At 39.2% G+C, this 144,179-nt stretch overlaps 2 protein-coding genes, 1 non-coding gene and 1 pseudogene across 8 annotated transcripts; 1 reads left to right on the forward strand and 3 right to left on the reverse strand.

Annotated features, from left to right (window-relative positions):
• Positions 1-16,190: 16,190 nt before the first annotated feature.
• On the reverse strand, positions 16,191-16,295 carry LOC113888256. Its single transcript, XR_003509895.1, has one exon. It is a non-coding gene; the product is annotated as a U6 spliceosomal RNA (small nuclear RNA).
• A 20,071-nt stretch (positions 16,296-36,366) lies between these two features.
• Positions 36,367-76,804, forward strand: ZFX (zinc finger protein X-linked). Of its 6 annotated transcripts, XM_027535257.1 has the most exons (9): positions 36,949-37,008; positions 53,055-53,143; positions 54,676-54,730; positions 56,335-56,904; positions 68,426-68,575; positions 68,794-68,937; positions 69,379-69,531; positions 70,061-70,201; positions 71,048-76,804. In XM_027535257.1, the coding sequence occupies exons 4-9, from the start codon at positions 56,352-56,354 to the stop codon at positions 72,229-72,231; spliced, it is 2,325 nt and encodes a 774-aa protein (XP_027391058.1). In that variant the 5' UTR covers positions 36,949-37,008; positions 53,055-53,143; positions 54,676-54,730; positions 56,335-56,351; the 3' UTR covers positions 72,232-76,804. The 6 variants fall into 6 exon arrangements, with proteins under 6 accessions (XP_027391055.1, XP_027391059.1, XP_027391054.1 ...); XM_027535254.1 differs by lacking the exons at positions 36,949-37,008; positions 54,676-54,730 and adding an exon at positions 36,367-36,458 and having other exon boundaries at positions 71,048-74,734; XM_027535253.1 differs by lacking the exon at positions 54,676-54,730 and having other exon boundaries at positions 36,925-37,008.
• LOC113887585 (basic proline-rich protein-like) lies at positions 37,041-37,777 on the reverse strand. The gene is made up of 2 exons (XM_027534772.1): positions 37,446-37,777; positions 37,041-37,377 (listed from the first exon to the last, which is right to left on the reverse strand). The coding sequence occupies exons 1-2, from the start codon at positions 37,775-37,777 to the stop codon at positions 37,041-37,043; spliced, it is 669 nt and encodes a 222-aa protein (XP_027390573.1).
• Positions 76,805-109,737: 32,933 nt separating the features above from the next.
• Positions 109,738-110,809, reverse strand: LOC113887586 (annotated as a pseudogene).
• Between the last annotated feature and the right edge of the window lie 33,370 nt (positions 110,810-144,179).

Consider the following 144,179-nt stretch of genomic DNA (forward strand, 5'->3'; position numbering starts at 1 on the left):
TGTATTCCTCTTTTCCCAAATTAATTTAGCCGTTACAGTTCCTTTTTCTTTTTTTGTTCTAATCTTAGATTTTATTTTATTAAACGTATTGAAAGAATACCTTTAGACATACTTAGACATATATGTTTTATCAAACCATATTTCATCAAATCTAAAATACCATCTGTCTTAAGATGTGTCCTGATTCAGAGGTTTGTATTTGTTTTTAATGTGTATCTTTTATTTTCCATATAAATTCTAGAATAAACTTGGTTATATCTATAAAAAATATTGCTGGGATTTTGATGGGAATTGCATTAAACTTGTACCTGAACTGGGGGAGAACTGACATCTTTTCTGTTAAATCTTCCAATCCATGAACACAGAATGTCTCTCCATTTATTTGTCTTTTCTTTCTTTCATCAGTGCTGTGTCATTTTCAGTATACAAGTCCTATATACGTTTTGTTAGACTTACACCTAAGCATTTCAATTTTTTTGGACAGATTATAAGTCATATTGTCTTTTAAGTTTTGGTGTCCATGTATTCATTGCTAACATAGAAATGCAGTTGATTTTATACATTTATTTTGTCTCCTACATCTTTGCTGGACTCATAAGTTCAAGGAGTTCTTCTGTAGATTGTTTTTACATAGACATTTATGTCATCTGCAAATAGGGACAGTTTTATTTCTTCCTGTACAAACAAGTTGCCTTTTTTTTCTTTTTGTCTTGTTGCACTGACTAGGGCTTCTAGTACTGTGTTGAGTAAGGTGATTAGAGCAGATGTCTTTGCCTTGTTCCTGTTCTTAGTGAGAAAGCCGTCTTTCACCAATAAGTATGCTGCTGCTACTGCTAAGTTGCTTCAGTCGTGTCCGACTCTGTGCGACCCCATAGACGGCATCCCACCAGGCTCCCCTGTCCCTGGGATTCTCCAGGCAAGAACACTGGAGTAGGTTGCCATTTCCTTCTCCAGTGTATGAAAGTGAAAAGTGAAAGTGAAGTCGCTCAGTCGTGTCCGACTGGTAGTGACCCCATGAACTGCAGCCCACCAGGCCCCTCCGTCCATAGGATTTTCCAGGCAAGAGTACTGGAGTGGGTTGCCATTGCCTTCTCCGACCAATAAGTATAGTGGTAGCTATAAGTGTTTTTTGTAGATTTTCTTTATCAAGTTGAAGACGTTACCTTCTATACCTAGGTTTCTGAAATTTGCTAATGAGAAATGGGTGTTGACTTTTGTCAAATACTTTTTCTGCATCAATTGATATGGTTATGTGACTTCTCGTGTTTAGTTTGTTGATGTGATGTTTGAATATTAAACTAGATTTGCATCTAGAGAATAAACCTCACTTAGTCATGGTGTATGATTCTTTTGTTGTTAAAAGTTATTATGGCAAAATACACATAGCATACAATTTACCATTGTAGCCATCTAAAAGTGTATGACTAATTGTTGCTAAGAACATTCCCAGTGTTGTGCAGCCATCACCACTGTCTAATTCCAGAACATTTCATCACCTCGAAAGGAAACCTCATTCTCATTAAGCAATCACTTCCATTCCCATTTCCTCTAGTCCCTGGCAACCACTAATCTGCTTTTTGTTTCTATGGATTTGCCAACTCTGCATATTTCATATAAATGGAATTATACAATATGTGGCCTTTTGTGTCTGGTTTCTTTCACTTAGCATAATGTTTTCAAGGTTCATCCATGTCATAGCATGTGTCAGTACTTCATTCCTTTCTATGACTGAATAATATGCCATATTTTGTTTATCCATTCATCTGTTGATGGATATTTGAGTTGTTTCCATCTTTTGGCTATTGTGAAGAGTGGTGCTGTGAACTTTCATGTACAAATTTTTGTTTGAACACCTGTTTTCAATTCTTTTGGGTATATACCTAGAAGTGGAATTACTGGGTCATATGGCAATTCAATATTTTAAGTTTTTGAGGAGCTGCCAAACTCTTTTCTAAAGTGGCTATACCATTTTGCATTCCCAGCAGGAATATACGAGGGAGGGTTCAAGTTTCTTCACATCCTCATCAATACTTGTTATTTGATGTTTTGCCCTTGTTCTTATGGCCACCCTAATAGGTGTGAAGTGATTTTGGTGAGACCCTAATGGTGTCTCATTGTGATTTTGATTTGCATTTCTTTATTGTTAATGATGTTGAGCATTTTGTCATATGCTTGTTAGCTATGTTTATATCTTTGGAAAAATGTCTGTTACAGTCCTTTGTTCATTTTTTAAGTGGGTCTTCTGTTGTTGAGTTATAGAAGGTTTTTAAATATAATCTAATTATAGAACTTACATAATTCTTTTTATACATTGCAAAGTATTGTTAGTGACTTTACATCTGTATTCATGAGAGATATTGGCAGTAGTTTTCATTTTTTTGTATTGTCTCTCTGGTTTTGGTCAGGGAAATACTAGTTTCATAACATGAAATGGGAAATGTTCCCTGTTTTGTTTTCTGGAAAAGATTGTGTGTAGTTGATCTTAAGTCTTCTTTAAAAGTTTGGTATAATTCTCTAATGGAAGCCATCTGGACCTTGAGATTTCTTTTGGGGGATTTTTAAGATTAAAAATTCAATTTTTAAAGACTTATAGGACTATTAAAATTATATATTTCATATAGGGTGCATTGGGGTAATTTGTGTTTTTTGAGGAATTGGTGCAGTTGCTCTTAGTTGTCAAGTTCTTGTGTATAGAAATATTTGTAATATTCCCTTATCATCCGAATTTCTATGTCATCTGAGCCATCAGGGAAGTTGTTCATAGTATTACCATATGTTATTAAAAATATCTGCTATTACTTTTTGTTATACTTTCTTTTCTAATACTGTTTTTTTTTTCTCGTCTCTCTCTCTGATGAGCAGACTTCCTGGAGATTTTTTTATGTAGTATTTTGTTACAGAACAACATTTTAGTTTTATTGTTTACCATTTTGTTTTCTATCGTTAATTTCTGTTCTTACATGTATTTTTTTTTCTTTTTTTTTCCCCCTGGTTCCCTGACCAGGGACTGAACCTGTGCCCTCAGCAGTGAAAGTGCAGAGTCCTAACCAGGAAGCAGGGAACTTATATTTTTATACTTACTTTTCTACTTTTGGGGGGTTTACTTTCTTCACCCCAGGGTCCTGAACTGAATATGGAATTCATTTATTCTTAGGCTTTCCTGTTTTCTTCAACTTTTTTTTTCTTAAATCAAGCTCCTTGCCCAGGAGCAGCCACTAGAACTGTCTTGTCCTTAAGGCTCAGGGTGTTTATTCTTACTGAAATATAGTTCACATATTGTTAAACTCATTCATTTAAAGTGTGTGATTCAGTGGGTCCTAGTATATTCAAGAAGTTGTGTAACCAGCACCACTTCTCATTCCCAAACCTGAAGCCCCATACCCCATATCCATTAGGCAGCCATTTCCTGCCTCAACCCTTGGCAACCACTAATCTACTTTCTGTTTCTATGAATTTGCCTGTTCTAGACTTTTAGCATATATGGAATCATATCATATATGGCCTTTTATACTTGACTTTAATTTAGTGTAATGTTTTCAAGATTTGTTCATGCTATAGCGTGTATCAGTACTAGTGTTAGCGTCCTAGGGCTGACATAACAAATTACCACAAAATGGATGACTTAACAGAAATTTATTGTGTCATGATTCCAGAGGCTAGAGGTCTGAGATGAGGGTGTCAGCAGGAATGGTTCCTCCAGAAGGCTGTGAAGGAGAATCTGTTCCAGGCTGCTTGCCACGCTTCTTGTAGTCAGGTGACAATTTTTGATGTTCCTTGACTTGTAGGAGGAAAGCACTTAATCTTTGTACACCAAGTATTTGTTACCTAGGTGTTCTCAGTGCTACCTCTCCATTATAAAATTCCCCTTTCACCTCTCATCTAGAGGTTTTAACCTCTACTGATAACTAGAATGTAAATACATAATTTCATTAGAGGTGGCAAAATGTTGATTTTCTAATTCTCTTATTCTTATTGGCCAGTGGGGCCCCTTCACAGTGACTCCTGTGCTCTCCTGGTAGCATCCTTGCAAGTTGTCCCAGGCTTACCTCATAGATTTCTTTCCCAGATTTGGAATCAGCCATTTTGGAATTTTCCTTTCTTATTTAAAATTAACCCATTTAAGAATCAAAAAGTTATCTCAAAATACTAATTTTGCTAAACCCTGTACATTTTGGTGTGTAGTAATTAAATTCTAATTCAGCTATAAATACTTTATAATTTTAAAAATTAAGTCTTTTTAAAAAAACATGGAGAAGGAAATGGCAACCCACTCCAGTATTCTTGCCTGGGAAATCTCATGGAGAGAGGAGCCTGGTGGGCTACAGTTCACAGCATTGCAAAGAGTTGGATACAGCTTAGCAACTGAACAACACCACCACACAATCAGGCAGATTGTGATTTGGGGAAATAGTTCTTGATGGAAATGTGGCATAAAATGGAGAGTGAAGTGACCTAGTGATATGGAATATAGAGCTTTGTAGGAAATTAAAATTTGTGTATAGAATAATGATTTCAAATATTCAAACAATAAAGTCGGGCTAAAGGAAAAAAACAGCTTTATTGAGATATAGTTCACATACAATACAATTCACCCATTTAAAATGTACAATTCAGTGGTTTTTAGTATATTCACAGAAATGTGCAACCATCAACCACAGTAAATTTTAGAACATTTGAATCGCCTCAAAAAGAAACCCCATACTCTTTACCTATCACCCACCCACTCCCATTCCCTTGTTCTTCAACTTTCTAGCAATAATAACTGCTAATCTCCTTTCTGGAGCTATAGATTTTTCCATTCTAGACATTCATGTGAATGGAATTATAAGTAGTCTTTTGTGTCTGGCTTCTTTCACTTAGCATATGTTTGAGATTCATCCATGTTGTAGCATGTATCAATACTTCTCTTTAAAAAACTGCTTTATTGAAGATATAATTCATGTACCATACAGTTTACCCATTTACAGTATACAATTTGGTGGTTTTTAATATATTCATACATATATGCAATCATTACCACGGTAAATATTAGAACCTTTTCATCACTTCATAAAGAAACCCTGTACCCTCTAGCTATATCATCCTCTCCTCCTGATAGGTCCCTCCCCGCCGTCTCCTGCCACAGTACTAAGTAACCACTAATGGACTTGCTGTTCTATAGATTTCCATATTCTAAACTTTCATATGACTAGAGTCATAATATGTGGACTTTGGTGACCAACTTCTTTCATTTAGCATGTTTTCAAGGTCATCCATGTTGTAGTACCTATCAGTAAGTACTTAACTCCTCTTTATTGTTGAATAACTTCCTGTTGTATGAACATGACACATTTTGTTTATTCATTCATCTGTTGATGGACATTTGGGTTTCCACCTTCTGGCTCACTTGAACAATGTTGCTATAAACTTGTATGCAAGTTTTTGTGCAGACATATGTTTTTGTTTGTCTTCAGTATATACCTAGGTATGGAATTACTGGGTCATAATTTTACATTGTTTACAACAGGTTGGTTTTAACTGAAGTCTATGCTTTATGATTGGAGAAGGCAATGGCACCCCACTCCAGCACTCTTGCCTGGAAAATCCCGTGGACGGAGGAGCCTGGTGGGCTGCATTCCATGGAGTCGCTAGGAGTCGGACATGACTGAGTGACTTCACTTTCACTTTTCACTTTCATGCATTGGAGAAGGAAATGGCAACCCACTCCAGTGTTTTTGCCTGGAGAATCCCAAGGATGGCAGAGCCTGGTGGGCTGCCGTCTATGGGGTCGCACAGAGTCGGACACGACTGAAGCGACTTAGCAGCAGCAGCAGCAGCATGCTTTATGACTCACTCTTTTTGTTATACATTATATGGGTTTTGACAATTGTATAATTACATATATCTGCCGTTATGCTATCATACAGAATAGTTTACTACCCTAAAAATCCCCTTGCTCCACTACTCATTCTTCTTTTCCTCTGTCCCCTCCATCCCCTGGCAACCACTGATCTTTTTACACTCTCCATAGTTTTGCCTTTTCTAGAATGTCATAGTTGGAATAGTACAGTATATAACTTTTTCAGGTTAGCATCCTTCACTTCAGCAATATGTATTTAAAGTTCCTCCATGTCTTCCTGGCTTGATAGATTATTTCTTTTTATCACTGAATAATATTCCATTGTGTGAATGTAACACTTTGTTTATTCATTCATTTATTGAAGGATGTCTTGATTGTTTCCAGATTTTGGCAATTATGAATAAAACTGCTGTGGATACTCATGTGCAGATTTTTTGTGTGTGAGCATAAGTTTTTGATTAATTTGGGTAAATACTGAGGAGAGAAATTGCTGGATCGTATGGTAAGAGTGTGTTTAGTTTTGTATGAAACTGCCAAAGTGTCTTCCAGAGTGACTGTGCATTTTACATTCTCACCTGCAATGAATGAGAGAGTTCCTGTAGCTTGTTAAGGCTTTTTGATTCTAGTGATCCTGGTGGGTGAGAAGTGGTATCCCAGTTTTGTTTTGATTTGCATTCCCTCATGGCTAATGATGTTGAACTTTTTTTTCATGCTATTCTTTACTGAGGTAACATTGGTTTATAACATTATATGAGTTTCATGTATACATTATATTTCAACTTCTGTATACACTATAGTGTACTCACTACCAAAAATTTAGTTTTCTTTCATCACCATATAGTTGACCCCCTTTATCCATCTCGTCCTTACACTCTTCCCCTTCGGTCAACAATACTCTGTTCTCCGTATCTATGTGTTTGTTTTTGTTTGGTTTGTTCATTTATTTAGTTTTTTTTTTTTATTCCACATGTCTGAAATCATGTGGTATTTGTCTTTCTCCATCTGACTTATTTCACTTTGCATGATACCCTCAAGGTCCATCCATGTTCTCGCATATAGCAAGATTTCATACTTTTATGGCTGAGGAGTATTCCACTGTCATATATGTGTGTGTGTATCATGTCGTTTGTCCATTGATGGGTGCTTAGGTTGTTTTCATATCTTGACTATTGTAAATAATGCTGTGATGTACATAGGGGTTCATATATCTTTTCAAATTAGTATTCTTGTATTCTTTGGATAAATAACCAGAAGTTGGATAGCCAGATCATGTGATAGTCCTATTCTTAATTTTTTGAGCAATCTCCATCTTTTTTTCCATAGTGGCAGTGCCAGTCTACATTCTTACTAACAGTGTACATGGGCTCCTTTTTCCTAACACCTTTGCTAGTACTTATTGTTTCTTGCCATTCTGATAGATGTGAGATGATATCTCATTGTGGTTTTGATCTGCATTTCTGTAATAATTGATGATGGTGAACATCATTTCATGGGCCTATTAGCCATCTATACGTCCTCTTTGGAAAAATGTCTGTTCAGCTCCTCTACCCATTTTTGTTTGTTTTATTTATTTTTTCATTGGAGGAAACTTGCTTTACAATATTATGTTGGTTTCTGCCATATAACAATGCGAATCAGTCATATATATATATATCCCCTCCTTGTTGAGCCTCCCTCCCCTCCCCCTATCCTACCCATCTAGGTTATCACAGAGAACCAGGCTGGGCTCCCTGTGTTATACAGCAATTTCCCACTGTTTTACACATGATAGTGTATATATGTCAATGCTACCTTCTCAATTCATCCCATCCTAACTTCCCCCACTGTGTCCACAAGTCCTTTCTCTACTAGGTTCATCAGTACCATTTTTCTAGATTCCATATATATGCATTAATATACGGTACTTGTTTTTCTCTTTCTGACTTACTTCACCCTGTGTCAGAGGCCCTAGTTCATCTACCTCACTATAATTTACTCAAATTCGTTCCTTTTTATGGCTGAGTAATATTCCTTTGTGTACCACATCTTCTTTATCCATTCATCTGTTGATAGACATCTAGCTTGCTTCCATGTCAGGGCTATTGTAAATAGTGCTGCAGTGAACACTGAGGTGCATGTGTCTTTTAGAATTGTGGTTTTTTTCAGGGTATATGCCCAGTAAGTGGGATTGCTGGGTCATATGGTAGATTTATCCCTAGTTTTTTAAAGAACCTCCATAATGGTCTCCATAATGGCTGTATCAATTTTCATTCCCACCAACCTTGCAGGAGGGTTCCCTTTTCTCCACATCCTCTCCAGTATTTATTTGTTGTAGATTTTTGATGATGGCCATTCTGACTGGTGTGAGCTGATACCTCATTGTAGTTTTGATTTGCATTTCTCTAATAATGAGTGATGTTGAGCATCTTTTCGTATATTTATTGGCCATTTGTATATCTTCCTTAGAGAAATGTCTATTCATATCATTTGCTCATTTTAAAAAGTGGATTGTCTTCATATTATTGTGTTGTAATAGTTCTTTATATAGTCTGGTTACAAAGCTCTTATCAGATTTATGATTTGCAAATACATTCTCCCATTCTTTGAGTTTTTGCATTTTCTTGATGGTATCTTTTGAAGCATAAAAGGTTTTCATTTTCATAAAGTCCAGTTTATCTGTTCTCTTTTGTTGCTCATGGTTCTGCTGTCATACCTAAGAATCCTTTGCCAAATCAAGATTTACTGTTAAACCTATGAGTCATTTAGCAGCACTGTAGCATTCTAAACATTTTTTCAGCTTAATTGAGTTATAATTGGCTAAATTTTTTTTTGACTTCTAAATTTTTTAAAATTTCTTTTTATAGTTGTTTTCCATCAGAGTTAAGGCTAATACTGATGCTTTGAAATTTGTTGAGACTTCATTTGTCATTTATATCTGATCATTCTTTATAAATGTTCTATATGTAATAGAGAAGAATGAACAGAATTTTTTGTTGGTCAGTTTATCTTGTTGTGGGTTTTTCCTTATCTTTATATATTTATGTCTTTCTCCAAATCTGGAGAATTTTCAACCATTATTTCTTCAAATATTTTTTCTGTACTAATCTCTTTCTGCTTTTCTGGGACTCCAGTGGTACAAGTGGTATACACACACTCTTTGGTATTTTTTCACAGTTCTGAAGTTCTGTTAAATTTCTTCAGTTTTCTTTCTTTCCATTTTTTTGATTGGATAATTTCTGTTAATCTATTGTCAATCTCACTAATTGTTTCCTTTGCCATCTGTAATGGTTACTTTTATGTGTCAACTTGGCTAGGTTATGGTACCCAGTGTTTGGTCAAAAACTGGTTTAGATGTTGCTGTGAAGATATTTTAAAATATGTTAACATTTAAATAAGCAGACTCTGAATAAAGTAGGTTATCCTTTATTATGTGGGTGGGCTTTATTTAATTAGTTGAAGGCCTCAAGAGAAAAGATTTCCCTCTCTTAAGGAGAAAGAATTCTGCTTCTAGACTGCTTTTGGACTCAAGACTGTGACATCAATTTTTCCTTGGGTCTCCAGCCTCCTCTTGTGCTCTGAAGATTTTGGTTTTCGCAGCCTCCCTGGGCTTCCCAGGCAGTGCAGATGGTAAAGAATCCACCTGCCAGTGCAGGAGACATGGTTTCAATCCTTGAGTCGGGAAGATCCCATAGAGGAGGAAATGGCAACCCACTTCAGTGTTCTTGCTTGGAAATTTCCACAGACAGAAGCCTGGCAGGTTTTAGTCCATGGGGTTGAAAAGAGCAGAAAATGACTGAGCACACACACACACACTAATGCACTAGCCAGTTCTTTAAAATCAATCGTTCTCTCACCATATATATATATATCTTTATCACTAATGTTTTGCAGTTTGATGCCAACGTATCAAAAAAAGTACCCACTAACTTCCAAAATGACCCCTAGAGGGCAGTATTGCCCCCATTGAGCCCATAGCACTTTTGAGGTAATTGCTATCTCATTTGATTGAGGTTGCTGTTTGGCCAGAGACTGGCTGGGTTGTGAGATCTGGGCTGTAGATCTCCAATTTCTCATGTGCTCAAAGACTAGACTAATCCCCTTTTTATAGACAAAACAATATGGATTCCAAAACTTTAAAGTAAGAATATATCCCATATAATCCTCATTTTATATGAACATAATGCACGAGATGAGCTCAATAGAAGTAAATATGTGATTATATATATAAAATGACTTTATACATATATATATTATATAATATATGTATTACACATTTACTTCTATTAAACTTATCCTGTGAATTTTTAATTTCATATATTGTATTTTTGTCATCTAAAATTTCCAATGGTTAGTTTTTATAGTTTCTTTTTACTGTGCTGTGAACTATCTTTTTATTTATTTGAAGGGTGTGTTTACCTCACAGAGCATAATTATAACAGCTTTAAAGTTTTTGTCAATTTCAACATCTGAATCATCTTGGATTTGTCAACCGTTGAATGTCTTTTCCCTTGGCAATTAGTCACATTTTCTTAATTCTTAGTATGTCAAGTAATTTTGGATTGTATACTGAATATTTTGAACCTAAAGTAACAATCTGGGTCCTGTTAAAGTCCTCTGATGGGTGAGAATTTTTTACAGTGATTCCTTCTACAGTCTCCAGCTTTGAGGGGCACATTTTCTCAGACCTCTGGCCCAAACTATGGGGTTCCTTGGATTTTTTTTCTCCTTGTACTGTCTATGGTAGCTCTGCTAGAGACTTTCCTTCTGATCAGTGTTGGGACAGAATGTAGGTAAAAATTTGGTAACTCACCCCTGTATGAGTCACTTCCTAAAGTTTTTAGTTCTTTTCTCAATTCACCTCCTTTGCTTACTTTTCAGGATTCTCAAGTAGTTGCTTGTTGTGTTCTGTTTTTACCCCCAGAAATTTTAGTTGTTTCAAGTGGAAGAGAGAGATTTTTGTGGGCTTACTCTTTTCTTGTCTGGTACCAGAAATTGGTACATCCACAGTGTTTCTTTTAGTGAAAGCCTGTGAGTGGTAAATTACTTCTTTGTATGTCTGTAAATGTCTCTATTTCGCCTTTACAATGGTAATTTACCTAGGTATAAAATCCTACATTACTAATAATTTCCCTTTTTCAGTTTGAAAATATAATGCCACTGTCTTCTGGTATCAGTTGTTGGCTGATACAAAGTCTTCTGGTATTCTGATTTTCATTTCTTAGTGGTTTTTTTTTTCTCTTGTGACTTTTAAGATCCCCTTTATCATTAATGTTTTGCAGCTTCACTTCAATGTGTCAAGAAAAAATACCCACAAACTTCCAAAATTCTCCCTAGAGGGCAGTATTGCCCCTGTTAAACCTGTGCTCTTTTGCGATCATTGTCACTTGACAGAGGTTGTTGTTGGCCAGACACTGGCTAGGTTGTGAGATCTGGGCTGTGGATTGTGGTCTCAAAGGCTAGACTAATTCCCCTTTTATAGATAAAATAACATGGATTCCAAATTTTCAGAGTAAGAGTTGTATCTATAGACCACATAATCCTCATTTCTGGGTTTATAGCCTATTAATCCCTATTTAACTGACTCATGGAAATCTGCAGCTTTCACTAAGGTTTTGGCTAGCTTCCTTCAGTCCTTGTTTTGTATTTCTTTATCCCTTTTAAGGTGTTTAAATATATTTCAGAGTAACTTAAAGTCATTTAAGGCCATCTCATTGGATCATTTGCCTGCCTTCCTTCCTTCCCCCAACTATCCATTCATTTATGTAATGTTAATTAAGTTAATATGCCAGTTTCTATACCAGACTAGGGAACAGAGATAAGTAAAACCCATACCCTTTTCTCAAGGTTAGCCTCTTCAGTTAGTTCAGTTTAGTTGCTCAATCGCGTCTGACTCTTTGCAACTCCAGGGACTACTACATGCCAGGCTTCCCTGTCCATCACCAACTCCTGGAACTTGCTCAAACTCGTGTCCATTGAGTCGGTGATACCATCCAACCATCTCATCTTCTGTCATCTCCTTCTCCTCCTGCCTTCAATCATTCCCAGCATCAGGGTCTTTTCTAAGGAGTCAGTTCTTCACATCAGGTAGCCAAAGTATTGGAGTTTCAGCTTTAGCCTCTTCAGTGCATTATTAATCCAGATAAAAATTTCATGATGTAAAAGAGTGTTTTAAGGAACATGTGAAGCTGTGCCAGAAAGGTCTTTGATTTAAATAACAATTTTTTTCTTGGTGGGTATGGTATTTTTAGTCAGGAGAAACTTGTTCCTCAAGCTTTTATAAAGCCAGTACTGCTACTTTATTTAAAATATGTTATAGTAATATTGATCCGTGTGCCAAGTGGTTGTGAGATATTTTACAATATTTGCTGTCAATTTTATTCAGCAGAGAAATTGTTACTGGAAATAGTACTTTTGGGAAATGTTATTTTGTCAGGATGAATTATTCTATAACATATTGTGTTGAACCTGAAAGTAATCGACAAGTATTCAAAATGAATCCAAAAGACATTTGCTCCTTGGAAGAAAAGCAATGACAAACCTAGATTTAAAAAAAAAAAAAGCAGAGACATTACTTTGCCTACAAGGTCATAGAGTCAAAGCTATGGTTTTTCCAATAGTCATGCACAGATGTGAGAGCTGAACAATAAAAAAGGCTGAGCACCAAAGAATTGATGCCTTTGAACTGTAGTGCTGGAGAAGACTCTTGAGAGTCCCTTGGACAGCAAGGAGATCCAACCAGTCAATCATAAAGGAAATCACCCCTGAATATTCATTGGAAAGGCTGATGCTGAAGCTGAAACTCCAATATTTTGGCCACCTGATGCAAAGAGCCAACTCATTAGAAAAGACCCTGATGCTGGGAAAGATTGAAGGCAGGAGGAGAAGGGGATGACAGAGGATGACATGGTTGGATGGCATCACCCACTCAATGGACATGAGTTTGAACAAATTCCGGGAGATAGTGAAGGACAGGGAAGGCTGGCGTTCTGCAGTCCATGGGGTTGCAAAGAGTTGGACACGACTGAGTGACTGAACAATAACAACAAATAACATCATTTCAAGAAGACATTTGACAGCATTTAATTTTTGAGCAAAAATAATAGAAATATAAATGTGCTTGTATAATTTTATGAATTAAGTATTTGTTACTAAATATTCCAAGAAAGAAGTGATTGGTTTAGATTAGGGACCTCTTTATTTATCATAAGTATTTGTTCAGAGTTTGGACTTTGAATTTTTATTTAATATGTGAGTTAAAAATATGAAGAATCAAACAGTGTATTAATTGTTAAAACTCTGTTTTTTGAAGAGAAGATATACCTTGTTTGGGGAAATAAACATCGTTAGGGAGAAGTAGATAATTTGTATGATAATTTTACCTAAATCAAATGGCTGTTAATTGAATGCTATTCCAAAATTTATTATAGAAACTTATACATGAGCAAATTTGTTTTAAACCATAAAGTACTATATTTACAGGAAATATTATAATTTGTAGTAACAATTTAAAGGAATCCCAGGGCTAAAAGTATTAGTTTACTTGATGAGTAAGGCCATAAGAAAAAAAATATGAGTGAATAAATTTTCCCATTGGAAGAGAGGAAGAATGGAAAGGAGATCCCTCATTTTCAGTTTTTCATTCACAATTTAGTGTGCAGTCCTCCAGAGGATAGGACTAGTGGTTCCATTATTGGTAAAAATATTAGGATAAAATCCAAGAAATTGAGGAAAACATTGAGATATTAAAATGGAATTGAAAATATTCATGTATATCCATGATTAAATAGTGTGCTAGTTATCTATTATACATAACAATATTTCCACCAACTTAGAGGCTTAATGCAAGATACATTTATTATATTACACTTTCTGTGGGTCAGGAGTCTGGGCATAGCTTAGTTAGATGCCCTGCTTCAGGGACTAAAAAGCTGCAATCGAGGTGTCAGCCAGGACTGCGGTCACATCTGCTTCCAACCTCACATGTTTGTTGGCAGCCTTTCATTCTTTGTAGGCTGCTGGACTGAGGGCCTCAGTTTCTTGCTGGCTCTCAGCCAAAGGCTGTTCTTAGTTCCTTACCCAAGTGGCCTTCTCCATAAGCAGCTCACAACATGGCAGCTGGCTTCTTTAAAACCAGCAAGGGAGATAGTGTCCTTGCAAGACTGGTGTTAGTCATACATACTATAGTCATATATGTATATATATATGATCATGTGCATCCTTTCACCTTTGGCACCTACTACTGACCAGAAGCAAGTCATAGTTCTTCCCACTTTTCGGAGAAGGTAGCTACATAAAGGTATGAACACCAGAAGACAGGGATCACAGTGGCACCATAAAGTCTGTCTGCCACAATTATGTATTTTTTTTTAGCTCTGTCCATTAAAATGACCTAAAAGCAATGTCACCTCAGTACTAATGAACACTCCCTCGTGCTCAGGTTGTAGCTTCTGAAGACCATTCCCCTTAAAGGGAAGCTGGGTCCTTTTGGAGAAAGAGCTTACTGCAGGGCTGGGACAGGGAAAGTACAAGGAGATCTAGGGACATCTTTTATGCTCACAATCCATAATGTTCTCAAAAATCAGTGGGGTTATGTCCCACTGGCCACAGTCATAACATTCAGAACATTATGAAGACTAATGGTGGCAATTAATGGAAACAAATGAGTTCTGTGAAAACCCATGATTTGATAATGATGTTCAAAATAGAGAAACTAAACTAACTCAGAAGGTGGCAGGTTGCTCTGAACAACTGTAGGACCATCTCTTCAATAGTCAACATCATAACAAAAGATACCTAAAAATTAAATGCTGTGGGTGGTCCTTGAACAGATCATGATTTGGATGAAACAACTGATTTTTTGTTTTTTATGTTATTTGGGAAATTTTTAATATGGTTTAGGTATTTGATGAAATGGAAAGATGGAGTTTGTTGACTTAAAAAAGGAGGTTATAAAATAGCGTGCACACTGTGATACATCCTTGCAAAAAGTACACACACACATACACATAATAATGTAGGAAAATCTCTTCAAGTACAGGCACTGAGGTGTTAACAGTGGTGGATCTCTGTGACGGCTGGCAGGGGGTGTTTATGAATTTCTTCTTATTTCTGAAACAAATTAGTAGCTTAAAACAATACAAACTTATTCTCTTATAGGTTTATGAGGCCTTCTGATTCCCCTCCTTCCCTTTTCTAAGAATCCTTGTGATTACATTGAGTGCACATGGATCATTCAGGGTAATCTCTCCATTTCAAGATCTTTCACTTATGGTGGGGGTAGAGTGGGAGGGAGGCTCAAGGGGGAGGGAATTTATGTACGCATATAGCTGATTCATGTTGTTGTATAGCAGAAATCAACCAAAATTGCAAAGCAATTATCCTCTGATTAAAAAAAAATCCTTCACTTAGTCACATCTGCAGAATCCCTTTTGCCATGTAAATGGTTCCAGGGATAAGGTCAGGGACATCTTTGAGGAGGGCCATTATTCTGTTTGCCACAGAGTATGATGTTTTTACTTTTTATTTTTTTGTCTAGATTTTGTAATTTTATATAACATGTGTGTGTTACTTAAAATGTGTAAGTTAAAGGACTTACCTGGTGGTCCAGGGGTTAAGATTCCATGCTCCCAAGCAGAGGATGCAAGTTAGACCCCTGGTGGAGAAACTAAGACCCCACATGCACCACAGTGCAGCCGAAAAAAGAAACAAAACTAAAAAAAAATATGTAAGTTAAAAGTAGAAAAATGTTAGTTTAATTTCAAGTGACACGAATGTGGTTATTTATAAACTTTACCTGGCTGCATGTGAAGTTTGAGCTTTGCATCCATTTATTTTCTTACTTTTTATTTATACCAAATCATAAAATTCAAGTTCACAATTCCATGTTGCTAGAAATTGCAGCAAGTGTTTGGTAGCTGGGTCAGAGACTTCTGTATATTGGACTGAACAAGGAGCCATGAATCGAGAAGTCATTTCTTTCATTTGTTGTCTCCCCCAGCCACTAAGGGGTGAAGTATCAAACTCAAATTCTGTAAGGATGAATGTTTCGCCTTAGGAGAGTGGGTCTCCCCGGGGGCAGTGCCATCAAGGGTATACTTTGAAAACACATGGGGCTATTTTGGTTGTTACAGTGATTGACAGGAATCCCCTGGCAGGGATCTCCTGGCAGTTAGAGGGCAGGAGCCAAGAATGTCATGTGTCCTTCAGTGTCTGTGACATTTGTACAGGGATGAATGTTCCTCCGTTTTACATAATTTTTGAATGTCCCTCTAGCCATCCATGTGTATGAAAAACCTATCTGTGGTTGTCCAAGCCTAAGCCTAACCTTATTTACATGTAAAGTTAAAGTACTTTTTTTCTAAAATTTACTTTTAAAAATATGGGATGCTTTCACAAATGTGCATGTCATTCTGTGCAGGGGCCATGCTTATCCTCTCTGTATAATTTTAATCTTAGTATACTGCTGCTGAAGCGAGCATAACTCAAAGTATTTTTTGAGCAGTTTTAATATCCTGGAATTTTCCAGGAACGGAACTACTGTGTAAATTGAAAGGAGTATGTGTTGTTTTGTTTGGAACCTTACCAAGAATGGTTTAATGTTTTAGAAAATCACACCAATGACATCAATGCCATTTATGGGCTGTGCTGGATATCTTCCATTGCCCTTCCAGATTCACTCCGCCCTCTCTGCCTCTGCTGTACCCTGGGAAGGGATTGGATCAATAGATTTCCTTGCTCTCTGGCTTCTGCGTAGGTTCACTCATTCGAGAGCATGGACAGGAGATTTGGAAGGCAAAAGGAGAGTGAGATATGGCACTTGAAAGGACCACTAGAAACGAGATGTTATCTAATCCATGGAAGCATAAAGTTGGATATGACACCAGTATTCTGTTTGAAAATGATAATGTTATATATACGATTGAGTCCAGGCTAGTCAGAAGGCACCAGTAAACTGCCTGGAGAGGTGTCTTAAACTCCTATGGTACTTGATCCTATCAATTCATTTCTCACTTAATCCACATTTATGGCTTCCCGAGAGTTCTCTATGACTGGTTAACAGAGAAAAAGCACAGGCCTGGTTTTTGCAGTTTGCTGCCCAGCCAAAGGCAGAAGGTATTTCTAGGGGCAAAACTGTGGGCAGTACGTCTTACTGTTCACTTCAAGTGGGAGGAGAGATGGCCTCTTTTCTCTCTGGGCATAGTATAATTGGGAGATACAATCTGACACAGCCCAGAGTGTCCCTGCTTATTCTTGCTGTATGTGCCAAGAATGCAAGGCCCTGACCACTTTACCTGACTCATTTCTCTGGGCTGTATGTGCAAGGAGCTGCCTTGAGGGGGGAGGTGATATTTCCTTCTGGGGTAAAGAGCAAGCTTGCTATATAAGATGTCAATTCCCCACGGCCGGTGTCCTTTGGCTGTGATGCAGACATGCGTTGTGTACATAGTATGACCACCTGGCCCCTCTGCATGGCCTCTTTTTGGGCTTAGGGCTGTGGGGAACCCACACAAATATGCTGATGGTGCTGCTACTGCTTACTGTGCTGCTGGCATCCAGGAAATGTTAACAGGCTAATTTGTTAGCTTGTAAATAGGAGAAAATCCCATACCCTGACAAATATTTGTTAAATGCTTTGCAGTTGGTTTTATAAACCTTTTGCAGATTATGTGACATGAACCTGATTTTGCATTGAGTGTTGCAATTCAGAGTTCTTCCTCTGTGGCTTTGGTGCCTTAGGGGAAAATGTTGCCACTTCTACATTTGAATGTCTTATTTTTTTCTCTATTCAGGCAAAACTCCCTTGGCAGAAGTGTCACTGCATATCTGTTGGAAAAAGAACAGGTACATTTTAATGACTTCATGAAACCATTTGACAAAGTTTCATAGCAAACAATACTACGGACGAGGAGTGAATGGATTGCCAATATTGTAAATCAGAAATTCAAATATTTGTTGTTAGGTTTTTTCTATTTACACCGTAGATAGATAACATTATATGTTCCTATTCCAATTGTTTGTAATTCTGTTTTGCCCCTTTCTTTTCCATAGTAAGTTTAATCTTCTTAGAATTGTCCTTATTTCTCATAGTTCTAAATAATGAAATTTCAGCATTTAGTCTGAAAAAATCATAGGCCCTCCTAACTGCTGTTGTAAGAAATCCCAGCAACAGAATAAGAAGACAATATTCTGGTTTCTTAAGATGTCCTTAAAATGTTATGTCTAACAAAGGGGTCTTGTAAGACATCTGGAACTGAGAACTTATGGCTTATTCTGTGAAAGTAACCTTGGCCTTAAAAGCCTGGTTTTTTTGTTTGTTTGTATTATTTAGTAATATGTTTCCCTGGTAATGCTATTTAAATCTACATCTCCATGTCCTAAAAGCTATGAATACCTATGAGTTGGTTTTAATAGTCAAGTGAAATGAATATTTATGTACACACACAAACGTGTATGCAAATATTTATAGCATCATTATCAAACACTGGAAACAACCAGATGTCCTTCTGCAGGTGAATGGATAAACAAACTGATTGCTGCTGCTGTTTAGTTGCTAAGTCATGTCTGCCTCTTTGTGACCGCATGGACTGTAGCCCATCAGGTTCTTCTGTTCATGGGATTTCCCAGGCAAGAATACTGGAGTGGGTTGCCATTTCCTTCTGCAGGGGATCTTTCCGACCCAGGGATCAAACCCATGTCTCCTGCTTGGCTGACAGATTCTTTACCACTTTGGCCACCTGGGAAACCCATAAACAAACTGGTGCATGCATACAATGGAATACTAGTCAGTAATAAGAAGGAAAGATCTATTGATTCACTCAACAAAATGAATGAATCTTTCTTTTTGTGGTAAAGTATGTATAATATAAACATTGGTGAATCTTAAATTCATTTTGCCAAGCAAAAGAAGCCAGACTCCAAAGACCCAAAAGTACTGTATGATTCTATTGATATGGCTTTTTTTTTTTTTTTTGGTTGCACTGGGTCTTTGTTGCTGTACAAGGGTTTTTTTCTATAACTGTGGAGAGTGGAGGCTACTCCCCAGTTGTGAAGCATGGGCTTCTCACGGCAGTGGCCTCTTCTGTTGCAAAGCATGGGTGCCAGGGCATACAGGCTTCCATAGTTGCAGCACTTGGGCTCAGCAGTTATGGTTCACGGCTTAGTTGCCCCATGGCATGTAGGATCTTCCCGGACAGGTCTCCAACCCATGTCCCCTGCATTGGCAGGCGGATGCCCATCCACTGTACTACCAGGGAAGTCCTCATATGGCATTTTGAAAAAGGCAAAACTAAAGATAGGTGTATTAGTTTCCTATTGCTGCTACAAAAATTTAACACAAATTTATTCTCTTACAATTCTGGAGGCCAGAAATTTGAAATCAGTTTCACTAGGCTAAATAAAGTCAAGGTGTTGTAGGGCTGGTTTCTTCTTGAACCTCTAGAGAAGAATTCATTTTCCATGACTTTTCTAGCTTCAGGAGGCAGCCTGTTTTCCTCAGCTTGTGACTCCTTCCTCACATCACTCCAACCCTTTGCTTCCATTCTCAGGTCTCCTACTATCTCCTTTGACTTTCTTGCTGCCCTCTTTAAGGACCCTTGTGATTACATTTAGGACCCACCTGGATAATCCAGGGTAGTCTCTCAATCACGAGATTTTTAATTTAGTCACATCTGCAAAATCCCTGTGGGGATTAGGACATGGATGTCTTTCCATATCGCTGTTTTATTTATGTATTTATTGCTGTGCTGGGTCTTCGTTGCTGCACACAGGCTTTCTCTAGTTGTGGCAAGCGGGGCCACTCTTTGTTGCATTGCACGGGTTTCTTATTGAGGTAGCTTCTCTTGTTGTGGAGCATGGGCTCTAGGGCTCAGGCTTCAGTAGCTGTGGGACCTGGTCTCAGTAGTTGTGTCTCACAGGCTCTAGAGTAGTTGTGGCGCACAGACTTACTTGCCTTGTGGCATGTGGAACCTCCCCAGACCAGGGATCAAACCCATGTCCCCTGCACTGGCAGGCAGATTTTTTACCACTAAGCCGCCAAGGAAGCCCAATCTATTAATGTATTTTTATCTTTGATTTCTCTTAATTTGCATTTGTTTTATATATTTCCACTTCATTTACATGAATCATTTTGTGCTTCATTTAACAATAGTTCAGTACTATATTTCATATTTGAAAGTTGCTAAGAGAGTCGATCTTAAAAGTTCTCATCACAAGAAAAAAGATTCTGTAATTATGTATAGTGATGGATGTTAACTAGACTTATTGTGGGAATCATTTTGCAATATATACTTATATTGAGTCATTATGTTACATACCTGAAACTAGTATAATAATGTTTGTCAATATATTGTTTTTAAAAGCCCATGTTTTAACTAATGTAAGACTGTCAACAAAAAGAGCTATACATAAATATTGTACTCCAGTTGGTAAATAGATACAGAAATATAGATAGGTCTATAAATATCAGATAGTATACTTAGATATATTTTCTGGCTCTGGCTGCTGAAATGGCCTAGAAACAGTTACACCCCAAAAGTAGGAAGCACACCTCTCATCCAGATCTTTGTTTCTAAACACCATTCTCCCATAAATGGAATCAGGGCTCCTTGAAGAAATGGCTGATTCTAGGCACTGGGGCAGGAAGATACAAAATGAGTACAAAACATCTGGTGGGACCAGAGGGGGAAAAACAATGGAACCCTACACTTGTTCTTTCTAGACCCCTGCTATGAATCATACACTGTGATGTATTTTTTAATATTTATTTTTATTTATTTATCTGGCTGTGCCAGGTCTTAGTTGCAGCATTTGGGATCTTTAGTTGCAGCATTCAAACTCTTAGTTGTAGCATGTGGGATCTAGTTCCCTGACCAGGGATTGAATCTGGACCCCATGCATTGGGAGTGTGGAATCTTAGCCACTGGACCACCAGAGAAGTCCCTGTGATGTATATTTTGACTTTCATACCCTTGCTATACAGAGTGTGTGCTTTCCCTGTAATAAACTGTACATTTTTAAGTTTTTCTCATTTTAGGGTCCTATGATTACAGGACACGAAGTGATGCAGTTTTTTTTCAGGTTGTATTCCATTACAAGTATTACAAGGTTTTGAATATGATTCCCTGTTGTTTAGTTACTAAGTCATGTCCAACTCTTTTGCCGCCCCGTGGACTGTAGCCTACAAGGCTCCTCTGTCCTCGGAATTTTCCAGGTGGGAATACTGGAGTGGGTTGCCATTTCCTCCTCAAAATATTGCTGCAAATGGCAATATTTTATTCTTTTTTATGCCTGTTATACTCCATTGTCTGTATATACCGCATGTTAAGCCAATCATCTGTTGATTGGCACTTGAGTTGTTTCCATGTCCTGGATATTATAAATTGTGCTGCTATGAACATTGGGGTACATATATCTTTTTGAATTAGAGTTTTCATTTTTTTCAGATATATATTCAAGAGTGGGATTGCTAGATGATATGCTAGCTCAATTTTTAGTTTATTAAGAAACCTCCATTCTGTTTTCTTTTGCTGACTGCACCAGTTTATATTCCCACTAACAGTGTAGGAAGTTTCCTTTTTCTCCACACCCTCTTCAGCATTTATTTATTTGTAGACCTTTTAATGGTGGCTATTCTGACTGGTGTGAGGTGATACCTCATTGTAGTTTTGATTTGCATCTCTCTAATGATTAGCAATGTTGAACACCTTTTCATGTGCCTGTTGGCCATCTCTGTGTCTTTTGAGAAATGTCTATTTAAGTCTTCTGCTGATTTTTTGACTGGGTTGTTTGATTTTTTTGACATTGAACTGTATGAACTATTCATTTATTTTGTATAGTAACTCCTTGTCAAAAGCATTGTTTGCAAATACTTTCTCCCATTCCACAAGTTGTCTTTTCATTTTGTTGATCGTTTCCTTTGCTATGCTAAAGCTTTTAAGTTTGGTTAGATCCCATTTTGGAGAAGGCAATGGCAACCCACTCCAGTACTCTTGCCTGGAAAATCCCATGGACGGAGGAGCCTGGTAGGCTGCAGTCCATGGGGTCACACAGAGTCGGACATGACTGAATCGACTTAGCAGTAGCAGATCCCATTTATTTTTGCTTTTGTTTCTTTTGCCTTGAGAGACAGATCTAAGAAAATACTGCTATGATTTATGTCAGAGAATGTTTTGCCTATGTTCTTTTCTAGGAGTTTGATGTAGTCATGTCTTATACGTAGGTTTTTAAACCATTTTGAGTTTATATTTGTATATGGTATAAGGGAGTATTCTAATTTCTTTATTTTCATGTAGCTGTCCAGCTTTCTCAGCACCACTTGTTTTAGAGGTTCTCTTTTCTCCATTGTATAGTCTTGACTTCTTTGTCATAGATTAATTAATTGTAGGGATGTGGGTTTATTTCTAGGCTCTCTATTCTGTTCCATTGATCTATATGTCTGCTTTTTTCCAAGACCACACTATTTGGTTACTGTAGTTTTGTAATATAGTCTAAAGTCTGGGAGGGTTATGCCTCCAGCTTTGTTCTGTTTTGGTGGGGAACAGGCACTGCACAGTGTGGCATGCAAGATCTTAGTTCCCTGACCAGGGATCGAACCCATGCCCCCTGCAGTGGAAGGGCGGAGTCTTAACCACTGGACTGCCAGGGAAGTCCTCAACTTTGTTCTTTTTCCTCCGACTTGCTTTGGCAATTCTGGGCATTTTGTGGTTCCATATAACTTTAAGGAGTAGTTTTTCTATTTCTTTGGAAAATGTCATGAGTATTTTGACATGGATTGCATTACATCTGTAGATTGCTTGGAGGTAGTGTGACCATTTTAACAGTATTAATTCTTCCAATCCAAGAGCATGGGGTTGCTTTCAATTTCTTTGAATCATCTTCCGTTTCCTTTATCAGTGTTTTATCTTTTTAAGTGTAGAAGTCTTTCACCTCCTTGGTTAAGTTTATTGGTAGGTATTTGATTTTTTTTTAATGTGATTTTAAATTTGATTTTTTTTACTTTCTTTTTGACACTTCATTATTTGTATAAAGAAATGCAGCAGATTTCTGTGAATTAATTTTTTATCCTGCTCTCTTGCTAAATTCATTTGTTAGCTCTAATAGATTTTGTGTGGAGACTTTAGGGTTCTCTCTACATATATCATGGCATCTGCAAATAGTGACAAGTTTTACCTCTAACCTTCCAATTTGGATACCTGTAGTTTCTTTTCTGATTATTGTAGCTGGAACTTCCAATACTATGCTGAATAGAAGTGGCAAGAGTGGGCATCCTTGTGTTGTTCCTGAACTTAGAAGGAAGGCTTTCAGCTTTTCACTGCTGAGTATTATGTTGGCTGTGGGTTTGTTGTAAACGGCTTTCCTTATGTTCCTTCTATACCCATTTTGGTGAGAATTTTTATCAGGAATGGATATTCAATTTTGTCAAATGCTTTTTCTGCATCTGTTGAGATGATTATTTGGTTTTTGTCTTTCCTTTTGTTAATGTGCTATATCACGTTGTTGATTCATTTTGCTAATATTTTTGAGGATTTTTACATCTGTATTCGTAAAAGATACTGGCCTATAATTTTTTTTTTTTTTTTGTAGTGTGTTTGTCTGATTTTGGTATCAGAGTGATGTTGTCTTCATAATATGAATTTGGCACTGTTTCCCACTCTTCAGTTATTTTGCAATCATTTGATAAAGGTAGGTATAAGTTGTTCTCTGTATGTTTGGTAGAATTCCTCAGTGAAGCTGTCTGTCTTGGACTTTTGTTTGCAGGGTAGTAATCATATTGTTTAGTGTTTCTCTATCCTTCTATGTATAAATTTCTTTTTAAATTTCAGTGTCATTTTTTATTTTTTTTATTTCTTTTTTTTTCTTTTTTTTTTATTCTTCCAATTTTATTTTATTTTTAAACTTTACATAATTGTATTAGTTTTGCCAAATATCAAAATGAATCCGCCACAGGTATACATGTGTTCCCCATCCCGAACCCTCCTCCCTCCTCCCTCCCCATACCATCCCTCTGGGCCGTCCCAGTGCACCAGCCCCAAGCATCCAGCATCATGCATCGAACCTGGACTGGCAACTCGTTTCCTACATGATATTTTACATGTTTCATTGCCATTCTCCCAAATCTTCCCACCCTCTCCCTCTCCCACAGAGTCCATAAGACTGTTCTATACATCAGTGTCTCTTTTGCTGTCTCGTACACCGGGTTATTGTTACCATCTTTCTAAATTCCATATATATACGTTAGTATACTGTATTTATGTTTTTCCTTCTGGCTTACTTCACTCTGTATAATAGGCTCCAGTTTCATCCACCTCATTAGAACTGATTCAAATGTATTCTTTTTAATGGCTGAGTAATACTCCATTGTGTATATGTACCACAGCTTTCTTATCCATTCATCTGCTGATGGACATCTAGGTTGCTTCCATGTCTTGGCTATTATAAACAGTGCTGCGGTGAACATTGGGGTACATGTGTCTCTTTCCCTTCTGGTTTCCTCAGTGTGTATGCCCAGCAGTGGGATTGCTGGATCATAAGGCAGTTCTATTTCCAGTTTTTTAAGGAATCTCCACACTGTTCTCCATAGTGGCTGTACTAGTTTGCATTCCCACCAACAGTGTAAGAGGGTTCCCTTTTCTCCACACCCTCTCCAGCATTTATTATTTGTAGACTTTTGGATCGCAGCCATTCTGACTGGTGTGAAATGGTACCTCATCAGTGTCATTTTTTAAATGTCAAATTCTACTAATATTTTTCATATTAGATTTCTCTTAATTTGTATTTGTTTATATATTTCCTCTTCCTTTACATTAATCTTTTTGTTTCATCTTGTGCTTCATTTAAATTATATAAAATTGAACTTTAATTCAATTTGTGAATACTAATTTTTAATAAGGGAGTAGATTCCATTTATATTTATCATGATCACTAATACATTTGTTTTATTATTCATTTCATTTTTCTATGCTACTTTGTTTTCTCATCATTTTTTGGTGGCACAGTGGTAAAGAATCCACCTGTCAATGCAGGAGACATAGGAGATGTGAGTTCAATCCCTGGGTCGGAAAGATCCCCTAGAGAAGGAAATGGCAACCCACCCTAGTGTTCTTGCCTGGAAAACCCCATGGACAGGGGAGATTGGCAGGCTACAGTCCACGAGGTCACAAAGAGCTGGACATGACTTAGTGATTGAGCATGTGCGTGATCATTTTTTATTTGCTTTGTGGTTTTTACATTTATTTTTCTCTTTTGAGTGTTTACTTTTATCTTCTTTGTTTCTTTGGAAGTCCTATGTGTTCCTTTTGATACTGGTAAGCTTGACTTTTTTTTTTTTGGTGGCACCATGTAGCTTGTGAGATCTTAGTTCTCTGACCACAGATTGAACCCTGGGTCCTCAACAGTGAGACTGTGGAGTCCTAACCACTTGACCGCCAGGGAATTCCCTGGTAACTATGACTTTTAAGTTTTTCAGAAGCATTCTGTGGGTCTATGGAATGTCGTGTACCCTGTATTGTAATAGCAAGAAAGTTCTCTGTGACTGTTAGTGTCACTTCAGAAGAAATCTGAAGGCAACTTTTTAAAGCAGTTCTTTGTAGCCAAGAATAATTTGGGATAATTTGAACATCAGTTAAAGTAATTGCATCAGGGAATTCCCTCACAGTCTAGTGGTTAGGACTCTGAACTCTCACTGTGTTCAATCCCTGGTCAGGGAACTAAGATCCTGCAGCCTAGGTGCTGCTGCTGCTAAGTCGCTTCAGTCGTGTCCGACTCTGTGCAACCCCATAGACGGCAGCCCACGAGGCTCCTCTGTCCCTGGGATTCTCCAGGCAAGAATACTGAAGTGGGTTGCCATTTCCTTCTCCAATGCATGAAAGTGAAAAGTGAAAGTGAAGTCGCTCAGTCCTGTCCGACTCTTCTCGACCCCGTGGACTGCAGCCTACCAGGCTCCTCCGTCCATGGGATTTTCCAGGCAAGAGTACTGGAGTGGGGTGCCATTGCCTTCTCCGGCAGCCTAGGTGCAGCATAGCTTAAAAAAACAAATAATTGCAGTGAATTGAGACACACTGAATATGTTTGAATCACGAATATAAGACTACCAAGAAAACTTATTTTTGCCTTAAAAAAAAACCTGATTATGGTAGTTGACTTTTAAAATAGTGGGATAAAGAGGTCAGGAGATACTCTCCTCAATGAAATAACCATTTAACTGGTAAAAATTATTTTAAAAAGTCAATCATTTTAAGTATCTGGAATTTGTTTTAAGGACATACAGCAAATAGAGAAGCATTTATTCAAGAAAATCTACAGACCTTAGTGATGGACCGGGAAGCCTGGTGTACTGTAGTTCATGGGGTTGCAAAGAGTCAGACACGACTGAGCAACTGAACTGAACTGAACTGAAGAACAATGGGAGTCAGTAGAATTTAAGCCAAGGACTGCTTCCCATCCCCCAGCTCAGTATGATGGAGGCTCTGCTCTTAGAACTCTTAGAAAATAGAACCAGAAAGATGAGGCCCCATTCCCTTACATCTCCTGGTCTAGAGCTTTGGTTTCACTCCAGGGAGGCAGGCCAACACCACCTCTCATCACAGCCAGCTCTGTGTTGCAGAAGGTATATATCCAGGTAGGGGCAGGGCAGATGACTGGCGATCTCTCCCCTGCCCAGGTTTCACGGTAGGACGGAAGGTCTGCACACGTGCGGTAGGCTGTGTAGTACTGGGTTCCATCATTCCTGCTCCTGTTTGCTCAGAGGGCAAAGGTTCCATATCAGGAAGAGCGAGATGATAAGACGAGGGGCTACAATCCCTGCCCACTTACCCTCCTCCAGAGCAGACGTGTCACTCTGGGAGAAGTGGGCCACCAGCCTCCTCTTCCCTCAGCTCAAGCAGAGGAATACAGAGGTCCCCTTAGAACTTAGAACAGTGCCTGTCACACAGTGTGAGTGTGTGTGTGTGTGTGTGTGTGTGAGAGAGAGAGAGAGAGAGAGAGAAAGACAGTTTGGCAGAGCACACAGATCTTTTCAGTTACAGTCTTTTCCCCCCAAAAGTTGGCCTGTTGCTTCATTTTCTTCTGAAAACCAATATTGTAGAGAAGTCTGAAATCAAACTGGCTTTGTTGCCTTCGAGCACAGTGGTTAAGAGCTCTGGTCAGACCGCCTCGCTTTGTGGCGCTCTGACCAGAGCTCTTTGACTTGCCCCGTGATGTGTGACCTTGAGCAAAGTGACTTGACCTCTCTGATCCTCTCTGATCCTTACTGTTGTCCTTTGTAAAGTGGGGCAGCTCCTAGACCTCCCTGTCATGGACCCTTTGGATCTGTTAGCCAGACCAGCCTTCCTCTCTTTTCTTTGTCTGTTTCTTCTCGCTCTAACCTTTTAGTTCTGGTGGGACTTCTAGTCATAGTACCCTCAGCCCCTGCTTGAATATCTCACTCCATCCTCTTGCCCACCGTCATGGATCCAAGGGTGAGCACAGAACATAAACAACCGGTGTCCTTCTGTGGGGAAACCAGAAGAGGGACTCTGTCTTCTTTTGGGGCAGCTGAGTTGGGACACTGTGAGCCCAGAGCTGCAAGTGCATCTGGGGGAAGCCTGCCTGCTCCCAAGCGCAATGAGAGAGCTGAGGCAGCTGGAGGGCAGAGGGATCCTGACAAGATGGTCCCAGTCGCTGAATCCAGTCCACTTAACAGCCAGCACCACCATTTTATTGGAAGGCTATGAGGGTTAAATGAGAGAATTCATGGAAAGTAACATGTGGCCTGTGGAACTCAAGCCCTCCATTAATGATGACTTGTTTTCTCCTCCCTGAATGATGGCAGGGCTTCCCCCACCCCACTCCCCACCCCCGCCTGCCCCTTATTAAACATTGTTGCCAAATATCTCTGTGGGCAGGTACTTAATTTCCTGTGAACCGTGGTGAGTTCTTTCAGTCCACAGATACAGATCTTCCTCCAGCTTAGGAAGACCTTCTCTAAGCTTTCATCCTACGCCTTGGTGGGAACAGCGAGTCCCTGGGTGCTGGGGCTGACGCTCTGTTCTTCCTATCTTTATCTTTGTCCTCCTCTGCCTGATGAGTTCCTGGAGGCGTGGACGTGGTCGGCAGTGTTAATCTCAATAGCTATTGACTTCTTCCTTGTTCTACCCCCAACTCCCCAGGCCACAGAAGGTCCAGGTGGCAGAACTCCTTGCTTACAGAAAGCCAGCTCCTTTATGCTGGGTGGTTGTGGAGAAGGCTTCAGCTGTTTCCCGGGTCAGCTGTTTCCCGGGCCAGGGCTGCTGTCTTTCTAGCAGCAGTACCAGCAGGTACCTGCCATACACTACTTCTCAGTGATAGACTTCAGGCAAAGTTATGGGGACAAGGGCAACTATGCAGGTTCCACAGACCCTTGATGTGCAGGCCTAGCCTGGGCGCTAGTAAGAAATGCAGAATCTCAGGCCCCAAACTGGACTCACTGCGTCACAGGGAGCCTTTCTGACAACATTCCCAGGCAATTTGTGTACCCATTTGAGAAGCTTGGCTCCAGAGCACAGGCCACTTTAACCCTTTTATTCATAGTCCTTTTTTTTGGAGTGGGGAGATCTACTCACATGTCATTTTTCATAGCAAAATCCTTCCCAGACTCCTCACCAGACCACATCATGTCATGTTCTTTTTACTGCTTACTTCATCTTCATGTGAAATTTCCCTTAATGTCACTACCATAAAGTGGGGGCTCTATTACCAAGGACTAGGAATCTTATATGCACAATTCACACTTTATTGAAACTTTAATTTTACTAGGTCAGATTTCTGCTGTGTCTTTGGCTCGCCTCACCTTTTGGAGAATTACGAAACTTGCCACATTTCTGCCAGATGCTTCTTCCTGTTTTGTTCTCAGTTTGGGCTGTTTGTTTCTATTTGCTTGATGTTTGTATGCAAAAACAATCAAAAAACATTTGTGGTTTATGTAAACACTGAGCACAATTCAAATTTGTTCCATATGAGAGTCTCTGACTAATAATTCTAATGTCCTGTAGTTGCTCTAAGGTTAAGGTTGAATTATCATTTCTTTTTAGCATATTTATTGAATGTGTTTTCGGGTGAAAAGCCGTTATGTCATTAAAAAGAAGTCTTTGTTCAAAATGTGGAAAATTTTTCAAGAGCTGCTTTAACAAATGTTGCTAGCTGAAAGGTCATTCTGTAAGATAGTTATGTTCTTGGCAAAAATTGAAAAGCACAAGCACATCAAGAGTTGGCCAAGGAATGGGGAACTGGGAATTCTCTTCTGCTGGAGGGAATGTATATTAGTACAGTCATTTTGGAAAGTAATACTGAAAATGTGCCACATCTAGCAATTTTACTTCTTTGATACTCAAAGAGAAAGTTTTTATAAATGTGGGCAAAGAGGTATTAAAGGATGTACTAGAATTTCTTAAAGTGCTATTGGTGTGTGGGCCACTTGTTTATGTATCACCTGGGCTCCTGGATAAACTGCAAATTCCTCAGCTGTGTACTGTACCTACTAAAAATAAGAATTTCTAGGAACTGAGGCCCAGGAATTCACATCTTTAACAATGTGTTCCCTTCCAAATTTGAAAGGCATTGCTGTTTTCCTAATATGTAGTCTAATTTTATTTCTTTTAGTGCTTATTCTTATTGTTTTGAAAAGAAGTGGTATTATATGGTCCACAGAAAAGTGAGAAAAGAAACAACTAGTATCTGTAATGCTTGCCCTTCTCCAAAGATTCTTTGAAATTTGAAGGTAATTTTTTTCCTTCTATGCTTATATATGTTTGTTTTTTAAACTTGCTACGGAAAATTTCAAATATATACACAAAGAGAATAATGCATCAAGCACCCATGTGCGTATCCTACAGCTTCAACAATTGTCTGCTCAATTGCAATCTTCTTTCAATTCTATCTACCACTCAGCCTCAACCTCTTTTCCACTCACCCTCTTTGAAGGCCATCTCTGACAGCATATCATTTTATCTGTAAATATTTTGACAATGTATCTCTAAAAGATAAGGACTCAAACATATGATCACACCATCTTTACACCTAAACCAGATTAACAATAGTTTATGTCAGCATTTATCTGGTTAGTGTCGATAGCAATCCAGTCAGTGTTCACATTTCTCTAATTGTCTGATTTTTTTAATACTTAACTTGACTTAAGATTCGGATGAAGTTCATACAGTTCAATTGACTGAGATATCTTTTGTTGCTTTTCTCATCTGTTGGTTTCCCCTCCAATGTTTTTCGCCTTATAATTTATTTATTGAAGAAAGAAGATCCCATAGTGTTTCCCACCATCTAGATTTTATCGATTACATCCCTGTTGTTTCATTGATATGTTTCTCTGTTCTTTTATTTCCTGTAAATTGGCAGAGAGAGCTAGTGGGTTGATTAGGTTCAGGTTTCATTTTTTTCCATCAATGCACTATGTATTTCCATCATGAGGCATATGTCTGCTTGTTACTCTGGTTAGCAGCTATTGATGATCATTGTTCAGATCCATTGATTTATTAGTGGTTGAAAAATGGTGATATTCTATCAAGTCTTCTTCATATATTGTAGGGATGCTTCTTCAGTTCAGTTCAGTCCAGTTCAGTCCCTCAGTCATGTCCAACTCTTTGTGACCCCATGGACTACAGCATGCCAGGCCTCCCTGTCCATCACCAACTCCTGGAGTTTACTCAAGCTCATGTCCATTGAGTGGGTGATGCCATCCAACCATCTTATCCTCTGTCGTCCCCTTCTGCTCCCACCTTCAATTTTTCCCAGCATCAGGGTCTTTTCAAATGAGTCAGTTGTTCGCATCAGGTGGCCAAAGTATTGGAGTTTCAGCTTCAGCATCAGTCCTTCCAATGAATATTCAGGACTGGTTTCCTTTAGGATGGACTGGTTGGATCTCCTTGCAGTCCTAGGGACTCTCAAGAGTCTTCTCCAACACCACAGTTCAAAAGCATCAATTCTTCGGCGTTCAGCCTTCTTCACAGTCCAACTCTCACATCCATACATGACTACTGGAAAAACCATATCTTTGACTAGACAGACCTTTGTTGGCAAAGTAATGTCTCTGCTTTTTAATATGCTGTCCAGGTTGGTCATAACTTTTCTTCCAAGGAGTAAGCGTCTTTTAATTTCATGGCTGCAGTCACCATCTGCAGTGATTTTGGAGCCCAAAAAATAGTCTCTCACTGATTCCATTGTTTCCGCATCTATTTCCCATGAAGTGATAGGACCAGAAGGCATGATCTTAGTTTTCTGAATGTTGAGTTTTAAGCCAACTTTTTCACTCTCCTCTTTCACTTTCATCAAGAGGCTCTTTAGTTCTTCTTCACTTTCTGCCATAAGGGTGGTGTCATCTGCATATCTGAGGTTATTGATATTTCTCCCAGCAATCTTGATTCCAGCTTGTGCTTCATCCAGCCCAGCATTTCTCATGATGTACTCTGCATATAAGTTAAATAAGCAGGGTGACAATATACAGCCTTGATGTACTCCTTTCCCAATTTGGAACCAGTCGGTTGTTCCATGTCCAGTTCTAATTATTGCTTCCTGGCCTGCATACAGATTTCTCAAGAGGTAGGTCAGGTGGTCTGGTATTCCCATCTCTTGAAGAATTTTCCACAGTTTCTGGTGATACACACAGTCAAAGGCTTTGGCATAGTCAATAAAGCAGAAGTAGATGTTTTTCTGGAACTGTCTTGCTTTTTTGATGATCCAACAGATGTTGGCAATTTGATCTCTGGTTCCTCTTCCTTTTCTAAATCCACCTTGAACATCTGGAAGTTCACAGTTCATGTACTGTTGAAGCCTGGCTTGGAGAATTTTGAGCGTTGCTTTGCTAGCATGTGAGATGAGTGCAATTGTGCAGTAGTTTGAACATTCTTTGGCACTGCCTTTCTTTGGGATTGAAATGAAAATTGACCTTTTCCAGTCCTGTGGCCACTGCTGAGTTTTCCAAATTTGCTGGCATATTGCGTGCAGCACTTTCACAGCATCATCTTTTAGGATTTGAAATAGCTCAACTGGAATTCCATCACCTCCACTAGCTTTGTTCGTAGTGATGCTTCCTAAGGCCCACGTAACTTCGCATTCCAGGATGTGTGGCTCTAGGTGAGTGATCACACCATCGTGATTATCTGGGTTGAGAAGATCTTTTTTATATAGTTCTTCTGTGTATTCTTGCTGCCTCTTCTTAATATCTTCTGTTAGTTCCATACCATTTCTGTCCTTTATTGTGCTCATCTTTGCATGAAATGTTCCCTTGTTATCTCTAGTTTTCTTGAAGAGATCTCCAGTCTTTCCCATTCTACTGTTTTCCTCTTTTTCTTTACATTAATCAATGAGGAAGGCTTTCTTATCTCTCCTTGCTATTCTTTGGAACTCTGCATTAACATGGTCCACTGGAGAAGGGATACTTCTATTAAAAGAATATTCCCTTCATCAACTATTTTTTTTAACTTATAGTTCATACAGGGCTTCCCTAATAGCTTATTTGGTAAAGAATCTGCCTGCAATTCAGGAGACCCCAGTTTGATTCCTGGGTTGCAAAGATCTGTTGGAGAAGGGATGGGCTACCCACTCCAGTATTCTTGGGCTTCCCTTGTGGCTCAGCTGGTCAAGAGTCCACTTGCAATTTGGGAGACCTGGGTTCAATCCCTGGGTGGGGAAAATCTCCTGGAGAAGGGAAAGGCTACCCACTCCAGTATTCTGGCTATTTCAGTATAGTTTATACAGGATAAATACTTGATCTTTCCCTTTACTAGTTTTTAAAATAATGGTTGGTTCTCTGCATGGCTGTGTGCTAAGTTGTTTTAGTCGTGTCCGACTCTTTGCGACCCTATGGACTGTAGCCCACGAGGCTCCTCTAACCATGGGATTCTCCAGGCAAGAATACTGGAGTGGGCTGCCATGCTGTCCTCCAGGGGATCTTCCCAACCCAGGGATCAAACCCATGTCTCTTGCTTCTTCTGCATTGGCAGGTGTGTTCTTTACCACTAGTGCCACTTGGGAAGTCTGGTTGGTTCTCTAGTATTCTCCAAAGGTGATCATATTTTAGATGTCAGGATATAGTTCACATGCTATAAAATTCACTAGTCTCTAGTATATTCACAAAGTTGTGCAACCATCACCATTAGGTGATCATTTTTAAAAGCCTCAGTATAAACTGAGGGACATATTTGATGTATTTTGATCCAAAGCAATTATTCTTTTAACATTCAATTGTTTTTCATCTTTAGCCAGCTGGAGCCTCTTTAAAACTGGCTCCTGAGACCTTCTGACACTTTCTTTTTTTGCTTTCTTTTATGAGAAGATATCGCTGGTTCATCTTGTACTGTTCTGCTCCAGCCCAGGAATCAGTCATTTCTCCCAGAAACCCTGGTCCTGTAGTGGGAAATTATATATAGAGATCCCAGTCTGGGTGCCTGGGGTGCTCATTATTACTGGTTATTGTTTCTAGACCTCATATATTAATTTTTACCTCTTCATTGGAGCTAATCTGTTTGCTTTGTCCTGTGATTTATAATCCATGAGGTAGAATTTAGCTATTAGTAATTCTCAGGAATTAAACTGTCTTATTCAACTAATGATTTGTGTGAAAAATACTGTTTGAAAACCACCTAATTGTCAGTCAGTGTTTATTTTAAAATTATTTCCCTTGGGTAGGGTGGTTTAAAGGTTCAGAGTAAAAATTCTTACTTGGCATTAATTATAGTCAGCTGAATTCCAACGTGACGCAACGTGTTCATATTAAGTATAACAAGTATCAAGTACCAGATAAATGATAAATTTTTATAGGGCATGCTTAGTTCAATAAAACTAGGTTCTTGCTACGGGAAAGTAAATGCTTTTTTAACCTTTGGGATATAATATAATGAATTACCACAACTTTATTCAAGAAGGTCTATATTTCTCATAAGCTAGTAATTTATTATTTCTTATTTGGATTTCTGTCAGTGATGAGAAATGAAAAGCAACAGCTTCTTTTTTTCTTTTTTTTAACAGCTTCTTTTCTGAATAATCTTTTTCTGAAGAGATGATTGAAAGGCCTTGTATTATTCCTGGCTCAAGGACCCATAAACATGTCAGGGATTTTTAGTTAAGTTATTAAAACACTGTCAAAACCTTGAGTAGTTGCTTTTAACTATCTGATATACATTAACAGCCCTGAAGGAACAAATAAATTTTAGCACATAACCAAAATCCCTTTGACTGCTTTGAAACCATCTAGTTTGTATTCACAGCATATGCCTTTGAAATGTTCTGCTCTCAATCTCCCTAAATAAAATTTCACTTTATTGTGTGTTTATTTAAGTGAGAAAATGAAAGCACTTAAGAATGTTTGTATTCAGCCATACACAGGCTCCTTATTCTTAGTTCCCCAAGGGCAAGCACCATCTTTTTACTCCCTGTGTCCAGAATTCTCTAGGTCCCTAATACTAAAACAACAAAAAAAAGTATCAGTGCAAGAGAGGCTGTAGTAGGTCCCTTAAATGCAAGGTCTCAGGTGCTTAATCACTTAGTGCTTGATTATCAAATGCTTTCAGTGATTTTAGGTGTCTTCAGGGTCCTACTGTGAATATTTTCACAACCTGTAAATTGTGTTTTATACAATATGGAACAATCTCCTTTTTAAAAAATATATTTCTTTTTTTCGGCTGTGCTGGGTCTTAGTTGTGGCATGTGGGATCTAGTTCCCCGATCCTGGGCCCCCTGCATTGGGAGCATGGAGTCTTAGCCACTGGGCCAATATCGAACCATTGAACAATTTCTGATCTCTGCTGTTCATACTTCCTTTGCGACTTCACTTTTATAACATGAGAATTTTGTATTAAATGTAGTTCCAGTGAAATTTTTATCATATACTGTTTCTTACAGCTTTCCATAAATGGATTTGAAATACCTTTTTAAAAAACGCAAAAAAAAAAAAGATTATAGCTGACCTCATCTGTACAATCATCCATAGACTAATCTTTGTTGGACTTCAATAATGGTTTGTTAAATATAATTAATAGGACTCAGCCATCCTTTCCTTGTTTCCCATCAAAGTTAACAGTCTTTTAAAAAATATATTTATTTTTGGTTGTGCTAGGTCTTAGTTGCAGGCATGTGGGATCTAGTTCCCTGACCAGGGATTGAACCCATTCCTCCACATCTGGAGCAGGGAGTCTTAGCCACTGGGACCACCAGGGAAGTCCCCTAACAGTCTTTAAAAGTGTCTGTACCTAAACTGCTTTTGGCTTTTTAAATTGAACAAACATCTTTTTTATGTTCCTTGACACTTTTTCCTCAAGTGCTAGTGGACTTAGAAGTATTGGAGGGTAATTATGGAAGAACTAGAACAAGAATATTGACATTAGGTTTTGTCCTATGTTGCTTAGTTACATGATTGATGAGACCCATTCTTGACATGTCATAGCATTAAAAGGAGGCCCTTGGAAAGTACCTATTAAATGCTGGTTACCAATATTTTGAAATCATATTAGTGTGGGTATACAAGCTATTTTTCACTTTTTTTTTAAACTTGAAAAAATATTAGTTTTATTTACCTTTCTGTGAATAGTCAGTATCTCAGCCCAGTGGAATTTTCTATAAATGATGACATGTCATCTATCATTTAATTGCTTGAAAAAAATCAAGCTTAAAGCCTTGAGAGGAAATTTACCATCAAGTACATTTTCAGAGAGTACTTCTTACTGTACCTTTGCTTTTCCTTTTTGAAAGCAACTTTATAGTTTTAAGAGGTCTGAAGGAAAGGACAAATTGCATTCTGGGAGTTTTAAAAAATCATCACGGGATACTAAAATAGAAGGCCTCTATATTTGAAGAGATTTCACACTAATATGCTGTTTGCTTTATAACTTTTGTGTTCTTTACTGTTTAGAAATATCTTTAACATTTAGTGAGCTGAACAAAGAAATAAAGCATATCAGATTCGAATTAATGTAAAGGCTACATTATTTAGCATTTAACTAGGAAGTTTTAAACATAGTTTGGGTTCACTATGAAAAAAGCATACCAATTTCAGTAGCGAAATTGCAAAATACACATTTTTGGAGTTGATAAATGTTTTATTTACTCAAATACATATTTTACTAAGTCTCTTTAAACTTTGAAAGGCTTAAGGACTTTGTAAAAAACACCCATATCGCCATTCTGCTGCTCCTTCTGTATTTATTAAAGAATGTGAAAAATTCTTTATGAAACAATCACACAAGACATATATTTCAGACTCCCCAACCGTAAAACACAGATATAGAGAAAATATACGTTACAAATTCCTGTTCGTTGCAATGTGCGAAACAAGTTTCAAAATGTAACACGTAACACTTTTTATTTTTTCTGCCGTAAACTAATCAATTAGGTTCTCTGAACGTTTATTAAAAAGAAAAAATTAAACGGTTGTTACGTGCTCTAGGATAACCCTTCTCCCCCTCCTTTTGGCCACACACCCATTTAGACTGGCAAGTCTATTTTCATTTTATTTCAAAGTTGCTTTTTTTGTTTTTTTTTAAGCGAAGGCAGGGGATAGTGGGGGTTGCTAAATTTATCTTCTTCTCCAGCCACAGGGATGAAGAAAACACATTTACTGCGGGCGGGGGTCTGAGGGCCTGCAAACAACTCAAGCAGGCGCCTGGGCCAGGACCGGCGCGGAGAGGCGGTAGGTCTCCGGGGAGGGCCCGGGGGCCGGCCGCGGCCCTCGGGAGATGGTGGGGGGCGGCCGGGCCGGTTGCGGGCCGCTTGCCTCGCCACGGGGTCGACAGACCACGGCCCCGCGCGGGCTTTTACGGCCCAGACGGCGGCAGCGGCGCGTGTGTAGCGGCGGCGGCGGGCGGGAGCGCGGAGGAGGTGGAAAGAAGGGGGGCGCTGTCACGGAGACTGCGGCCGCCGGAGACCCCGCCGCAGCGAGGCCACTGGGCTCCCCGGTCGCGGAGCGTGAGCGCGCCGACCGGGGCGCCAGGGGGACACACCGGGCAAAGGAGGGGGCCTATCTATCCTTCCGCATTTTCCTGGGTCTCTCTCCCGGGCGGTGACGTGACGTGCTGACGGCGGGCCCGTGCCGGGGAGCTGGGCCGCTTTTTGTCAGCTCCGAACTCGGCCCCTCCTCCCTCCCTCCGCCCGCCCCACCAGCCGGAGCCCGGCCCAGTGCTCCAGAGAAAGGCCGGCCTGCAGCACCCGCCACCGTCGCCGACCGCCCGCACGCCCGTCCGGTGAGTTCCGGGCGCCGCCGCGGCCGTAGGGCCTAGCCTGCGCGCAGGGGCCTGGTCCCGGCCTGGTCGGCGGCCCGCGTGGCGCCCTTCCGCGCTAGGCCGGGCGGTGTGGCGCGCGGCGCCGAGCAGGCCCCAAGGAGGCCGCAGTTAGGCCCGGGGAGGAGCCCGGCTGCCTTGAGCGGCGGCGGAGGCGCGCTCCGCAAACGGGCGGGCGTTGGGGGAGGGTTGCCCGGTGGCCCTGGAGATGGCCGAGGGGCCCCGGGTCGGTGTCGCGGCCGGCCTGGGGCATCGCGCGGGGGTGAGGCCTGGCAAGGAGGCGAAGGCTGCAGGCGTGAGGTGAAGGCCGCAGGCCGGCCGGGCCGATTTTCGCTATGTAAATATCGACGGGGGGGGGGGAGGGACGGGGGACAAGATGGCGGCACCTCGGCGCTTGCTACTGGGGACGGTTGAGGGGGTTGCCGGGAGGGGGAGCCGCCATCTTGAAGGCGGCGTCTGAAGAGAAAATTCCGCTACAGCCCGTGAGGGGGGGTCGGAGAGCGGGCGGCGGCGGCTGCGGCTCCGGTGACGGGTCCCGGAGGCCCGGCACGGCAGCGTGTGCGTGCGGAGGGGGCGTGCTCGCTCCCCACAGCGGCCATTGCCCTCGCCGCCATGATGGGCGCTCGGGCTCCAGGCGCTCGGCGGCAGCGCCACCTTCCTGCCCTGCCTCCCGCAGCCCCGTGACTGGCTCCTGCTTCCGCTGTATTTTAACTGAGCTGCCGCAGGCGGCCATAGCTGGCGCCCGGGTGCCGGTGCCATCTCGTCCCTCAGGTCCCTTCCCCCGCGCTGGTAGTCATTTGAGGGTCGTCCGGACGGATGGCCGCCGAGGCATGTGGACTCATCACGCAAAAGAGACCCCAAGACATTTTTTAATTTTTACCACATCGAAGTCACACGTGACTGTTAGGGTGCCCTAGATGCAGTTGTTTTCCAACAATCACCGTCTTCTCGAGTAAAAAAATTAAGGAGTAAAAAAAAAAAAATTGATAGGTAAGAAGTTCTTAACCACTTTTATGCTATAAGGGAAAAATGCAAATTGCACAGCACGCAAACGGAGGAATGAAAAATCTTACGGAGTCATTTGAATTTCATTAATTCGGCAACAGCTTTCTAGAAAAGATACATTTAAGCTCTTAGCGATCTGTTGGTAGCATTTTTTTTTCCGCCAGGAGTAAGAAAAGGGCAGAAGTTTTATATTCTTACTAAAGGACAGCATAAAGTGATGCAGTGCTGTTCCTGTGCCTGGTATGGTATTCAGTTTCTCTATTTGATGTGAAAAACTCTACGGTGCAGTTCCACCTTGTAAGTAGTTTTGATTGCATACTCTACTCTCCCGTGAACTCGGAGCCCAGTGCCAGGTGGTGCTCCGAAAGAGTAAAAAGATTCTTGTAGTGCAGACGGCGACTCCAAGAAGTTCGTTGTTCAGAGGCAGATGAGGTGAGATGGACTGAGGTGGTGCGGGGAAGGTACAACCAGTTATTGGGGTTTCAGAGGAAAGCAAAGTTAGGTCACATTTTGAGGTTACTGAAGGATGGGTAGGACTTTGTTTGATGGGGGTGGGGAAAGGGCGTTTCAAGGGTGAACGCTTCCTACAGAAAACAGCGAGTGTGTATAATTTGGCTGGTGGGAGTGGTGGCTAAGGTAGATCGAGCTTGCTTTGCAGGTAGAGAGGCTTATACTTGATGGGAAAAGCCCAGAGAGCCCTCAAGTATCAAGAGTGATGACGCACCTGAGCCCGGCTTTATAGTCTCTTGGACCTTCCGGTGGCCTCAGAAGAGTTTCAAAGTTGAGATATGAGAGTAGCAAGTTAACCTTGAAAAGCAGTGTTTCACTACAGGAATGATTATCAAGAATGTTCGAAAGTAAAGCCAATTTTGCTACTTTTAAAAAATAATCTGTAAAAGATAACTGCTCCTTTTTCTTGTCCTAATTTCTCACTTCAAGTAACCTTTTGTTCAAGAGTTGCTATAATTTCTGTAATAAACCAATGGGGAGGGACTTCTAGCTTTTCATTTACCGTGGTTGAACATTACAGGATCAGTGCTGTGGGTTACTTTACCAAAAGGAGGAATGAACCTGTAAGTATCCCCATGGTAATTTTTAAAGAAGTCAGTTTTAATGATGATTAAAAAGGCAGCAGCCTTCAGATGGCTTTTTTGGAATCCCTATTTTTCTGCTTGTAAGAGGAACCACCTTTTTGATTAAGAGGGTAACTAAGGCTGTTCGCTAAACTAAGCCTTCTCATGTTTTGATTAATATTTGAACTGGTCTAGATGCACATTTTGGGAATGTGTCTCCTAGAATTTTATGATAACGTAAATTTATAGGTAGCATAAATATTTATTAGAAAGTTGTTTCACTTTTTCCATTTTTTTTTAAAGAGTCTGATGTTGATTGTAAAGGGCCATGGGTTAGAAACGTTTGAGACAGTGCGTTGTAGGAGGCTGACTCTTAAGCAAGATACTAGGGTGGGCTGTGGTTGTTGGGATGGTAAAGGTAAACGTAAACTTGAAAGAACCAGTTGCTTTGTATCTTGACAACTGGGAAATACATAGAACTCTAAAAGAATTGTTATTGCTGCACATGCAGTGCAGCAGCAGTGGATGTTCCAGTACAGCAAGAGTGGATGAATAAGATTCAGAGTTAGACTCAAGTTGTATAGTTAAGAGGACAGACATCTATGGTTTAAAACTGGTGGAACACTGGCCATCTTGGATAAACGAGGTGTTGATTTTCAATTTGTGTATCTTTCAGATAGATGCAAGTTTGCCTTTTTTAAAAAGCATGTGCATAATGCATTGAAGAAAAACTTTTCTTTCGAATTGCTGTTTGTAAATGCTTCTTTTCTAAACCCATCTAGACTTTTATTGCCACTGATGTCCTTGTTTATATCATTTGTGTTTGTGTACACTGGCAATTCCAGACTTTTCTTTTTTACTTTTTAACTCCTAAACCTGTCCTTTAAACCACTCAGCCTCAGCAGAGATTACCTAATCGTTTACTTAGGCCAGAAAGATAGACGACTATCAGATATAAGCAATTGAATTTCCTTCCTGCCACTTCAAGCTCTTCCTTTGTCTCTCCCTAAGCTGTCCTCCTGTTCTTCGCTTGCAGGAAGAATTGGCCTCCTTCAGGCCCAGACGCTCTGCCTGTGGGATCCACTGGTCCCAAAGGATGGAGCTCTCTGTCAGTGTGGTTCTGCCACTTGCATCATTGCCTTCTAACTGCTGGTGCCTTTCCCTGTCCTTAAAAACATTCCTGGGTTTGCTCATCTTAAAAAAACTTCAGCTGTTTTTCCTTTCACCAGCACGTTTATTTCTGTTCATCCCACTTTTCTAGATCCGATACTTCCCAAATTGGGAAACTTTCCCACAGCATGTCAGCAGGTGTATCTCGTAAAAGTGTTCTGTGTTTCAGAAACTCTGTGCTTCTCTGTCTTTTGGCATGGGATTTTCCTCCAGGTCAGTCATCTATGCTGTTTTCTTGAATCTTCTCCCGTGGTTTTGGTGCCATTTACGATGCCCACCCTCTTTTCTAGTTTCTCATCTAGCATTTCCAGTTGCCTATTAACCACCTCTATTCAGGTGTCTAACATGGCCGAAACCAAATTTATCTGGAACATAGTAGATGCCCAGTACTGTTTATTTGGGGGGAAATTGCTCTTTAAACCCAGAGCCCCTAAAATAACTCCTGCTTCTAGCTTGTTTTCTTTCTTTTATGGCACTATCATTTTTCCAGGTTTATTCTTCTGTCTCATATAGCAGTGTCGGTATGTTTTAATTTAGCATTTAACCTATTCTGTTTTAGCTGTGTATTTATATTTTTGTTATCTTTCCTAAACCTGTAGAGACAGGTTCTCATTTATCCTTGTCCCAGAGCATCACCTGGCACATAGTAAAGACAGTTACCTAAAAACAATTATCTCAATTATTGGGTGCAGAGAATTGTATGTAGTTGGATAGTTTTCAACTATTAAAGTATCTGTCTAGTCACCGTGTTCTTTGACCAAGGGGTGTATGTAGTAAGACATACCACATAAGCTGAGTAACCCCCACTGCTTAAACTTGGGGTTAATATAGCCAGTCTCCTCTTATTCCTGTCAAATTATTTTCCAAAGAACTTTTTTTTTTTATAAAATCCAGGAATCTTGTAACTATAATTTACTCAAAGGGAGGTACATTTTGAGGAAGCTACACGATCTTGAAAATACAACCATTAGGATTGAAAAAATATTTAAAATTTTAAAATTATGAAATATCTCCGAATTGCTAAAAAACAAGTGTCGCTCAGATTTAACAGATCTTAAATATCTTACACTTATTTGTTTCATAACTTGCTCTGTGTTTAAAGAAAACATCACAGATTATAAAGAGTGCCTCCCTATCCCGTTCCTGTCTTTTCTTTGCCAGAAATAACCACTGTCTTAATCCGTATGTACCAGAAACAATATCAAGTACTGCTTTGTGTGTTTTAACTTTACATATATGGTATCGTACTGTGTTTATCATTTTACATATGTTTTTTCACTTAGTAAAGTGTTTTTTGAGATTTTTTTTTATGCTTGTATGTGAATCCGGTTTAGCGATTCTCAGAGTGCTCCAGGAATTCCCAGGGATCCTTGAGATTCTTCCAGCCTCATTCTTTTGTGCACTGCACAAGTACTGTACAAAGGCGCCACGAAACATGATGTCATGATAGATGGAACACAGACGCAGTTATGGGAATCCAGCTGTCCTCTATTAAGCCTGTCTTTGAAGAGATTTGCAGAAATGTAAAACAGTGCTACTCTTTTCACAATTTTTTTGTTTTGAAAAATAGTTATTTAAAAATCAGTGTTCATGTTTACATACAGTGGGTTGATTTTCTATGAACTAATAAATCTTTTTAAGATGTCTCGGATTTAATTTTTAACATAAACATGTCTAGATAGAACCCACATAAACAAAAACTCTTTGAGGTCTTCAATTTTTAAGAGTGTAAAGAAAAAAAAAAAGTGTAAAGAGGTCCTGAGTCCAAGAAATTTGAAAACCACTGATCTACCTCATTCATTTTACTTATATTTTAATGTGTAAATATACTGCAGTTTATTTATCTGTTCGTAGGGAGGGGCCCTTAGATTGTTAGCAGTTTTCTGCAATTTCAAACAACGTGGCCCTGAGCATCCTAATAGGGGGTTCTTCTCTCTTGAGATTGTAGAAGTCGAGTGGCTACGTTCAAGAGTCAGTGCATTTGTCAGTTTTATTGGGAATTGTCGACTTGTGCTCCATTTGACATCCCCACCAACTGTATATGAGCCTCTATTTCTCCAGACCACTGCCAAAAGATTAGACTTTGCAGTTTTCTCCAGTCTTTGGGTAAAAATGGTATCTCATTGCTGTTTTCATTTTGCATTTCTTAGATTACTCATGTTGTTGAACTTTTTTTCCCATGTATTTATTGGCTGTATGAATTTTCTGTGACTTACTTGTGCCTAACCTTGGTCCATTTTTTATTGGATTGTTGCCTTTTCCTCATTGGTTTATGGTTATTCTTTTTATATTCTGAATATTAATGATGTGTAGTTTTACACACTGAAAATACCATTTTCTAGCCTGTGGCTAATCTTTTAGTTTTGTTTGTGGAATGTTTTTTGTGTGGGACTTCTTGATGTGAAAGTAGTCAGTTTTCTCAGTTTTTTTTTTTTTTTTTTAAATACATGTCTTATGTTTTCTCATATCAGCAAGAAATTATTCCCTTGCCCCAAGGTCATAAATGATATTGTACTTTTTTCATATTTAGGTCATTGATTCATCTGGAATTTTTTCCCTATTGTGTGATGTAGGGGTCTAATTTTATCTTTTTAATATGAATTTGCTGAGTAGTTTGGCCTTCCTCCTCACTAATTTGTAACACTACTCTTGAAGTTTATCGTGTACTCATATATATATCTGTTTCTACTTTTTTCTGATTTCATTGGTCTGTTTGACTATAATACCTTTACCACTCTGATTTAACAATGATAGCTTTATAATTAAATCTTTTTTAATATAAATTTATTTTAATTGGAGGTTAATTACAATATTGTATTGGTTTCGCCATACATCAACATGAATCTGCCACAGGTATACACATGTTCCCTATCCCGAACCCCTCTCCCTCCTCCCTAATTAAATCTTAATAAGTGTTCTTTTTCAGAGTTTTAAAGCTGTTTTCCTTCCTTTATTTTCGGGTCAGTTTGTTGGTTTGTATGAAAAACTATTGGATTTCTATTGTATTTTCATCAAATTTACAGAATAATACATAGATAAATACAGATATATGCTAAATAGTGGAGCTGGGATTTGAGTCTTGGTTGTATTCTACTGCTTTTCATAAAGCTCTTGCACAGCTTTTATTAGATTTTTTGCTAGAAAAAATTTGTATAATTTTTGTTATTGTGAATATTTTTTAGATATTGTTTCTATTTATTGCTGATATATAGGGAGTACTATGGACTTAATGTATTGATAGTGTAACCTTGTTGAACTTGCATATTACTATATTTCATAGATTCTGAAGTACATTCCCCCCCCTCCATTACATCTTACATCTCTCCCCCTCAGAGAGTCACATAGATCTTCAGTTGATAGTGTTCTTTAATCATGGTTGTCCATGTCTTGATGTTATCGTCTTTATATGCATCACTTAAATGAGTATGTGGATTGTTGTTTTGTAATTTCTTGCTCAGCAATACAACTGAAGGCAGAAGGAATTGTGAAGTGAGTGTCTTTACCTGAAAGAAAATCCCATAGATAATAATGGAATATTTTGCGAAATGCTGTATCACCAATACTCTTGTTGGTAGAGGAAAGTATTGTTAGAAAAAATTGAAGAGCTTTAAGTAGAAGAGCATTCCAGAGTAGGACCCTGAATGTGAAGTTTTAGGAGTACTCCTCTATCAATTTCTTTTGCTTCTATTTTTTTCTTCTGTATATGCACAGGCTATGATGGAAATACATCTAAATCAGTCTAAAAGAATTGTCTTGATAAGTCTAAAATGAAATTTCTAGATGTTAAAGTGTAGTATCAGTTTAATTGACAGTGTATTTTCCTTAGTTGTAGGTAGAACAAGGATGCATCTTAAAACAGGTGGTATTTTTGGATTCAGTGAAATGTGGGAGTTTATAATTCGTTTGTATTTTCTAAATACATAAGTGTACGTGAATAAAGATGTTTCATTTCTTCTTTTGATTCCTTTTTGCCTCTTTGTTTTTTGTTTTCTTTTCTTCTACTTCATTGACTAATGCCTCTAGCACAGACTTGTATGAAAACATTGATAACAGGCATTGTTGTCTAGGTACTTTAATGTTTAATGGAGTGCTTCTAATATTTTATCATTAAAAATGATATTTTGGTGGGGTTTTTTTTTTTTTTTTTTTTGGAGGGGGGATATATTGAGTATTTCTTCCTGAAACAAGTTGTGTTTAATAGAGATGATCTGTTTCTAGAAAGTTAGAATTCATCTGTGAAATTGTCTTTGCCTGGTGTCTTTTTTTTTCTGAATTGTTTTTTGATTAATAGTTTTTTTCATGATAAGTCTTTTGGTTTTTCTTGAGTTTTCTTTATACAAAATAAAGTATTCTAGAAAGATATAACATTTCAAATATATTGGTATAAAATATATAGTCTTCTCTAATGACTTTAAAATGTCTAACTTCATTAATTTGTTCCTTTTTTGTACTGCCAATAACTTGCCTATATTAAATACTGCCAATAACTTGACTATATTAAGGCTTTTAAAATAGTTCTTTTTATTGACCCTTTTTGTTTCTGCTCATATGGTTAATATTTCTATCTTATTTGCATCTATTCTGACATTTTAAAAGTTTAATTTGAAGTTTAGCTCATTAGTTTTTAATCTCTACTGTTAAATGCCTTTAAAACTATAAAATTTATTCTGAACTGTAACTGGATACTGTGAATTTGATATGAATTGATTTTTTGTTATTTCTAAATGTATTGTGATTTTTATAATTTTCCTATTGCCCATTGAATTACTGAGACTTTCAAATTTATGGGAATTTTTTTGGGGGGTGTTATTATCTCTGTGACATTTATTTCTGTTTTTACTACTTTATAGTTGGGGGACATTGATTAATACACAAAAATTAATTGTATTTCTCTATACTAACAACAAACAATTTGAAAATCAGATTTAAAAGCCAGTACAGTTGATTGATTGTTTGATATTTTTGTTTTAAAAGCCAGTAGTACAATTTATAATAATATCACAAAGCATTCAATACCTTCAAATAAACCCAGCACAACTTACTAAGACCTTTAGTTAAAAAGCATTACTGAGAGGAAATGAAAGACGAGCTAATAAATGTAGAGAGACACAATGTTCATGGATCATAAGTGTCCATATTATAAATATGTCAATTTTGACATACAGATTCAATGAAGTCCCAATCAAAACCCTAACAGGTTTTGTTTTTTTTTTTTTTATAGACCATATCAGATTTATATGGAAATGAAAAGGGCCTGGAATAGCAAAGCCAGTCTTGAAAAAAAAAAGTTGGAAAACTTACACTACCATATATCAAAGCTTATTATAAAGTTATAATGATTAATATAGTGGGTGCAAGGCCGAATTGGTCAGTGGAACAGAATAGTCTGAAAGTAGACCTACATATATAAGGTCAGTTGATTTACAACAAAAGTGTGTTGGAATTTTAACTGAATGTAGTAATCAAAGAGAATTAATATTACTGATCCAATATATTGAAGAGCAAGATTGATTTTTCTTTGTATTTGTATTTTTTTAAAAAATCCTTTAGTAGAGTTTTCAGTTATTCTTATCAGTGCTATTTTACATTTTTAACTATGGCATAAACAAGCTTTTGTCTTAAAAAAGAAAAACCTTTGCCTTCAAGTATATTAATTTTGTATCAGCACACTTCATGAATTCATTCTGAAATTAAGATTTTAGTTGATTCTCTTGAATTTCCTCGGTAAGTCATATGTAAATAAATATAATTTCTTTCAAATAATAATTATATCTTGCATTTCATTATCTTACTGCTATGGCTATCAGTTCCCATACAATCTTAAGTAATATAGTGGGCATCCTTGTCTTAAGTTTGACTTGAGAAGAAATACTTCTAGTGTTTCATCTAAGTTTTAATATATTTCTTTTTGTTATAAAGTGATACTGATATCAGTCTCCTATCTAAAAATACCTTTTGTAACATGAACTAGTTTTTGATTTGCGTGTACTTGTGTGTTTTTTTAAACAACTTTATTGAGAGAAAGCTGTTACAAAATACACCCTTCAAAACTGTACACTTCAGTGAATTTTTTGTAGATTGAGTTGTCCTCCTATCACCTGTAATTTTAGAACATTTTTATCACCTCAGAAAGCCTGTACCCAGTTAGCAATCAGTTTCCACCCCCTGCCCCTGCCAGTCTACTTTCTGTCTGTATGGATTTGCCTTTTCTTCCCATTTCATGTTAGTGGAATCCTGTTGTTGTCTTCCTGTTCTTCCTTTTTCTCTTCACCACCTCCTTCTTCATAGTAAGAACACTTAACATATGATCTACCCTTTTAGGAAATTTTAAGTGTACACTACAGTATTGTTAGCTATAGACACTATGCCATATAGAGGATTTGCAGAACTCTCTATCCTTTACCATTATCTCTCCAACATCTCCTCCATTTAACCCCGGGGAACCACCATTCTACTCTGTGCTTCTCTGAGTCTGACTGATGGGATTTTGAGACTGAATACTATCCCACTGTATTTATATATTACATTTTCTTTATCCATTCATCTGTTAGTGGACGTTTAGGTATTAATATTTTGGCAACTCTTAATCTGAACATGAATAGGGGCTTTGGAAAAATAAGATTTTAGGAAGACTTGTCATTTTTAGGTCTAATTTTTTTTTCCCGTTTAAAAGCTTTTTTTAAAGAAAAAATTTTTAATTGAAGTATAGTTAATAGGCAGTGTTGTGTTAGTTTTAGGACAAAATTTTAATAGATTTTGAAAGTTTGAACTCTTAGACTTTAACCAAAAAACCTTGAAATGACTGATTGGCACAAATGGTTTTATGGGAAAAATTATAATCTGTAACAACTTGGCATTAAATTTTTGAGCAAAATGTACAGAATTCTGAGTAGGACAGGACAAGGAAGGACAGGCTCTGACATTTACAACAGGAAGCATTTTTTTTTCCTCTTAACACAGAGGGTGGCAAGGTTGTTTAGAATATTCTGTTAGTGGAATTTGAATTAAACCTTTTAGCTTAATATTACTTATATATATTTTTACTTATTTTTTGAGTGTTTGATCTGTCAGGTGTTGATAAAAGTTGTAAGTTTTTACTACTATTGATTTTTTTGGTTCCGTTTCTATCTCATAGTTTTCTTTCTTTTTCCTTTTACATATTTCCATGCTGTTTTATTTGACACATACAAATTAATAATGACTTGAAGGTAGACTAGAGAACACATTTATTTTTACTTTCTTTTGAAATCACATTGAGGAAGAAGTATACAAATTCAAAGAAAAAAGAAAACCTGAGGGATATGCCACTTGTAGTCCAGAATATGATGAATTTCTGGTTGCATAAAGCAATTGGGAATCAATGACAAGGCCCTAGAGAGCTTAGCTTAATGAAATGTATCCCTATTTGAAAAACTGGAAGGACCGTCCCCAAATTGTCATTTTGTGTTATCCCCAGTGTCAGAAGTGGGGACATCCTAGGAAAAAGAGCAAGCCATGGGCACAACCAGATAATTAAAGTTATGGAAAGCCAAGCCATTTACTTATCCGTATAGATGTCTCTAGTAGTTGTCCTTCTGAGCTAATGCCAGAAATTTGGCTTTTTGAATTGCAAATTCATCCATGGGAAATTCCAATGTGAGTATTGTGGGGAGAAAGCTAAAAGGGCAGTGCTTTAGGTAGCTTATAGCTATCCTGAGGATATTGGACCTCCAGTACCTGCGCTATGGGATACTCATCCACCATAAAGGAAAGTCTGGCTAATTACATGGTTCCTTTCTCTCCCTTGGCCTTATTCTGGACAGGACTCCTTTGGTCAGAACTTGGGTTCATTGCTAGGCAACCAGGGATTCTCACTTGGGCTGAGAAAATACAGAATATAGCCCAGCTATCAGAATGTAGTCTAGACCCTCATCCACAAATATACGTGGAGAACCTGTAAGAACAATGCTTTTGAGGAATACCATTTGTCTGAAAGAGAGGCACCAAATTCAACGTATTGAATAATGAAACAGCAGAGGGAACAGTTTAATATAGAGTACAGAATAAATTCTCAGAGATATTTGAGAAGATGCAGTATCCACTGAAAAAAGGTTACTGTGAAAAAGAAAACTTAAGTTTATTTTGAAATTAAAACTTTTTAAAAAAGCTTTTTGGCCATGTTACTTGGCGTGCTGAATATTAGTTCCCTGACCAGGGATCGAACTCATGCCCCCTGCATTGAAAGCACAGAGTCCTAGCCTCTGGACCGCCAGAGAAGTCCCAAAACATATTTTAAGTAAAAATCAGTGGATGGGGTGAAGATCAAATAGCTAGTTTAGAAGAAAGGGTTTAAGGATTCTGAGAATGTAATAGAAAAGGATAGAAAATACAGGAGAAAAGGTTAAAGCAATGTGGAGGCTAGATTTAGGAGTTCTAGCATTCTGTAATAGAAATTCTAATAAGAATGAACAGAGAAAATGGAAGAAGTGTAGAAACAGAAGAAAATTTCTTCAATTCAAAAAGGGCTCAAACTTTTGATTGGAAGATTGCCACTGGGTTCTGGAGGAAGCCCACCAGAGCTTGTTAGAGTGGTAGCGATGAAAATAAAGGGAACATGATGAATTTAAGACTGGCTGGCTGTGAGACAAATTTAAGGGCTGAATTGGTGAGAGAAGTGAAATAGCATTCCAGATTTGAAAGTTAGATATCTGAAGAAATGATAGCTACATATCCCACATTGAAAAATATGGGAAAGAATTGGTAAAGAAATGTAGCTTAAGAGAGAACATATTAGGCTTTAAATGTAAATTTTAAGCAGTTTCATTTTCTTTTTAAGAAAAATTCTGTTACAGACGGGTCTGCCTTTGTTTGTGTTTCCTGTGACTTGAGCGGTTGCATCTAATATGTATAATACAGTTTGAGTCTCTGAGCATGTCTTAGGGAGAGGAACTAGAGTTATATCATGAAATTAAAAGGCACTGAGTTTTTGGAAGACCAGAAGCAGACAAGTGATTCTTGTATGCTTATGACAAAAAGCAGAGGGAATACATAAGTACCCTGTTAATCTGCCTGAGAGGAAGACTGTGAAAGTGTCTAGGTATCACAAGATATAAAACAAATAAATTATATTCTTTATCCCTAATTTAAGACATAAAATGCCACCGCTATACTTATTAACTTGGCATGGTATTTTTATTGCTTTATTTTAAAGGATGGAAGAAAGTTATTTGAATTTCCTGAGTTTAGCTCAATCCATTATTTCTCTTAAAATGGTATGTTTTTCTGCTGTGAATTCTTGCATAGCATTTTTAAGATCATGCATCCAGGAAGGGAATATTTTACTGAGCTTAAGGTGACAGTGGGGTCCTGGAATTATTTTGAGGGCATTTGATAGACTAAAACTATGTGTTCACCCAAATCGTTGGGTTCTTGGTTCTCTGAACCATTCTGCTGATTTGTCTTCAGATTCAGCTGGTCCCTGGACATGGTTCTTGCAGCAAAAGTAGGGGCACTTTCAGTTACATTATCAGTGTGCGCCCCCTACCACCCCGACTTTGTCACAATCCATAGAGGTGTCCTAGTCCCATTCTAAGAACATTGGTTTCAGTCTGATGATCAGAGAAGTTTCTAACCCAGAGGGGTTACAAAGTACAGTAACCTCTGCCTGGAAGTTCAAAACATGTTTTTTTCCTGATTTGAGTTTTTATAATGACAAAATAGAAGGAAAAATAACCAGTCAAAACTGTTGAACAGTTACTGCTTACCTGAGTCAAAATAAGGTGAGTGGACAGACACCCTCCATTTGGACCAGAGTGTCTGAGGAAATGGATATGATGTGAAATATAGAGAATAATAGCAAATAAGTTTAATATGGTAACTTGGGTTAATATTTTAGAGCACCCTGAGTTTTGGGGAACTGCTGGAGCTTTCTGAGCAGGGAGTGCCTTGAACAAAACAGTACTTCTGAAAATTAGTCTGCCCACAGATCGCAGGAATGCCCTGGCAGTTGGCACCAGCCCTTACTTGGAGGTTCCTGGTCATTTGTTGTGGGAGTGGCAGAAAGTGAAAGGCCAGTTGAGAGGCTATTTTTGTCCCTTGGGGATCAGGAAATGTGAAACCGAGAGTGAATGGTGACACTAGAAATAAAAAGGGACAGATTCCAGGGAACCTGTGGAGAAGGAAGGGACACAGTATGACAACCTGGTGGAATATAAGCAGGGAAGAAGGAAAAGGCCTTAGTGGTCATATCGGGAGAAAGCAGGATTTTCTCCTGATGAAAATCTTCAGCAGACAGCCTGGTGGAAGTGTTAGGAACTACCCTGAGTATTGGATTTGGGGAATTACCTTTGTGTAAATCGTAATTGAAACTCTGGAATAAAGAGAAAGAAGAGAATAGGGCTAAGTGTCCTATCCTGGGCATGACTGAAGTAAGGGGAGAGGGCCAGCAGAGTAGACAGAAGCTGGGAAGATAGGGAGAGACAAGAGTGTCACTTAAACTGAGGAAGGAGAGAATGAGGGGATTAGCTGTCAAACACTTTAATAGAAAAGCTGAGAAAAGGGGTTACTGTGCAGATGGAAAATTCTTAGAGCTGATGGGTTTGGGTTTATGTAGGGAAATTGGGGAGAGGAACCTTAATACCTTAAGGAACCCTATTTATTACCTTCTAAATTGGCTTAGTTTCATGTTTTAAGACTATGTCATTATGCTTAGAAAATTAGCTTACATTTATAATTTTGTAGTTACATTTTTAAAACGGGAGAATGGACTATGGCCAGAGGTGATTTTGTTGGGGAGAGAGCAGTGACAATTTATTCAGAGCATTTATGTTTTACTTTTTTTTTCTTTTTTACATTTTTTTATAGTTGAAATATTTTTGTTTTTGGTCCGTTTAATTTGAACAACTTCAAATAAATAGCATGAAACATTCACTTTCCTGAAAATGGATAGAATACATCTCAGAATTGACAAACTGAAAATCTGTTTATTAATGTTACTTGAGTTTCTCATGGATATTTCATTAAGGATTATATATGTGTATATAAATGCAAGTTTAGCATCTGAAAATAATCATAATTTACAGCAAACAAGTACAGTCAGAAAAAGGGAAAAAGGATAAAATGCTGTAGAAATTCAGAGGAGGGGGGATATTATTTTCATCTTTTTCTTTTTTGGGTGTGGGGAAGGGGGTTTGGGGGAAGGTGTTCCTGGTAGAAGAAATTCTGAGCCAAGTATAGAATTTGGATCTTATGTGCATATTGAGCATTTTTGTTTGGTTGAAGTGTGTGAATGTGGTGTTCGGGGATGTTGCTTGAAGGAGAGAGACTTAGGAAGGTAATGAGAAAAAGATAATTTGCAACTGGCACTTAGAATATGGCAGAAGTTTCATCTTTATTTGAAGGAAACAGGGAGCCATTAAACATTTTTTGAACAGAGGCCTGATATCACCTAGCTGATGCTTTAAAAAAAATGACTCTTGTTTCTGTTGTTTGAAATTTTAGCAAGCTCCTGTGGCACTTTTATCATCAGCAAAAGATGATAAAAGTAAAAGAAAGATGTGTTTAATACTACCATTTAGGTTGGATTAGAAAGTGAGAAAGTAGAGATAAGGAAACCAGTGAGGGAGGAAGTTTATGTAATACTTGTAACATGAGTAAGCCCTAATCCCTGATGTCTGCTCTTTTGAAGCAGTGATTAGTATTAAGTAGTATATTATTTGATTGGTTAATTTTTTTATTGTAAATTTTTGGCTTAAGTAGAAAAGGGAGCATTAAGGTCATTGGGGTGGCTTGCAAAACTCAAGGCAGACTGTAGCTGGACCTCAGAAAGATCTAGAACCAGGAGCTAAAAAGCTATAATTGGTAAGCTTCCCTTCCCTGCTCCCTTTTCTCTATTTCTCAAGGTATTCACTGGATTCTTTTTGTTTTTTATTTGTAAACTTTTATCTCACTAGTCTAAGCTGAAGTTGGTAAATAGTCTTCCTCACCTCCTATGTTCCAGCCATGAGGAGAGGAGAGAGAGAATGATAGACTGAGTGACTTTTGCTCATGGTTCAATTCTAGGGATAGGACTTTGATTTTATTGTGCTCAAAGATGAACTTATTTGTACTGTTTTATAGTTAGTGCCAATCAGCTATGGCCAGGAGAGTATAAATTCACTGTGGGAATTTACTTCTCTAGACTGGAGGGTTAGTTAGGTCATTTTAAGTTAGGCAGAGATCCTAAAGGGTGTTTGCTACACACACTTTGAATTTTTAACTGTTGTTTAATGTATTGGTTGGAAGATAGCAGACTGCGTTAAATTTAGAGAAGCAGTAAGAAAATTGTGCAGGAATTTCCTCCCAGTAAGCTACAGATTGAGTCTTAATAAAGCCAGTTGACCTTGTGTGAGTGAGGAATATTACAGACTGAGAGGAGACAAGAGTGCTGGGATGCTGGGAATGTTCTCTATCTTGATCTGGGTAGAATAGTGATTACCCAGATTTATGCATGTGTCAGAACATCAGGATGTTTGCTGTATGTATGATGTATGTAAGTAGTATCTCAGAAAGTCTAGGCAAAGTTGATTTTTTGATTTATCTACCTTTGCTTGTCATATAGATGCCTATATATCATTATGGTTTTGGCAATTTAATTTTAACTTTTTTATTTCACCTAGATACATTTTTGATAGATATTCATTTGTCACATAATTTTGAGTGTTTCAGAAGTGTAAATATTATATGATATTTTTAATACATGATATAAAACACCTAATGCTTGGTTTACTTTCTCCCCTAATTTAGGAGCTGTGACTGATGAAAATTAAAGGCCATGGATGAAGATGGACTTGAATTACAACCACAAGAACCAAACTCATTTTTTGATACAACAGGTATAACTATTTGGATTGTTCCGCTTCCCAACTACCAGATTTGGAGTTGGTTGTCAGATGGACAAATTGCTAGATGCTGTCATTGATATTCACATTTAGGTATCTTATTATCCTGTCAAACCTACAGATGTTGAAGTGAGTACATTATTATTTCCCTGCCTAAAAATATGGCTCCCTCTTAACCATCACTCATATTCTTGTCAGTAACAGCATGGAGAAGGCAATGGCACCCCACTCCAGTACTCTTGCCTGGAAAATCCCATGGACGGAGGGCCTGGTAGGCTGTAGTCCTTGGGGTCGCTAAGAGTCGGACACGACTGAGCGACTTCACTTTCACTTTTCACTTTCACACATTGGAGAAGGCAATGGCAACCCGCTCCAGTGTTCTTGCCTGGAGAATCCCAGGGACGGGGGAGCCTGGTGGGCTGCCGTCTATGGGGTCGCACAGAGTCAGACACGACTGAAGCGACTTAGCAGCAGCAGCAGGAGCAGCAACAGCAATAGGATCAAAACCTTAGTGTATAGTTCAATTATAGCATTAAGTTCTATTAAAGTTCTTCCTTTGAAGATATTCCTTGTTTACATCTCTTCATTCTACTTTCTTCCACATAGACGAACTCTATCATCTCATTCTTAGTCTTCAGTAACTTTTAAATTCTTTTCCTTCCCATTAGTCTTTTTTGCCTAGCCCAGCAGAGTACTCATCATAAAATAACATGTGGATCTTGTCATTTCTCTGTTTCCCATTATCCAGCAGGTAAAGTATAAACCTAAGGCAGTCTGTTTTCTGACACCATCCTACTTTTAAAATCCTCTCTCTCACAAGGTAACAAAAGGAGCCATTTGCTTCAGGAAGATGGAGTCTTACCTCACTCCCCAAACTGTTCAAGAAAAATTAAATTTATGAATTTCTAAAAATAGAAGAAAAAAAGTATTCACAATTTTTAATTACTCATGGTTCCCATTATATAACATAGTGAAGTTATTATGCTAGGTTTTGTAATGTAAAATGGTTTTATATAACATTAACTAGGAATCCTTATAAATAAAATGTTAATGAGTTTTCCATGGGACTTGAAATGACTATTACAGTATATTAAGGAAATAGTAATTAACTATCAGGAAATTAAATATTAATGATATTTAATTTTAACTTTTCTTTAATCTCTAAATCTAATGGGGGTTTGTGTATTTTTCTTAACAATATGGGATAGTCTTTTGATTCACCTTTGGTAATTTCAGCTTGATAATGATAAATGCAAAGTTATGATTCTTTCTTCTTTAGAACATGAAGTATAATTAATGTGCTTGAAGGAGAGACTAAGCTCTTTGAGAAAAACGCACGCTATTTACTAGCTTAATCTTGCTGCATGCAAGCCTAGATCATGGGCTGAGGGGTAAATTGAAGGGCTGTTGCATTTTAGCCCTGATTGTTAACACTTATGGTGTTTGTTTATCTTTGAGCAAGTCACTTAATCTGCCAGGGCGTCCATTTCCATATGTCCTAATAATAATGAAACCTTTCATTACAGTTTTTCAGAACACTTCCCATATATTCCCATTTGATCATCACAACAGTCCTGTGAGGTATGCATGGCAGATACTACTGTCCTCATTTTACTGATGAGGAAACCTAAACTCAGAGGTTAAATGACTTGCCCAAGGTCACAAAACTAATAAGTGTCCAAATCCTGCCCTGTGGTTTAGATTTTTTAACCGGTACTCTTGCCACTAAATGCTTTCATCTTCATGCCTGCAAAATGGAGATTACAGTGCTCTATTACTTGATGTTACATTGAGAATATTGAAAACAGTATAAAACATTTTGTGTGAGTTCTATGGGAATTAAAGCAAACACTTTGTTATTTCTAGGAATAATTAAAATTTAAATGAATATTAACTGGCTTTAAGATGTCTTACATTTTTAAAGGTTCTTTGGCCCTTGTTGATTATTTGTGTTTGTTAAAAAGTTTTTTTAAAAAGCCATGTGTGTCTCTGTGGGCCTGGCCATTGATACAGTCATTGAGTTAGGCAGCTGCTTGGACTCAGCTTGGTCTGAGTCACATCCAGAAGTGCTAATCGACTGAATAGCTTTTTAGGTAAGACTTTTATAAAATATGTTTGCTTTTTTCTGGATCAGGAGCCAAGATACTGGATTTGTTTTGTCTTACATTATGTTTTGGCAAGGATATCTGATTTTGATTCTCATTTGTGGCATTCATTCAGAGTAATATTTACTGAGCACCATAATCTGTGCAAACTGTGTGATCTTGGTGAAGTCATTTAATCTCACTGGGCTTCAAATGATTCAACCCTCTACCTTCATTCGTTAACTGCAGAGTGGACTAGAATAGGGTTTCTTATATTCTTAAGAACTCCCTGGGGGATTGGGATATGGGAAGATGGGAGGAAGCTGGATGGAGGCAGACTACCCTGGTGAAGTTGGATCAGGCCCTGCTCCAACTAACTTTACCCTCCACTGCTGCAGAGCAGCTACACTTCTATTCATCTTACCTTTCCACAGAGGCTCCTTAACCAATTGTCTTTCCTCTATAACTGTGGCCTTCTAGCCCTGGTTTTATTTATGGCCCAATCCTTTTTATATTCTAGATTCAGAAGATAGTTTCTGAATTTCCATAGTCATAAATGGAGGATATTGGTGGGATATTGTCCTCAAACAAAACAGGAGAAAGGGGAAAAAATGGAAGGGAAGTAAAAGAAAACATGGGAGAGATGAAAAGAAGAAAAAACATGAAAGAGACATGGAGCAAGAAGGGAAAGAAGTGAAAAACATATAATGAGGGAAATGGTATATTTACCTCCTGAAGTTGCTTTACTTACTAATTTTTATAATCATAATCATCCCTCAAGTATCTATACATGTGGGTTTAATCTTAGTCTAGGAAATTACTTTCATGAATATATTTTTTTGTGTGACTGTCTCAATTTTTCTATTATTTCCTTATCAGTTGATTTGGGATGAGTATAAAAATTCTTGTGTTAAGAATTTCTAATTTCTGATATGATTCAAAAATAGAGTTCCTCTTTATTTCTTTAATCTGTCTTAATGTTTGAGACAACTGAGGCGCTCTAGACTGTTTTCCTGGTAGAACTTAAGTAACATTTGTATTAATTGAGGTAGTCATGCAGGTCTACCTGAAATTTGTGATTTTAATTTTTGTTTTTTTAAGGAGCTGATGCTACACACATGGATGGTGATCAAATTGTTGTGGAAGTACAAGAAACTGTTTTTGTTTCAGATGTTGTGGATTCAGACATAACTGTGCATAACTTTGTTCCCGATGACCCAGACTCAGTTGTAATCCAAGATGTTATCGAGGACGTTGTTATAGAAGATGTTCAATGTCCAGATATCATGGAAGAAGCAGATGTATCTGAAACAGTCATCATTCCTGAGCAAGTGCTGGACTCAGATGTAACAGAAGAAGTGTCTTTAGCACATTGCACAGTCCCAGATGACGTCTTAGCTTCTGATATTACTTCAGCCTCAATGTCTATGCCAGAACACGTCTTGACGAGTGAGTCCATACACGTGTCTGACATTGGACACGTTGAACACGTTGTTCATGATAGCGTAGTAGAGGCAGAAATCGTCACTGATCCTCTGACAGCCGATGTAGTGTCAGAAGAAGTATTGGTAGCAGATTGTGCCTCAGAAGCAGTCATAGATGCCAACGGGATCCCTGTGGACCAGCAGGAGGATGACAAAGGCAACTGTGAGGACTACCTTATGATTTCCTGTAAGTCTTGTGGTACAGTGATTGTCAAAGGTGTTTTCAAAGGTTGTCTTTCCTAACTTAGGTTGGGAGGATATTTTCTTGACTTCTATAAAGTTAAATTAAATCTCATTGACCTTTCTTCATTGTTGTTTCAGTCTGGACCCTGTAAGATAACTCAAAATTAAGAAAACTGAAATGATACAGGATAGAGTCATTTCTTTTTAAGGACACAATAGAAGGATGAAATTTCTTTCGTCTAGAAAGACAAAGGTGGAAAGGAATAGAACTGAACTTTGTGAAATCATGAAGGATGTGATTAGGCTGTTACAAGCCTTTATTAGAATTAGGAACCCTCTTGAAACTTACAAGAAAAATGTGTAGTCAAACTACTTATATTCTTGTATATGGATGTACTAACATAATACTTATTTACTTGCTGCTGCTGCTAAGTCGCTTCAGTCGTGTCTGACTCTGTGCGACCCCATAGACGGCAGCCCACCAGGCTCCCCATCCCTGGGATTCTCCAGGCAGGAACACTGGAGTGGGTTGCCATTTCCTTCTCCAGTGCATGAAAGTGAAAAGTGAAAGTGAAGTCGCTCAGTCGTGTCCAGCTCTTAGCGACCCCATGGAGTGCAGCCCACCAGGCTCCTCCGTCCATGGGATTTTCCAGGCAAGAGTACTGGAGTGGGGTGCCATTGCCTTCTCCGACTTATGTACTTATACAGTATGTAAAGTGCTGTTTATTATAACAGCATGGAAAAGAGCTCTGGCATAGTATTTAAACAAATGATTCCAAAACATGATTTCAAATGTGACAGACTCATACTAGATTATCGAAGAAAAGTAACTGTTTTGGAACACACCTCTAACATCTGGGAGGACAGCTGTGTCGTCTTACAATCTGTTTCTTCGTGCCTCTGTCAGAGATAAAATCCACAGTTGAATAGACCACAGTTCTGACCCAGTCTGGAAATTCCCATGCCTTTAGGAACTAAATTCAAACAAGACTCACAGACTGTTTGCTCATACAAATTTACAAGACTGTTTGCTTTGCTTGAATACCTGTTACAGTTAATTTAATAGAACATGTTGGAGTCCACCAGCATTTTAGGAAATAACCTTTTAAAAGTTCTTAAGATTTTGGAAATCAGAGAATTGTTTGTGAAAAGAAGAAAAATGCCTTCACTCCAACACGTTTATTGTGCCTCTACTGTGTTTCAGAAATTTGTGTAGATAGTGCAAATATAGACTATAGCCTGCCAGGCTCCTCTGTGCATGGGATTTCCCAGGCCAAATTACTGGAGTGGGTTGCCGTTTTTTCTCCAGGGGATCTTCCCAACCCAGGGATCAAACCCGCATCTCTTGTGTCTCCTGCATTGGCAGGTGGATTCTTTACCACTGCACCACCTGGGAAACCCAAGAATATGGATATATGCTAAATAAAAAAACACAAAAAACCATTGTTCTTGGAGAGCTTGCAGTCTACAATGGGAGAGAAAGATAGGTCACACTATGATGTAGAGGTATGACTAAATTAATCTGGAGACAGAATGGAGTTGCTGACCTTTGAACTCAACGATGAGTTCCTAGTTTAACAAGATGAAGAAGGTCATGGATGAGGAGGAGCCATTCCAGGAAAATGGTATAGTATGTCAAAAAGAGTCTTGGCCTCTTCTGAGAATCATGGGAACTTTAGGATGTACTTGTATCTTTGTGCACTTTCTGTTTAATTACTTAGAATGCATTCCTAGAACTAGTATTGATGGATCAAAGGGTACACATATTTACAAGTCTGGTTATATTTGCCTTGATAGTTTGCCTAATCCTAGTATTAACTCCACCCACCAAGTTTATGAGAATGTCCATTTCCCTACATTCTGACCAGCGTAGGACATTGTTTCCCCTTTTAATTTTTGCCACTCTGACAAGGAAAAATATTAATACCCTGTTTGAAACTTGAATTTATTTTAGGAAGATAATCCTAGTAGTAATATGGAGTAAGAATAGGTGAGGAGAGTTAGTGATAGAGAGTAGTCGAAATGGTTCCTAGATGAGACAAAGAAGATCTGAGTACCTATATAATAGTGGGAGTATAGAAGGGGAGTTCAATTTAAGAGAGTTTAGGAAGTAAAATGAATGTGATTTGGTGATAGATTTAGGGGTAGGGATTTAAGGAAGAAAGAATTCAAGGAGGACCCTAAGGTATTCTACCTTGGGAGATGACTGCCTGGTTATGCTGTTACCTGGGAGGAGAAATAAATTCAGTGGAAAGAAAGTGATTTAGGACCTGTTTAAAGTTTGGGTTGTTTGCTGGGAACAATCTGGTGGATGTTTCTGTGGAAGTTAAAAATATGAATTTGGTGCTTTTGAGAGAGTTTGTGACTAGAGAGGAAGAAATTCGGGACAAGAGGTTGTATAGCTGGTATCCTGTCCTATCTGGAAATGGATGGTGGGCCCCAGAAAGTGCTTATCAAATAAGAATGTCAAGTATTGATCCTTTGGGAATTTAAGAAGTAGGCAGAGAAGAGCCCATGAAAATCAGAAAGGTTTAGGAAAAAGAGGAAGAGAAAAATCTTTAACACTGTCAAAGATAAGAATTTCTAAGAGTGTCAGTCACTGAGGAGGGAGTGGCCTTTTTCTTTAGGCAGTTAAGAAGTCATTGGTGTCTTTTTCAGTGAGCCTTTGTTTTTGTGGAAAGGCAACTTTATTTTTTAATTAAAATTTTTTTTCTTTTTTTCTTTTTTTAAATTAATTAATTTATTTTAATTGGAGGATAATTACAATGTTGTGATGGTTTTCTCCATACATCAACATGAATCAGCCACAGATATACATGTGTCCCCATATCCTGGACCCCCCACCTCCCTCCCCATCCCATCCCTCATGTATATTACCGTATGTAAAAATTTTTATTTTAACTATTGGGTATAATACAGGCTCAAGGATGTATAGTACAACATGAGGAATATAGCCAATGTTTTGTAATAACTGTAAGTGGAAAGGAACTTTAAAAATTATAATAAAAAGTTATTGGTATCTTAATTAGAATAATTTCAATAAAGCATGGGCCAGTGGAGAGGATGTAGAGGAGATAAGCTATAATGGGTTGAGAAGTTGGTGGAAGTGGTGGGGTAGGTGAAGCAGTTTGTATAAATTGCCATTTTGGTCACTGAAGGGATAGAAAAAGCATGAGTACAGGTTTTGATGGTTGGCTGGATGGTGGAAGTGTGTTGAGCATTTATAGGTTTATAGGTGCAGAACACAAACTGTTGAACAGTCATCCCTTTTCCCTTCAAAGTAATAATCATATTAAACTGTTGGCTTTGGAATCAAACCAGTTGAATGCCTTGTAATTAATTAGCTTTTCTCTTGTTTCTGCCTCCCAGTAAAGACACTTCTTTTATGCTGCATTTTAAGTTAAAACCTATATTGATTTCAGAAGTTTAGGATTGAGAGGGCTTTGTGCCAAACATACACAGGAATGGCCTGATTTTATCCGTGATAGAGAATGCCGAGATGCCATTATTAGCACTCAGCTTTAATGCTCTTCATAACATGAGAGAGATGGTATCTCTGAATTCCTGTGATGTTTATTCATTACTTGATAGGTCAAAGAAGAATATGAACAGATGTTCAAATATTCTTCTCATTAAAAATTTCAGGAAATCATTGAATCGAAAGAAAGAAAGATAGCGCTAAGTCGTGTGCGACTATTGCAATCCCATCAACTGTAGGCTGTCAGTTTCCTATGTCCATGGGATTCTCCAGGCAAGAATACTGGAGTGGATTGCCATTTCCTTCTCCAAAGGAATTGAATCGAAGAGACTGCTAAATAGCTTTTAGAGTCTTTAGTGTCCATCTTGGCAGATTTCTTCCCTCTGAAGGTCTCATTTAAAAAGATGATGACATAGCAAGTAGTAGTGTTGTGGGTAGTGTACATTGGCACACTCTTTCACAGTATAAGCTGCCTTTGAAGTCAGAATGATCTCTATCTTTGCTGTCTAGATGTTGTGATTGCTTCTAAAGTGTTTCTTGAGGACAAGAACTATCTGTTGCATCTTAGCTACTTACATATCTTCCCCATCAAACCCTTTGGCATATTAGATGTGAAATATTTGTTGAATATATGAATGCTATAGCTGAAAATCTGTGGACATTATGCCTCATCTAAGGTATTAATGACACATTTCTTCCCTTCCAGTAGCTGTGGCTCTTGGTTCTGGTCAGGCTGGGTTTGGTAGCTTTGCTTTATGGCACTTAGGAGTTTTTTGTCTCTCTGAAAGTGGAGTGTTTGAGTCATCCACTTGTTACTCAAATTGTTCCTTAAGTTCTCCATTAATTTGAGACAGCTTCCAGACATCCCTAATTTCTTTGCAGTGATCTTCACCCTCCTATAGTTTCACTTTGCAGCTGCATGGTCAAGATGCTACTTGGTGAAACATCAGTTTGTACAATAGGGAAAGTTAGAGAAGATCTGGTGATGATGAGTTAGGCACTACCTTGCAACAGCTGCAGGAAACAAAATATTCTCTGGGTGCCTCTGATTGATCAACGAGATGTCACTCTAGGTCTTGTTGACATCTTTCATGTCTTTTAATTAGAACAGTTAGATCGGAGATGAATAGGAGTTAGATACTCCTTTCTAATCCTATATTCAGTTTAAGTTTTGAAATAAACTTTTTTTTTTATGGTAACAGCTTTGTACACATACTGTACCATTCACCCATTTAAAGTGTGCGATTCAACAGTTTTTAGTATATTCATAAGCTTGTGCAGCTATCCTCACAATTAGTTTTAGAAATTTTTTTCATTTCCCCAAGGAGAAACCCCATGTTCTTTGAAGTATCACTCATATCATCCCTCTTCATCCTCTCCAACTCTAAGCAACCATTCTGCTTTCTTTATTTGCTCATTCTGGACATTTCATATAAATGGTATCCTATAATATGTGGTCTTTTGTGTCTGGCTTCTTTTACCTAGCATAATGTTCTCAACATTTATCTCTGGTTTTTATCTAAATGTGGTTTGATTGTTATCAGGTCAATATGAACAATTTTTAAAACTTATTCTAAGAGATTTATCCTCTTGTCCTAAGAGAGATTATTTAGTTGGAGATTTGTAACAGGTTGGTAACAACAAAAATAGGTAATAGTAAATCTTCACTAAATAATATCTTTGTGCCTAAGCTTATACTTTGTTAGTGTCAGCAACCTTATAATGTTGGTGTTATCACTGTTTTACAGATTGGGTAACTGAGACTCAGTGGAAGTAAATTGTCCAAAGTTACATATACAGCTAGCATTAGGGTGAACATTTGAAATCAAGTGTGTTTTATTCCACAGTTTCTAGTCCCTACTCTAATATTGCGTTTCTTCGTGTGTGTGTATATACAGTTAATACTACAAAGCAGTAGAGTTTGGGATAAGTAGTGTTTATTGGTGGATAGTGGAGGCAAATAAGAGTTGCAATGATTTACTAAAACTTACCATATTACTGCCAATATCTACGTTAGGAAATAATTTAGAGGGGGCCCAAATGCTTTCTTAATTATTAACCCATTATAGCAGAATCTACCCAGACAGCGCTGATGCCCTATTCCATTGTTTTTCTACTACAAAAATGTTATTTCAAATGTTATATTCAAAATATGTTTACATGAGATAAGTGAATTGTATGTGAACTATTATTGTTTTACTCTTGCCCATGTTTACTTTTTTTGTATATATTTATTTACAAACATTATTGATAAACCATGATAAGCCAAGAACCATGCTAGCTGTTAGAAATAAACAGTGAATGTCTCTGACTTTTTAAAGTTCACAGTCATGGAGAGAAGACAAACAGAAACAGGTAACTACCATTGAGTGTGTATATAACTGGATGTACCAAGTATTTTGGAAGCACTAAGTGAAAAGATGTTAGGAAATTTGGGGTACACTTGATTGAGCTAAATGCCATAGAAGTGTTACAAGCCCAAGTTCTGTGGAAGCTTGCTTGAAGACATATCTTAATTTATTTCATCTCTACTCCTATGCATTTCCTTCCTTCCTTAAGTTGTTTTGAAGCAAATTCTACCTATCATTTCATTCGTAAGTATTTGAGTATATAGTTTGCAAAGACAAGGATTTTTAAAAAATGAAACAGTAACACCATTATCACATCTTTAAAAAATAGTGTATGGTGAACTTAATTTGAAAGGGGAATGAAATGTTCAGTGGGCAGCCAAGAGGGGAGGAATGGAGCATGCTTAAATGGAAGGAGCTGGAAAAGATAAGTTCAGAGACTTTTGCTTGGGGTACAAATAATGCGTTTGCTGAGGCAAATGAAGGAAGTGGTGAGAAATGAGTGGTAAGATAGGGAAGGGCACAAATCGTACAGGCTCTTAAATATCTTGTACTAAGAGGGGAGTTGTTAGAAGGTTGTAAGTAGATTAATAATAACATACCTAGATTTACAGTTTAGAAAAGTAACCTTAATGGTAATGTTGAGAGCAGACAAGGTCAGCGTAAAATCAGAAACAAAAAAAAAATACACTATAGGAGGAGGTTGTAGAAGTCCATGTGAGGAACAGCTGATGATGGTTTGAAATAAGGTTCTCTCAGTAACTGAGTTTGGCAGAAGCAGCTTTGTGACGTATGTAGAAAGTAGGATTTGGATTAAATTTAGGGTTGAGGAAGAGGGAGGGTTTGAAGCTCCCTCTCAGGGAGCTTTCTGTGCAACTGGGCAAATGGCAAAGCCATTGCTGGAGGTGGAGCATGTAGACAAGCTGAGGGTCTGTCTACAGGGTTGCTGCCTGCCACTGTTCACTGTCTAGCCACAGTGTCAACTGCACCCCTGAGGATGTGGAGTGTGGTGGCCTTGGCCTTCTGGTTTAGGTGTTTTGACCAGTTGGTCTTGTGTTAGCTCCTAATTAAGAACAACTTCATAGTGAAGACATCCAACTAAAAGTTGTTTGGGGAATGGTTAAATAAATCCAAACCCCTTTATGTTTGATGCATAAACTCTGAGGATCAATACAGTCAAAGGACTTGTTTATTGATTCTAGGAGTTACTAGCACAGGAAACATGATAAAATATTTATTTCTTTGTTCTACGGGCTGATTCTTGAATGTGTATGTATCTTACCATTTTTTAAAATATATGTGCTCTATCAGTTTTCTTCCTTAAACCATTTGATAAACCACAGCAAAATTTCAGAATTTAAAAAATACATATCCACATGGGAATATTTCTGAAATGTGAGAAAAGTCTTATTTATTGAACTATTATAGAGAAGATGCTTGTTTTGATAAAATTCAGAAAGGTTTGTGTTAATCCATAGAAAATTATTATCTTTACTGTAGGCATTCTGAAATTTACTAAGAAATCACAACACTAAAATTACAGTGAATTAAGAGCTTTCAGTTTAATGTCCAGTCTGGATATCAGATAGATTTGTATTAGGAATGAAAAGTGTTAGTCACTCAGTCATATCTGACTCTTTGCGACCCCATGGACTGTAGTCTGCCAAGCTCCTCTGTCCGTGGGATTTCCCAGGCAAGAATACTGGAGTGGGTTACCATTCCTTTCTCCAGGAGATCTCCCTGATCCAGGGATCGAATCTGGGTCTTCTCCATTGCAGGTGGATTCTTTACCGTCTGAGCCGCCAGGGGATAAAGTGCTCAAATAAGATAAAGATGTTGTAGTTCCTTCTCCCCACCACGAAAAAGATTGGGTTAAAAGTTCTACATCTTGAAAGTGTTAGATACAATTGGAGCTTCAGATTGGGCTTGTGATTCATATTTACTGTTTATCTGCTTGAGCCCTAGACAAAAATTGTCTGATAGCTTGCTCTTGGGACAGATCTCTGCTTACTTGATGCGATAATGGGAGTTGGTTAGTGGAGAGACAGGAGAGAGGGAGAGAGAACATACCTGTCCTTTCATAGGGATGATAGAGAAGCAGCATGGTGTATGGAAATAGCACATGTAGCTTAGAGTCAGCCAGCCTTCAACTTGGATGCCATGCCTGCTGCCTATAAGCTGTATGAATTTGAGCAAATTACTAATTTCACCTTTTTGAAGTTTTATTTGTGAAAAGGCAGTAATACTACCTGACCAGCAGTGTGGTTGTGAGAATTAGAGGTCATGCACACCAGGCTTCCAGCACAAAGCATGCCTGTCAATAACTACTAGCCATAATAATCATCCACACAGAGTCTCTCTGTTGGTGACATCCATTGGGCTAGCAAGACTAACCCTGGACTGGCTTCATTTAAAACCTTCCTGTTGTCCCATCAGGGCATTTTTGGGTAAAGGCAGGCATAGGGTAGAATTCGAAGAAGGCAATGGCACCCCACTCCAGTACTTTTGCCTGGAAAATCCCATGGACGGAGGAGCCTGGTAGGCTGCAGTCGCTACCTAGAGTTGGACATAACTGAGCGACTTCACTTTCACTTTTCACTTTCATGCATTGGAGAAGGAAATGGCAACCCACTCCAGTGTCCTTGCCTGGAGAATCCCAGGGATGGGGCAGCCTGGTGGGCTGCCGTCTGTGGGGTCGCACAGAGTCAGACATGACTGAAGCGACTTAGCAGCAGCAGCAGCAGGGTGGAATTGGAGCAATCATTCCTCTTCCCTCTGAATTTGTGAAGAAAGCAGTTCTTGGTTAACAAGGTTTAATTAACTGTGTGTTTTAGGCCAATTCAGTGTAATTTGGCCTATATTTTTCACTAATTATATCTCTGATGCCAAGTTGGAGATCACTGTAACTTAGGTTAGGCATTGGAATGGCTCTGATCCTTTAAGTCTCTGTCTACAGAGACTAAGTAAGCCTTTGAACCTCTCTAGGAAAGTTTCAAGAATTAAAGGAGATCAGATTATAACCAATTCTTTGAAATATTTTATAGGCTATATAATAGAATTAAGTTGAAATTTTAACCTCAAAAAGAGGATTCTTGAGGAAGATAAGAGAGGGAAGTCTAAAAGTGAACTTCTAAGTTAACTGATAAACTTGGTTAGGTATGGAAGTCTAGGTTGAAATGAATTTTCCCTGAGAATTTGTGATGGCATGTTTCATTGTCATCTAACGTCTGGTTTAAGAGCCTAATGCCATTTTGATTCTCGTTTCTTTGTAGATATTTCTTTTTCATCTGAAAGTTTTACAGATCATCTTTTCATCCCCATTGGTCTGAAATATGATCATAGATTGTATTTAGTTAGGTGTGGACCTTTTTTCATGTGTTGTGTTATCATGCATGGTGAGCCTTTTGAAGATTCATGTTCTTCAGCTCTCTGAAATATTTTATTTAATATTTTGCAAGATGAATTTAAGTACATAGTTTCTAAATTGCACCAACCACATTTCAAGTGCTTAGTAGTCAAATGTGGCTAGTGCAGATATATAGAACATTTTCGTCGTCACAAAATTCTATTGGTTAGCACTGACCTGCAGGCTCAATGAAACTGCAAACAATGTGATCTCTTAAAACTCAGAGAAGAGATACAGAGGTTCAAAAATGTATTACAAGACATTAGAGGTAAATAGTAAACTGACAGAAGTTGAAAAGTAAGAATATGATCAAGATAAAAGCCACCCATAGAAGTAACTACAAGAATAAATATGTCTCAGTATATAACCAGGGAGGGGCAGAGGGATACCTGGCTTAAGAAAATCACAAAAATGAAATGGTTAAAAATAAAAAGATATAAATGATTATGGGGAAGATGGATAGATATGGGAGACAGATAAAGGAGACAAGTGCACATAAGTGAAATTCCAGAAGAAGGGACTAACTGAACTAGAAAAATACTTAATAATGGAAAAAATTTTTCCGAGATAAAGATTAGAATCTTCAAGGAACTTTCTTGAAATAAAGATTAAATCTTTCTTTCAAGTTGACCAAATGATAAAACTACTAAGTCATAATCACAGTGATGTTTAGGGAACTTTGAGGATAAAGTATTATAGGGACATCCACACAGAAATACTCAGTGCTAGAAGACAGTGGAACAGTATCTACAAAGTTCTGAGAAAATGTAACCTAAGGATAAAGTGTGCCTATATTTTGCTGTAGTTTTACTTTTGCAAATGAGATTGTTGATAAGTCAAATTTTTCTTTAGCTTTTAAGATACTAAATGGGATGTAATGATGATTATTACATAAGACTTGACAATATTGTAAAGTAATTAGCCTCCAATTAAAATAAATTAATTTTAAAAAAGAAAAAACTAGGAAGAAAATTTACTAATGATGCGATCTCTGGTTAGTGAGACTATTGGTAATTTTTTTTAATACCAAATTTTATATAGTGAACATACATTTCTTTAAAAATCTGAGGATGAGGACAGAAGTCTAAGTTCTAAAGACAGGCACCTCCCCACTTTCTCTCCCACCCCTTATTAACTGATGGGGCTAATCACATATCATTTCAGAGCTTTCCTTTCTTTTTCTGGAAAAGGTAAGAATCAAATGGAATAAAACTATATAGAAATGCTAAGGAAATTGCAAAATGCTATGCAAATGATAGTTATTATTAGAAGAGGTCTTAATTTCCAGAAATTATGCTCTTCTGTTTTGGAGAGGCCTTATTCTGAAACTTTAGTTCTTCATTACAACATTAGAAGGAGGCACTTATGCAGAAATCATATGTGTGATGACTCAATGTTATGAAAGTCTTCTTTGTCTGTTTTTAGAAATTCATTTCTAATGGAATCTTTAAAATCACAGTGAAATTTTTAGTACTTAATAGGACCACCAAAGTGTTTTCTTTTTAAAGTAAATCACTTCTGTAATATTTCATATTCAGAATAATTTCGTAGTTTAAGTTAGTAGACACATTTTCAAGATGAAAATCTGAAGGTGAATTCTACTTTTGTAAAAGACTGAATAATGAAAATAGATTCTGCTTTTATCAGTGGAAGAGATCCATTTGTTCAGTTTTTATTTGGGCTTCAGGTTCTGCAATTTTAGTCCTAGATACAACTCAAGGATAGCCCTCTTCCCCATGCATCCTACCTCTGTCCTGATTTTTGAGGCCTTCTTGCATTATTGCAGTAGACTCAAAAGTGGTATCTCTGCTTTGTGTCTTGATTCCTTTGAAGCTACCTTTCTCAAGGCCAGCTCTGTGAGACTCATGCACCATCTACAGCAGAAGTTCTTGAACTGCTGATCAGAATCCCTGGGGCAGGGCACCTCTAAATCTGTCAGGCCCCACCCTTGGCAGTTTCTGATTCTGTAGAACTGCTTGGCCGTGCACGTGTTTTTAAGTTTCCTGAGAGATTGTCATACCTGACCAGACTGTGAAACCACCTGTCTATCAGAGTCAAGTCTGAACCCCTCTGCCTGGTTGTACAAAGCCTTCTGTGACCCTGCTCTATCTTAACAGTTAGCCACATTTCCAGTACCTGTTACAATCAGTTTTGCATGTCTACTTGTTGAGGTAAAAATCGTCCAGTTTTATGTGAATCAAGTTAAGAGATTATATTTGTAAAAAGGGTGTTTGAAAATGGTAACATTTTATTTAAATATCTGCTGTTATTATATATTTCCTGCCCTTTTTAGTGGATGATGCTGGCAAAATAGAACACGATGGTTCCTCTGGAATGACCATGGATGCAGAGTCAGAGATCGATCCTTGTAAAGTAGATGGCACTTGCCCTGAAGTTATCAAGGTGTACATTTTTAAAGCTGATCCTGGAGAGGATGACTTAGGTAAGAGAAGACCTTCAGCATAGTATCCATCCTGATCAAACACTTCACCCTAATTACTGTTTGGTGGTTTAGACAGTGAATATTTGTAATCTTTTCTGAAAATAACCTTTTAAGCGAGGATTCCAATATAGCAGTAGAAAAGTATGCAAATGTAATAAGTAAAACAAGTGAAAATGAAGTTTTCACATAGATTCTTGAGCTGTCATCTTCCCTGATAGGTGGGACTGTAGACATTGTGGAGAGTGAGCCTGAGAATGATCATGGAGTTGAACTACTTGATCAGAATAACAGTATTCGTGTGCCAAGAGAAAAGATGGTTTATATGACTGTCAACGACTCTCAGCAAGAAGATGAAGATTTAAGTAAGTAGGTGGCCTTTTTGTGGGAGAGAATTTTTGTTCTTGTAGCTCTTTTTTTTTAAAAATATGACCAGTAACTGGAGGAAACAAGTAGCAGTATTATAGAGACTATGATTCTGCTGTATTCCAAGAGAAACATCAATGACTTACTATGTGTGCTTAGAATATGGCTTTAAAAACAAATTATGGAACTGTATTCAAAATCGTATAATAAACCATAATGGAAAAGAATATGGAAAGATAAAGAAAGCAAATTATGTTAAAAGCCAAGAAATACATGATTCATTCAACAAATATTGAGTGCTTACTATGTGAAAGCTGTGTTCTAGGTATATAACATGTGAACCTTCTTTCTACTTGTCTGTTAACCGAATTCACGTGAAAATATCTTTCCTGTGATCTCTGTAAACGTGGTCACAGAAGTTTCTAAAATTTTCTACTTAGATGTTGCTGAAATTGCAGATGAAGTTTATATGGAAGTGATTGTAGGAGAGGAGGATGCTGCTGCCGCTGCAGCAGCCGCTGCCGCCCATGAGCAGCAGATGGATGACAACGAAATCAAAACCTTCATGCCGATAGCATGGGCAGCAGCTTACGGTAAGTCCTGTTGCAGCTCTTGGGATTGAGTTGGTTCTTGAACGTGAATTCATGATTAAAAACAGTTTCTGTGGTCTTAGGTTTCACAAATCTGAAATACCAGCATCCTGTAAGGGTTATTTGATTTGAATAAGAATAGAGGAAGATTATAAAGTCTACTTTTTGTCTTTATTTTTAAGGAATTTCCTTCATGTGTATATCATGTAGAAGGAAGTAGTGCAAGAAGTACACAAGCTTTCAAGCTGAAACTTTGCATCTTGATTATATGTGGCCCATGACTTTACAGTTTGGGGAGACAACAAGAGAGTCCATGGGGCAAAATGCTGACATATGTTTTTTAGATATGGAAGCTAGGCATTTCTTACAGTCTTGCTATAATAGATGTGGTCATAAAACCCATTACCTAGAATGGGGAATTTCCGTCATTCATGAGTATCATGGCTTATTTTCGTTGTTATAGTTAATAGAGTCCCTAATTCTTTATAATTTATAATACTTTATAATTTTGTTTTTTAATGCACATTGTTAGGTAATAATTCTGATGGAATTGAAAACCGGAATGGCACTGCAAGTGCCCTCTTGCACATAGATGAGTCTGCTGGGCTTGGCAGACTGGCTAAACAAAAACCAAAGAAAAGGAGAAGACCTGATTCCAGGCAGTACCAAACAGGTGAGGGCATACGAGTTCCACAGCGCAGCGTGCTTTGCGAGCTCTCAGATGAAACTCTAGTATGTATCCTTAAAGGTGTTGTGATGGCATTTTAGCTGCTAGACCACATAGAGTTTTTGTGTATTGAATTTAAAAATATAATTTTAAGAATTCAGTGATATTCATGAATGATTTCCTTGGATTAAAAACAACAGTGAGTGGATCAAATGTAGATTTAAAAAATTCAAAACTTGGGTGATTTTTATGTGGCTATGCAAAGAAATCCCTGAGATATGTTTATAAGCATTAACTTTTTTTAAAAAAATGAACGTATTTAAAGAATCTGATTATGTCAGCATAAAGCAGGAATAATTTACAGAGCAGCAGGACAAGTACTTCAGTTCATGTGGCATATTCCTGTCTATTCTTACATGCTGATTTGCATACTAAAATTTTTTAGACATCTTTAAGCTTTACTGTAAATTGACATGTTATGTTGTTAAGAATAACCAAAACGGCAATTGTGATTATGAAACTTTTTTATCAATAATTTTCCACCGATTTCTTAATTGGTATAGCTTCAGTTGCTAGTTGGTAAAAGTTACATATTTATTTCATTTATTTTTTCCAAGCTGAAGGGAGTGAGATTGGTACAGTCATACTGAGTGGAGTTTTCAGACCAGGTACCCTTCATGATGAGGCTGCTAATCTCTTATGTTGAAAAATTGTAAAAGGAATGTTAAGCAGCAAGTAGCCTAACATAGGAGTACTTGCCCAGTAATGTTCAGAACACACACTTTAAATTCTTGAAGAAACCAAAACAGAACTTGGTTTGATCACTCATGCTCCTTTCTTTTCCTTTCTTAGCAATAATTATTGGCCCTGATGGACATCCCTTGACTGTCTATCCTTGCATGATTTGTGGGAAAAAGTTTAAGTCGAGAGGTTTTTTGAAAAGGCACATGAAAAACCATCCTGAACACCTTACCAAGAAGAAGTACCGCTGTACTGACTGTGATTACACTACCAACAAGAAGATAAGTTTACACAACCACCTGGAGAGCCACAAGCTTACCAGCAAGGCGGAGAAGGCCATTGAATGCGATGAGTGCGGAAAGCATTTCTCTCATGCTGGGGCTTTGTTTACTCATAAAATGGTGCATAAGGAAAAAGGAGCTAACAAAATGCACAAATGTAAATTCTGTGAATACGAGACAGCTGAACAAGGGTTACTGAATCGCCACCTTTTGGCGGTCCATAGCAAGAACTTTCCTCATATATGCGTGGAGTGTGGTAAAGGTTTTCGTCATCCATCAGAGCTCAAAAAGCACATGCGAATCCATACTGGCGAGAAGCCGTACCAGTGCCAGTACTGCGAATATAGGTCCGCAGACTCTTCTAACTTGAAAACGCATGTAAAAACTAAGCATAGTAAAGAGATGCCATTCAAGTGTGACATTTGTCTTCTGACTTTCTCAGATACCAAAGAGGTCCAGCAACATGCTCTTATCCACCAAGAAAGCAAAACACACCAGTGTTTGCATTGTGACCACAAGAGTTCGAACTCAAGCGATTTGAAACGACACATAATTTCAGTTCACACAAAGGACTATCCCCATAAGTGTGACATGTGTGATAAAGGCTTTCATAGGCCTTCAGAACTCAAGAAACATGTGGCTGCCCACAAGGGTAAAAAAATGCACCAGTGTAGACATTGTGACTTTAAGATTGCAGATCCTTTTGTTCTAAGTCGCCATATTCTCTCAGTTCACACAAAAGATCTTCCGTTTAGGTGTAAGAGATGTAGAAAGGGATTTAGGCAACAGAATGAGCTTAAAAAGCATATGAAGACACACAGTGGCAGGAAAGTGTATCAGTGTGAGTACTGTGAGTATAGCACTACAGATGCCTCAGGCTTTAAACGGCACGTTATTTCCATTCATACAAAAGACTACCCTCACCGTTGTGAGTACTGCAAGAAAGGGTTCCGAAGACCTTCAGAAAAGAACCAGCACATAATGCGACATCATAAAGAAGTTGGCCTGCCCTAATAATACTTCGGCAGACTTTTGTAGAGATGTTGGCTTTGAAGCAGAAAAATCGTTTTAAAAGCCAGTCAGTCTCGTTCACATACAATACTGTATATTGATTTATGCTGTGTACAAATAGATTTATTGCTTTTAGTTGACTTTTTTTTTTATATTTTGTTCAATAGTGTGTTCTGAATTCTATTCAGTTTGTTTAATAAATGGGGAAAAGCAGCAACAAGCAAGTTGCTTTTAATAAAGTAATCCCTGATTCTATACTGAATTTTTCTATCTTAGAAGTTTTATATTTATTTAAATATTTACCTTGCTTACCTTGATGGTACTCTTCTAAGACCATTTAACTTAAAGTTGAGGTAATTTTAGATTGGTAACTCTGAAAGTACTCATGTTGACTTATTTTTTCCCATAAATTTCTCACAATAAAATTGTCAGAGACATCTACTAACATAAACGGGAGATTTTATGGTCAGGTCTAATTATCCTAACATGGAAGTCATTTACTCTTCTTGTTTAATATTTTCAGACCACGTGACAATGAAAGTTTTCATTCGAGCTTTTGCGTCCCTGGCATTGCTGAGTGAAGAGCAGTGGCTGGGTTCGGGTTTACCTTTCGTTTTGTTCAGCAGACAAAATATCCTTTCAGGGGGTGCTTTCTTTGGAGTATTTACACCTTTTGTCAGCATAGCAAACTTTTAGAAAGCTTTACTGAAAATTTTTGCCTGATCCTGTTGTATTTTGTCTGTGCTGCTTTGTGTTGGAATGATTGTGTGCTACAAATGAGACTTACTGAGGACTGCATTTGGAATCTCCTAGAGGTAATTCGTGGCTCATAGGATCTTTTGCAACTTTATATATGTAAATGTACCCTGACTTATGTATATGCACATATATATGACATGTATCATGTGTATCGTGTGTATTGCTTATTTTACATATTTATACACACAATCCCAGTTAGTAGTTGTTTAAAATCTATAATAATGAGAAGTATTAAATTTACAATAACATGAAAGATGCAGGGATGCATGAGAGAGCATTTTGTAAATCATGCTCTTTGGAGAGACTACTCAGGTGAAGAATTAGAAGGAAAATAAGGACACTAGTATTTTTAAAGAGTAAAGGTATTTTCTTTTAAATATCTTTGGTAACTGAAAAATAGAACTTAAGATGTTTCTACATAGAATGTTTTCATATAACTTCAGCTTCATGCCTTTATATTTTTCTGAAAAGCTAATGAGTATCCAGATATATACTCCCTCAGTTCTCTCTGAGAAGCCCGTGAGGGGACTCTGTGTCACCAAGTGAGGGGACTAAGGAAGCAGCGGTTCCATGTACCACAGAATGGGTGCTAATTACGACTTCAACTTGGCAAGTTGAGACTGCTCGTTACTTCTCCGTTACAGCTAGCAGCCTTTCAAAAACGTAACACTCACGTTGGCTTTGATTAGAAGGTAAAGGTGTATTCTCAGTGCATGAGAAAATTTTGAGGCCTTATTTGGAATATCACCAAGTCTTTCACAGTTGTGTTTTTCTTTAGCAGTTAACTTTTTTTTAACAAATAGATATGATTCAGGGTCATAAATACATAGAATGTACTTGGTTACTTAGAATTTGGTTAAGGTGAATTTTGGAGAACAGAAAATAGGTTTTGGGGTCTCGCTTCCCTGGTGGCTCAGAGGTTAAAGCGTCTTCCTGCAGTGCAGGAGACCTGGGTTAGATCCGTGGGTCGGGAAGATCCCCTGGAGAAGGAAATGGCAACCCACTCCAGTACTCTTGCCTGGAGAATCCCATGGACGGAGGAGCCTGGTGGGCTACAGTCCACAGGGTCGCAAGGACTCGGACACGACTGAGCGAATCCTTAGTACATTGGCTGTTGACACATGAGTATCTGGCACATTGTGGGAGATTTTGGAATTTCTTTCCCCACTTGTTAGCTGCCTTGCCACTTCATTATGGTGCTCTATCCCCTTTGTGCTATTAGGTTTTTAGCTTTCATCTTTGTCTTTGCCATTGATACGTCTTTGCAAGAGTTATATTTTTAGGGTTAGAAATCTAATAGTGTTTGGCAAGCCTCTGAAGTGCTAGACTGATTGAGTCCATTTCTAAATCAAGTGCTTTAGGCTGGTACAAACACCATCCTTGAATGCCAGTGAAAGCCAAGGCATAGAAACGCCTGTGCCCTTTTGCCCCCCGTAACGTGCTTTTTTTTTTTTAAGTAACTAACAATTTCGTGATTCATTGCCCTGCAGTACAGTTGAAAGCTCTGTCTGTTTTTTTGTGAGAACCTTTAAAATCTCCCTTAATTTCTATTTTTCCCACAAATAATGTAAAAGAAAACACTTAAAGTAGAAATTTGTTAATTTTAAAACATCCTGTAAAAATTAATACAGAAAATATAATTGGTCATTTATATTTTTTAAAACTAACTGAAAGATAAAGAACACAACAATTTACACACTTTATATTTCTCTTACACGGTCTGGAATCATACACCATTCTTTTCTTTTTAAAGCACAATATTGAAACCTTTAAAAGGTATTTAAGGGTTTGGTCAAGTGAATATGATAAAGTGTATTTGTCTGTATAAAGAAAAACTGAAATCGTAGTCACTGTTATGTACTGACATTAGTTACAACCTAGTTTTAATTCTTAAAATGATTTTGATTAGCAAAGCTAAAAGGATGTTTCAGTTAAATGTTTTAAAGAGGTACAGATTTTTACAAGGACATAATATAAGTTATTGTTCTGTAGAAATATCCTATTAAATATTGTATGTCCCTCCCTCTGTACACTTTGTAAAAAAAGTAAAATACATAAAAAGAAAATCATATAGGGATGTGTGACATTATTGTAATTGTGTACTTGAGAATAACGTGCAAAAATAAAAATCAGAATATTTTCCTGTTAATGTTTAGTCTATTTGATACCAGTACTAAGTTAATGCTTTTTCTTAAGGGAAAAAAAAAATGTACAGTTTTTGTAAACCCAATAAACATCAAAAGCAGTGGATTATTTTCCTTTCCCCATTTCTTAATTCCTTACATGCCGCAGCAGAATGCACAATGCTTGATCGCTTTGAATTTTGTTACTTGGATTTAAATACTACTAATATTTCAGGTCTGCAAATTTGCAAGTAACATTTCAGAGAAGTTAAGAGGTGACTGGGAAGTCTTTTGATGAGCATGTCCTTGAAATTCTTATTTACTTTTATCTTCATAAAGGATTTGTTTTATTAGCATCTCTAATTCCCCCAAGATAAATTTCCCCACGCACAAAATGGTTTTTGAGAGCACTTAAAGTTTACTTCAGCATCAGTCCAATAGCACATTTAGTCAGTGGGGTTGTCCGTACCTCCACAGCAGAATCCCTGCCCTAGAGTTACCCCTTTGTACACAGTTGGAAGGCTTTAGTAGACATTAACATCCTAGAGAACAGTCATTGTTATAATAAAAATCAGAAGTCAGGTAAAAGTTATCAGGAGTCAGAAGAAAATAAAACAGATTTGAGTCATCTTTGATTTTTAAAGATGAGAGCTTATGTAACTGTTGGAACAAGTGTTTCTCTAATAGTTGAAACACTAATCAAAATTTGAGGTAAATGATTAAGAAGATAGGTGAATGTTACTGTCTAGAGCCATAAAAAAGACAAAACCACGCCATGCTGAAAACTGAATCACGATAGAACCCCTGATGGATAACATCTTACTTGTCTGATCCCAACCACAGACAATGTATTGCTCTCTTCTCTGGGAACCTCAGTATTAACAATTTCCTTTATTTCTCACAAATTCTAGGATTCATGTAAGGAAAAGCTTTATGAGTAGTTGAAATCTTACAAGGGTGATAGTACAGGGCAGTGGTTTTGAAAATGTGGCCTGGTAGCAGTGGTGGCATTATTACCTGGACTTGGTCAAAAAGATGCAAATTCTCAGCCCCACCCTAGATTCACTGAATCAGAAACTGGGTGTGGGACCCAGTCAGTGACTTGTGTTTTAACATGTCTTAACATATGACTTTGATGCATGCTCAAGTTTGGAAGCACTGCTTTAGAGCACTTGAGGAACTTTATAAAGATTACTGGTGCATTAATTTTATATAGCAGACAACACACACACATGCCCTAGAAGGAAGCAGTGATGGTGAAATGGGACTCAGTTTATACGTTCACTTTCATACCACTTTATACCCCTTTTGAAATGTGAGCCTGTCAGTAAGTCTATCTTTTAGTATACATGTAAATATCCTGCATGTACTTCATAAATCTTGTATGGCCTCTCCAAAGTTACATTCCTCAAAAGTAAATAGAATTCACAGGAAGGTTCAGCAAGTAAAAAAGAAAGGCTGAAAAAAGTGTGTTGAATTGGCCCAGCAGTACTTAAGTAATTCATATCTGAAAAACCATTTTGCCACATATGCAGCTGTTAAGGTCACATTAAGTTTGCCCTTTTGGATTTTGTTTTATCTTTTGTGTATGTATTGTTTGCCTTTTTCATAAAATAACTCTTGGATTTGTTATATATTGTTCCTGTTATTTTTGACACCTTTGCTATTGTAAATAAATTCCTATTTTTAAGTTACTCTAGTGGAGTGTTGCCTGTAGACAAGGTCTACACACACACATACATGGACACGAGGCTTAAATCACACAGTTAATAAATCCCCAACACGGTACTAGATGGAAGTAATGTGACTCCTTCAGTAGTTCATCACTTCTAGGCCCGATGAAAGTACCACTGTTATACCTACATATAGCATCTGTACCTGCTCAGACTTCAGAATCTTTTTCATGGCCTCTGATGGAAATTCTTAGTCAACTAAGTTGGAGGTCAAAGTAAAAAAAATCAAGAATTATTTTCCTTGATTTTTCCTATTCTCTTGGTCTCAGGTTACTTGTGTTGCTGATACTGGTGAACACAAAGGATTTGGCGTTGTAGTGATGTGCTGATACCATAGAGCCACAAGGGAAGTTCACCGCAGAAAACCTACATAGTACTTCTGGATGGTCTTTGTTCACTGATGATGTGAATTACTCAGAAATAGCTAAACCCATTGACAAAAATGGAATAGTTAGCTAGACCTATATTTTACTTTTCAAGAGAGGCCAATTTCTGCTTTTCTTTCATGCTTGTGTTTGACTTTAAATGCAGAACCCATTTCCCTTTGCCTGAGCTCTGAAATGAGGGGAGGTATTCCAAAGCTATCTGATGGAGTTTGGGAGGTTCTAATCACATTGAAAATAGAAGAAACCACCCACACTGGGTATGTGGCTTCATATCGTAAAAGCTGGATTGAGAGACCCAGAGGCTGAATCTTTTCCTCCATCCAGTCTAGGCCTTGAATAATGCAGCCAGTCACTTGAAAGTGTGGGGTTCACCTTACCCTCTGAGCTATAGAGAGACAGCTTGGTCCTCTACCAAAGAAATGCAACAACCATCTTCCCCACCCTCAGGGGAAGCAAAGAAAAGTTCCCTTAAGCCAGTCTCATAAAGTAAGGGTTAGTCCAATTCTGGGTTGCCCTCTGGCATTAGCCCACTAGCAGAGGTCTTTGCTTTTGGCCTTGCATATTCCTGTTGGTTTTTCCTCTCTTGAGGTAGTTGTGACAGACTTTGAAACATTAAGTTCCTATTTCTCCCAGGCCGGTATGCTTCAAGTTCTCTTCAGAAAAAAAAAATAGCTTTTAAAGGGAACATGTATTAAACTATACAAAGATGGATATCTTGCAAGTTATTTTTATTGTATGTGACCCACAATACACTTGCTTTATTAAAGGGCTGTTCTTTGTTTTCTTCCAATCTCAGTTGGTAACGCATAAATTTTGTGTTTTGTAACCACAGCATTGATTCTGTTGTATGTTTAGTGATTTTCTTTTCAAACATCAAGTATTTCTGTAACTGTTGTTTGACTTAAAAGATTTTTTTTAATGCACATTCTTTTTGGAGAGACTATGGAAAATTCAGAATGGTACAGAGAAGAAAGTAAAATGCCTTTCCCTCTTACCCCATTACCCAGAACATTGGTGGTGGTGGTTTAGTTGCTTCAATTGTGTCCTACTCTTGCGACCCCATGGACTGTAGCCTGCCAGGCTGCTCTGTCCTTGGGATTTCCCAGGCAAGAATGCTGGAGTGGGTTGCCATTTCCTTCTCCAGGGGATCTTCTCCACAGAGGGATTGAACCTGCAGTCTTCTGCATTGGCAGGCAGATTCTTTACACTGAGCCACCTGGGAAGTCCCACCCAGAACATCCTTTAAAGGAATCTTTACTGTGTGATTTCCCTGGTGATCCAGTGTTTAAGAATCTATGTTCAGTGCAGGGGATGAAGCTTGAGTCCCTGGTCAGGGAACTAACATCCACATGTCCTGGGGGCAACTGAGCCTGCGTGCTCTAGGGCCATGTCGTCAGTCGTATCCGACTCTTTGCGACCCCATGGACTGTAGCCCACCAGGTTCCTCTGTCCCTGGGGGTTCTCCAGGCAAGAATAATGGAGTGGGTTGCCATGCTCTCCTCCAGGGGATCTTCCTGACCCAGGGATCGAACCCAGGTTTCCCGCATTGAGGCGGATTCTTTACTCTGAGCCACCATGGAAGTGCGCTAGGGCCGGTGCAGCGCAGCTACTGAGCCAGCGCACTCTAGAGCCTGTGCGCCACGATGAAGACAAAGCACAGAGAAAAGAAAATCTTTACTGAGTTTTAGTTTTGTTAAATTTTTAAGTTATAAAACACATGTTATTGTAACATGCCGTACAGTACAAAATAAGTATAAAGGCAGCTTAATGATGTCATCTCTACACTTCCTTCAAGCCAATTTTCTTGAGGTAATCATAGTTAATAGACTATATGCCTTCCCTTCATGCTCATACAAAACTGTACAAAGGTAAATATGTAAACAGAGCAAGAGGACATTTGGAGGAATGTAAATTTTTTTTTGACCAAAATAAGACTGTGCATCTCTATAAGTCACATAATATATCTGTCCCTTTGGGAAAATAGACTGAGCTCTATCTCATTCTCTTTAACAGCTGAAAGACTTGCCAGAGATTGTACCCACCATAGTTTAGTCAACTTAGATACTATTAAAGCACCTATTCATCTTTATATATTTTTCATAGACCTAGCTACTTTACCACATGACAGTCTCAATTCTAATTTGTTTTAGTAGTCTTGAATTTCTACGTTTGCAGTCATATTGCAAAAAGATGTCAATTATTTCCATTTTCTATTTTATGTTAGCTAGAACTTCTAAAACAATGCTGAATACTATATATATTACAGCAGACATTTCTGTGTTACTCCTGCTTTTAATGGCAACAGTCCAGTATTTAACCACTTAGTATAATGTTGGTTTTGGAAAACATGTTTATCAAAGTTAGTTTCCTTCCACTATTATTTTACTTAGAGACTTTATTAGGAATAACTAATGTTATCAAATATCTTTTAGCCACATATTGATACAGTTACTGATTTTCTGTTTATTTGTTGATGTAATGAAGTATACTGAATTACATTGATAGGTTTCCTAAAGTTAAACCAAATTTGCATTTCTAGGATAAAAGTACCCTACTTATGAAATTTTTATTGTCCTTTAAATATATTGTTACTTAAAATTGGCTAGTATTTTTTAAAAGAATTTTTGTATCTGTGTTCATAATTTTGGTGTTTCCTTGTTTTGTATTGTTGTCATCAGGTTTAAATGTTAATGTAAAACTAAGTCCATAAGATAAACTTGGAAACTTTTCTATAATCTCGATAGAACTCAGTCGTGAAAGCATTTGGGTCTGCTGCCTCTTTGTAAAATGGTAGGTTTTTACTTTAATGATCTCTTCTATTTTAACTGGCCCACCAACTTTTCTTCTTAAATGCATTTTGGTATCTGTATTGCCATGGGAAATCATCCATTTCTTCTAAATCAGTACTCTGCAAACATTAATGTGCATTCACATCACCTGAGGGAGGTTGTGAACATGCTTATTCTAATTCTGTGGGCCTGATGTGGGGTCCAAGACTCTGCATTTCTTGCATGCTCCATGGAGATAGTGATGCTGGTTCATGGACCATATGGTCCAAGCCCACTAAGAATTCAGTGGTTTTCAATTTTGGTCAAACATCAGAATCACGTGAGGCAGCCTTTGTCCCACCCAGTGCCCAGGCAACGCTCCAGACCAATTAAATTGGAATCTCTGGGAGGGACTTCAGTTCAGTTCAGTTCCGTCGCTCAGTCGTGTCCGACTCTTTGCAACCCCATGAATTGCAGCACGCCAGGCCTCCCTGTCCATCACCAACTCCTGGAGTTCACTCAGACTCATGTCCATCGAGTCAGTGACACCATCCAGCCATCTCATCGTCTGTCGTCCCCTTCTCCTCCTGCCCCTAGTTCCTCCCAGCATCAGAGTCTTTTCCAATGAGTCAACTCTTCGCATGAGGTGGCCAAAGTACTGGAGTTTCAGCTTTAGCATCTTCCTTCCAAAGAACACCCAGGACTGATCTCCTTTAGAATAGACTGGTTGGATCTCCTTGCAGTCCAAGGGACTCTCAAGAGTCTTCTGCAACACCATGGTTCAAAAGCATCAATTCTTCGGCGCTCAGCTTTCTTCACAGTCCAACTCTCACATCCATACATGACCACTGGAAAAACCATAGCCTTGACTAGGCGGAAGGACTTAGGCATCAGTAATTTTCAAGTTCCTCAATTGATGACAATGTGTAGCCATGGTTAAGGACCACTTTTCTAGATTTTTCTATTTATTACCATAAAGATGTACGTAATATTCTCATAATTATTTTATTCTCTTGCATTTCTGGTAATATCTCCTTTCTAGTGTTGATCACTAGTTTTATTGGTTTGGGTTCATACTGTGTCCCAAATATCCTCTACATTTTTTGGAATTTTATAGTTTTCTTTTTGGGCAAGGGATAATAAGTTTTTTTAGGGGGAACATACAGTACAGGAAAATTAGTACAATGTATATTTTTCCATTTCTGATATAAATTTATAGATAAAGTTGGACTTCATTATAATTTCAAATATATATTATACTGTTTTAACTATCTGATTTTTAAATTTTTGAAAATATTAAAATCTCCCATCATATTGGTGTTTTATTCAGTTTCCTTGTATTTCAAGTTTTGCATTATGTATTTGGCATTTGTACATTTCTGTTACATAGATGTATGACATATCTTCTTTATGATTGTACAGAGCATCTGTTTTTGTCCTTTTTAGTGTGTGATCTTGAATTCTGCTTTGTCTGATATGTGTTTTCTATTTCAACAATCCTTTCTTATTGCTTGTATTATAAATCCTCAGTCACGTTATCATACTCTATTTATATGTAAGCATATATTGCAAGATTTATTGCTACTATTGTTTCTTATTCATTTTATCTCTCCCCATTTGACATCTCTGTGCTGAATAAATTGTTGTTTGATTGATGCATACCAAATGTTTATTCCCTCATGCCTGATATGTGGGTGTCTTATATTCTTTCTGAGGCCTTGACTACCCCAAAAATCTACTTTTGCCTTCCCAACTAATGTCTTAGTTGGGAGGTATAAACTTTTGGTCACAGTCCCTTAGTTGGGAGGTTATAAATCTTTCACCGTTGATAGATGTTATTTCACTGGTTCTCTTTTCTATATGTTTCCTTTGTTTTCTAAAATTCATATGATTTTTAAAATATCTTTGGAATTCAGAAATCTCATTAAGATACATCGTGTGTGTGTGTGCTGTTTTAATCATGTCTGGAAGTTATTTGTTGAACACTTTCTTGGTGATGGGTCAAGTCTGTCTTCAACTGAAGAATCTCTTTAATTTCACATCCCAGCATGTGATTGTTATTGTACTGAAAAATTTAAATATTTGAAACCTATGTCGCTTGAAGAGCAAAGCAAGAGAGTGGTGATATTTGTAAATGTGTAGCTTGTCCTCATGGACTAACAGTACTTCTGAGTTATTTTTATGTGGTAGAAGGAACTTCAGCCAGAAGTTTCCTGTCATAGAATAACAGCAGTCTGGGTACCCCTTTTGCTTCAACTTTAAGAAGCATGTGAAAAGGTCTTAATGCTTAGCCTATAGATGGTGCTAGATAAGAATTCTCCATATCCTTCTTTCTCAGTATATTATAAATCTTGTTAAGCTAGCAAGGAGAGCATTCATTGTTGCAGACATAGCTGTTATTTCTGAATGTGTTTTCTCACATTATTCAAATTTAACATGGAATGCCAAGCTTTGTTTCAAAATGAACCCATTTACACTCTGACAGGTGCAGCAATGTATGAGAAGTCCCACTCCTACCCATTCTCACCAAAGCATATTCTCAGACTTTCAAGTCTTGCCAACTTTGTACATGTAAAAAAAAAAAATTTACATTGAGGCTTTAACATATCCCTAAATATGAATAATATTGAGCATCTTTTCACACACTTGCTGATCATTTGTGTTTCTTCTGTGAAAGCCTGTATAGATTTTTTTTTTTTTTGCCCATTTTGGTTGGATTGTTTACCTTTTCTTTGTTGATATTAGTCCTTTGCCAGTTATATGTAATTTAGCAGTCTCTGCATGTATCTTCTCTTCCTCTATGGCTTGCCATTTTACTCTTTCTATTGCTTTGTTTAATGAACATAAGTCTTCATTTTAAAGAACCAAAATTGAAGTATTTTCATTATGTTTAGTGCTTCATGTGTCTTAGGAAAGCCTTCCCTTCCCTACTCTAATGAAGATACTCTCTGGTGTTATCTTCAAAAGCTTTGTAGTTTGACTTATCGCAACTAAGTCTTTAATCCACAGAGTCAGTTCTAGAATATATATGCCTAAGAATTAGGCATCCAATTTAAATTTTTTCGATTTCAAATGGATACAAGTTCAACTGTTTATTGAAAAGCCAGTACTGTCTTCACTGATTTTCAGAGCCAGCTGAAAATATTCCTATGTATATGAGTCTGTTTCTAGGTGTTCTGTGTTGTTCCATTTGTCATTTGTCTTTTTCTGCAACTATACCACCCTGTTTGAATTACTATACTTTTTAAAAAGCATCTTTATTAAGATATAATTCACATACTATAAAATCCATCCATTTAAAATACACAATTGCATGCTTTTAGTATAATGAAAGAGTTTTGCAACCATCACCATGATCTAAGTTTAGAATATTTCATCACCCCAAAAGGAATCTTGTACCCACTAGCAGTTACTCCCTGGTCCCCCTCTCCTCCCAGCCTCTGGCAACCATTGGTCTACTTTCAGTCTCTATAGATTTGCTACTCTGGTAATTTCAAATAAATGGAATCATATGATATGTGCTCTTTTTGACTGGCATCTTTCACTTAGCATAGTGTTTTCAAAGGTCATCCATATTGTAGTACATGCGAGTGTGATTAGTCACATCAGTCATGTTTGACTCTTTGTGACCCCATGAACTGTAGCCCACCAGACTCCTCTGTCCATGGGACTCTCCAGGCAGAAATACTGGAGTGGGTTGCCATGCCCTCCTCCAGGGGATCTTCCTGACCCAGGGATTGAACCCAGATCTCCTGCGTCTCCTGTATTGCAGGTGGATTCTTTACCCACTGAGCCACCTGGGAAGCCCCCCATATTGTGGTATGTATCACTAATTCATTCTTTTTATGATAGAATAATATTCCATTGTATGGATATACCACATCTGTTTATCCATTAATCAGTTAATGGACAGTTGAGTTCTTCCACTTTTTGGCTATTTAGTTTTTTTTATTTTATTGAAGTATAGTTGATTTACAATGTTATGTTAATTTCTGCTATACAGCAAAGTGATTCAGTTATACATACATATATATATTATTTTTCATATTCTTTTCCATTATGGTTTATCACAGGATATTAAATATAGTTCCCTGTGCTATACTGTGGTATCTTGTTGTTTATCCATCTTATATATAGCAGTTTGCATCTGTTAATCCCAAACTCCCAATCCATCTGTCCTCTACCCTGCCTCCCCCTGGGCAACCAGAAGTCTGTTCTCTATGTCTGTGAGTCTGTTTTGTTCATTCACGTTGTATTTTAGATTCTATTGGTATATCATATGGTATTTGTCTTTCTCTTTCTGGCTTACTACATTTTGGCTATTACAAATAATGCTGCAATAAGCTTTTGTGCACAAGTTTTTGCACGTACGTGTGTTTTCATTTCTCTTGGGTATGTATACTTAAGAGTAGAATTACTAGGTCATATAATAATTCTATGTTTAATATTTTGACCAACTGCCAGACTATTTTCCAAAGCAGTTGCATGATTTTACATTCCCAACAGTAGCATTATGAGGGTGCCAATTTCTCTACTTTGTTGCCAACACTTGTTATTGGCTGTTGTTTTGATTATAGTTATCTTAGTGGATGAGAAGTTTTATCTCATTGTGGTTTTGATTTGTGTTTCCCTAATGACTAAGGAATGCAATTTCCAACTTACTGTGACATTAGAACATTATTTCATTATTAGAACATTATTTCAGTGGGTTAATTCTACTTTATTAAAATTTAATGGGGTAAATAGCATACTTACTTAATACATTATTGAGCTTCCCTTTTGGCTCACCTGGTAAAGAATCTGCCTGCAATGCAGGAGACCTGGATTCAATCCCTGGGTTGGAAAGATCCCCTAGAGAAGGGAAAGGCTACCCACTCCAGTATTCTGGCCTGGAGAATTCCATGGACTGTATAGTCCATGGGGTCGCAAAGAGTTGGACACGACTGAGTGACTTTTACTTAATGACTAAGGATGTTGAACACTTTTCATATGCTTACTGGCCATGTGTATGCCTTCTTTGGAGAAATGTCTATTAAATCCTTTGCTCATTTAAAATTGGGTTGTCTGTCTTTCTATTATTGAGTTGAAAGAGTTTTTATGTTCTCTGGATACTAGTCCCATAACTTACTATAGTTTAAGAATAATTCTTATATTTCTTTTTAAAAATTTATTTATTTATTTGTTTGACTGCACCACATCTTAGTAATGGCATTCGGGATCTTAGTTGTAGCATGTGGGATCTAGTTCCCTGACCAGGGATGAAACCTGGGCCACCTGCATTGTGAGCACGATTCTTAGCCACTGGACCACCAGGGGAGTATCAAGAATAACTGTTATATTTCTTAGGGAAAGTCTACCCATTTTATTCTTCTTCAAGGATGTCTTGAGTTTCTTGGTTCTTTGCAATGACCATATAATATAAATTTGGGGAGCTTATTATGTACTTACAAATGTATCATTCAAGAGACACTGATGTATAGATCAGTCTTATGGACTCTGTGGGAGAGGGAGAGGGTGGGGAGATTTGGGAGAATAGCGTTGAAACATGTATAATATCATGTATGAAACGAGTCGCCAGTCCAGGTTCGATGCACGATACTGGATGCTTGGGGCTGGTGCACTGGGACGACCCAGAAGGAGGGTATGGGGAGGGAGGAGGGAGGAGGGTTCAGGATGGGGAACACAGGTATACCTGTGGCGGATTCATTTCGATATTTGGCAAAACTAATACAATATTGTAAAGTTTAAAAATAAAATAAAATTTAAAAAAATAACTATTAAAATAAAAAAATAGAATCATTTGATGATATCAATGTAAAATACATAAATTTTTTTCTTTGATAAATGGGGCCTGCCTATATACTAACAGCCATAACTTTGTTTCTACACATCAAAAAAAAAATTATTTTTACTTATAGCCTTATGGTGTCATCATGCTTTAAAATTAATCTCTTGTAAGTAGCACATAAGAAAATTTTAAAATATTCATGATATTTATCTGATAAATATTTCGTATTTGTCTGTACATTAACCTGTACATTTTTAATATTTTTCTTATAAAAATTCAAGTATAAACAAAAGCAGTCAGGATAGGATAATGGACCCCCATTTACCCATTATCCATATTCAATAATTATCAACATTTTGCCAATCTCCTTCATCTATTCCTCCCATCCCATTTTATGCTGCAGTATTTTAAAGCAAATTCTAGATATGTGGCTTCACTGATAAATACCCAAGTATGCTTCTCAAGCAGATGGCATTTAAAAAATGTAACTACTATGCCATCACCATTTACAATAATTGCTTATCTTATATTACCCAATCCATATCCAAATTTCCCTAATTGACTCTTTTATTCTTTAAGAGTTCTTCACCCACTCAGCCGCCCATTTTTACGGAATTAATTTTTCAGAGAAATCAGGTCATTTGTTATATGGAATGTCTCACAGACTGCATTTGGCTGGTTGCTTCCTCTTGATGTCATTTAACTTGTTCTTCTGTTGCTCTTATTTCTTGCAAATGAGTAGTTAGATCTGAAGCCTTGATTAGATTCATATTCAGGTTTTTGGCAGGAATACTTAATAGGTGGTTCTTCATATTGCATCACACGCTTGGGCACAGAAGACCTGGTTTTCGCACTTTTAGTGATTGTTGAGTAAATTTAGATGCATATTTACCTTTTACCTATTTAATTGCTTTATTTTGGATTTATTGTTTTTTCCTGCTTCACTTTTCCCCTTCTGTTGGTCTGCAAATAAAAGAAATTTCTTTTGCTGTTTTAATAATTGTTACCCTATACATTATAATATGACTTCTTAACTTATCAAAGTCAAATGTTAATTGGTACTTTTATACTTCTCTGAGAAAATGTAAGGACTATAGATTAGTCTTCCTAACTTAAATGCTACTGTTGTCATATATATGTTTTTCTGGAAAAAAAATTTTAAATATTTTATTGAGATGCAGTTGACATATAACATGATATTAGTTTCAGGCATTTAACATAATGATTCAGTATTTGTATATACTGTGAAATGATCACCACAAGTCTAGTTAACAACATCTGTCACCATATATAGTTACAAGAACAATTTTTTTTCTTGTGATGAGGACTTTTGATTTACTTTTTTAAAACTGGCTTTTTATTATAGTTGGTTTACAGTGTGTGTTTCTGCTGTACAGCCAAGTGAATCACCCATACATATACATGTATCTACTGTCTTTTAGACTCCATTCCGATATAGGTCATTAGTGAAAGTGAAGTCGCTCAGTTGTGTCCGACTCATAGCGACCCCATGGATTGCAGCCTACCAGGGTCCTCCATCCATGGGATTTTCCAGGCAAGAGTACTGGAGTGGGGTGCCATTGCCTTCTGATATAGGTCATTACAGAGCACCAAGTAGAGTTCCCTGTGCTATATAGTAGGTTCTTATTAGTTATCTTTTATATATAGAAGTCGGTATATGTCAATCCCAGCCTCCCAGTTTATCCCCCCTTCCCCCTTAGTAAACATAAGTCTGTTTTCTAGATCTGTGACTCAGTTTCTGTCTTGTAAATAGGTTCATTTGTATCATTTATTTATTATAATTTTATTTATTTGGCTGTGCTGGGTCTTTGTTGCTGGCACAGGTTTTCTCTAGTTGTGGTAAGCAGGGGCTACTCTCTAGGTGGGGTGCATGGGCTTCTCACTGAGGTGGCTTCTCTTGTTCTAGATCATGGGCTCTAGGCCCATGGGAACGTGGGCTCAGTAGTTGGGGCTCCTGGCCTCTAGGGCACAGACTCAGTAGTTAAGGCACATGGGCTTAGTTGCCCCATGACTATTGTCATATGTTTTAATTCTCGGTGTGTTGTAAACTCTAAATTAGAATACTATGTTAGCAGTTATTTTCATTATAGTGTTTTCTGGATTCCGTTGTTCTCATTGAGAAGTCGGCTACTGAGCTAACTATAGCTCTTTGGCAAGTGATTAGTTTTTTCCCTTGTGTGTGCTTTCCCCACCCTTGTAATTCTGCTGTGATATGTCTGGGTGTGAATTTCTTTTGATTTTTCTTGCTTAGGATTTGTTGGGTTTCTTGAAACCAGAAATGAATGACTTCTGTTCTCTCTTCAAATGTAGCTTCTTCATTCTCTCTCTCCTCTCTTTCTGGGAGTCCAGTGAGATCTATTTTAGGTCTCTATATTGTATCCTGTGTCTCATACTTTTTAAAATACATTTTTCATCCTTTAAATCTCTCCATGCTTCATTTTTGGGTAGTTTCTTGTGATATACCTTCCAGTTCAGTAATTCTATCATTGGCTGCATATCAGTTCAGTTCAGTTCAGTCGCTCAGTCATGTCCGACTCTTTGCGACTCCATGGACTGCAGCACACCAGGCTTCCGTGTCCATCACCAACTCCTGGAGCCTGCTCAAACTCATGTCCATAGAGTTGGTGATGCCATCCAACCATCTCATCCTCTGTCGTCCCCTTCTCCTCCTGCCTTCAATCTTTCCCAACATCAGGGTCTTTTACAAAGAGTCAGTTCTTCACATCAGGTGGCCAAAGTATTGGAGCTTCAGCTTCAGCATCAGTCCTTCCAATGAATATTCAGGACTGATTTCCTTTTGATCTGACTGGTTTGATCTCCTAGTAGGCCAAGGGACTCTCGAGTCTTCTCTAGCACCACAATTCAAAAGCATCAATTCTTTGGCACTCAGCTTTCTTTATGGTCCAACTCTCACATCCATACATGACTACTGGAAAAATCATAGCTTCAACTAGACAGACCTTTGTCAGCAAAGTAATTGAAGAAAGTAGGGAAAACCACTAGACCATTCAGGTATGACCTAAATCAAATCCCTTACAGTGGAAGTGACAAATAGATTCAAGGGATTAGATCTGATAGACAGAGTGCCTGAAGAACTATGGACGGAGGTTTGTGACATTGTACAGGAGGCAGGGATCAAGACCATCCCTAAGAAAAATAATTGCAAAAAGGCAAAATGGTTGTCTGAGAAGCCCTTACAAATAGCTGAGAAAAGGAGAGAAGCTAAAGGCAAAGGGGAAAAGGAAAGATATGCCCATCTGAATTGCAGAGTTCCAAAGAATAGCATGGAGAGATAAGAAAGCCTTCCTAAGTGATCAATGGCTGCATATAGTCTGCTCTTAACCCTGCTATTCTTTTTCTTTTCTTTCTTTCCTTCCTTCTTTCTTTGCTTTCTTTTGTTTCTTTCACTCAGCATGATTATTTTGAATTTCCTCCATATTTGCACATGTACTAATAGTTCATTCCTTTTTATTGCTGAGTGTTATTCCATTGTATGGATATACTACAATATTTTTATACATTCACCTATTGATGGATAATTGGATTGTTTGCAGTTTTAGGCTATTACAAATTAAACTGGCATGAACATTTATGTATTTGTGTGGATATAAGTTTTCATTTCTTTTGGGTAAATGGAGTGAGTGGTTTGTATGGTCTACATTTAACATTTTAGGCACAAACTTTTTTTCCAATGCAGTTGTATCATTTTAAATTCCACTAGCAGTATTAAGAGTTCTAGTTGCCTCACATCCTCACCAAGACTTATGATAATTCTTCTAAAAATTGTCCCCATTTTAGTGCTTATGTATTGATATTAATATTTTTCTTTTTTGAAATTTCATTTTATTTTAAAATAACAGTGCAGTTGACTTTCTGGTATAGAAGTTTATGAGCTTTAGAAATTAACATAAAGTAAAAATGATTCCTTTTTTGTTTTTGGTGTACAGTTCCATGAGTTTTAACAAATATATATGTTTCTATAACCCCTGCCACAAACTGGTTGCAGAAAAATTCCATCATCCTAAAAATCTCCCTCAACCTGCCCCTTCACATCCTACCCTCATCACATCCCTAATCCATGGCAACCAACAATCTTCTATAATCTCTTTTCCAAAATTCCATGGAAAAGGTATTTTACAATATATAACTTTTGAAAGTGACTTCTTTCACACAGTATAGTGCCATTAAACTCATCCATGTAATAGTTTGTTCCTTCTTATTGCTCAGTGGCATTCCATTATACGGCTGTACCACAATTGTTTATTCATTCACCCATTGAAGATCATTTGGGTTGCAATTATGATTTGAGTTGCTATAGACATTCACGTTTTTGTGAACATAAGTTTTCATTTATGTAAGGTGGTTTCCTAGGAGTGGGATACCTGGGTAATGTGGTAAGTGTATGTTTTACTTTATAAGAAACTGTCAAAACATTTCCTGGAGTGGCTGTACTATTCTGTATAACTATCAGCAATGTATGAGACTTCCATTTGTCCTGTGTGCTTGTCAGTACTTCGTATTGTAAGTTTAATTTTTTTGTCTTAGTTTCTATTAAGTTTGTAATGCTATCTCATTTAGATTTTAATGTACAGTTCCCTAATGACTAGTAACTTTGGCCATCTTTTCATATGCTCATTTACCATCCATATATCTTCTTTGTTTTAGTGTCTATTAATGCAGTTTGCCCATTAAATTTTTTAAATTTCTTTTTTCTTCTAATTAAAAAAAATTGAAGTATAATTGATATGCATTGTTGTGCTAGTTTCTGGTGTACAGCAGAGTGATTCAGATATATATATATATATATATATATATATATATATATTCTTTTTCAGATTCTTTTCCATTGTAGTTTATTACAAGATATTGAATATAGTTCCCTGTGCTGTACAATAGTCAAGTGAAGTCACTCAGTCGTGTCCGACTCTGCGACCCCGTGGACTATAGACTACCAAGCTCCTCTGTCCATGGGATTCTCCAGGCAACAATACTGGAGTGGGTTGCCATTTCCTTCTCCGGGGATCTTCCCGACCCAGGGATCGAACCCAGGTCTCCTGCACTGCAGGCAGACGCTTTACCCTCTGAGTCACCAGGGAAGCCCGTGCTATACAATCAGTCAGTTCAGTCGCTCAGTCGTGTCCGACTCTTTGCGACCCCATGCATTGCAGCACGCCAGGTCTCCCTGTCCATCACCAACTCCTGGAGTTCACTCAAACTCACGTCCATTGAGTTGGTGATGCCATCCAGCCATCTCATCCTCTGTCGTCCCCTTCTCCTCCTGCCCCCAATCCCTCCCAGCATCAGAGTCTTTTCCAATGAGTCAACTCTTCGCATGAGGTGGCCAAAGTACTGGAGTTTCAGCTTTAGCATCATTCCTTCCAAAGAAATCCCAGGGCTGATCTCCTTCAGAATGGACTGGTTGGATCTCCTTGCAGTTAAAGGGCCTCTCAGGAGTCTTCTCCAACACCACAGTTCAAAAGCATCAATTCTTGGGTGCTCAGCTTTCTTCACAGTCCAACTCTCACATCCATACATGACCACTGGAAAAACCATAGCCTTGACTAGACGGACCTTTGTTGGCAAAGTAATGTCTCTGCTTTTCAATATAGTATCTAGGTTGGTCATAACTTTTCTTCCAAGGAGTAAGCGTCTTTTAATTTCATGGCTGCAGTCACCATCTGCAGTGATTTTGGAGCCCCAAAAAATAAAGTCTCTCACTGTTTCCACTGTTTCCCCATCTATTTCCCATGAGGTGATGGGACCGGATGCCATGATCTTCATTTTCTGAATGTTGAGCTTTAAGTGAACTTTTTCACTCTCCTCTTTCACTTTCATCAAGAGGCTTTTTAGTTCCTCTTCACTTCCTGCCATAAGGGTGGTGTCATCTGCATATCTGAGGTTATTGATATTTCTCCCAGCAATCTTGATTCCAGCCTGTGCTTCTTCCAGCCCAGCCTTTCTCATGATGTACTCTGCCTGTAAGTTAAATAAGCAGGGTGACAATATACAGCCTTGACGTACTCCTTTTCCTATTTGGAACCAGTCTGTTGTTCCATGTCCGGTTCTAACTGTTGCTTCCTGACCTGCATATAGGTTTCTCAAGAGGCAGGTCAGGTGGTCTGGTATTCCCATCTCTTGAAGAATTTTCCACAGTTTATTGTGATTCACACAGTCAAAGGCTTTGGCATAGTCAATAAAGCAGAAATAGATGTTTTTCTGGAACTCTCTTGCTTTTTCGATGATCCAGCGGATGTTGGCAATTTGATCTCTAGTTCCTCTGCCTTTTCTAAAACCAGCTTGAACATCTAGAAGTTCACGGTTCATGTATTGCTGAAGCCTGGCTTGGAGAATTTTGAGCATTACTTTACTAGTGTGTGCTGCTGCTGCTAAGTTGCTTCAGTCGTGTCCGACTCTGTGCGACCCCATAGACGGCAGCCCACCAGGCTCCCCTGTCCCTGGGATTCTCCAGGCAGGAACACTGGAGTGGGTTGCCATTTCCTTCTCCAATGCATGAAAGTGAAAAGTGAAAGTGAAGTCGCTCAGTCGTATCCGACTCGTAGTGACCCCATGGACTGCAGCCTACCAGGCTCCTCCGTCCATGGGATTTTCCAGGCAGGAGTGCTGGAGTGGGGTGCCATTGCCTTGAGATGAGTGCAATTGTGCGGTAGTTTGAGCATTCTTTGGCATTGCCTTTCTTTGGTATTGGAATGAAAACTGACCTTTTCCAGTCCTGTGGCCACTGCTGAGTTTTCCAAACTTGCTGGCATATTGAGTGCAGCACTTTCACAGCATCATCTTTCAGGATTTGAAATAGCTCAACTGGAATTCCATCACCTCCACTAGCTTTGTTCATAGTGATGCTTTCTAAGGCCCATTTGACTTCACATTCCAGGATGTCTGGCTCTAGGTGAGTGATCACACCATCGTGATTATCTGGGTCGTGAAGATCTTTTGTGTACAGCTCTTCTGTGTATTCTTGCCATCTCTTAATGTCTTCCGCTTCTGTTGGACCTTGTTATTTATCCATCCTATCTATACTAGCTTGCCTCTGCTAATCCCAAACTCCCAATTCTTCCCTTCCCTCCCCCACTTTCCCGGTTGGTAACCATAAATTTGTTTTCTAAATTTGTGAGCCTGTTTCTTTTTTTGTAAATAAGTTCATTTGTATCATATTTTAGATTCCACATATGAGTGATGTTGTATGATGTTTGTCTTACTCTGACTTCCTTCACTAAGTATGACAATCTCTAGGTTTATCCATGTTGCTGCAAATAGCATTCTTTTTATGACTGAGTAATATTTCACTGTATATATGTACCACATCTTCTTATCCATTCCACTCTTAATCAACATTTAGGTTGCTTTCATGTCCTGGCTATTGTAAATAGTGCTGCTATGAACACAGAGTGCATGAATCTTTTTGAATTATAGTTTTCATCTTTTCTGGAGAGGAGTGGGATTGCTATATTATATGGTTGCTCTACTTTTAGTCACCATGCTACACATTAGATCTTCAGAGCTTATTCATCTTGCATAACTGAAATTTTGCACCCTGTGACTAACAGCTCTCTATTTCTCCTACCCTTAGCTCTTGGCAATTACCATTCTGCTTTCTGCTTTTATGAATTTGAGTTTTTTAAATTCTACATATAAGTGAGATTTTGCAGTATTTGTTTTTTGTGTCTGGCTTATTTCACTTAGCATAATGTCCTCCAAGTTGACCCATATTGTTGCAAATGGCAGGATTTCCTTCTTTTTAAAGTCAGTAACATTCCTTTATGTGTACAAATCACATATATTCATTATCCATTTATCCATTTTGTTTCCTTTAGTTTTATACACAGAAGTGGGATTGCTGGGTCATATGGTAGTTCTAGCTTTCATTTTTTGAAAAACATCTATACTGTTTTCCATAACGTCTGCACCAATTTGTATCCCCACCAGGAAAGTACAAAGGTTCCCCTTTCTTCCTTTCCTCCTTGCCAACACTTACTGTATTTTGTCCTTTTGGTCAACAGCCATCCTAACGTGTGAGTGATATTTCACTGTGGTTTTGATGTGCATTTCCCTGATGATTTGTGATGTTGAGCACTTTTCATGAATCCATTAGTCATTTGTGTCGTCTTTGAAAAAAATGTCTGTTCAGATTTTTATCCATTTTTAAATTGGGTTATTGGCTATTTTGCTTTTGAGTTGTATGGATTTCTTATATATACTAGATATTAACTCTTACCAGTTATACGGTTTACAAATATTTTCTCCTATTCCATAGGCAGCAGCATTTTGTTGATGATACTCTTTACTGTACAGGACCTTTTTAGTTTAACATCGTCTCACTTGTTTATTTTTGCCTGTGCTTTTAGTATTATAGCCAAAAAATCATTCCAAAGACCAATGACAAAGAGATTTTCCCCGATGTTTTCTTCTTGGAGTTTCATGATTTCAGGCCTTACATTTAAATCTTTAATCCATTTCAAGTTAATTTTTGTGTATGGTATAAGATACAGGTCCAATTTCATTCTTTTGCATGTGGATATTCAGTTTTCCTTTGGTATTGGAAAAGACTGTTGTTTCCCCATTGTGTGATGACTTCTTTCAGCTTTTGTAAATCTGAAAAAGTCTTTACTTCCCTTCATTTTTGCAAGATATTTTCACTTGGTATAGAATTCTCGGTTTACTTTTTTTCTTTTAATATTCTAAAGATGTATCTTCACTGTTTGCATTGTTCCAAAGAGAAATATGATGTTCTTCTGTTAAGTAACATTTTTTAAAATTGTCTGGCTGCTTTTAAGATTTTCTCTTTATCACTAGCTTTGGGCGATATGATTATGATGTGCCTTGGTGTAGTTTTCTTCATGTTTCTTGTGTTTGGGATTCACTGAGCTTCTTAGATCTGTGAGTTTATAGTTTCCATTATATTTGGAAAACTTTTGGCTATTACTGATCACTATAAATCCTGTCCAGTGTAATTTCATATCTGACATTATAATTTTTATTTCTTAAAGCTCAATTTGAGTCTTTTTTTTTTAATACATATCTCCCATGTCATAACTTCTGAGGACATGAAATACCTTTTAACCCTTTTTAATGGTCTTGTCTACTAATTCTAGCATCTGTGTCATTTTGGGGTTTGTTTGATTGATTGATTCCCCCTCCCCCTTCATTTTGGGTTGTATTTTCCTCCTCCTTTGCATGCCTAGTAATTTTTTTAATTGGACACCAGACATTGTACATTTTACCTTGTTGAGTGATGGATAATTTTGTATTCCTATAAACATTCTTAAGCTTTATTCTGTGACATAGCTCCTTGGAAACAATTTGATCCTTTCAGGTCTTGTTTTTAAGATTTGTTAGACAGGATCAGAGCAGTGTTTAGTCTAGGGTTAATTATCCCCTCAACTGACCTCAGATTCTTCTGAGTACTCTGCCAAATTCCCTGTGAATTTTGAGGTTGTCCAGTCCGGTTAGTGGGAACACGCAGTATTCTTGGCCCTGTGTTAACTCTGAGTCCTGTTCCCTCTAATCTCTTCATTTGATTCTTTCCCTGGCCTTGGGCAGTTTCCTGACATGCCTGTGTTGATTAGTACTCTGCTGAATACTCAGGGGAGGCCCTCTGCAGAGAAGCTGGACTTCTCTCTCTGCGGTTCTCTCCTCTTGGAAACTCATTCCTGAAGATTCTAGCCATTTTGATCTCCTCAGATTTTCAGCTCTGTCTCTTCGGCTTGGGGAGGTCAGTGGGCTATTTCTGAGCTCCCCTGCCCTGCCCCATGACCTGGGCACCCAAGGCCGTAATGTGGGGTGCTCCTAGTGTTCACCTTGTTTGTTTTCCAGCTCTCTCCATCACTGTCATCTGTCGCCTAATGTCCAGTGTCTTGTAACCCAGTGTTGCATGTATTTTTTCATCTTTTGGTTGTTTCAGATGGGAGGGTAAATTCAACCTTCTTAGTCCATCTCAGCCAGAATTCTCCTAATAATTTTTGATGGAATGTTTGACATATATATGAAAAATTATAGAGATAATTTGATTCTCTGTAACGAATTGTTTTCTTATAGAATTGTTTTACTTTAGTTTCAGGCTGGCAACTGAAAGAGGCAGTTCTCCTTAATGTAATCAGGGATTAAACTGATTTGAAGCGGAGAGTAAGTCTTTCTGAGTGCTTATTCATTTCTGATTCATCCTTGTTCCTAAGATAAGGCCCTTCAGAGATTCTAGCTGAAAACACGGAGTATTTATCAGGGTCCCTTTTCCTTGGTGGACCCTAAACTCTTAATTTCTCCCATCCCTTTGGGACTATTGGAAGCACTGCTCAGCTCCTCAGACTATGAGTCATTGCTTCTGCTAAGCTTCTCAGCTTTTCAGCTGCTTTTAAAAAAAATCAGTAAATGCCTTGAAGGAAAAGCAGCCAGCAATGAATGTTGGTCTCCTCTTTGTGTGTTTCTCATCTTTTATCTTGGCTCTCAAGACCTCATTGCATTGGCTCTGATACCTTCAAACAGATTTTTAAAAATATTCTACCTAGTTTTTCCAGTTGTACTTGATGAGAGCGTTGGTATGCAACAAGTTAGTCCGCTATTGCCGGAAACAGAAAAGCTACCTTTCATTTTTTTGTTGGTTACTTTCCTTCATCAAGGTGTTTGAAATTTGCTTTATATTCTATAATTACAATTCCCATTTGTTTAGTGTAAGTTCTAAATTTACATACATAGAATATTCATCACCAGTCATTTCACCATTGCAGGCCATTTTTGAGCTCTTTATTTTATTTAGCATTAGGTTGCTTGGATTTTATTCCCAGAAGTTTTTCTCTGGAAGCCTCCTTTCCCTGTTTCAGCTGGCTTGGTTTCTTTCCAGGTCTATTTGTACAGCTGCTATCCTCAAATTATTTCTACTTATTATTTTCCTGGTTGTATGTACTCTTTATTTAATATTATGTCTTTCTCTTTCTAGGCTTAAAAATTACACAGTCACATGCTCTAAATTCCTGAAAAGGGTTTGGGAACGTAAACTTTTGAGTCTTTGCATGTTTGACTATGTCTGCCTTCTGTTTTCACTCTTGGTACTTGAAGCTATATTATTTCCTTTTTTATAGCACATAGAGGCAGTGATGAGAATTCTGAAAATGATATTATTCTAGTTCCCTTGAAGGCAATGTTTTTCCTCTTTGGGAATTTAAAGAATTTTTTTTCTTCATTCTTGGTGTTCTGAGATTTCACTACAATAGGTCCAGATAAATATTTAAAAATTTGTCATACCTTAGCATTTGCTTCACTCTTTAAATATGAAAACTGTGTCTTTTTTTACCTCTGAGATTTTCCATCTCATTAATTTTATTATAGTCTCCCCTCTATTCTCTTCAGCTACTCTAGAACTTTCATTTGGTCAAAGCTGATACTTCTGAATCTGTCCTTGTTCTTTTAACTTTTCTTTAATATTGTAATCTCTTTTGTTCCCTGTTTGCACTGTGTTCTAAGAAAATCACTCAGAAAAACTTATTCTTCAGCTGGAGTTTTTTCCAGTCTTTAATTGGTTTGTTTTTTAACAGCCAACTCTTGTTTTATGAATGTGATAGCCTCTCTCATCTTTCTCCAGATATTAATAATTAATTTTAAGTTATTTTCTGTATGCTACATCTACTCTTAATAATTTTAAGTCGAGGCCTTATGTGATCCATTTATTACAAGTCTGACATCCAAAGAAATCTAGGGCAGCAGCCAACATTAATGATGAGTAATTTACAGCTTTACTTGGTCTCTTGAGAAAAACTGAAGAGGAAATGCATTTTAAATACCTACCTGACATCTTAAACATGCCTTTTCTCCACTGCTGCTTCCCAATACACTTTATACTGCTGGTAAAAGAGCTCTGAAAGTCACCTTCCAACCCTCTCAAATCCTCTCCAATATCTTGTCCATACAACTTTTTTTTTTTTTTTAACTTTATTTTATTTTTAAACCTTACATAATTGTATTAGTTTTGCCAAATATCAAAATGAATCCACCACAGGTATACATGTGTTCCCCATCCTGAACCCTCCTCCCTCCTCCCTCCCCAACAACTTTTTTTTTGTACCCCCTCCTTTCCAACTTGGATTCTCTATGTTCTCTACTTAAAAAAAAAAATCTCCTTATGCCTCACATGTGGATTCTCCACAACAAATAAAAACCCAAGAACTGCAACATGCAGAAGAATTTTTCTCCCTTAGAAACTGGACATAGTGAGGTAAGATCGTGAATACTCACACTCTAAGGGAATTCCCTGGTGGTCCAGTGGTTGGAACTCTGTGCTTTCACTCACGAGGGTGTGGGTTCAACCCCTGGCCGAGGAACTACGATCCTGCAAACTGCGCAGCATGGCCAATACATAAATAAATAAAATTGTTGTTCCTGTGACAGTTTTCCCGAGGAAGTATTTGAAAGTCTCTGTGAAAAGAATCCTGGTATTTAATACTGGCAGCCAGAGATTACTCCTCCAGTTCTCTCTCCATCCTTCTCTGTCAGTTTAATTACTTTTTTGGCATCTTAGAAACCATGCCAGGCTGAGCCTGAGTGCATCATGATTTCTTCTCAAAAACCTTAGAGCCAGAGAGTGGCACACTCCACAGTGTAATGTGAAAAAGAGGAGATACTCACCGAGTAGCTGTCACCACGTTTGCTGGCTGCTGCTGGATGGCCATCTTCCTTAACAACTTGAAACAAACCCAGGCCATATAAACCTCCCAATGTTTGGAGGTAGCATTTTCAGTTTAATTTCCATTTGTCTCGGTTTCCAAAATGCCAGGGTATGGATGGTCCAAAACTCACTGCCCCTGCTCTTCTGAATCATCTTACTCAAATGAAAGCAAATGAGTGGGTGTAGTCTCCCAACTGAACTCTGGGGAAGGGGGTCCTTTTCGGGTTTCAGACTCTGCTTTATTCAAGCCACTGGGATCTTGCTTATCTTGGATACAATTTCATATTTTTGAATAACTTCTCTCCCCTAGATCTACACTAGAATCTTTAGTCTGTGCTTTATTGTTGAATCTTGCTTTTGGAAAACATGTATGTTCTTCCTCAGATTAGCTTCACCAACAATGAGAATTCTGAAGTTTAATGAAATCTAAGATGACTTCACTTTGCTGACAAAGTTTCATATAGTCAAAGCTATGGTTTTTCCAGTAGTCATGTACGGATGTGACAGTTGGACCATAAAGAATGCTGAGCACTGAAGAATTGATGCTTTCGAACTGTGGTGCTGGAGAAGACTCTTGAGAGTCCCTTGGACAGCAAGGAGATCAAACCAGTCAGTCCTGAAGGAAATTAGTCCTGAATATTCATTGGAAGGACTGATGATGAAGCTGGAGCTCCAATACTTTGGCCACCTGATGCAAAGAGTTGAGTCATTGGAAAAGACCCTGATGCTGGAAAGGATTGAGGGCAGGAAGAGAAGGGGACAACAGAGGATGAAATGGTTGGATGGCATCATCGACTCAATGAACACAAGTTTGAGCAAGCTCCAGGAGATAGTGAAGGACAGGGAAGCCTGGCATGCTGCAGTCGTCCATGGGGTCACAAAGAGTCGGACATGACTTAGCCATTGAACAACAACAAGATGACTTATTAAATCTTGACTATAAATTAGGATTATCATTGCTGTTGTTTAGTTGCTAAGTCATATCTGACTCTTTTGGGACCCCATGGAGTGTAGCCTACCAGGCTTCTCTGTCCATGAAATTCTCCAGGCAAGAATACCGGAATGTGTTTCCATTTCCTCCTCCAGGGCATCTTCCTGACCCAGGGATCAAACCCTCATCTCCTGCATTGGCAGGTGGGTACTTTACCACTGAGCCACCAGGAAGCCCATCGATTAGGATTACAAACCCTTATTTCAGGTCAGAGGTTCTCAACCCTAGCTGCATATGAGACTCATCTGGATGGTTAAATGAGTTCCTGTGCATAGGACTCAGCCCAGGCCAACTGAACATGGATCTCTGAAGGAGGGGCCAAGGCATCAGGATTTTTAAAAAGCTTCTGGGTGACTCCATGTACAGTCACGATTGAGAACCCCTCCTCCTGGTGCTTCTGGTCCTTCTAGCCTTGATGTCTCTCCCAGGAGACACCTGCTGTAAGAGGTGGTCCAGTCTGAAGAAGTAAATAGCACCCTTTCCCTTTTCTCACTAATGCATACTAATAAATTGGGCCTATGAATTGAGGCCATCGTCCATTCTGCTATTCTCTCTAGGGCTGTGAGGCAGCTGTCAGACACAAACAAAGATTTGGTGACCTAGGGTCCATGAACAACCCTAACGTGGGAGCTATTTTACTGATGCTCTGTTCTTGCATCTTCTGCCCTTGTTCCATTTCATTGGCATTTCTAATCACAGATCAGTGTTTTGATCTGGTACCCTGAGGTACGGCTCACCAACTGATCATGTTTCTGGTAGCACATACTCCACTTCAGTGATGTCAAAGTATACATCATCACTAGCTTCATAGAGGCTGCTAACTCCCAGTGGACTGATGGAACCTAGGAGGACCCTGAGCAAATGCAAACTGCAAACACATTAGTCACAAGACCCCTACTCCCATCCAGAAACAAATTACATTTCTGAAGAAACTGGTCATCCGTGGAGGTTATGTTTTAAATGACCTGTCATTTATAACTGCATGCTTTCTGCATTCGGTAGACTTAAATAATCCTGCATATGTTTGGTTTTTCTCTCCAGTATACACACTTCTAACAGCATATTCTCCACCAAATTTGCCACTTTGACTTCAGACCTCATCCTGTCCCTCTTTTGGGTCATCTGGAGTAAATGTCAGGTCTGTCACGGCCTTGGTTTGTCTGGGTGACTCCTTTTCTTTACCATCTTTGATCTGATTTTTCTCGTTCAACACAAAAGTTTTGACGTGGAGTCCAGCTGGATCTCACACTTTGGAACTCAAAGATGACTTATAGCACACTAGAATGTAGTCCAGGCACTGGGCCCTTGCTATGCTGGGGAGGGGACAGGACAGTCAGGAACTACTTCGTGCATGACCTGACCTTTCCCTCTCTTTGTCTTCTACTCAGGAGAAAGCAGAGTTTTTTAAGTGCTCAGAGAGGTGAAAGATGTAGCATATCCACACCCTCTGCCAAACAATCACACAGAATTGGTTCTTTACTTTATAATCCAAACCATCTGGAGGGTAAAGAAGAACTTGGCCGGTTGTCCTCTCCATTCAACTCATTTTGTGCGCCTGTGTCCAGTCCTTCTGCTGGTAGAGATCCACCTCCTGGAACCATTTCCCACATCTGCGCCCCTTCCCCGTGTCCTTTGATCTTTTTAGCACCCCCGTACTCCACACAGTTCCTGTTTTTGGATGGGAGTGGGAGAAAGCTTTAAGTCCTGAAGGTGGAAGTGGACAGTGGAAGAGTTCATTGTGCTGCTGTGGCCTGTGGGAGCTATAGTTCCAAAACAGCCGGATGTTGCTGTGGAGGATAAGTTTCTGTTGGTGGATATTTTGAATCTGATTTTGCTGAAAGAGATCATGTCTCTTCACTTTTAATTACACTTTTAAAAAGCCTCCTCCTATGACCTCAGCCTTGAGATGTTTTAGGCTCCTCAAGTGGAGTGGAAAGGAACACACACACACACACAACTATTCCTCCATTAATCCATTAATACCAGAGGTAACTCTGGTATTTCTTGTGTTGGCTGAGCTTGGTGACTGTCTTTTACAGCAATGAATTTCCTCAGATGGTCTGTGATTTCTGTGTGCTCATGTTTTTGTTTGAGAAATTCTGTTTGTATGGCTGTGATGCTGGCTCTGATTATGGAGCTTGTTTGGAGGATTATGGGGCCGCAGTGGAGTGGGGGATGTTTGGCTGTGTCTCTCCCTGATGGGGATTGCTGGCTTCCTGAGGCAGTTTTAGGGGGAGAGTACACATTGCTGCTGTCCGCTGCTCAGCACAAGCCCCTGGAGAACACGTGATGAGAGAGAGCGGGAGAGAGGAGAAAAACACTCCAAATGTGTACATGTAGTCTTGAAATCACCCACCCAGAAGATTGTTCAGCTCCATTGGGAATGTCCCTTCTGTTCCACTCATAAGTCGTATTGTGCTCATTGTACTCAGTCACTCAGTCGTGTCTGACTCTTTAGGACTCTATGAACTGTAGCCCGCCAGGCTCCTTTGCACATGGGATTATCCCAGGAAGAATACTGGAGTGGGTTGCCATTTCCTCCTCCAGGGGATCTTCTCGACCCAGGGATTGAACCCGAGCCTCCTGCATTGCAGGCAGATTCTTTACCACCGGGGATTCTGAGCCACCGGGGAAGCCCCTGGTAATAAGTCACATACTATAGGTTGAAAAATAGTGACAGATGACCCTTAATTTTTATAACAACCCAGAGATTTTAATCTTTTATGAAGAAATATTTAAAAGTCAATTGATGCATCATGAATGGTATGGCCATTTTCCTGGAAGTATAATATTTTGTTAGGCACAAATGGCCACATGTTAATCAAATTTATCAGTTGATTCTGACTTGAGGTGCCCTTAATTTAAAATGACTACTCTCTTAGTAATACACAGATCATGGCTTACATGCAAAAACTTTACTCGTGGTTATGATATAGTTTTGAATTCCCAGGTGGCACAGTGGTAAAGAATCCACCTGCTAATGCCAGAGATGTGAGTTCGATCTCTGGGTCAAGAAGATCCCCTGGAGGAGGAAATGGCAACCCACTCCAGTGTTCTTGCCTGGGAAATCCCATGGACAGAGGAGCCTAATGGGCTACAGTCCATGGGGTCACAAGCGTCAGACAGGACTGAGTACACACACACGTATACATGATATAATTTGCCACAGTATGTGTCAAAATCTACAACAAAATTTTCTTTTTAAAAAGAAAATCACAGATACCACTTAGAATTGTAGAACTGTGTTACTTCCTTTGGAAAATTAATCATCAATATGGCATATGTGATAATTCCCTATAAACAACATTCAATTGGCTTCAGTCTCTTTATACTCAGAATAGGCTGTATTAGAAGGTGCTGTTTCTAAGGGAATGGGTACCAGCTCATAGCGAAGGGTGCCATCTACTGGATTTACTAACATTCCCTCTAACACCACCAGGAATTCCCTTTCAGGACTCTTGGGTACTAACATTTCCTCCATTTCTGGGTTACTCCGTCCTTCCCCACTAATAGCCCACTTTCACACAGCATAAACAGAGCACAGAATTCCCATGGAGCTGTGTAGCAGCTTCTGAACTGAATCCCAATGATTTTTTAAAATTTTTTTGGCTGCACTGGGTCTTCATTGCTTTGCACAGGCTTTCTCTAGTTGTGGTGGTGGGGCTTCTCATTGGAGTGGCTTCTCTTATTGCAGAACACGGGCTCTAGATTTTCGGGCTTCAAACTGAATCCCAGTGATGCTTGTGTCTTCTTGAGTGTGCACTAGTCACTTGCTTCTAATCAATAGAATGTGACAAAGGGGATGGGGTAGCCCTTCTTTACAAAAGAGTGTGACCTCTTGGGCACAGCCTCTCTGGTACCTCTTACCGGCCTGTTCTGATGAAGCCAGCTGCCATGACTTGTGAGCTACCCTATGGAGAGGTCCAGATGGTAAGGAACTGAGGGTAGCCTCTGGCCAGCAACCAGTGAGAAACTGAGGCCCTTATTGGAAATGAGACCCTTAGCCCAACATCTTGTGAGAAACACAGTCCTGCCAACACTTATGTGAGTGAGCTCAGAAGTAGGTCCTTCCTCATGGAACCTTCAGATGAGGCTGCGGCCCCAGTCAACATCTTGACTGCAGCACTGTGAGAGACCCTGGTTCCTGACCCACAGAAACTGTAACCAAATGAATGTTGTTTTGAGCCATTAAGTTTGGTGATGTTTTGTTATGCAGCAGTAGATAACTAATTCAAAGGCCAATGATGGCTCAGTAATTTTGATGGATTTTCCAAAGCTTCAAAGCTTCATGTGTTTTTATCATTAATTTTCAGTTGGAAGAACAAAACATGAATATATTCTCTTGGTGAAAATAAGGACATTATAGATAAAGTCCTCTTCAACAGTAACCTGATCTAGGTCTCTCTCCTCCCCACCTCTCCACTCTTTATTATGAGTTTGGAGTAAATCTTTCTAAAACTTTATATAAACATGAATGTGCTTGTTTTTACAAAAATAGCGCTCCCTTGCAATATCATTCACTTTTTTTACTCTCCCTTGCTTTTTTTTTTTTTCCACTCAGCCATCTCATTCAGTTTTGAAATCCACATTTTGATATATGTGGATCTAGTTCATTCTTAGCTATGAAATGAAAACAGCACATTTTACTTTTCTGTCTTGATTTTCACTGTTAAACACAATGCTGCAATGAACATCTCCTACCCGTCTACACCAGAGCTTGTTTTTCTGGGGCAGACACCTCCAAGGGCAAGTGGTGTGGGGTGGGGGCACACCTTTAGGCTTAGCAACATTGCCAAATTGCTCGGCAAAATGGCTGTGTGAATTTACACTTCCTGTAGTAGCAAATGTGCCTGTTTGCCCTAAACCTTGCCAGAATGTCATATTTTCCAGTCTGGTGGGAGAAGAACGACTTCTCGTTGTTTTAGTTTGCATTTCCTTAGTTATTAGTGAGGTTGAAAAAATTTTTATACATTTATTGGCAGGTTTTCTCCCTTTTTTATAGGGTTCCTATGAGAGCAGTTGTGTGTGTGTGTGTGTGTGTGTGTGTGTGTGTGTGTGACAGGGGCTGGGGAAAGGGTGTGAATTTGAGCTTGGATGCCAACTATCCAGTGGAGCTGCATTCCAGTTTTGAGAACGTGCACTGCCCATTACTGATAGCACTGGGAGAGCTTGTGGGAGATTGAGATCACGTACAGCTTCTTTGGGAGTGAGAAAGAGCCACTGGTTTCAGCTAGGAGGTTAATCTAGACAGGCTTGGGGGTTATCCAGCACTCAAACTCTTCCCAACACTATTGTGTGAAGGCAAAAACAAGGGGGTTATGATGTTGGCTTAATTAATTGCCTCTGATTCAGCACAAAATAGGTTGCTGCCACAGTATGGGGGCAGGCAGAGGATGAATGGAACTCAGGAAGCTCTCCTCGGTAACAGTTAATAAAAGACGACCGCATGCCTAAACAGACAAAACTGACAAGGGCAGAGACTCTCTGGAATTCAAGTTTGGGATGCCTCACACCTGTCAGGCAAGAGGAGTTAGGACTGTATGATGTGAGGAGGGATACCTCATAACTAGTTGCAAAAACAAAGGCAATTGCTGATCCTCAAATTCTATTCCTTGCCCAATATATATATTTATATATTTTAAAGAATTTCTCATATCTTTGACTGACTTCTCTCTCAGTATAGATGAAGAGGGATAAACTTGTGCTATTTAGACCATAGGTTCCAGAATTTTGTTGGAATTAGAAGAGGATCAGATCTGATCCAAAGATCTTTATCTTGCAGCTGCATGCAGAAACTGAGGAGACCTTGGTCTCTCTTTGGAAAGTGTGAGTTCATTTTATGTTGAAATGGGAAACAACCATGTTATTTTCGACAACAGAATTTTTGGAAGGGTACATATGGGAAGATGGCGTATGTGAATAATTAGTGACCAAAGGGACGGAATGTTTTGTGATGGATGTGAGGGAGATACTACCCAGTATTCATTCAGCCCTCCTGACAGCAAGCATGATTACTTCTGGGCAATTCCCTAGGTGTGTACAATCTTGGTGGAATGACAGATTGAGGATCTGGTACAAATCCTGCTCCAGAGGCCCCTGAAGTCTCCATCTGCCAGATCTTTCCTCTAATTTCTGCAATAGAGCCAAAGTGTCAGCATGTTGCCCAAAGTATGTGAGGGTGACTCAGTCTTCTGGAACTTTTAATCCTTTAATCCTCAACAGAGTGAAGCAAATCAATTCATTCATTCCAGTGACTGTGCTGGGAAAGATTGTCAAGCTACTCGAGTTACAGAGCCTCTCTGGTTCTGTTTTGCTCCACTGCATGAATATACTTCAATGTATATATCCTTTCTCTATCCACATCTGGGACTATCTCAAGTATTGCAGCTGTGAGGATTCTTTTTTGTTTTTTCCCCATTAATTTTACTTCAGTAACTTCAACTTTCTGTCCCTAGCTACTGAGTGAATAGATTTTTGTCACAATAGTGTTTATTTATAATACATTTAAATATATACATTTTAATTTCTTTTCATTGCTTTTACTAGACACATATTTCTAGGAAGAGACAAAGCCAGTTTATACCCCACTAAAAGAGAAAGTACATCTTAAAAAAATTTTTTTTAATTTAAATTTATTTATTTTAATTAGAGGCTAATTAATTTACAAAAATATCTAAAGTTTAAGTAAAAGAGAAAAAATACCAAGCTACAAAAAATGCAAAGTTGGGAAAATGTTCTAATAACCATACCTAACTCACAAATTGTCTTTCATTGCCAGACATTGCACTTAGCTAAAACATTTAAAATTTAGTAAAAGTGAGATTATTTGTTAAGATTTGTTTTGTTTATGTAATTAATGTTAAGAATAAAAACAAAAATTGTAATGAAAATACACAAAGCAATGTTGGAGTACTTTTATAGCTTTTGATTGCATCACAGACCAAAAAAAAGAATCAAGGTCCTTTGTTTTGTTGAGCGACTCAAACATTTGGTCAAAATGCATTGCCTTTGGAAATGTCTAAACTGTCTTTTCTATCTCTTGGCTTGTTAATCTTTAAACTCACAGGCATTTCAGGGTAAACTCAATCAGTATGCTTCTGATTTATTGTCAAGTCACTGAAAAGTTACTTCTAAAATGTTAGTTCATGACAAATGAGATTTTTGAACCATTTAAAAATACTTTCAGGACCTTGTATTTAGAGACAAAAAAGTCATATTTCTCTAGATGTCATTGGACTGAAATCCCAGCGAGGAGAGGTTTAACTTTAGAATTCTAAGAGTAAGAATAGATCTTCAACTTGAAAAAGCACATCTTCTACCACTACTCTCCAGTGTTGTCCAAGCTTATCTCCCGTTCTGTAGATTTGATATTTGAACTTTGACTTCAATTTAAAAGCTATCTGAGTGCTCCTCTCTTTTTTAAATTGAAATACAGTTGATTTATATATGGTGTTAGTTTCGGGTGGACAGCATAGTGATTCAGTTTTGGGTTTTTTTTTTTTTGCAGATTATATTCCAGTGTAGGTCATTACAAGAAAATGCTGTGAAGATTCTTGCACTTCACTTTTGGTGCAGATGTTCACTCATTTCTCTTGGGTATATACCCAGGAGTAAAATTACTGTACTTGTAATAGAGATTAAACATGCATCTTTGACTTATTAAATCTAATGTTAAATGACAATTTTGCCTGTTCCCAGGGCCACAGGAGCCATAGAACATCCCACTATACCCCATCCTGGCCTATGTGCCTTTGTAGTTGTGTCTATTAAGCCTCTCAAAACATAATTATTATTGTATTGTGCAATCAATATTTTTTGCCTTTTATTTAATTTATTTAAGTATGGCGTATTTACAATGTTGTGTTAGTTTCTGGTGTATAGCAGAGTGATTCAGTTATATATATTCTTTTTCATATTCTTTTCCATTATACTATACTGAATATAGTTCCCTGTGCTATATAGTATGATGTTATTGTTTATCTATTTATACATGGTAGTTTGTATCTGCTAATCTGAAACTCCTAATTTATCCCTCCCCCCTTTCCTGTTTGTAATTATAAGTTTGTCTTCTGTGTCTGTGAGTTTGCTTCTGTTTTATAAACAAATTCATTTTTATTATTTTTCAGATTCTACATATAAGTGGTATATATGATATTTGATTTGCTTCACTTAGTATGATAGTCTCTAGGTCTATCCATGTTGCTGCAAATGGCATTATTCTTTTTTATGGCTGAGTAATATTCCACTGTGTATATGCACCACATCTTCTTTATCTGTTCATTTATCAATGGACATTTAGGTTGCTTCTATGTCTTGGCTCTTGTAAATACATTTCACATTTATTCTTGAAGGATACTTGCACTGGGTACAGGTTGTTAGGTTGGCTGTTATTTTCTTTCATCTCACTGAAATTAACTTCCTCTTTTCTTTAGGCCCCTACTGTTTTTGTTGAAAGGTGCACTGTCTGTTTCTCCTCTGTAGGTAATATATTTTTCTGCACTTTTACTGGCTATGTTGACCTTGATTACTTGATTGACATAGTGCTTATCAGGTTTCTCTAGTATAAAGTGACGTCCCCCCACCCCCTTGTACTCTTTGGAACAAGACTCTAAGAACAGCCCATACTTAAGGGAGTTAAGCTTCACTGTCTTGAACTTTGACTTCAATTTAAAAGCTATCTGAGTGCTCCTCTCTTCTACATAAATTACTTCTAATTCTTCAGTATAGGAGATTTCTCTATTCTCCCTCATTAGTTTTTTTTTTCCAGTTGTTTGTATGGACTCATGGATATTTATTTTATAAATATAACTTCAGATTGTAGTTCAGTATTATATTATTTGTTTTGTTTCTCTTGCCCAAATTATTCCAGTTTTGACAATTCATAGCTTATTCAGGTTGTGTCCTGTGTTCCACTGACTCCCATCATTTTCTTGGAGCACTTCCTTACTTTCTGGCACTTCCACATGCTTCAGGCTCACATTGTATTTTTCATCCCCCCCCCCATTTTTTTCTTGCAGATATTTTTAATGATATATTTTATTTATTTAAAGTAAGCTTTTTTTTTTCAATTAATCTCTGAAGTTTTGCTAAGTCTGATTCTGCAGTCAGTTGTTTCAACTGCTTCCCACTCACAGTGACTTGTTTTCTTACATGTTTGGTTATTTTTTTGTGTTGTCATTTAGTTGCTAAGTCGTGTCCAACTCTTTGCAACCCTATGGACTAGCCCACCAGGCTCCTCTGTCCATGGGATTCTCGAGGCAAGTATACTGGAGTGGGTTGCTTCACCAGGGGATCTTCCTGACCCAGGGATTGAAGTCACATCTCCTACATTGGCAGGCAGATTCTCTACCACTGAGCCACTCTGATTATTTTTACCTTTTACTATAATAATTACTGAAACTGAAATTTTATTTTGAAGATTCACTGAAGCCTAGGATGAAATTGATTTTCTCTCTAAAAAAAGTTTTCCATTTGGTTTTTTTTTTTTTGGAGTAGACCCAATCTGGAACCATTTTAAATCAGGTACACAGCTCTAATTTCCCAGAACTACTCAGGCAGTGGGAACCTGAGCTGTAAGTTCATGGTCACAACTTTGCAGGGAAGAAATTTTTTTCCTGCTCTAAATATCATCAAGCCAGTGGAGTCCCAGCTTACCATGGGAAAGACCTCCTATTACTTTGTCTACCTTGGGTTGTTTTATGTCCAAATTTCCCTATTAAGCTGCTAAAATTGAAGCCACAAGTGTTCCTTATTAGCAAATCCCTTGGGGTAAAGTGATTCTGAGCTTTGAAACTGTTTCTATAGACTCCTACTTTCTTTTGGATTTTGGCCTGGTATTTCCTTGCTTTTTCATTTGCTTTTAAGTGCTCTTCAGATTTTTTTAAAAATCTATTCATGTGTTCAATGGTTTCTTATTTATTCATATTTTTTAGTTGATTGGTACAAATAATACAGCCCATCTTTCCTAGAAATAGCTTTTTCAATCTAGGGACACTTTCTTCAGTTCATAAAAATTCTCAGACATTCTCTCAACTATTGTCACTTCCTGATTCTTTTTGGTTTCACTCTCTGGAACTTTCATTAAATAGGTTTTGGTTCCTTTCACTCTAGCCCCCTAGCTCTTAATTCGTTTCTCATATTTTAAATCTTATCACTGTGTGGCCTCTGATGCGTGATCTCCTCAGCTGTCCTCTAGGTCATGAACTCACTTTTTGCACCCATTCTCTTGTTTATCTCATCATGTTGGGCGTTCATCAGTTTGTTCTCAGATTCATTCCCCATCCTGTTGTGCTCTATTCCATCCATACTGCAAGGACCTTCCTATCCTACCATCCCTTTTATGTAAGTTTGTGTATTTCTCTCCCTTTGTCTGGGCTTTGAGCAACATCACCAGAGGGGCTCCTCCAAGCCCGCTGGGCTCAGGCGGCTCCTGGTGGTGCTTGCGGGTGAGCCCTTGGAAGAGAGCCCCGCCCAGCCCGGCCTGGGGACCAGCCAGCCTGCCGAGGTCAGTCAGGTGGTCGCCCATCTTCCTGATAAGTTTCACCTGCTCACCTAGGACGCGGCTCTCTCGGAAGTGACGGAGGTGGGGGCTGCGCGCGCAGAACCCCGGGCCTGCAGGTCCGCGACGGCCCTGTTCGGGTGCTTGTCCCCGAGCTTGGTGGCCTCCACGGTGTCCTGGCTTGACCCCACTCATCCTGAGATGTGCCTGCGGTCCTGGGAGACGGCGCGGCCGCCTTGCTGGTCTTGCATTTTCAAGAGACGCTGGGCACCCTCGTGCTTCTCCTGGGCCAGTTCGCGGACAAAGTGGCCACTGCACTCCAGAGCCACGTGGTCACGGTGGAAACAAGCCCAGAGACAGGTTGGTGCACGAGGCCTGCAGATGCAGGGTGACTAGGCGGTGACCGGGGTCTCCACCTCAGTGGAGTCATTCTGACGAATCTAGGAGGTCAAGGTCAAAAATGGTGGTGGTCCCAGTGGCTGAAGGTAGCTGAGGGGCTGATTCTGAAGGTTGTGACTGGAAAAGAGGTTGGAGGGTGGTCAGAGCCTGGAGTGAGGGGCATCCCTGGGTCTGTTCCATCCAAACAAACACTGTTGTAGCAAGAGACACATCCACGGACCGCCCAGTGCACTGCCTCTGTGTTATTTTTAAAATTATCAAGATTTCTGTCTGTTCTTGATTCATAGCACCTGCTTTTGTTTGTTGATTTTAAATACGCTTATTTTAAAATTCTTTCCAAACTGTTCTATTATTTCTTTTATATGATTCCTCTTAGATGTCGGCTTCCTTTTGTGGTGTTGGGCCTTTGTATTTTTTTTTTCTTTTTTTGAATGCCTACCGTCATGGTGGCTTTTTTTCTCTCCCACTGACTGTCCCTGAAAAGTGCTTTTGTGATTGCTTCAGCCCAGTGTCTTGAGGACCAAAGTCAGTGGCTCAGGGATTTTGCTCTGTGGACATATACCACAGTTCCAAAGCAAGAGCTCACACAACGTGTCTACCTGGTGGCTGGCCGTGCACATCTCTGCTTTCTTTCTCTATCACTGAGCAGTTGGTTTCTAGCTCCACTCCCCAGTGGATAGCTAGGATTTGTTCACCTTCAGATATAGCTGGGGGGCCATGAGCAGTTTCCCCATTGGGAATGGGGGTGTGGTGGAGTCCTTACTCCTGGGTTGGATTTGAAATTCCAGACTTGTGGTCAAAAGGTACCAACTTACAGTTGTAAAATAAGTACCAGCGAGGTAACATACAATGTCATGACTGCAGTTAACATTGCCGTGTGATATATTTGAAAGTTAGTAAGAGATTAGGTCTTAAAATTTCTCATGACAGAGCAAAACACATTTCTTTCTTTTTTTGTATCTATATAAGCTGATGAATGTTAACTAAATTTATTGTGGGAATCATTTCACAATTATGTAGGTCAAGACATTATGCTGTACACCTTGAATTTGTACAGTGCTGTATGTTAATTATATCTCATTAAAACTGAAAAAATGAAAAATTAAAACATAGAACAAAACAAAGCAAAAAAGCAATCCCACACTTTACTGTCTGGGTTGGGTCCTTCCTTACTTACTGCTTGCTTCCTTACTGCTGTGGGCTTCCACTTCCTTTCTAGTCCATGATTTTAAAAATCATGTCCCCTGAGTATTTTTGAAACACTTTATCTATCATTTTTACATTTTGGAAACAGAGTGCAGGAAGTTTAGCATATTTTCACCCTGAGTCAACACAGTTTTTAACCAAAATGTAGTCTAAAGCCTTGCTGCTCAAGTGCCTTCTGTGGAGTGTGTTTATTTTTTATTTTTATACAATTTTAAAGGTTCCTTACCATTTACAGTTATTACAAAATACTGGCTGTATTCCCATGTTGTACAGTATATCCTTGTAGCTTATTTTTTAAATTAATGATTTTTAACTGTGTTGGGTGTTCGTTGCTGTGTACTGGCTTTCTTTAGATGTGGAGAGTGGAGGCTCTGCTTCGTTGCGGTGTGTGGGCTTCTCCTTGCAGTGGCTTCTCTCACTCTTTTTTTTAACTTTTTATTTTGTATTGGAGTATTGCCGATTAACAGTTTTGTGGTAGTTTCAGGTGAACCGTGAAGGGACTTAGCCATACATATACGTGTATCCATTCTCCCCCAAACTCCCCTCCCATCCAGGCTGCCACACAACATTGAGCAGAGTTCCATGTGTGCTATACAGTAGATCTTTGTTGGTTATCCATTTTGAATATAGCAGTGTGTACATGACCATCCCAAACTCCTTAAGTTCGTTTTCTAAATCTATGAGTCTCTGTTTTATAAGTTTATTTGTATCCTTGCCTTTTAGATTCTACATATAAGGGATGTCATATGATAATTTCTCCTGTTTGACTTCACTCATTATGACACTGTCCAGGTCCATCCATGATGCTGCAAATGGCATTATTTCTTTCTTTCTTATGACTGAGTAACATTCCATTGTATACATGTACTACATCTTTATCCATTCCTCTGTTGATGGACATTTAGGTTACTTCCATGTCTTGGCTATTGTAAACAGTACTGCTAGAAACATTGGGGTGCATGTATCCTTTCGGATCATGTTTTTCTCAGGCTCTATGCCCAGGATTTGGATTGGAGGGTCATATGGTAGCTCTATATTTAGTTTTTTAAGGAACCTCTCCAGCATTTGTTGTTTGTGGATTTTTTGACGATAGCCATTCTGACTCGTGTGAGGGGATATCTCATTGTAGCTTTGATTTTCATTTCTCTAATAACGAGTGATATTGAACATCTTTTGTGCCTATTAGCCATCTATCTGTATGTCCTCATTGGAGAAATGTCTGTTTAGGTCTTCTGCCCATTTTTTGAGTAGGTTGTTTGTTTTGATGCTGTTAAGCATCATGAGCTGTTTGTAAATTTTGGAGACTAATCCCTTATAGGTCACATCGTTTACAAATACTTTCTCCCAATCTGTGGGTTGTCTTTTCATTTTGTTTATTGTTTCCTTTCCTGTGCAAAAGCTTTTGAGTTTGAGTAGGTCCCATTTGTTGATTTTTGTTCTTTATTTCCATTATTCTGGAAAATGGATTGAAAAAGATGTTGCTGTGATTTATGTCGGAGAGTGTTCTGCCTATGTTTTCCTCCAGGAGTGTCTGGTCTCACATTTAGGTCTTTATCCGTTTTGAGCTTATTTTTGTGTATGGAGTTAAAGAGTGATCTGATTTCATCTTTTTCAGTGTAGCGCTTCAATTTTCCCAGCATGCTGTGGCTTCTCTTGCTGTGGAGCGTGGATTCAGGACGTGGGCTCAGTCATGTTGGCACACAGGCTCAGTTGCTCTGTGGCTTGTGGGATCTTCTCAGACCAGGAAATCAAACCCACATCCCAGCTTTGGCAGGTGGATTCTTATCCATTGGCCCACCAGGCAATTCCCCATGTAGCTTATTTTATTTCTAATAGTTTTTCCTCTCACTCACCCACCCCTATATTGCCTCTCCCTACCCTCCCCACTGGTAAACACTGGTTTGTTCTCTCAGTCTGTGAGTCTGCTTCTTTTTTGTTGTATTCACTAGTTTGTTGTATGTTTTAGATTCTGTGGAGTGTGTTTTAAATTCAGAATCTCAGGCCTCCCTGAGACCTGGTGGATTAGAAATGGCTCTTTGACAAAAGGCCCAGGTTCAGGTTTGAGGAGCGCTCCTCTAAAGGTCACTTAGTTTCTGTATTACCAACCAAGACAAGATGAGGAGAGAGGAAAGAAGCTTTTATTTACTTAAATTTCACCTCTTCTTCCCTTTCCTGCCACTTCCATGTTGATATATCTTGAATTTTTATTACAGTTTGCTATTAAAGGCCATAATGCTTATATGAAATAATAATTTTTTTTTTTGATGGCTTGTGGGGTCTTAGATTTCCACCCAAGGATTGACCCCCCTGGGCCTTCGACAGTGAAAGCGTGAAGCCCTAACCATTGGACTGCCAGGGAATTTCCCCCATCACTTCTTTTAGTTTTATTTTTCTCCTTGTTGGGGTTCCCTCGGAGCTTCTGATATAAAATTTTTGAGTCCTTATAATATGAAAATGGTCTTTATTTTGCCTTCATTCTTTGACAGTATGAATATAGAATTCAAAGTCCAAAGATACTTTCCTTTGGCACTTTGCAGGTATTTATTATCTTCTTGAATCTATAAAAAAAATAGAGAAGAAACCTTTTTATCATAAAAAAATAATTTTACAGGAAAGTAGAGGGAATTAAACAATGAACTCCATGTGTTTATCTCTTGACTTCAGCAATTAACAATATTTTTGCATCTGTTTTGCTGACAGGAAATCTCAGGTCAACCCCATTCTCATTTTTTTTTTTCCAGATCTTTTTGTTCTGGTAGCTTTTAGGGACCTCTTTATCCTTCTTGTTCTGAAAGTTTGCTACAGTGTCTAGATGTATCTTTCAAAAATTATTATTACTGATTAGCTCTCAGAGGTTCTTTCAATCCAAGGCCTTGTGTTTGGATTCAATCCTGGGAATTTCTTGACTGTTACTATTCTTTGGATGTTGCTTCAGTTATCTCCTTTTGGAAATAACTTTTAGAGGAATCTTGTAACTTGTAATCTTGAATCATTCCTCCCATCCGCCTCTACAATTCTCTTCATTCTTTTCATCCTTTTATCTCTTTGTGTTGTGTCCTGGGAAAGTTTCTCAAGGTAACCTTTCAGCTTACAAATTTATCCTTCAACTGTGTACACACTGCTATTCACTATGTAAGTTCAACAGCTACTTTTTTTGGTTCCTCAGCTTTTAGTATTTTAAGGTTACAATGCTGGGAGGGATTGGGGGCAGGAGGAGAAGGGGACAACAGAGGATGAGATGGCTGGATGGCATCACTGACTCGATGGACATGAGTCTGGGTGAACTCCGGGAGTTGGTGATGGACAGGGAGGCCTGGCGTGCTGCGATTCATGGGGTCGCAAAGAGTCGGACACGACTGAGCGACTGATCTGATCTAATCTGATCTGATGCTTGGTTGTGGACTTCCATCCTATAGGAAAGTTTTCCTGGGTGCATCCTGAGAGGAGATGACTTGCTAGCAGGCCTAATTTGCAGAGGGGCTGGCTACATAGGAGCATGGTGTGACTCTGGCCTTCCAGTGGTGAGGGCCACCATCCTTTTTAGGTGAGGAGGGCCTTAATTCCAAGCGACAGAATCCCATAGCTACTTTAAACAGAAAAAGACTTTATTTCTACTTCTTATTGAAGGATTTAATAAAGTGCTTAGCACTAGAACACTCTATACCTTGATTAGCTTTTACATATGAATACATTTGTGTAATTACCACCCAGCTCAAAATATAGATTATCCCCAGCCTTCCAGAAGTTCTTTGTGTCTCTTTCCAGTCAGTATTCATCCCATCCTCCCACCAGAGGTAATCGTTTCCTCTATTTCTATTACCACTGATTAGTTTTTCCTGTTGTTGAACGTTACAGAGATGGAACTACTCCAAGTGTACTTGGCTGACCTCCTTTGCTGAGGGTGTGAAATTCATCCTTGTTGTGTATATGTTGTTTATCCTTTTATATTGCAGTGTAACATTCTATTGAATGAATAGGTCACAATTTATATATCCATTCTCCTATTTCTAGACATTTGTTTTTTTCCCTCTTTTCTAATTCTGCTGACTGAAGCTTCTGTGAACATTCTCATTTATGTCTTTGGTAAACATATGCATTTATTTCCTTTGGGTGACAAACCCAGGAAAGACAGTGTTGGATCATAGACTGGGCATATGTTTAGCATTAGTCAATACAATTTTGTGGAAAGTTGATTGTACCAATTTACATTCCTGTCAGCGACGTATGAGAGTTGCAGCGCCCCACATCCTTGCTGGTCCCTAGTGAGTCTTTTTATTTTTAGCCATCCTGGTGAGCGTGCTGTGGCGTCTTCTGGTGCGTTTAATTTGCATTTCTCTGATGAGTAATGATGTTGAGTGCTGTGACAGATACAGAGTTTTCCAGAGTTTCCACAACATCTCCCATCATCTTACAATGGAACTGTAACACTCTTCCCATTCAAGGTGGAGTCCACGTGCTCTCCTCTTGAGTCCTGTGACTCTGGTGGAAGTGGTAACATGTAACTTCTGAGAGTCAGTCCTAAAAGGCGTGACAGGCGTACCTGTTTTTACTGAACTCTTGTTTTATTGTGCTTCATAAATTTTTGTTTTCAATAAATTGAAGGTTTGTGGCAACCCTGCAGTGTCAGATGATGGTTAGCATTTTTTAGCAATAGAGTGTTTTTAAATTATGGTGTGCACACTGTTTTTTTAGACATGCTATTACACACTTAGTAGACTATAGTATAGTGTGCACATAACTTTTATATGCTATTGGGAAACCAAAAAAATTGTGTGACTCACTTTATTGCAATATTTATTTTATTGTGGTGGCCTGGAACTGAACCCCCAACATCTCTGAGGTGTGCCTGTGCCCACTTGTTTGGGACACCTTCTTGGAGCCCTGAGCTTCCACAGAAGCAGTTCAACTAACCTGATGTCACCATGCTGTGAGGAAGCCCAAACTAGTCCAAAGAGACCATGTGGAGAGATCTTGAGACTACATGAGAAAGATTCCCAGCCAACCTGCAGTTCTGACCACCATTTGGGTGTAACTACATAAGACACCCCAAGTCAGAACCTCTCAGTTCAAGACATTCTCCAATATTTGCTGTTCTCAACTGGAGGAGATTTTGCTCCCAAGGGACATTTGAGAATGGCTAGAGACATTTTTGGTTGTCACAACTTGGTGGGGGGCTATTCCTGGCATCTAGTGGGTAGAGACCTGCTGCTGCTGCTAAGTCCCTTCAGTCGTGTCGGACTCTGTGCAACCCCATAGACGGCAGTCCACCAGGCTCCCCCGTCCCTGGGATTCTCCAGGCAAGAACACTGGAGTGGGTTGCCATTTCCTTCTCCAATGCATGAAAGTGAAAAGTGAAAGTGAAGTCGCTGTCGAGTCCAACCCTCAGCGACCCCATGGACTGCAGCCTTCTAGGCTCCTCTGTCCATGGGATTTTCCAGGCAAGAGTACTGGAGTGGGGTGCCATAGCCTTCTAAACATCGTACAGTACACAAGACATCCCCCCCTCCAAAGAATTATCTGGCCCAAATGTCAGTTGTGCTAAGGTTGAGAAACCCTACTTTAAGCCACATAATCCACTAAGTTTGGGGATGTTTTGTTCCACTGCAAAAGTACTAGAACAGGGACTTCCCTGGTTGTCCAGTGACTAAGACTCCGCATTCCCAGTGCAGGGGTCCGGGTTCCATCCCTGGTCAGGGAACTAGATCCCACATGCCCCAAACTAGATCCCAGATGCTGCAACTGAGAGTTCGCATGACACAACTAAAAAGATCCCACATGTCACAACTAACACCCAGCACAGCCAAATAAAAATAAATATTAAAAAAGTACTGGAACAAATACACAAACAGAAAGGGAATTTGTTAAAGAAAATTAGATAGTTCACAGATCTCTGAGAGGCCAGAGTATTGGGCTTAAAGGCTACTCATCCAGGAATAATGGTCAAGCCACACTACATGGTGAAAACTGCTAGACACAGACCCAGAGTTTTCTGTCTGTGGTGCTGAGGATGCCAGGACCTCTCCATGCTGGGAGCCAGTGCCACCCTCACCAGAAAGTGGGTTCCAGGTGTTCTCTGCTTCTTCACATTGCTCACTTTTGAATCAGAGTCTTACCTTGGCATGTCTGATGGACGAACCCTAAATCACGTGTAAATCTGCCTGACCTGTCTGCAAGAGAAGCTGACCAAGCAAGTTTTCTGGCTTCTGCTATGGACGCAGGACCAACTCAGGAAAGGTGTTCCAAAGATGCTGGGAAGCCACAACCTTGACAGAATTCCCTGATAATATGCTGTTTTAAATCTTGTTGTAAATATGATTGATGATGGCTGCAGAATAACACCCATGATGACTCTACCGTAAGTTCCCGATTCTTTTGTTAATACATTTGGATTATTTTTATGTTTTTTGTTGTTGTTGTTGTTAACTTATTTTAAATAATTCTGTGATATTATCAGACCTTTGGGCTGGAAATTTTGCTTTAGAGGTTTTTTTAATCCCAAAGAAATAACTTATAGAAACTGAAGTTTATTATACAAAGGTCCTTATGGCTTTATTATTTTTAACTACTGAAAACTGAAAATAGCGCAGACATCTAAAACCATGGAACAGGACTTCCCTGGTGGTCCAGAGCTAAGACTCTGCACTCACAGCGCAGGAGGCCCAGATTTGATCCCTGATCAGGAAACTAGATCCCACGTGCTACAAGTAAGCTTCCACATGCCACCCAAAGATCAAAGATCCCGCATGCTGCAACTAAGACCCGGCACAGCTAAATAAATTAATTAATTAAAAAATAAAACTGTGGAACAACGGACTGATTTGTAATATGATAACAAACTTCTACAATTTCCTGGGATGGTAGTAATTCTAAATATTAGGCCACATTTGTCTCTGTTTGTTTATATTCGGTCGGACCATGTGTCCAGTTTACTTTGAAAAATGTAGTCACTGTGCCTGTGTAATTTTGTTATAATGGAATTTTACAATAAAAATAATGACTTTGTGTTCTGTTAGGCTAATACATGAAAAGTGGGTACAAAATGTTTTATGGAGAAAACCAAAATGTAAGAGTCTCAATATATTCATTACAGCCATGTAAAGTTAGTGTTTGCATAATGCGAAGAGTCAAGACAAGGTTGCCTTTTGTTTTGGGTTTGTAAGTTTAACTATAGAAAAATAAAAGGAAATTCCCCAGGGTTTGTATTAACCGCTCAGCATCTGGAGAGCTTGCCCAATAGGTGGCACTACTGGATAGGAGCAGATAGAAACTTTTCCAGGCTGCCTTCACGCGGTGTTTTGCAAACTTCCATTGGCATCAGAAAATGACCTACTTAAAACACAGCTTGCTGGGCCCTTCCCTTAGATGCTCTGATGTAGTAGGTCTCACATGTGGCCCAAGAGGTTGCATTTCTAACAATATTCCAGGAGAAGCTGACATTGCATGATTGAGAAACGTTGCCTTTGCATGGAGCTCCTTGGAGTGTAGAGAGTCAGAACAGGCTTCTTCTCTCCTTCTTCATAGCAGTCCCCAGCTCACCTCACTGCCACGGCCACCAGTGTCAACAGAGGAGTAGGGTGGCCACTCAGAGGTGGTGGGGGGCGTTCCTGCTTGACTCGCTCCATCCTGTCTTCCATTTGAAGGGAGCAAAATGGACGGAAGGCTCTTCATCTGTTGCTTTCCAGAGGCACCGACAGACCTCACACTGGGGTCCTGCTCGGGCCAACACGGTGAATGACTGGTGGCCTCAGCTGCCACCCGATGGAGAGGATGGGGTGCCTCCTGTCCCTCAGCAGGCATCTTGGAGTCCTTTGCACCCCCACTTCCCCTACTTCTGTGAACACGTATCTTACTATGAACCTAAGTCTGGGTTAGCTCATTCCAGGCTTTGCATGTCTTTGCTCTAACTACTGAGTAAAGAACTTGTCCTCCATCTCATAGAAATTCAAGCAAAATTCACCACTATATTTTTCAAAAACTCTCCTCAAACTTTCAACCTCTCCTCTCCCTAGTTTTACTCTCTCCCCTGAGCTTCACCTTGCTTCCTACTTCACTAAGAACATGGAAAGAATTAGAACTTCCTTGAGTTCCCAGCACCAGAGCCACCCTCCCCACTGCATCTGGCCCCATATACTGTACTTCCTCCCCAGTGAGATGGATGACTTGTTGATGCTTTCAGCCAAGAGCGCTCCCTCCGCTTGTGCACTGGATCCATCTCCTCTCAAGGTCTTGGCTTCTGCAATACTCCTTTCTCTACTGCATCGCCAATTTCCCTCTATTTACGGGACTGTTCCCATCAGCATACCCATGTACTGTTATTCCTTCTGTATTAAATAGAAGAGTTGCTTCTGTTCATTATCTCCAGTTTTTCTGTTACTTTTCTCACATGAGCCCACCCAGCCACGTTTTGTCCCCATCTCTCTACCAGAACTACCCTGGTCACAAATGACTCCCACGTGGCTGAGCCCAATGGTCACGTCTCAGTCCTCAGCAGCAGCACTTGACAAGATGGTCACTTTCTCAAAACACTTGCTTCCTTGGTTCCCGCAATACCCCACTCACCTCTTACGTCTTCTCTCTTTTTTTTTCCAAACAACGTTTTATTGAAGTATAGTTGATTTACAATGTTGTGTTGCAGAAAAGTGATTCAGTTTTTTATATATTCTTTTTCAGATTCTTTTCTATTATACATTATTGAATATAGTTCTCTGTGCTATACAATAGGTCCTTGTTGTTCATCTATTTTACATATAGTAGTGTGTATTCCTGGTGGCTCAGACAGTAAAGAATCTACCTGTGATGCAGGAGACCCAGGTTTGATCCCTGGGTCAGGAAGATCCCCTGGAGAAGGGAATGGCACCCCACTCCACTATTCTTGCCTGGAGAATCCCATGGACAGAGGAGCCTGGCAGGCTACAGTCCATGGGATTGCAAAGAGTCGGACACAACTGAGCAACTAACACACACAGTGTGTATCTGCTAATCCCAAACTCTTAATTTATTCCTCCCCACTTTGGTAATCATAAATTTGTCTTCTATGTCTGAGTCTGTTTCTGTTTTGTAAATAAGTTCAATGGTATCATGTTTTTAGATTCCATGTATAAGTGACATCATACGTCTTTCTCTGTCTGACTTCACCTAGTACAGGAATTTCTAGGTCCATCCGTGTTGCTGAAAAAGGCATTATTTCATTCTTTTTTATGACTGGTATCCCACTATATAATACATATGTTCCACATCTTTATCCAGTCATCTGTTGGGGGACATTTATTGTCTTTTCTTTTTGATCACTCTTTCTCATCCTATTTGCTGCTTTCTCTTCATCTTCCCAACTTCCAAATGCTGAAGTGCCAGGCAGTTCAATCCTTGGACCTCTTTTGTGTCCACTCTCACTTTCTGAGTGATCTTATTTAATGCCTCTGGGCCTTAAATACCACCTGCATGCTGATAACTCTCCAATTTCTGTCTCCAGCTTGGACCTCACTCCCAAACTCCGGATCCCTATATCCAGCTGCCCACATGATCTCTCCACTTTGATATGTGTTCAGTTCAGTTCAGTTCAGTTCAGTCGCTCAGTCGTGTCCGATTCTTTGCGACCCCATGAATTGCAGCACGCCAGGCCTTCCTGTCCATCACCAACTCCCGGAGTTCACTCAAACTCATGTCCATCGAGTTGGTGATGCCATCCAGCCATCTCATCCTCTGTCATCCCCTTCTCCTCCTGCCCCCAATCCCTCCCAGCATCAGAGTCTTTTCCAATGAGTCAACTCTTCGCATGAGGTGGCCAAAGTATTGGAGTTTCAGCTTTAGCATCATTCCTTCATAAGTAGGGTTAAACTAGGATATCTCTAAGATCTTTCCATCCCTACCTACTTCACCTGGATTACTGAAACAGACTCCCAAGTGGCCTCTTCGCTTCTGTCCTTGTCCACCTGCATTCTCAACACAGCAGCCAGTAATCTCGTGAAAACCCCAGTCAGATCACGTCCTTCCTTTGTTGAACATCCCCCCTTCCATTTTATTCAAAATAACACCCAAGTCCTTAGGAAGACCTACTAGACCCCACGTGCTCTGCCCCCTAGGGTTCTGATCTCTTCTCCATTCCTCCTCCCCTTGTTCACTCCAGCAGCGTGCCTGCCATGCTTCACTTCAAGGCCTTGGAACCTGCTTCTCACTCTACCTGTATTTCTCTTTCCTGGATATTTATTTGTATGACTCTCTCTCTCGCACACATTCTGAAAGTTTTTCCCCCAAAGCTCCCTTCTCAGCAGACTTTGAACAGAGCATCTTGGTGTCGCAAGTGGAGGTGGCAGGATTGGGTCGGGGTGCGTATGAACTGGGTGGGCCTGGCCAAACTTAGTCTGGAGAGGCCAGCTGCATGGAGGGAGGTTTTCTTTGAGCGAGTGTGCTAGACTGAAGCAAGAAAAGCAGCTGGGGCCAGACTGAGGTTATTCAGAATGTAGCTCTAGACTCTGATCATTCCTTTCAGGCCAGAGCCAGGAAAATTCAGAAGATTTTTGGGGGCGGGAAGGCCTATGTATTCTTTTTTTTGCAAGAGGCGGCATGGTGTTACCCAAGGCCCAGTGAACTAGGGGTCAAAATAACCGACATCAGAGCTTCAGCACTTACTCATGATGTGATATTGGGCAATTCACTAAGCCTCAATTTCTTCATCTGATAATGGGGAGAATAACGTCAACCAGCTACATTCCCTCAGGACTTGGATGAGGGCCATATGCGATGATGCTTGTGAAAAATGCCATAAATTCAAAATTCTGTTCAGCTTCTAAGGCTTGCTATTCTCATTGTAACCAGCATGAACTTCTCCACAAAGTTTAGCATATAAGCATGCTGCAACTCTTTTATTTTTTGCAAATTCAGTCGAGAGAGATGCAGGACCCTGTGTGCCAGGTGGACAGGAAATCCAACATCAGCCTCTCAGGCTTCTCCACAGCCCTTTGGGCGGTCTGAGAACACTGGGCCTCACACAGTCCGAACGGAAGATTCCAGCTGGCTGCTGCCTGGTGCTGGCCTTGCTCCCTCCAGGCGTTGCAGAGAACACCGGTCTTCTGTGGCCACTGGCCAGTGCTGTTCCTCCCCTGGGCCAGCGTGCTGCATTCCCTGGGTGATGGGCTCCTGGTACAGGCTTCCAGAGGTTACAGTTCTTAGTGTCCCATCCCATAGCCACACCAGTTAACCCTTTCCAGCGCCTGGAGGCCCTAGAAGTACTGGGCCCAGGCTGGCCCAGCGGCTCTTGCTTAGTGCAACTCAGAACGCTTGCCCTCTTTCCAGTCCCGAGGATCGCCAGGCGCCAGAGGGCTCCTCGTATGTCCCCAAAGACAATGGAGGGGCTGTCCCCTCTCATACCCTCTCTCAAGACCTTCATGTTGTCTTCTGCATGCCCCCATCCCCACCCCACCAGGCAGCTTCACTCCTTTGATCCTGAAACACAAGAGGCTGATGACTTCCTTTTCCTGGACATCAGCAGTTGGTTTCCTCCAACAAGACACAGCCTTTCAAGACGGTAAGCTTATTTCTATCACATAGCCTCCCCCTCCCTGTTTTGAGAATTATCTTCCTAAAGGTTACTACGGGAACTAGATGACTGAGCCCAAACCCCAAGCTTATCCTCTTACAGAATGTTGTGACATATATAGACACACACATATAATATTATATATAATATAAACATATATCTATAAATTTTAGTCCTAACTAGTCTCTTTCCTCCCTCCCTTGTTATATCCTCTGACATTCTGTGCTCTCTCACAGATTTTGCTGCAGCCTTTCTTACTATAACAAAAGCAGACACCACTAAGAACCTGGTGTTACCCCTTCTCCAAGACCAGGAAGGGTTCAGAATTTGGCTCGAAAGAGAAGATCAATTTTCCCCAGAGTTAAAATGTAGGCTTTAAGCATTCATTTGTACACTTAAAAAATGACAACTTTATTGAGATAGAATTCACACAGCATACAATTCACCCATTTAAAGTGTACATAATTCAGTGGTTTTTAATATATTCACAGATAGGTGCAGCCATCACAAGTCAATTTTAGAACATTGGAATTACCTTAAAAGAAACCCTGTAATCCTTTAGTTATTACCCCCATCCTTCCTTCCCAGCCCTCAGTTCAGTTCAGTTGCTCAGTCGTGTCCGACTCTTTGTGACCCCATGAACTGTAGCACACCAGGCTTCCCTGTCCATCATGAACTCCCGGAGCTTGCACAAGCTCATGTCCATCAAGTTGGTGATGTCATCCAACCATCTCATCCTCTGTCGTCCTCTTCTCCTCCTGCCTTCAATCTTTCCCAGCATCAGGGTCTTTTCAAATGAGTCAGTTCTTTGCATCAAGTGGCCAAAGGATTGGAGTTTCAGCCTCAGCATCAGTCCTTCCAATGACTATTCAGGACTGATTTCTTTTAGGATTGACAGGTTGGATCTCCTTGCAGTCCAAGGGACTCTAAAGAGTCTTCTCCAACACCACAGTTCAACAGCATCAATTCTTCGGCACTCAGCTTTCTTTATGGTCCAACCCTCACATCCATACATGATTACTGGAAATACCATAGATTTGACTAGACGGACCTTTGTCGGCAAAGTAATGTTTATTTTTATTTTATTTTATTTTTTTAATATATTTTATTTTATTTTTAAACTTGACATAATTGTATTAGTTTTGCCAAATATCAAAATGAATCCACCACAGGCATACATGTGTTCCCTAACTTTACAATATTGTATGGTTTTGCCATATATCAACATGAATCCGCCACAGGTATACACGTGTTCCCCATCCTGAACCCTCCTCCCTCCTCCCTCCCCGTATGCTGGCTAGGTTGGTCATAACTTTTCCAAGGAGCAAGAGTCTTTTAATTTCATGGCTGCAGTCACCATCTGCAGTGATTTTGGAGCCCCCAAAATAAAGTCTGTCACTGTTTCCCCATCTATTTGCCGTGAAGTGATGGGACCAGATGCCATGATGTTAGTTTTATTAATGTTGAGTTTTAGGCCAACTTTTTCACTGTCCTCTTTCACTTTCATCAAGAGGCTCTTTAGTTCCTCTTCACTTTCTGCCATAAGGGTGGTGTCATCTGCATATCTGAGGTTATTGATATTTCTTCTGGCACTCTTGATTCCAGCTTGTGCTTCATCTATCCAGGCATTTTGTTATGATGATGACCTGAATCAAATCCCTTACAATTATACAGTAGAAGTGACAAATAGATTCAAGGGATTAAATCTGATAGAGTGCCTGAAGAACTATGGACAGAGGTTCATGACATTGTACAGGAGGCAGTGATCAAGACCATCCCCAGGGAAAAGAAATGCAAAAAGGCAAAATGGTTGTCTGAGGAGGCCTTACAAATAGCTGAGAAAAGAAGAGAAGCTAAAGGCAAAGGAGAAAAGGAAAGATATACGCATCTGAATGCAGAGTTCCAAAGAATAGCCAGGAGAGACAAGAAAGCCTTCCTCAGTGATCAGTGCACAGAAATAGAAGAAAATAGAATGGGAAAGACTAGAGATCTCTTCAAGAAAATTAGAGATACCATGGGAACATTTCCTGCAAAGATGGGCACAATAAAGGACAGAAATGGAATGGACCTAACAGAAGCAGACGGAGAAGACAGTGGCACCCCGCTCCAGTACTCTTGCCTGGAAAATCCCATGGATGGAGGAGCCTGGTAGGCTGTGGTCCATGGGGTCACTAAGAGTCGGACATGACTGAGTGACTTCACTTTTACTTATCACTTTCATGCATTGGAGAAGGCAATGGCAACCCACTCCAGTGTTCCTGCCTGGAGAATCCCAGGGACGGGGGAGCCTGGTGGGCTGCCATCTCTGGGGTCACACAGAGTTGGACACGACTGAAGCAACTTAGCAGCAGCAGCAACAGAAGCAGAAGATATTAAGAAGAGGTGGTAAGAATACAAGAAGAACTATACAAAAAAGATCTTCATGACCCAAATAACCATGATGGTGTGATCACTGGAGTAGAGCCAGACATCCTTGAGTGCGAAGTCAAGTGGGCCTTAGGAAGCATCACTACGAACAAAGCTGGTGGAAGTGATGGAATTCCAGTTGAGCTATTTCAATTCCTAAAAGATGATGCTGTGAAAGTGCTGCATGCAATATGCCAGCAAATCTGGAAAACTCAGCAGTGGCCACAGGACTGGAAAAGGTCAGTTTTCATTCCAATCCCAAAGAAAGGCAGTGCCAAAGAATGTTCAAACTATCGCACAATTGCACTCATCTCACATGCTAGTAAAGTAATCCTCAGAATTCTCCAAGCCAGGCTTCAATAGTACGTGAACCATGGACTTCCAGGTGTTCAAGCTGGATTTAGAAAAGACAGAGGAACCAGAGATCAAATTGCCAACATCCGTTGGATTATAGAAAAAGCATGAGAGTTCCAAAAAAAACATCTGCTTTATTGACTATACCAAAGCTTTTGACTGTGTGGATCACAACAAACTGTGGAAAATTCTTAGAGATGGAAATACCAGACCACCTGACCTGCCTCCTGAGAAATCTGTATGCAGGGCAGGAAGCAACAGTTAGAACTGGACATGGACCAACAGACTGGTTCCAAATCAGGAAAGGAGTACGTCAAGGCTGCATGTTGTCACCCTGCTTATTTATCTTTCATCCCTAAGCAACTCATATTTGTGTCTCAGTAGATTCGCCTATTCTCGATATATCAGTTAAATGCAATCATACAATATGTAGTCCTTTGTGGCGTTTTTTTTTTTCACTCCACATAATATTTTGAAGGTTCCTTCACATTGTGCTATGCATCATTGCTTCCTTCCTTTTTATGTTCAGATATTGTTCCATTGTATGGATAGATCACATTCATCTGTTGATGGACATTGGGACTGTTTCCAGCTCCTGGCTATTCTGAATTATGCTGCTGTGGGCATCATGTACAAGTTTTCGTGTAGACATATGTTTTCATCATATGGCATACATTTTAACCCTTTAAATGAAGAGTTTTCTAAAACATACTCTGTCCAACTGTGTGTTCACAGACAAGACAGTGTGAGAACTCATTTGCTGTCTGCTTGACAGCTTAGTCTTTGCTCTTCGACAGTAGATGTCCCTGTTGCCTTTTGTTGGCAGACCACAAACAAATATCTCACAACTCTCAATCTATATTTTTGTCTTCTACAGTCCTCTTCCAGCTCATGCTCTGCTATTTTCTGTGAAACTGGATAACACAATTTGTCAGAATTTTGTTTTTAAAAGCCTTGATAGGCATTGAAGTCAATAAATCTTTGTTAAATAAGTGGAAGAATAAATGAATGGTGTATTCAGTGATCTCTCATGGCCCCCTCAGGTGCATGAAATGTCTTGACAAAAATTTCAGTGGCTCTGGGGCCTCTTTTGCCTCAGCCAGAAACAGTTGTGTTCCAGAAAGTTGAATTTGCCAGGAGAGTGGCTTTCAGAAAAGCACAGCATCGCAGTATCCATTGTTTTGCAAAAGGAAGAAGATTTGTACAAAAATTAAAAAGGCAGTTTTGGACTGGGAAACCGAGACCAGGATTCTGTAAACCAGCCAAGAATTAGCAGTGTGATCTGGGGAAATCATCTACCTCTCTGGGCCTCCATTTTCTGGTTTTCAGTAAGGTGAGATTGAATGAATGGTTCTTAACTATTTTTTGGTTTGCAAAATCCTTTGAAATTCTAATGAAAGAAATGAACTCTCCTTAGTAATGCCAACTATGAAAAAATCTGTGTATGGTTTCCATGGTCTCTCTGTAACCCCTCCCCAGATGCCAAAACTAAGACTCTAATATTATGCCCCAAATGAGTACCACAGTCACTTCAAATTTCAGAAATTGTAATGCCTATTTTAGGGAAAATTTGAAGACAATAGAGTCATTCCCAGTACTGTGAACCCAATTACAACTCTTAATTGTTTGAGGTAACTTTTACATAATAAAGAGGGATGTTGTTGTTGTTGTGTGGTCACTAAGTCATGCCCTGAGCCTTTGTGACCCCATGGACTGCAGCACACCAGGCTTCCCTGTCTTTCACCATCTCCCAGAGTTTGCTCAAACTCATGTCCATTGAGTTGATGATGCCATCCAACCATCTCATCCTCTCTCTCCTCTTCCTGCCTTCAATCTTTCCCATCATCAGGGTCTTTTCCAATGAGTTGGCTCTTCGCATCAGGTGGCCAAAGTATTGGAGCTTCAGCTTCAGCATCAGTTCTTCCAGTGAATATTCAGGGTTGATTTCCTTCGAGATTGACTGATTTGATCTCCTTCCTGTCCAAGGGACTCTCAAGAGTCTTCTCACAAGGAAGAATGTGCAGCATATTTTAAAATGGTGATTCTAGAATAATCTAGTTCACATATTGTGCCTAAAAGAAAAACAAGATGATTAATTTACTTCTAAGGTGATATGTTTCAGAACCAAGCAAACTGAAGATGACTCTGAGTGGGCCTCAGTCCCACAGGCTTTTCAGTTCCTTGTCCATCCTTCCCAGCCCCTGTCATCATCCGTCCCACTGTCCCCCATGCTCCAAACTCAACTGTAACCCATTTATGAGTGCCTTTCCAGGTTCACAGATCCACTACTGCCTGAGAATTTATGGTGCCCTCACCCCCTGGGCCCCCAGATGTGGCCTCACTGGCTTGGCAAACCAGTTGGTTTGGATAAAGCAGTCAAGTTTGACCAATAGCACCGCTCAAGCAGAATTGACCTCATCTCACATGGCACCTTCAGCTCTGGGGACAGTGCTCCTGGAAAGCCAGTGAGAGGCATTTCCATGGGCTACCAGGAGAATCTGACTGATTTTTGGCAGAGTAAAGAATGCCACTAGGTAAATCTGGCACTTACATTTCCGGACTCCAGCCAGCCAATGGGAGCCACAGCTCCTGTCTTTGGACTATTGGAGTGACGACAAGAAAACAAAGTTAACTGCAGAGAGGTAAGTGTCTGTGAGTGGAGCCATTCCTCCGTAATAGGTGTTAATCAGGGCAACGTTTGAGTGGAATAATGTGGAATGCAATAGAAATGTACATTATTACATCCATTGGGAGCAAGACAACTTTATCACAGCTAATGTTATTACCATGAATATAAAAGGAATGAATGATTCACCACTGAGTTACTTTCTGCCCTTCCCCCAACACCTTTTCTGCAGCTTTAACAAACTGGTCTGGAGCCAGCTGCGACATCAGTTTAGTCATGAATTTAAGCACCATTTACGCTGCTATCATGGCAATTTAAATTGTCACTTTCTATTAAAAGGTCTAACTCAGAATGGTTTTAAGTGAAAGCATTCCACACTGACAGTACAATTAAACAAGAAAAAAAAAAAAACCTTTCTTGGGATGTCAGTGCAAACGCATTTTAAATAGTGGTTCAGCAGCGCCTTGCTAATTTAAACTACAGTATTGCTTTCTATTAAAGAATAGAAGCTGATTTAGGCTTTTTTCCTTCCTTGTACTGTGACAGTTTGAATTGGCATGGTGTCCCAGGCAAAGCCCCGATATGCCAATGGGGTCCATGAGTGTTAAGTGTCTCCTCCTAAGGTAGTAGGCGTTCAACAGAAATGATTTCCCCATGTGATGGGGAAGCATCACCTTTCACAGCATTGGCTTTTAAAATTGCCCTTTTCTGATCCAACCTGTCTTTTCAGACTGTGGTCCACTCGCTCATCAGGGAAAGAATTTTTAGTAACAGGGTGGCAGCAGAGGGGGGGTGTCAGGTAGAGGGGACAGCTTTATCAAGATGACAACATCCTGATTCAAAAGTGGACCATTAACTGTAGAGAAAATGTAGTGTAGAAAATAATTCTGAGCACAGGTGTGTGACTTTCTCTCTCTCTCTCTCAAATTTCTGAGTTGAGATCCCGAGGTGGTTTAAGCATTTCCCCAACCTCTTCTTCAATTCAGCTGAGGAAAGTCACTTCAGGCACTTTGCATCTTTGAATGCATTTTAACACAAATGGTAACGGAGTTCTAATGTTGAATGTGCCAGTGCAAAAAACCCACGTTTTATCCACCTCATTTGTCTTCTGGACTCCTGTAGCCCCAGTAGTCCATAATTCCCAAGCATTTGGCTTAGACAGATTCCAGCTCTCAGAGAGAATAACACAATTACATGCTTAGGTGTTGGTGCCTTAAATTAGAAGTTGACGAATATTTGAACAGCAGGAATGACTGGCATTTTATTTTAATGGTCTTGAAGTGTTTTCAGCCTCTCTGGGAGTACCTTATGTCGTGAGCAATAGTCTTACTCTGGAGCATATTAGCCTTCCCAGGAGTAAACGAGCCATAACATTTAAGTTGCTTCTCTTAACATTCTCAGTTGATATCGTTATTGCTCCAAAGGACACTGAAATAACATCTTGAGAAAAGTGTCCCAGTGATGGTTATAGAGATGCAATTTTTTATGTCTATACAATTACATTTCTAAACTTCACCACATTCCACACTTGACTGCCACGGAAAAGATGATCGATGTAAACCCAGTTCTTACACAAATAATACATAATCTACTGAGATCGAAACTCATTTTTATTTTACAAATTAGGCAGACTTTCTTTCAGTTCCATTTTCTTCTTCTTAATGTAACAGACATTTGTATTTAGCCCTAGGGCAGCTGGAAACAGAAGAAATGGCCTGCTTGATTTGGGGGCTGAGCTGGGGGCAGGAAAGACTTACCCCCCAAAGAAGTATTACTGAAAGGTGAAGAGAGAAGAGAGCCAGAGAAACTTTCTTTGGAACAATGTACACGAGAAAGTGGAGAAATCATTCAAGACCAAGAGAGGGACATAGGTAAGGCGGGGGAGTTTTACAGGCAGTGGAGTCACAAATCTTAGTTCTTTCCATTTCACTCACATTGTTATCCACAAGTTTCAGAGATTCATAAGAGCAGATTCTGGGTCTGATTCATCTTTTTGGATCCCAGACAGCCCCCAGCCCTGGGCCAGGCATGTGACAGTATGCAAGATCAAAACAGCAGCTCTCAGCTGCCTTTTCTGTCGGTAAAAATGAGAGTCTGTCCCCTTTTCTTTGCAAGATTAAGTGGAGTTGAACTGTTTAGATGCTGTGGGAAATAGAAATAAAAATGTAAGTTTAAACAACAGTCTGGTGGTAATAGATGTCCCAAATTTTCATATCCTGTTGTGACATTGCAGGGATAATTTTGTGAAAATTTTAAGAACAGGGCCTTGAATTGTGTGTCAAAGTTGACCTGGGAAAAGAATCAGAATGCTTAAATGTGAATTTAGCTTTAAGGAATGAGGGAAGAGAAAACAGTGGGGTTACTCCAGCCAGTGATGACAGAGGGCTCAAAATTGAGCTAAGCCAAGATACACAGTGATGTCCTGACTGTAGATCAAGGAAGTCACTGTATTCTTTTTTTTTTTTTTTTTAAAGTCATTGCATTCTTAATGAGGGACTTCCAGATGCTGGGCAAAGAGTGCAAATGAAGACAACAGTGACTGTCAGTTCTCCCTGGTCCCCTTGGTCAGCTATGCCTCCTCCTCCCATGGGGAATTTGGGAAAGGGTGCTGGAGGGAGGGCCTGACAGTCTTTTCTTCTTTCCCAGCACAGGATTCCTTTAAGCTTTCTAGCAGCATTTATATGATGACATGCATAGGTTCTTTCATGACCCTGGAAATGTAATTTATTGAAGGTTAGAGGTGTAAACCTATTTAAAATGGCAGAGTTTCATTTGCTCATATTGTTTTTTGTAAATTTTATTGAAGTTTAGTTAATTTACACTGTTTTGTTGATTTCTCCTGTACAGCAGGGACTCAGTTTATATATATATATAGTTTTTCATATTCTTTTCCATTATGGTTTCTCACAGGGTATTGAATAGAGTTCGTTCACTGGGCTATACAGTAGGACCTTATTGTTTATCCATCCTGTATGTAATAGTTTGCCTCAAAAAAAATAGTTTGCCTCTGCTGATCCTAAACTCCCATTCCTTCCCTCCCCTCCCCCATCCCCCTTGGCAACCACAGGCCTGTTCTCTATATCTGTGAGTCTGTTTTTCTTTTGTAGATGGGTACATTTGTGTCATATTTTAGATTCCACATATAGGAGATAACATGTGGTATTTGTCTTTCTCTTTCTGACTTACTTCACTTAGTATGAGGATCTCTGGGTCCATCCATGTTGCTGCAAATGGCATTTTTTTTTTTTTTTTTGATGACTGCATTTGCTCATTTTCTTTGCACAACTCTCACCACAGTCAATTTGAGAATATTTTGTCCTCCTTGAAAAGGAACCCTGTACCTATTGGCAGCAACTCCCCAGTCCCCGCTATCACAGCCCTAAGCAATCACTAATCTACTTTCTGTCTGTATAGATTTGCTTATACTGAATATTTTGTCTACATGAAATGATACAAAATGTGACCTTTTATGTCTGGCTTCTTTCTCTTAGAATAATTTTTTTTTGGTAATTTTATTTATTTGACCGCACTGTGCAACATGTGGGATCTTAGTGCCCTGACCAGGGATTGAACCCTGGGCCTCCAGCATTTAGAACACGAAGTCTTAACCCCTGGACCACTAGGCAAGTCCCTAGCATAATGTTTTGAGGTTCATCCACATTGTAGCATGTGTCAGTAGTTCATTCCTTTTTATTGCTGAATAAGATTCCATTATATGGTTATATCAGATTTTATTTTTCCATTCATCATTTGACAAATATTATGGGTTGAGTTGTGTTGCTCCCAAAAAATGATATGTTGAAGTCTTAACCCCTAATACTGAAGAATGTGACCTTATTTGAAAATAGGATCATGGTAGATACAATTGGTTAAAATGAGGTTAAAAGTGGGAGTAGGTGGGCCATTAAACAGTGTCTTTACAAGAAGAGAAGAGACACACAGGAAGAAGGCCATGTGCTGACAAGAGGCAGAGACTGGAGTGATGTAGCTGAAAGCTGAGGAACTTCAAATCTTGCCAGCCACCCCCAAAAGTTGGAGGAGCCAAGGACCAATTCTCCCCTGGAGACTTCAGAGGGAGGCTGGCCCTGCCAATACCTCTCTTGAGAGACTGTACCTGTGTTTTAAGCCGCACAGTTTGTGGGATTCATTACAGCAGCCCTAGGAAAGCAGTGCAATGGGCATGTGGGTTGCTTCCACTTGACTTTCAGTTTTAATATTGTATGTGTAATATGTGTATAATAGTGCTTTCAGCCCATTCCGGCTCATTGCCTCAGTTCATCCACACAACAAACTAGTGAGGCAGGTTGAACCCTTCCCACTTTTTGGAGAAAGAAACTGAGGTTCAGAGGTGATGGGAAGGGCTCAAACTAGGTTTTAAACCCAAATCTTCTCATTCCAGCCTCAGCAATCAATCAATCAGGATGCCGAATAAGTAACTTCAAAAGGAGAGACAGCTATGTCAGATAGGCTATCTTTCCCTAAGAAAACTATCATCTACAGTGACAGTGGCTAGCATTTACTGAATATTTACTGAGTACCAAGCACTGGGCTCTCCAGTGGCAGGCACTGCTAGCTGCCTACACAGTATCTTCCTCACTAAGAGAAACCTAAGCTCGCTAGGGTTGCAGTGATATCCAGCTGAGAATTACATTTCCCAGCCTGTATTACAGGCAGGGATAATCAGATGCCACAGTTCTAGGCAATAAAATTTCTGTACAAATGGCTGTGGATCTCCAGTGTGACAGAGACAGCTGTGTCCCTAAAGATTCATGCTCCCTTTCCATGACAGAGAGATGTTGCTAGGAGGCATTGTCTACTTAGGGTCTTTATTTTCTGGCTCCCCTTACATTTGTGTGGACCCACGTGACTGAAGTCTGGCTAATGAAATATGCACAAAAATATAGTACCTCAATTCTCAATCTGATCCATAAACCTTCCTATTCAATTCCCCATATTCTCTTTTCCCTTGCCTGCTGGTGGGATATTCATGCCCAGTATAAACCTGGAAGCCTCATACTCTAAATTGGTCCTTACATGATTGTACTGAGCAGAGCTGCATCCCATCCTCTCCCTACAACCCCTGCCCTCTGCTATCAGTTGATGTTGGCAGAAGTGAGAAGTAAACTATTGTGCTAATCCACTGTGTTCCTAATGAGTGGGGATTTGTTTGTTAAAGCTGTTAGCCTGCCCTAACTTAAACATCTGGGAAAGTTTTTGCTCTCTTGATTCAATCACTAACCTTCTCTCCTTTTTCCTATTTAGGAATATGGATGTGATGGCTGAGGCTGCAGCAGCCATTTTGGGATCATGAGAGAAAAGTCATGGGAGCTGCAAAGACCTCAGCTCTGAAATCTTTGAACCCCTTAACCAAGGCCAGTGACTGACTACCTTCCTCTGGGCTTCTTGGTGAGTGAGAAAAACTAATCCCCTGGTCTGTTGAAGCTACTGTTTAGTCAGGGTTTCTGTTGTTTGTAGTCTAGCACAATCTCTAACTGATACAATCCATTATTTCAAGTAAACATCACCCAAATGCTATTACTACCCCTATTTTATGTTAAGTTAAATATTTTATTGAAGATCACACAGCTAGTAAAGAAACAGAAACCAAGATTTGAATCACTAGGCCACAAAGCCAGAATATTGACCGATGTACCATATGGCCTTTAAGGAAGACTTTTTCCTAAATATGTCTTATCATTCTGTCTTGCATGACATTGTTCCTATACACAAATTCAGCTACTTATTTTTCATCCAGCTATATTTACGGGTCTCTTTTATAGACTCAAGCATCAGTGTTGAAAAATGATGCTTCATAAAGTGAACCTAAGGACTTTATGGAGAGACAGGCTGCTTCATCATATAGGTATATTTTTCATATATGGAAAATATAGATATATTACAGCATTTAATCAGGAATACATCATTTGAACTTGCGCTATTAGCAATAAAGTAAGATTGATCATACAACAGAAGAATCTCTTAGTGGCTGAGTCATTTGGTTTGGAAAAAAAATGACTCAAAGGCAACAACTTAAAATAATCCATCAAGCTTTCACACTTAATATGTACTTATTCTTTTCTTAATCCAGTTCTCTTCTTAGAAATCCTTTGTCATGCCTTGATGCTTAAAATACACTTATTCTTTCCTTGATCTAATTCCCCTCTTTCTGTGACATAAAAGTGCTTCTCTTTTTCTCTTCTTTTTCTCCTATACAGGCCCAGTTCAAAGCCTGGCAGCTTCCAGGAACTACACAAATCAGCCCAAAACCTGGATCCTCCAGAGGTAAACTAGTCGCAGGGAGCAAACAGGAAAGACAGACAGGAGTGGGTGAGAACAGGCATGTCCCAGCAACTAATTGGAGTTTCTAGTGGATATATTTTGAGGTGTCCACTTAGCAAAAAATCAGTGCTTCCTCACCCTCTCCAAACTCCCTCACCCTCATCACCATTTTTCAACATGGTCCACTTAGAGGGAGTGTTTGTATGTGTCTTTCTGTCTCACTGGCTGCAGATAATTGTCCGAGGTTAAGCACCTTACCGAGAGCAATCAGAATCTCTTTCTCAGGAAATCTGAAGGTTCAATTCTGTGAGACTTGAGTTCCATTTGGATTCTAGGACAGCAGAGATATAAAAGCTCAGAAACTGTGAATAGCAAGTGTGCAGAAAGCTGATCTGCAGAGAAAGAAGAAAGAAATTGGTGCACAGAGCAAAATGGGGAAGAAAGAGTGGGAGAGATATCCCCAGCTTTCGAAGAATTTGAGTTCCTTGATTTTAGTCCCTTTCTAATCTCCACTTAGGTTCCATGAGGCACACCAGCAGCCTTAAAGTAGATTCTTGTTTTGGTTCAGTTGGCTTTGGTTGGTTTCTGTACTTACAGCCAGAGCTCTCCGTGATGCGTGTTATAAGAATGACTTGGGTGATACACGTGTCAACAAGAGCTAATGGCCATAGTGGACACATTAAGTAAAAGCTGACTTTCCTTTTCTCAAAACCTGCAGTGAACCCTGAATCATTATTAGATGTAGATTATCTCTCTGTGGATCCAGTTCAGTTAAGTCGCTCAGTCGTGTCCGAATCTTTGCAACCCCGTGCATCACAGCACGCCAGGCCTCCCTGTCCATCACCAGCTCCTGGAGTTTACTCAAACTCATGTCCATTGAGTCAGTGATGCCATCCAGCCATCTCATCCTCTGTCGTCCCCTTCTCCTCCTGCCCCAATCCCTCCCAGCATCAGGGTCTTTTCCAATGAGTCAACTCTTCGCATGAGGTGGCCAAAGTACTGGAATTTCAGCTTTAGCATCAGTCCTTCCAATGAACACCCAGGACTGATCTCCTTTAGAATGGACTGGTTGGATCTCCTTGCAGTTGAAGGGACTCTCAAGAGTCTTCTCCAACACCACAGTTCAAAAGCATCAATTTTTGGGCACTCAGCTTTCTTCACAGTCCAACTCTCACATCCATACATGACCACTGGAAAAACCATAGCCCTGACTAGACGGACCTTTGTCGGCAAAGTAATGTCTCTGCTTTTTAATATGCTATCTAGGTCGGTCATAACTTTACTTCCAAGGAGTAAGCGTCTTTTAATTTCATGGCTGCAATCACCATCTGCAGTGATTTTGGAGCCCCAAAAAATAAAGTCTGGCACTGTTTCCACTGTTTCCCCATCTATTTCCCATGAAGTGATGGGACCAGATGCCATGATTTTAGTTTTCTAAATGTTGAGCTTTAAGCCAACTTTTTCACTCTCCTCTTTCACTTTCATCAACAGGCTCTTTAGTTCCTCTTTACTTTATGCCATAAGGGTGGTGTCATCTGCATATCTGAGGTTATTGATATTTCTCCTGGCAATCTTGATTCCAGCTTGTGCTTCTTCCAGCCCAGTGTTTCTCATGATGTACTCTGCATATAAGTTAAAGAAGCAGGGTGACAATATACAGCCTTGATGTACTCCTTTTCCTATTTGGAACCAGTCTGTTGTTCCATGTCCAGTTCTAACTGTTGCTTCCTGACCTGCATATAGGTTTCTCAAGAGGCAGGTCAGGTGGTCTGGTATTCCCAACTCTTTCAGAATTTTCCACAGTTTATTGTGATCCACACAGTCAAAGGCTTTGGCATAGTCAATAAAGCAGAAGTAGATGTTTTTCTGGAACTCTCTTGCTTTTTCCATGATCCAGCGGATGTTGGCAATTTGATCCCTGGTTCCTCTGCCTTTTCTAAAACCAGCTTGAACATCTGGAAGTTCACGATTTATGTATTGCTGAAGCCTGGCTTGGAGAATTTTGAGCATTACTTTACTAGCATGTGAGATGAGTGTAATTGTGCGGTAGTTTGAGCATTCTTTGGCATTGCCTTTCTTTGGGATTGGAGTGAAAACTGACCTTTTCCAGTCCTGTGGCCACTGCTGAGATTTACAAATTTGCTGGCGTATTGAGTGCAGCACTTTCACAGCATCATCTTTCAGGATTTGAAATAGCTCAACTGGAATTCTATCACCTCCACTAGCTTTGTTCGTAGTGATGCTTTCTAAGGCCCACTTGACTTCACATTCCAGGATGTCTGGCTCTAGGTGAGTGATCACACCATCGTGATTATCTGGGTCATGAAGATCTTTTTTGTACAGTTCTTCTGTGTATTCTTGCCACCTCTTCTTAATATCTTCTGCTTCTGTTAGGTCCATACCATTTCTGTCCTTTATTGAGCCCATCTTTGCATGAAATGTTCCCTTGGTATCTCTAATTTTCTTGAAGAGATCTCTAGTCTTTCCCATTCTGTTGTTTTCCTCTATTTGTTTGCATTGATTGCTGAAGAAGGCTTTCTTATCTCTCCTTGCTCTTCTTTGGAACTCTGCATTCAGATGCTTATATCTTTCCTTTTCTCCTTTGATTTTCACTTCTCTTCTTTTCACATCTATTGGTAAGGCCTCCTCAGACAGCCATTTTGCTTTTTTACATTTCTTTTCCATGGGGATGGTCTTGATCCCTGTCTCCTGTACAATGTTACGAACCACCGTCCATAGTTCATCAGGCACTCTGTCTATCAGATCTAGTCCCTTAAATCTATTTCTAACTTACACTGTATAATCATAAGGAATTTGATTTAGGTCATACCTGAATGGCCTAGTGGTTTTCCCCACTTTCTTCAATTTAAGTCTGAATTTTCCAATAAGGAGTTCATGATCTGAGCCACAGTCAGCTCCCAGTCTTGTTTTTGCTGACTGTATAGAGCTTCTCCATCTTTGGCTGCAAATAATATAATCAATCTGATTTTGGTGTTGACCATCTGGTGATGTCCATATGTAGAGTCTTCTCTTGTGTTGTTGGAAGAGGGTGTTTGCTATGACCAGTGCATTCTCTTGGCAAAACTCTATTAGCCTTTGCCCTGCTTCATTCCATACTCCCAGGCCAAATTTGCCTGTTACTCCAGGTGTTTCTTGACTTCCTACTTTTGCATTCCAGTCCCCTATAATGAAAAGGACATCTTTTTTGGGTGTTAGTTCTAAAAGGTCTTGTAGGTCTTCATAGAACCATTCCACTTCAGCTTCTTCAGCATTACTGGTTGGGGCATAGGCTTGGATTACCATGATATTGAATGTTTTGCCTTGAAAACGAACAGAGATCATTCTGTCATTTTTGAGATTGCATCCAAGTACTGCATTTCAATCTCTTTTGTTGACCATGATGGCTACTCCATTTCTTCTGAGGGATTCCTGCCTGCAGTAGTATATATAATGGTCATCTGAGTTAAATTCACCCATTCCAGTCCATTTTAGTTCTCTGATTCCTAGAATGTCGATGTTCACTCTTGCCGTCTCTTGTTTGACCACTTCCAATTTGCCTTAATTCATGGACCTAACATTCCAGGTTCCTATGCAATATTGCTCTTTATGGCATCAGACCTTGCTTTTATCACCAGTCACATCCACAACTGGGTATTGTTTTTGCTTTGGCTCCATCCCTTCATTCTTTCTGGAGTTATTTCTCCACTCATCTCCAGTAGCATATTTGGCACTTACCTACCCGGGGAATTCCTCTTTCAGTATCCTATCATTTTGCCTTTTCATACTGTGGCATTATCCACTCTGTGAATTATCCTGTCATTATTTATTCATTGATTACACAAAGATTTGATGTGTACCTACTATGTGCCTTTCTTTGGGATTGGAATGAAAACTGACCTTTTCCAGTCCTGTGGCCACTGCTGAGTTTTCCAGATTTGCTGGCATATTGAGTACAGCACTTTCACAGTATCATCTTTTAGGATTTGAAATAGCTCAACTGCAATTCCATCACCTCCACTAGTTTTGTTCATAGTGATGCTTCCTAAGGCCCACTTGACTTGACATTCCAGGATGTCTGGCGCTAGGCGAGTGAACTTCTGGATGTTCAAGCTGGATTTAGAAAAGGCAGAGGAACCAGAGATTAAATTGCCAACATCCACTGAATCATTGAAAAAGCAAGAAAGTTTCATAAAAACACCTAGTTTTGCTTTATTGACTACCCTAAAGCCTTTGACTGTGTAGATCACAACAAACTGTGGAAAATTCTTAAAGAGATGGGAATACCAGACCACCTGACCTGCCTCCTGAAAAATCTGTATGCAGGTCAAGAAGCAACAGTTATAATTGGACAAGGACCAACAGACTGGTTCCAAATAAGGAAAGGAGTACGTCAAGGCTGTATATTGTCACCCTGCTTATTTAACTTATATGCAGAGTACATCACGTGAAATGACGGGCTGGATGAAGCACACGCTAGAATCAAGATTGCTGGGAGAAATATCAATAACCTCAGACAGGCAGATGACACCACCCTAATGGCAGAAAGTGAAGAAGAACTAAAGAGCTTCTTGATGAAAGTGAAAGAGGAGAGTGAAAAAGTTGGCTTAAAGCTCAACATTCAGAAAACTAAGATCATGGCATCTGGTCCCATCACTTCATGAAAAATAGATGGGGAAACAATGGAAACAGTGAGAGACTTTATTTTGAGGGGCTCCAAAATCACTGCGGATGGTGACTGCAGCCATGAAATTAAAAGACGCTTGCTCCTTGGAATAAAAGTTATGACCAACCCAGATGGCATATTAAAAAGCAGAGACATTACTTTGCCAACAAAGGCCCATCTAATTAAAGCTATGGTTTTTCCAGTAGTCATGTATGGATGTGCGAGTTGGACTATAAAGAAAGCTGAGTGCCGAAGAATTGATGCTTTTGAACTGTGGTGTTGGAGAAGACTCTTGAGAGAGTTACACATTAAACACATTTATTGTTTTAAGTTTTGACTCTGTTTAAGTTGGCAAGGAGATCCAACCTGTCAATCCTAAAAGAAATCAGTCCTGAATATTCACTGGAAGGACTGATGTTGAGGCTGAAACTCCAATCCTTTGGCCACCTGATGCAAAGAACCGACTCACTGGAAAAGACCCTAATGCTGGGAAAGATGGAAGGTGGGAGGAGAAGGGGACGACAAAGGATGAGATGGTTGGATGGCAACACCTAATCAATGGACATGAGTTTGAGTAAGCTCCAGGAGTTGGTTAAGGTTCAGGGAGGCCTGGCGTGCTGCAGTCCATGGGGTCACAGAGTCGGACACGACTGAGCAACTGAAGTGAACTGAACTGAACTACTACATGCCAGGTATGCTGTTAGGTGCTGAGGGTACAACTGCGAATAAAAGAAAGTCCTTTTCCCCATGAAGCTTCAGTTCCCATGGGGGAAGATGGAAAACAAACAGGTAAATTAAATACTCATGAGAAAGGAAAGAAACTGGGTGCTGTGGCATAGATAAAATCATCAAGGAGGGCCTTTTTGAAGAGGGGAATGTAAAAGAAGAGCAGCAGGGTAAGGGAGCCACCAAGGCAAGGTGCCCAGGGAGCATCTCTTATGGTCCAGGAATAGGCAGCAACCTATGTGAGTGGATCCTGTTGAGGGAGTTGGGGGATAGAGAGGTGGGGAGAGAGGGGGGAGGAAAGGAGGGGGAGAGAGGAAGAGGGGGACAAGTCTGGGTGAGACACAGCAGCAGCAGCCAGATCTTGGAGGCCAAGGTAGGGAGTTTGGATCTTCTTCCACTTGAAGTCAGCAACTATTGAAAGGCTTCCAGCAGGAAAGTGGCTTCTAAATCACCACATTAATGATTACTCTGGCTGCTGGGCTCAGAATGGCTTGAATGGGGTGAAAGCAGGAGGCAGGAGGCATTTGCAGTCAGGGTGGGAGGTGATAATAGTTGGAGTAGGCAGGTGGCCCCGGCGATGGTGAGCAGTGCATGATTGTGACTTGTTTGAAGGCTGAGCTGATTGAATTTGAGGAAGGTGCAAGGGATTCGACGTGAAGGACGAGGGAAAGGAGAAGATCAAGGTGGAGTCCAAGTTATTGGCTTAATAAGAGGTTGGATTTCGGGCCATTTCCTGAAATGGATCCTGGACAAAGACTACTTTGGCAAATGGTGATATGAAGAGTTTCCTTGTAGGGCTCACATTGTGGCGAACTGAACTGGGCTTTGGAGGTATCTTGTCTCTGAAAGATAGTATGGAATGAAAATTAGGCTTAAAAGGAGAGAGAGAACAGAAGTGAGTCTGAGGTTTGCCAGTGACTAATTGTCACAGGCTAATATATCTCTGATAGAAAGAAAACAAATTCTATTTCACAGACAGGTCATTACATACTAAGTTGACTTATTGCAAAATGCGCAGTCACACTGTGTGTCCCCCATACACAATATAGAGGTTTCAAAGGTTGTTTGTAGTTGTGATTTGCAGAAAGCAGTGCCTCCAGTTGGCTACACATTAGAGATCACTTTATTTATTTTGATTTTAATTTTATTGGAGTATAGTTGATTCACAGAGTTGTGTATAGCAAAGTGATTCAGTGATACATATATTCATTCTTTTTTAGATTCTTTTCTCATATAGGTTATCACAGAATACTGAGTTCCCTGTGCTGTACAACAGGTCCTTGTTTTTTATCTGTCTTACATATAGCAGTGTGTGTGTGTTCATCTCAGGCTCTCCATTTATCCCTCATTTTATTCCTACATTTCTCCTTTGGTAACCAGAAGTTTATTTCTGAAGTCTGTAAGTCTGTTTTGTGAGTAAGTTCATTTGTATCATTTTTAAAAATTAGATTCTACATATGAGCCATATCATACGACATTTGCCTTTCTCTGACCTACTTCACCAAGTATGATAATCTTTAGGTCTATCCACGTTACTGCAAGTGACATTATTTCATTCTTTTTATGGCTGAGTAATATTCCACTGGGGCTTCCCTTATAGCTCAGTTGGGAAAGAATCTGCCTGCAATGCAGGAGGCCTGGGTTCAATTCCTGGGTCAGAAGATCCCCTGGAGAAGGAAATGGAAACCCACTCCAGTATTCTTGCCTGGAGAATCTCATGGACAGAGGAGCCTGGCGAGCTACAGTCCATGGGGTTGCAAGATTCGGACATGACTTAGCAACTAAACCACCACCAATATTCCCCTGTGTATATGTACCACATCTTTATCCATTCCTCTGTCAATGGACATCAAGGTTGCTTCCATGTCTTGGCTGTTCTAAATAATGCTGCAGTGAACGTGTATCTTTTCAGAATGTGGTTTCCTTTGAATTTATGCCCAGGAGTGGGGTTGCTGGATCATAAGGTAGTTCTATTTTTAGTTTTTAAAGGAATCTCCATATTGTTCTCCACAGTGGCTCTACCAATTTACATTCCCACCAATAGTTTAGGAGGGTTCACTTGTCTCCATACCTGGAGAGCACTTTAAAAAGATCAGTGAGGAGGGAGGTTCAAGAGGAAGGAGTCATATATATACCTATGGCTGATCCATGTTGGTGTATGGCAGAAGCCAATACAATATTGTAGTTATCCTTCAATTAAAAATAAATAAGTAAAAAAAAAAAGATCACTGTCCAGGTTTCACTTGAGATCAGTGAATCATAGTCTTTGAAGGTAGGGTCAGTTACCAGTATTTTTTTTGGAAAGCTGTCCTCAGGTAATTCTAATGTATAGCAATAGCATGAAGAACCCTTTTGGTAAAAAGCAGTTTAAACATGGCTGATGACATTTAGAAATGACCGTTTTCGAAAGTTGTTAGCCTTCAAGCAGTGATTCTCTACTAAGCAGTATCTTGCACCCAGATTGGGCACAATTTGTCTTAATTTTCCTGAGTGTTTTTTCACACCACAAGATATTAAGTGTGTCCATTATTCAACAGTCATTTTTCAGAAGGAAATCTCCCTAAAGTAAAACACACCAGGCAGTTTGTGTCCAAATTACCAGTTGATGGATGACTTAATGTTTGGCTGATTGATTCTATTAAGAGATGGAACCATCACTACCCATGAAAAACTGACAAGCTTTCCTTACCACTGTGTCAAATGGAAGCTTCTGGTCGGTCTCAGCTTGGAACAGTCAGAGGCTTGCAGAGCAAGCTGTTTTCACGGTGGAGTGTTTCACACAGTTTGGCTCAGGTCAGAGCCACATTCATGGGAACCCTGCCGCTGCTGAACTATGAAATTTCCTGATTAAGGAAAGAGAGGAAATAAGTCATTAACTAGCACCTACACACAGCACACAGTTTTCTTTTTCTTCAGGGGAATTGAAAACAGAAGATGCTGCTGTTAAAATTCCCTGAAATAAGATGACAAAACCAAGGATGAACATTAAACAGCTGTTTTGGAACTGATTCTGGGAATAAACAGAATGCTGCCTATGGTTTTGCCACAGTTAAAAAGCACAGATTCTCTGTGATTCATCTGAGGGCTATAGCATGCAAGCTGAGCCAACGAAATGATGCCAAGAAAAGACAATGACAAAGGGAGAGACTTAATCATCATGACGGTTGCAATTATAATTAAATGTAAACTTGAGCAGAGGATTGCTTCACTCCGGTAAGAAGGCCAAGATTTGGGAGAGTCCACAGCAAATGGACCAAAGGCTGTTGTTCACTTTCCCTCCCTACTCAGAGAACTTCCCACTTTAAGTTATTGTTAATATTTATAAAATACAAGAAGAGAAAATAATATTATTTTAATAGCCCATATGAGAATTCTGAGAAGTTCTTTTCTCCTTTCCTTTTTTGTCTTTCTCCCTCCCTTCCTTCTTTCCCTCCCTTCTTCCTTCCTTTCTTCTCTCCCCAACCTTTGTCCTTCTCTTTTCTCTTGCATGCCTACCTCCCTTGACTTTTAAAAATAAGCCTGTTTCAAGTAGAAGCTGAGATGGCCATAGGGCCAGAAGTGTAAACAGAGAACTACAGAAGGGCCTGGCACATGACAAGGAAAGTAATTTGTGTTTTGAACCAGAGAGAAAGGAGAAAGGGAAAAGTGAATCCCGGAGAAAGTGGAGTGAGCACTATGGCCGAAGACTGGGGGGAGTGTACCAGATCTGTGTCCCCCCTACACAGATCTTCAGTAGAGATCTAAATGTACAAAATGCTTGTGGCAAGCGGTGAGTTGGGACTCTTGTGCAGCATCTGGTAAAGGGTCTGACCTTTGGCAAGGAAGGGAATCAAGAACACACACAGGAACAACAAATCAGGACCATGCAGTAGAGAGTTGAGAATTCGCAGAAACTGGGGGGCGGGGGGCGGGGGGCTATGGACTCTCATTGTGCAACTTGGTTGTCTCAGCCAAGTTTACCTTAATCTCCCAAGGCCAGGCACCCTTTGCCTGGGATCTATTTGCAAAGATTGGAAGAAGTT

The sequence above is a fragment of the Bos indicus x Bos taurus genome, chromosome X (assembly GCF_003369695.1).
Source record: "Bos indicus x Bos taurus breed Angus x Brahman F1 hybrid chromosome X, Bos_hybrid_MaternalHap_v2.0, whole genome shotgun sequence".
Classification (NCBI taxonomy): Eukaryota; Metazoa; Chordata; class Mammalia; order Artiodactyla; family Bovidae; genus Bos; species Bos indicus x Bos taurus.

Excerpts from the sequence above, each read along its gene's own strand:
- LOC113887585 (XM_027534772.1), bottom strand. The coding sequence starts at position 37,777 with ATGGCCGCCTGCGGCAGCTCAGTTAAAATACAGCGGAAGCAGGAGCCA. Across the intron at positions 37,378-37,445 it reads AACCCCCTCAACCGTCCCCA|CGAAAATCGGCCCGGCCGGC; the intron begins GTAGCAAGCGCC and ends ATATTTACATAG.
- ZFX (XM_027535254.1), top strand. The coding sequence starts at position 53,083 with ATGGATGAAGATGGACTTGAATTACAACCACAAGAACCAAACTCATTT. Across the intron at positions 53,144-56,334 it reads CTCATTTTTTGATACAACAG|GAGCTGATGCTACACACATG; the intron begins GTATAACTATTT and ends TGTTTTTTTAAG. Across the intron at positions 68,576-68,793 it reads TCCTGGAGAGGATGACTTAG|GTGGGACTGTAGACATTGTG; the intron begins GTAAGAGAAGAC and ends CTTCCCTGATAG.